Source organism: Triturus cristatus, chromosome 9 (genome assembly GCF_964204655.1).
Source record: "Triturus cristatus chromosome 9, aTriCri1.1, whole genome shotgun sequence".
In the NCBI taxonomy this organism is placed as follows: Eukaryota; Metazoa; Chordata; class Amphibia; order Caudata; family Salamandridae; genus Triturus; species Triturus cristatus.
In genome coordinates, this window is record NC_140592.1 from 919,955,612 (window position 1) to 920,087,476 (window position 131,865).

The window sequence follows — 131,865 nt, forward strand, 5'->3', positions numbered from 1 at the left end:
CTCCGCCCCGGCAGATGGCTAGTGTAGCCTTGGGGAAGGAGAGGGCAGTCCAAGGTGGATAGGGTCCCGCAGAGATGTCCCTTGTCTCATTAGGAGACTGTGAGCTGGTCCCCCAAACCCAGCTGCCTGATAACACTAAGAAATACAGGCAGTGGGTCACCATTAATGGGCGTAGGGTGGAAGCTCTCAGAGATACAGGAGCCAGTGTGACAGCTGTCAAGTGTCACCTGGTGTCTCAAGAGCAGGTTGTCCCAGGAGCATTCTATCCAGTTGTTGCCGCTGACAACACAGAGAGTCACTGCAAGGTGGCTCAGGTTCACTTTGAGTAGGGGGGTCTCTGGTACTCTTCAGGTAGCTGTGAGGCCTGCCATGCCTGTAGACTGTCTGTTAGGCAACGATTTGGAGAACTCACCTTGGGCTAAGGTGGAGCAGAGTGCTCACCTGGAGATGTTGGGTATGCCGGATTGGGTGTGTGACACCACACGGTCCATGGCAGCAAGTAGAGGTGCTCAAGAGGTCCTCGAGCCTGAGAGGGAGGCCCAGGGACCGGCTTTAGAGAGAAGAGGCAGTTGGTATTTGCTTGCCTAACCATTTCAGCCCGCCTCTGCTAGGATGTGTATCTGCTGTCTGGTTTCTGTGAGTGACAGGGCTGGGGAATTCCAGGAGACAGGCTGGGGCAGCCCGGTGGTGAATAGAGAGATTTACATCCAGATGGGTGGGAGGAGTACACCTGGACTCTGAATAGGGCTGTGCTCTGCCACCACAATGCTGGCTCCACCTCCTGTGGAGCGGCTGATGTCTCTGCCCTGCACCCTGAATAGAAAGTCAGAGTCATGTCAACAAAGTGCTCAGGAACTGGTTTGGACTGGGCAAAGGCCCCCCTACCCCAGAGGAACAAAGGATTTAGGGGTATAAGTATTGGGACCCTGCTCCCAAGAAATTAGATCCTGCTTGACAAGAAGAACCTCTGCCTGAGGAGAAGGAACTGGGAAAGCTGTAAGGAGGAGTACTGTCCCTGACCTGGGGGATTGGCCTGCAGTGGTTGCCTTGCTGCTGAAGGAGAGGAGAAAGACTACAAAGACTTTATTTCAACTTGTGCTTAAAAAGATCTCCAAGGGCCTGAGTAGAGCTGGCCTCCTGTTAAGAAGTCCCAGGAACAAAAGGACTTCACCCCCCAGCTTCCCCCTGAACTCTGCTGTGTGAGTTCTGCCCCTCCTAGAGTGCTGGAACCAGTTTTGGGACCTCTGGGAGCTGTGCCTGCTGTTGGGAAGCTGGCCAAGAAGAAAGAAATCAAAGATCTCCACTTTTTCACGCAAGAACATTTCCGTCGAAACCGCTCGATAGCGTGCAGAATTTTATCGCTGAGGACATCGTCGCAGAGCCTGCTGCCGCTGAGCCAGATCAGCGCTGGAAAAATCATTGCCCGCTCGTTAGCGGACCAAATTTGATCGCTACCAGCCAAGATCCACGCTTCGCCTGTTAGCGGGAAGAATTCTATCGCTGCGAACTTCGTCGCAGAGCCTGCCGCTGCTGTGTGGAATCGTTGCAGAACAAGCCAAAATCATCGCACTGCTCGTTAGCGTGAGTAATTTTATCACTGCGTAAATCATCGCAGACTCAACCAAGGTAACCGCTGGTGAAATTGTCGCCCCGCTCGTTAGCGGGCCGAATTTTGTCGCATTGTGCCTTAGCGAGTAAATTTCTACCGGATAAGCTACACCGTGATTTTCAACGCTGAAGTGCTGCTAGGAACTTTTTATCGCATCATAAGGTACTGTGGGTTAAAACGGACGCTAAGGTGAATGATTTTGTCGCTAACCTAAGAACTCTTTCTAAAATCATATTCTTGAACTGTGAATGTTTTTTTGTCGTTATTTAGTCTTGTGCTAAGCCTTTATATAAAAGATCACTATTTTTTATATAAATCTAGTGTGGTGTCCATTTGTGGTGTTGTCACTGGGTTACTGTATGTGGTCACAAATGCTTAACCTATAACGCTAAGCCGTGTCTGCTCGCGCCAAGCTACCTAGAGGGTGAGCAGGGGTTATTTTAGGAGTGTAACCCCTTACCCTGACTAGAGGATAGGGTCCCTGCTTGTCACAAGTACCTAGCTGTGCCAACCAGAGATTCACAATTCTAACATTTGTCATTTGCTTTCTCGCCCTAAGTGCACCAGGTATGGCCAGACGTGGGTCCTGGGCTCACTCTGCCACTCTAATCATGCTATCCTGGCTGAAGAGTGGTGAAGCCCCGAACCGATTCTAGGATGCTTGTTTGCGGTCCAGGGAAGACCTGACTTGGCAGTTTGGGCTGGAGTGTTCCCATGAGGCACAGGGTCAAGACTGATTTGCATATGGCCAGGTGTAAACTGGGTGGGCATGGTATGCAAAAGAATGATGGATTTAACCCAGATCTCTTGACTGGGGGTGAATGTTTTGATTTATTCTGCATTCCGTCCATCAATTGTGTCTTTTGCTTTTTCGCCCTATGTGTGTGAGGTATGTCCATACGTGGGTTCTGGGCTCACTGTGCCACTGGAATCAAGCTATCCTGGCTGAAGAGAAGCAAAACCCCGAAACCGGTCCTAAGTAGCTTGTTTCTGGTCCAGGGAGGACCAGGCTTGGCAGTTTGGGCTGAACTCCTCCAATGAAGCACAGGGTCAAAACTGATTTGCATATGGCCAGATCTAAACTGGAGGGGCATGGTGAGCAAAAGAATGACGGAGTTAACCCAGATTTCTTGACTGGGGGTGAATGTTTTGATTTGTTCTGCATTCTGTCCATCAATTGTGTGTCTTTTGCTGTCTCGCCCTATGTGCACCAGGTATGGCCAAACGTCGGTCCTGGGCTCACTGTGCCACTGAAGTCAAGCTATCCTGGCTGAAGAAGCATTAAACCCCAAACCGGTCCTAGGATGCTTGTTTCCGGTCCAGGGAGGACAAGGCTTGGCAGTTCGGGCTGGGCTGTTCTCATGAGGCACAGGGTCAAGGCTGATTTGTGTTTGGCTAGGTCTAAACTGGGTGGGCATGGTGAGCAAAAGAATGATGGATTTAACCCAGGTCTCTTGACTGGGGGTGAATGTTTTGATGTGTTCTGCATTCCGTCCATTAATTGTGTGTCTTTTGCTTTCTTGCACTAAGTGCCTCAGGTATGCCCAGACGTGGGTCCTGGGCTCACTGTGCCAGTGGAATCAAGCTATCCTGGCTGAAGAGAAGTGAAACCCCAAAACCGGTCCTAGGATGCTTGTTTCTGGTCCAGAGAGGACCTGGCTTGGCATTTTGGGCTGGACTGTTCCTATGAGGCATAGGGTCAAGACAGATTTACATATGGCCATATCTAAACAGGGGGGCATGGTGAGCATAAGAATGATGGATTTAACCCAGAACTCTTGACTTGGGTTGAGAGTTTTGATTTGTTCTACATTCCGTCCATCAATTGTTTGTCATTTGCTTTCTCGCCCTAAGTGCACCAGGTATGGCCAGACGTAGGTCCTGGGCTCACTGTGCCACTCTAATCATGCTATCCTGGCTGAAGAGGGGTGAAGCCCCGAACCGATCCTAGGATGCTTGTTTCCGGTCCAGGGAAGACAAGACTTGGCAGTTTGGGCTGGAGTGTTCCCATGAGGCACAGGGTCAAGACTGATTTGCATATGGCCAGGTGTAAACTGGGTGGGCATGGTGAGAAAAAGAATGATGGATTAAACCCAGATCTCTTGACTGGGGGTGAATGTTTTGATTTATTCTGCATTCCGTCCATCAATTGTGTTTTTGCTTTTTCGCCCTAAGTGTGTGAGGCATGTCCAGACGTGCGTTCTGGGCTCACTGTGCCACTGGAATCAAGCTATCCTGCATGAAGAGAAGCAAAACCCCAAAACCGGTCCTAAGCATCTTGTTTCCGGTCCAGGGAGGACCTGGCTTGGCAGTTTGGGCTGGACTCCTCCCATGAGGCACAGGGTCAAGACTGATTTGCATATGGCCAGGTCTAAACTGGAGGCGCATGGTGAGCAAAAGAATGATGGATTTAACCCAGATCTCTTGACTGGGGGTGAATTTTTTGATTTGTTCTTCATTCCGTCCATCAATTCTGTGTCTTTCGCTTTCTCGCCATAAGTGCACCAGGTATGCCCAGACGTGGGTCTTGGGCTCACTGTGCCACTGGAATCAAGCTATCCTGGCTGAAGAGGGGTGAAACCCTGAAACCGGTCCTAGGATGCTTGTTTCCGGTCCAGGGAGGACCTGGCTTGGCAATTCGAGCTGGACTGTTCCCATGAGGCACAGTGTCAAGACTGATTTGCATATGGACAGTAGGGGTGGGCGGAATTTGCGGAATTGCGTTACGCAAATCTCCGCGAAACGGTAAAAAATCTCCGCGAACACGCAGAAATTCCGCGAACACGCGGAATTGCTTGTTCGCGATGCTTTTTTCCTGTTCACAATTGCTGTTTGCGTGCTCGGGGAGAAATATCTCGCGAACACGCATTTTGAGAACGCGAACAAGCAAAAATTTCGCGAAATCGCGGAAAGCAGACTTTAGAGCAATTTCGCGTTCTCCGCGGAACGCGAAATTACGCAAATTACGCAAATTCCGGGAGCGGAACGGAATTTACCGCCCAGGCCTAATGGACAGGTCTAAACTGGGGGGCATGGTGAGCAAAAGAATGATGGATTTAAACCAGATCTCTTGACTGGGGGTGAATGATTTGATTTGTTCTGCATTCTGTCCATCAATTGTGTGTCTTTTGCTGTCTCGCCCTATGTGCGCCAGGTATGGCCAGATGTCGGTCCTGGGCTCACTGTGCCACTGAAATCAAGCTATCCTGGCTAAAGAAGCATTAAACCCCAAACTGGTCCTAGGATGCTTGTTTCCGGTCCAGGGAGGACAAGGCTTGGTAGTTTGGGCTGGACTGTTCCCATGAGGGACAGGGTGAAGGCTGATTTGCGTATGGCTAGGTCTAAACTGGGAGGGTATGGTGAGCAAAAGAATGATGGATTTAACCCAGATCTCTTGACTGTGGATGAATGTTTTGATTTGTTCTGCATTCCGTCCATCAATTGTATGTCTTTTGCTGTCTCGCCCTAAGTGCCCCAGGTATGCCCAGACGTTGGTCCTGGGCTCACTGTGCCTGTGGAATCAAGCTATCCTGGCTGAAGAGGAGTGAAATCCCAAAACCGGTCCTAGGCTGCTTGTTTCCGGTCCAGGGAGGACCTGGCTTGGCAGTTCGGGCTGGACTGTTCCCATGAGACACAGGACCAAGACTGATTTGTATATGGCCAGGTCTAAACTGGGGGGGCATGGTGAGCATACGGTTGATGGATTTAACCCAGATCTCTTGACTGGGGGTGAATGTCTTGATTTGTTCTGCATTAAGTCCATCAATTGTTTGTCATTTGCTTTCTCGCCCTAAGTGCACCAGGTATGGCCAGACGTGGGTCCAGGGCTCATTGTGCCACTCTAATCATGCTATCCTGGCTGAAGAGGGGTGAAACCCCGAACGATCCTAGGATGTTTGTTTCAGGTCGAGGGAGGACCTGGCTTGGCAGTTTGGGCTGGAGTGTTCCCATGAGGCACAGGGTCAAGACTCATTTGCATATGGCCAGCTGTAAACTGGGTGGGCATGGTGAGTAAAAGAATGATGGATTTAACCCAGATCTCTTGAGTGGGGGTGAATGATTTGATTTAGTCTACATTCCGTCCATCAATTGTGTCTTTTGCTTTTTGGGCCTAAGTGTGTAAGGTATGTCCAGACGTGGGTCCTAGGCTCACTGTGCCACTCTAATCATGCTATCCTGACTGAAGAGGGGTGAAACCCCGAATCCGGTCCTAGAATGCTTGTTTCCAGTCCAGGGAGGACCTGGCTTGGCAGTTCGGGCAGGATTGTTCCCATGAGGCAGAGTGTCAAGACTGATTTGCATATTTACATGTCTAAACTGGGGGGGCATGGCGAGGAAAAGAATGATGGATTTAACCCAGATCTATTGACTGGGGGTGAATGTTTTGATTTGTTCTGCATTCCTTTCATCAATTGTGTGTCTTTTGCTTTCTCGCCCTAAGTGCGCCAGGTATGCCCAGACGTGGGTCCCGGCCTCAATGTGTCACTGGAATCAAGCTATCCTGGCTGAAGAGGCGTGAAACCCCAAAACCGGTCCTAGGATGCTTGTTTCCAATCCAGGGAGGACCTGGCTTGGCAGTTTGGGCTTGACTGTTCCCATGAGGTACAGGGTCAAGACTGAAGTGGACATGGCGAGATCAAAACGGGGGGGCATGGTGAGCATAAGAATGATGGGTTCAACCCAGATCCCTTGACTGGGGGTGAGACTTTTGATTTGTTTTGCATTCCTTCCATCAATTGTGTGTCTTTTGCTTTCTCACCCTAAGTGCGCCAGGTATGCCCAGACGTGGGTCCTGAGCTCACTGTGCCACTGGAGTCAAGCTATGCTGGCTGAAGAGAGGTGAAACCCCGAAACTGGTCCTAGGCTGCTTGTTTCCGGTCCAGGGAGGACCTGGCTTAGCAGTTCAGGCTGGACTGTTCCCATGAGGCACAGGGTCAAGACTGATTTGCATATGGTCTGGTCTAAACTGGGGGGGCATGGTGAGCAAAAGAATGATGGATATAATCCATATCTCTTGACTGGGGGTGAATGTTTTGATTTGTTCTGCATTCCGTCCATCAATTGTGTGTCTTTTGCTGTCTCGCCCTAAGTGCGCCAGGTATGGCCAGACGTCGGTCCTGGGATCACTGTGCCTCTGGAATCAAGCTATCCTGGCTGAAGAAGCATGAAAACCCAAACCGGTCCAAGGATGCTTGTTTCCGGTCCAGGAAGGACAAGGCTTGGCAGTTGGGGCTGGACTGTTCCCATGAGGCATAGGGTTAAGATTAATTTGCATATGGCTAGGTCTAAAGTGGAGGGGCATGGTGAGCAAAATAATGATGTATTTAACCCAGATCTCTTGAGTGGGCGTGAATGTTCTGATTTGTGCTGCATTCTGTCCATCAATTGTGTGTCTTTTGCTTTTTCTCCCTAAGTGTGCCGGGTATGCCCAGAAGTGTGTCCTGGGCTCACTGTGCCACTGGAATCAAGCTTTCCTGGCTGAAGAGGGTTGAAACCGCAAAACCGTCTGAGGATGCTTGTTTCCGGTTCAGGGAGGACCTGGCTTGGCAGTTTGGGCTGGAGTGTTCCCATGAGGCACAGGGTCAAGACTGATTTGCATATGGCCAGGTCTAAACTGGGGGGCGTGGTGAGCAAAAGAATGATGGAGTTAACCCAGATCTCTTGACTGGGGGTGAATGTTTTGATTTATTCTGCATTCTGTCCATCAATTGTGTGTCTTTTGCTTTCTCACCCTAAGAGCGTGAGGTATGTCCAGGCATGTGTCCTGGGCTCACTGTGCCACTGGAATTAAGCTATCCTGGGTGAAGAGGGGTGAAGAGGGGTGAAACCCTGAAACCGGTCCTAGGATGCTTGTTTCCGGTCCAGGGAGGACCTGGCTTGGCAATTCGGGCTGGACTGTTCCCATGAGGTACAGTGTCAAGACTGCTTTGGATATGGACAGGTCTAAACTGGGTGGGCATGGTGAGCAAAAGAATGATGGATTTAACCCAGATCCGTTGACTGGGGGTGAATTTTTTGATTTGATCTGCATTCCGTCCATCAATTGTGTGTCTTTTGCTGTCAGAATATCATCTGGCAGAAATATTTTCTCCTAAACATAATCTACAAGGAATTTGTCTCTTTGAAGTTAGTAAAATATAATTTTGTAAACAAATCGATCTATCTATTGGGTAATCATTTGCTAAATGGATAGATCAATTGTATATGACTAAATGTTTTGGTGTTTTTAACTTGTCTCGTTTTTTAATTATTTTAATCAATCGATATACAATAATTTCACTATCATTTGTCTGTTGACATAATGCTTTTGCAATTAGAACTGGGTCAGAGTGATGGACGTTTGTTTGAGTGAAGAAGATCTGTCAGATTAGTAGGTCAAAGGACATTCTTCTGTTTTGATTGAACTCTAGTCCTTTGACATTAGAAGGTTCCTCTCGATTTGTTTACAAAATTATATATTTAACTACAAAGAGACAAATTCCTTGTAGATTATGTTTAGGAGAAAATATTTCTGTCAGATGATATTCTGACAGCAAAAGACACACAATTGATGGGCGGAATGCATATCAAATCAAAAAATTCACCCCCAGTCAAGGGATCTGGGTTAAATCCATCATTCTTTTGCTCTCCATGCCACCCCAGGTTAGATATGGCCATATGCAAATCAGTCTTGACCCTGTGCCTCATGGGAACAGTCCAGCCCGAACTGCCAAGCCAGGTCCTCCCTGGACAGGAAACAAACATCCTAGGACCGGTTTCGGGGTTTCACCCTCTTCACCCAGGATAGCTTGATTCCAGTGCCACATTGAGTCCAGGACCCACGTCTAGGCATACCTGGCGCACTTAGGGCGAGAAAGCAAAAGACACTCAATTGATGGACGGAATGCAGAACAAATCAAAACATTCACCCCCAGTCAAGAGATCTAGGTTGTGTGTTGGCATACTGGTGTTGCAATTAGAACTGGCTCAGAGATGATGGATATACTGTTTGAGTGTAGAAGATTTATCAGATTGGTAGGTCAAAGGACACACTGTTTTTTCTGTATTAATAATAGATAATCCAAACCCAAAGGGATGTCTTTTTGTAAACAAGGTTTAGGCCCCATTGTTTATCTGAGGATATATTTCTGTATAAGATATTCTGAAATGCACCGTCTAGTAGAACACTCCAAGACAAGGCTTGGCAGCTCACTGTAGCCTTTGAATGTGTTCTCATAGGCCAATTCGTACAGCACGTTCACCTATAAGGTGCGCAAATGTTTAATATTTTACTTGAGCTAGTGGCACAAGGTTCAATAGTAAGACTGATTTATATCACATTACCTATCCCACCTTAAAGGACTGCCCTATCACCAAATTTAAAGATGACCACTGGCCCAGACGTCATCTTTCTATATATTGAAAGGAACTACTGGTACAATATGTTTCAATGCACACAAAGGTTTGGTGTAAGTCGCCATCATGCCTGTCCACCAAACTTTTCAGAGATTTTTGATTATCAGAAACAACTCCCAAATCTAGAGTTTGTTTACAAAATCAAAATGAATGACCCTAATCCCTGGGAGCTTTCTCCACATTTGTGGGGGTAATTGTTATCCTATCCCTCACCACCATGTTTTTCCAGGTGGTGGCAGACAGAACAAAAAAACAGATATTACACCATCCCTCCTATATAGGGCTGGCGGTGTAATGTCATTCCTCCAATCTCCCCTGCTTCGTCAAATTTGGAAACTTTGCATCATTATGCACCATTTGTGGGAAACATTTACTGCTAAACACGCCATTCATGGTTAATATTTACAGTGACAGTACGTGAACAAAAGAACATGAGCTGCTGTTGTTCACGGTGCTTTGTTTAACTGCACCCATGCACCAAAAATTATACAGAGGACACATTTAGCTCTAAAATGCAGCACAAAATGACAGACTCACATTCCACATGATCACATGTAATTGTTTTGTTATTTTTGACACATTTTTACATAAACACGTAATAGCAAATTACACGAAATTCACACACTCCCAATAGTTTTTTGAGTTTTTTTATCGGATTCACAAACAGATTCACATTTCACGTGATCACATGTAACTTTGACAGATTTTTGCATAATTACGCAAAAGAAAATTATACGAAATTTACACACTCCTAGTAGACTTACGTTTTTTATCGGATTCACAAACAATCACAGGAGTATTAGCGAAAATCATACCTTTCCAGGAATAGTTTAGATTTACTAATCTACATTTTTCACTGTATGGAAGATGTCCTTAATTAAATTATGCATCATTATTCATTTCAATGCATATTTTCCCCCCTTGCAAAGAGCTTCCCTGTGGAGAAATACTTTCCCATCACCCCTAATATGGGCCGCCTTATGAATCATAGCAAAGTGGTATCCCAAGAGGAAATGTCGTCCCACCCAATTACGAGTCTGTGTTCACCTTTTCCAGTGGAAAGCAGGAGGAAAACGGGAAACCTCTATGAAATTAAATAAGATTGAACCCCATAAATTATATTCCTGCTTATTTTCATTGATTCTGGCCCTGAACACTTATAATGCCCAGTAATGTGGGTAAGATACATGCCAGATTTGATAACTCTGTCCCCAGTATGCGTCTCTCAAATCACTGGGCTTTCGTGGAATAAGGACCTGTATGTTTACTTAACTTTCCCATTTGGGAAAAGTATTTGCACCTTCTTTGCACAGGAGTAAATTCGAGTGGATCTAGCCCCTGGAAAACTATCTACAAAAAATGTGTGAACACTTACAAACCTACATGTGAGTGGATACTCACATTCTTCTTTAGGATGACATTTTTTTAATCCACCTGGACATCTTTCCAAACAGTGAATTTAGGATGGTTCTAATCCATCATATTTGAGCTTCTTTCAGCATCCAAGGTGGACTTTATGACAATACAATTAGACAAATCCTTATTCTGTGACTCAGGATGTGAAACCTAAGATAGGAAATTGCTTTTCTATGCACTCATATATTGCTCAGATTTACAAAGAAATGTGTCAGTAGAGTCTCTGTGGCATAGGCAAGTTAGCTAATAAAAAATAATAGAACATTATGCCAGGCAGTGACCTTGAAAAAATAAAGCAATGCACTCCCAAGCAGAATCAACTATGCACAAGTAAACCAGTAGATATTTAGGATTGGAAATGTAGAACAAAGATTGTTTGACCATTAAATAAAGAGGTGGTGAAAAACGTCTGTAAAAATTCTGTCTGGGGACATACTTACCTGATCAAAGTTCTGAAGTTGAGGTTTGCTGAAAGGTGACCTGGCATCAAGCTGAGAATTTCCACATGTGGAAGCAGAGAAACAGTCTGGTACAGATGAAGGGTTAGTGAGGTACATAGACAGAACAATGTGGGATACCAGGCAGGCGAACAGCAGGGCAGGCAGAAGGCAGAAAAAAGGGGAAACAGGCAGGAGACATATGAGATCAGGGGTAAAGCCCTTGCAAGGCCAGAGATAGGTCAGAGTCTGAAAGTAGAAAGATACAGAACTTCGAGAATCCCAAAAGGTGGCTAAACGAAGGAAGAGAAATGAGCACAGGAAATGTGATTAGCTGTGGTGGCGGAGGCAGATTGGAAACCAAGACAAGCCATGGACAAGACAGAATAGTGGATTTAGGGGCCAAATGGACATTCAAAAAGGAGGGGGACGGTGTACGGCAAGAGGAAAGAAAAAGTGTTTACAGGAGTGTACTTATGTGCTGAAGGGTCAATGAAAAGAACGGGACTTCAAGAGAACCCAACAAGACCCAAAACCCCAAGCAGTACAAACCTATCAATGTAGATTAAAATGCAATCAATAATTTTCAAATTGGTAATCGAAGAAATAATTTGTGAAGATGGACTTTAACAAATTGTGTCTTATGTTCTCTTCCATCATTTCATGGTGTGTTTGTGTTCACCTTTGCAAGACAACCTGGTGCGATCTTTTCCATTACCTGCATCTGTCTGCAACAGTAATCCTATGAATGGCATTGGGTCACTGTGTCAGAACAGGAGTTGGAATTGACACTAACTTGAGTTAAGCCGATGCCAACGTTGCTGGTACAAGTAGCTGAAAATCAACAATTTAGGTTGGGCAATTTTCCCAGTGACATAAAACACATAAACCTTTTTCTTAGGTGATGTTCCTCTTTCCTCCCTAAATATGGGTAGAATCAATCAGACATATTATGCACTTGAATGACACTGCATTTAATTTGAAATAGTTGATACACCGGTCATCCCAGTCAACCAATTCTAGAGATGTCTTGGTGTCATATTGTGATTTAATAGCACTGTGAAGAACTGTTTCAATAATTTATAGCATTTAATAATTTGTTGAAAAATATATCTGTCAACTCATGACAATTGAAAATGAGACCCACCTTAAAAACCTGCCCTCATTGAATTTTCGGCCAAATATACAATTATCTCTTAGTGTATAAAAAACACAATGGGGTGCATTCACTAATGTAATTTCACACGAGTAAACCTACAAATTTAAGATAACTCTTTTACTTTACTACTTTTGGTTATTCACCATTTCTGAGTGTAAAGTTACTCAAAGTTGTACATTTGTCTGCCCCCATCTCTTGAAACAGTGCTTGGAGTCACCGAAAATGTCCTATGCGACTGTAAGGTTACTACTAGTTGTAGATAACTTTATGCAAAGTGCGGGGAAATTTGGAAAAGTTAACTACAGTTTAATAAACTATTTAGAATATTTGTAGGTTGAATATGATTGTAAATTAATTGTATATGTATTTTAAATTTAGATTAATGTTTAAAAATGCTACCTCACTTTTAACTACTTTTTAGCCTAAAACATGTATTATTTTAAGGATAGTCAATTCAAATATTTTTTTTAAAGATTTATATAAAATAATTACACAAATCTAAAGTAAAATGTTTATACTGATTTATTAGGCCTTAAAAGTTACTAGAAGTTATGTCAAGAATGAATTGAAAATGAATTTAACATATTTTAGTTTAGAAAGTTACATTTAGTTTTAAATTGAAAAAGGTTACTAATATGTATATTATATATGATTATATTTTCAACTTTAAAATAAATGTGTATATAGATATATATATATATATATATATATATATATATATATATATATATATATGTGTGTGTAAAACCTAGATAAAATATATTACATTATCATACATAGGGCCCGATTCACAGAACAAACTTAAGACAAAATCCTAAACTTAGTACCATTTTGGTATTCACAGAATGCACTTACTACTTCTGGTATTCACAGAATTAACTTACTACTTTTGCGATTCACAGAATAAACTTACTACTTTTGCTATTCACAGAATGGATTTACGACTCCTAACTTTACGTCCGCACTCGGGCCGGAAATTCCGGCCCGGAGGCGGAGTTTCCGGCCCGGAGGCGGAGCTTCCGGCCCGGAGGCGGGGCTTGCAGGCCGGAGGCAAGTGAACATATGCAGAGCATTGTAGACAATAGTACTGAATAAAAAGCAAGAAAAAAATGAAAGTGTCCTTGGATAACGCAACTGGTGCTCATGTAAAGCGCTCTGATACCTGATGCCTTTGGGTCAGGTTGGCGCTATATAAAACTCTGGAAAAAAAAACGTTACCAGTTTTGGTGTGTATTACTAATCAAACTATAGTAATATGAAGGCTACCCAAATGGGGAGGGGGGTGCTACAAATGCTCTGTGCCTTTACTCGGCTATTTCACCATCGCTCCTACCCATCCCAAATTTGGGAGAGAAACCTGGTTGGACACTGAACATTTAAAACCTGTTGGTCTAAAACATCTGCAATTCAAGATTGGCATTAGCTGAGTTACACTTTAGGATAGTGGAGATAAGAACAGCAAGGACTGTGTGAGGCGTTTCATGAGGGATAGCAGGGAGTGTGTCAGTCCAGGGTAGGCAATCATCTATGACCTGGCAATCAGCCCTTCCCAGTCTCCAGACCCAGAGGATGAACCTAGAGGTAGCGAACATAATCTCATTTGTACTGCATCTTAAGAGCCTATAGCCCTCCCAGTAATGCATTGTACCCATGTTCTTGCACACTGGCTTAATCCACCTTCTACGTGGCTGGAAGTAGCCTGGGCAAAATAAAAGAAAGTGCTCTGTCAACTTGGGAATCATCGAGCAGAAGGCGAAATTATGGATTGACAGTGTACTTTTGTCCCATCTGCCTATCCTAATTTTAATGTATAGGCTTTTAGCTTGCGAGAGTCTGATCCTATCCAGGTATGGCTCAAACATAGGTGAGCATTTGAGTCAGATGAATTTTTCCGAAAGGCTCCCCCCTTTACATCATTCCAGAGGCTAACCAATGTTCTTTCTTTAAAAAGTTCCTTTATTTTGGTGACAGTGGTCTTGCTCAATTCAGTTGGGGTGTGCCGTATACCCTCCATTTTGATGGCTACACATAAATGCTTGATCTTCCTGAGCATGGAGTAGATACGTTTTTATTAATGAAAATTAATTCAGCTAATGTGACGGTATAGTATTCCAGATCTGCTGTAGGCCAAAGACATATCCAATATAGGAGGGGTTTCAGGGGAGCCGACAGATCCACCTTGATCATTGCCAGGGCAATGTGTAGGGGTAGCAAGGGAGTGTTTGACGGTAGGCCATGTTCTGAATGAATAAATCTATTTTCAGTTGCACCAAAGGGGTCAAATTGGCAAAACCCCAAAACTCTGCTCCGTATATAGCCCCCGCTACTGCAGTAGCCCTGTAGACTTCTGGGGCTGGGGTAATCGCACCACTGTGGATGACCACGTGTTTTTTTACCATGGAGATCCCCTTTGGTGTAGTATGGCCCTGCTTTTTTCTATGTGGGGGTCCATGACAAATTGTCAGCTAACATAATGCCCAAATAATCAAATTGGTTCACTTTTTCCAGTGGGATCCGTTCCACCTCCATCCTACCTCGGAACGAGAAATGAGGGTTCAGTGCCATAAATTTGGACTTGGAGGGAATAATCACTAGCTGCTGCATTGTGCAAAAGGAGAGAAAGTTGTCTGGAAGTGAATGGAGGCTCATTGGGGTTCTGGAAAGGAGCAACGTATCATCTGCAAACATCAGAATTGGAGTTATTTTGTTGGCAAATTTGGATGTGTCCTCCCTACAATCACTCAGCCATTGGACCACTACATTGATACACAGAATGAACAGTGTAGGAGCTAGGACTCATCCTTGCCTTACCCCATGGATTACCAGTATGTTTTTGGTGAGTTTGCCTCCCATGTTCCACTAACTTGTGCATATTTATCCTGGTTTAGGGGTCCTTAGAACTCACAGAAGATCTACAGGGATGCTGTTTTTCTCCAGGACCCTCTCCAGGGCTAGGGACCAGTTCGAAAGCGGCTGTTAGGTCCATAAAGGCCAGTTAGAGATGGTCCTTCTTCCAGACAAAGGTCAGGTCTCATCAACTACTCGCTCAGCTCGTTCTTTCTGTTTCAGTGCCTCTCTCCTTCTTCTGTGCTTTTCCATAGTTCTCAGTAGATTTATAACTACTCTACTATAAAACATCATGGCTCTGATTTCCTTAAACTGCTTCTGTCTCCTGGTTAAGGTGTGTCCATCTATGTTACATTCTTCCCTGTTCTTCTTATATAGAGTTTGTCCACTGGTATTCTTACTGAAAGCTTGAATTTTATTTTCATTATTTTGTAGTCTTTGGAAATATCCAAATATATTTTTAAGGAATTACTTTGTCCTCTTACAGTAGATCTTTTTTCTTTCATTTTTTTCTTCATTGTTCTCCTTTTGTGTCTCAGATCTACAAAGATACTCCAGTTGCCTATGTTGCTTTTTCTTCTGGGCTTTTGTAGGCATGCTGTCTATAGTAATGCAGATATTGTTCTGTAAAAAAAAAGTATATTTGAATTTTGTTCTAGACAATGCACCAACTACTTTACTACTTGCTTACACATAATACAAAAACTGTTTGTATGTTATGTTGCAGTTTTAAATCTTCAGATGAACCTAGCCACATAACTACAAGCATTCACCTTTTAATATTATAGCACCCTCTTCTGCAACACAGCTGCACCATATCTCAGTTATCACTTATGGATGGTAAAAGACCACTTTATTCCATTTGTAGTACATTTTATAATAAACATCAACCAAATTGTAAAAGTACATACAGTATCAATACTGTAAACCCGAAAACACACCATAAGAGCTATTTTAGTGACTAGTGTGTCAGTACTTTTCTGCTTAGAAGTGTCACATTTAAATTTTGAAAAACACTGCACATAAACATCTGCACATTCATCACAGCACACAGCGCTCTAATTCTTCTGAATACATGCAAACAGTGTGAGACAGGTTACATATATAATTCACCAAATGGTTCTAAAAGAGTACATTTTATACACTAAATGCCTTTTGTGAATATCAAAAGTTGAACATTACAACTTTCGGTATTCACAAAGAATATTTACGAGTAGTAAATGCCCTTTGTGAATACCGAAAGTCGTAAAGTTAGGCTTTCATCTCATTTTACCTTTGTGAATTTGGCTCGAATATATACATTTTTTATTTGTTCATTATTGTTCATTTAACTTCAGAACTCCCATGCCTCTACACTGTGCCAACGGCCTCGGTAATTCGGAACTGAAGGGGATGCAAAGATAGAATGTTCGTTCTAAGAGCTGTAATGTCATCAGCCGCATTTGACAAGGTCAGCTTTACTGCAGCATTCTCTGTCTAAAAATCTAATAATTCTCGGTTTTGCTGCTGTAAGACTATGGCAATATCCATAGTAGGAGACATAGTGCCCCGACTGAAACAGTTAAATTGGCATCACGACCTATCAATGGATGGATACTGAGCTGAGTTCCTGAGTCTAACTTTGGCCTTATCAAGGAATAGGCCCACCCTCCAATAACCACTTTGCTCTTAAAAATGACACAGAATGTGATAGAAGCATGGTATCTGCAGGAAGGAATCCCAGGTCAGGAGGAAAAAGCCGCAAGGCATAAAAAAGAGTCTGACAATTGAAGAGCAGCTACTGGAAAGAATGTCTCAATAAGAAGATCAACAAACTGCAACAGGAGATTTGGGCACTGAAACCATCAAGAGATAAGTGCACAACTGAATTGTGATGCAGACACCAATGGTCCTGAGTCTCTTTACACAATAAGGGCCTTATTCCACCACCGCTGTGGTCCACCCACAGTATTATGAGTGTGATGGGACCCCAGTGTTTGCCGGGGATCCAGGATCCCGCAGTGGTCGCACAGCAGAAGGGGGCAGCAATACACTGATGGTGCCTCTGCGGCACTGCAGAGCATATTACTAGTTGCTTGTTCACCGCCCCTTTCATGGCGACGAGCCCGCCCTAAAAAGGGTAATGGAGAGACAATGGCCCCCCTGGCGCTACTGGGCCTGGGGATGCAAGCGGGGGCACATGTTGTGCCCCACTGGAATTGCACCCCCGTTCCTGCATGGTGTGGCATGCATACCACACCGTGCAGGAACGTGCTGTAGGCACTTTCACAGCGGCGGTCTGCTGTGAAAGCTCTTCTATGAGCCTAACACAGCTGCCATGTGAGACAGCTGCAGCACTGCCTGCCTGACCTGTATTCAATGCTGTATCAAGTTGGCGGGTGCACCATAGCCTTGGCAGTCCTCCTGTGGACGGAGCATTGGCGGTGCCACAGAAGGACCACCAAAGTTATGTAAGGCCCTAAATAAACAGGAAACAGGGAGGGTTAAACAGGAAGTACTACTAGGTTGGATTATGAAAAAGAAACAATGGTGAATGGTTCCTGTCACCTTGGGTTAGTAAGAGACTTTAAGATAATATTGGTCATAATAGGATTCTTATAAATAGTAATCTTCTGGTCCTAACTCCTTTAATTCTCCTCAAATGTCCACATGCCTCTAATCCTTGAAGCACTGGTTTGGTAATTGCTTTGGCACGATGAGAATGTCTTTAGAAGCTAGTGAATGCTCCCATGCTGCACAGCAGATCAAGGTAACTGCCAGACCCCGGTCAGGGAGAGGCATCTGCCACCACCCCTTAACAGATTGGAGAGGTCTGCAGAGCCAGTGGGCATCTTCTTGAAGGTAAGAGCTTGGCACATTGAGAAAGCAAGATATGTTAAACCTGTGCTCACCCTTTGTGGAGCAGCTCCAAAGCCCCCCTTCATCCTATTCGCTAAAAGCATGACATGTGGCCACACAGACAATCGAGGTTTGGTGTCCCTGCCCAACAACAGCCCAACCACAAATTGGATATTAGAAGTGGGTGCAACTGGAAAAACCCTCAGCTGTGAATGTTCTAATATAAAAGTCATATAAACGCTATATATACTATGTTTAAATTGAGTAGTATGTTGCAGCAAGGGAATAAACAATGAAGTCCTCTTTCCAGATGGGGCTGTCACAAATGTTATTCACTATTTTGCTGCAGACCCGACCTTGTTCTAAATCAAAGTACTGAAAACTCTAAAACACATTTCTAGCTACACCTTGTAATCCTTAGTTAGAGCAAAGAATTTTGGAAAGTTTTTCCTCACTTTCAAGTCGTTTTACAAAATTATTTTTTCAATGTTGTCTTCCAATAAATATATACATGTACATTTCATCATTTCAAAAATGTATATTTCAGGAACTGGTTGTAAGGGATATAAACTGTCCCCAAATTTGATCATATTTATGCAGCAAATTCATTTTTTTGTTATATTTTCTTTCATTCACACTTGTATTTTTCATTTTAATAATTCACTTATTGAACTGAGAATAGTCTTTTGCTATCCAGTGTTCAGCAATGATAGCGCGTGCAATCATCATAGAAATAAAAAGCCATAGCCTCTGATTTTTCAATGTGATATAATAATTTCAAGAACATCCCAGTAGCATTTGCATTTAATCTGGAGCTATAGATAATCTAGGCACATTATTGATATAGGTTGATATTGAATTCCACAATTGTTGCAGATATTTGCAATGCAAAAACATGTGATTCCATGTACCAAATGCTCACACATCTAGGGCAATGATTCCAAATATTTGCATCTGTTTATGTAGGACTTTGTGAGTTGTGTAACGTCATCAAGTAAACCATTGATACTGGAAATATATCTTGCCCCTTGTCCAATACCTGCATATTTTGCTTTTGCTGAAAAAAAATTCTCTACAATGCTATGAGATTTGTCAATCTCTTTATTTAGTACACCGGGTAGCATTGTAATAATTTGTATATAGGAAAACCTAAACTACTGCCCCCGGGTTTCTAGTTTATTGGCTATTTGATCCTATTGAACTTGAGCCAAATTAAAATATTATTTGCCAGCTTTACCCATATCTTATTGAATCCAGGAATGTATTCCCTTTCACTAAATGGTTGCATATGTTTTCTAAAGGTGTTTTTGCATGTACATGAAGAATGTAGATATAACTGCATGTTGCACAGGGTCACACCCAAACCTTTTTTTCCTGAATTCAATTTTGTTGTTGCTCACTCCCTAACACATAGTAAAATTGCCTTACATCTGACTTGCATATTTAATTTACTTATAAGTCCCTAGTAAAGTGGTATACCATGTACCTAGGGCTGGAAAATGAAATGCTACTAGTGGGCCTGTGGCACTTATTGTGACAACACTTCAGTAGCCCCTTAAAAAAATGTTTCAGGTCTGCCATTGCAGCCTGCCAGCAGTTTTAAACTGCCAATTCCACTTGGCACTATAACCCCCTTACCAAGTACAAAACTCCCTTTTTATTACATATAAGTCACCCTTATGGTAGGCTTAAGACAGCCCATTGGTCTGGGTGCTTTGTAATTAAAAAGTCGGACATGTGCATTTAAAGGTTTACATGTCCTGCTAGTGAAAAACTCCCAAATATGTTTCTCACTGTGGGGAGACCTACCTCTCCCATATGATAACATAGGGTTACCTTTTTACATTTAATATGTGCTAACCTTTTATTGAGAGCCAAAAGGAAAGCCATGTTTGATATCTGAGGAAATGAATGGTACTCCTTAATGGTGAAGTCAGGTTTTAAGTCACAATTCTGAAAATGGCACTTTTAGAAAGTTGGCATTTTCTTCTCCTAACCATTTGTTGCCTGCAGCCTGTCCTTCGGTCACATGACTAGGTGTGAATGGCATTTAGCCTTTGTATATTCCCCCTAGGCAGCCACACAATAGAGGAATTAAGGATGCCTGGATGTTCCATCTCAGGTAGGATTAGGGGGGAGCTGGGCACAGCCCTAATTGTATATCAATAGGCTGAGTGATGCTGTCACACAACGAACTTCACCCTAGCCTTTTCAGCCTTTGGCAAGCTGTGAGCCAGGGTTTGGTGGACAGGATATTTCAGACACATCTGTGGGTGGACACCTCCAGAAGTTTCTCCCACTTAAAAATGGCACCAGGGTTTAAGGGGACCCTCAGAACCACTCACCAGTTCATTCCTGGTTCTGTAGAGGAACAACTGGAGGACTGTCTGCTGCTTTGGCCTGCTGTGTACTTTAGAGGGACATCTTTGATGCACCAATAAGCACTGCTCTGTTGCCGGAAGCCTGCTCTGAGTCGCAGAGATCTGCCCTACGACTTTCTCTTCTCCTGGAAAGCATAACTTTCAGAAGTGACTCCAAAGGCTAGTTGGCTGGCCTCCTGATCAGAGCTGCAGAGACAGAAATGTCTCCAATCCTTTTGGAACTCGCACCTGGGCCCTATCTGATCGAATCCTCTTTCTCCAAGCGGTGCGTCTCCAGTGCTGGTCTCTTGGAAGTGTTGCTATAGGGCCCAGATGGCCCAATTCGAAAACCTGGGACTTATACTATGGTTTTTGGCTGTTAAGTGCTCTGAGAACCGACAGGAGACGTCAACTACCTTCTTGTTGATCTCCCCAATGATAATTGCCACTCAGCCTGACTTCACATCAGCTCCCGCTATGTTTTACTCTGTAGCTCCTCGCAGAATTGGTATCTGGCCTCTTGGTGCCCTCGTTGGCTACAGCCTGGTAAGTGGAGACTGGGTCCAATCCACTTTTGTGTATCTGAACCATGCTACATCGCAGTTGGCCATAACTTTCAACTTAGCACCCGTCTCAAACAACTAGATGTCCGTGGCTGGCTCTTTGATCTTTTAGGCACTATTTTGTACTTTAAACTTTCAAAATTCATAACTCCAGTTCTACTGATAGGATTTTTGTTGTTTTGGTATCAAATTATGTATTCAAATGTATTCTATTTGTCAGTAGTGGCTCGTGGAGGGTGTGCCGCAGGGTGGGGGAGGGCAGGGTGGGGGTAGTAAACTCCGACTCACAGCCAACCGGAGTAATGTAAGTAAATAAATAAATAAAATGAATTTCATTGTGCGTGCTGAAACGCAAATGCCCTCTATGTTATACGAATTACCTCTATTTTAAGCCTAACTGCTTTTATGTGAAGCTACCAGAGGGTTCTGCAAAGGCTCATTTAGGGACTTTAGAGGGTCACACTAATTGGGGATTGTGGTTGTTGCTTGAGAAGAGTTCTCACCCTCCTCAAGAAGCAACCCATTTTCTCACACTACTTATCTGCATGTAGAGTGTTATCAAGCATTTCAATCAATCAATCAATCAAGCATTTGTATAGCGCGCTACTCACCCGGAAGGGTCTCAAGGCGCTGGGGTAGGGGGGTAGGTTACTGCACGAACAGCCAGGTCTTGAGTTGCTTCCTGAAGGAAAGATGGTCCTGGGTCAACCGAAGATGGATGGGGAGGGAGTTCCAAGTCTTGGCTGCCAGGTAGGAGAAGGATCTTCCTCCGGTGGTGGCTCTGCGGATGTGTGGTACGGCGGTGAGGGCGAGGCTGGTCGATCGTAGCTGGCGGGTGGGCGCGTAGAAGGTCAGGCGGTCGTTGAGGTACTTGGGGCCCAGGTCGTGGAGAGCCTTGTGTGCGTGGGTGAGGAGTCTGAACGTGATCCTCTTGCTGACGGGGAGCCAGTGCAGGTCTCTCAGGTGGCCGGAGATGTGGCTGTGCCGGGGGATGTCCAGGACGAGTCGTGCGGAGGCGTTCTGGATGCATTGGAGTATTTTCTGCAGTTTGGCTGTGGTTCCGGCGTAGAGGGTGTTCCCGTAGTCCAGTCGGCTGGTGACGAGTGCCTGGGTGACGGTCTTCCTGGTCTCGGTGGGGATCCAACGGAAGATCTTACGGAGCATACGCAGGGTGTTGAAGCACGATGAGGAGACGGCATTGACTTGTCTGGTCATCGAGAGTTGCGTGCGTGGTCCGTTGGCTTGGGAGTGGTGCCCAGGGCAGGGGGCCACCAAGAGTCGTCCCAGGCGGAGGGTGATGATCCCAGGATGAGGACTTCCGTTTTGTCTGATGTTTTCAATGTGCGGTATTGCACCGGTGTTGAACTAAGGGGTTCTTTTTATTTAAATATCAGATGTGTTGGTATTTTGTCACCTATGGTTGGGTTCAAAAAGATAGTTCTCATAATACCATTTTTCTAATAATTGCCAGATAATGGTTTCATCCATCCAGAAGTGCCAATCCACCTTAACCTTAGATCCATATGCAGGCTTAGCTTCTTAAAACTCATTGTTAATTGTTTTTGTTCTAAAAAAGAGCTAATTAAACTCTCTAATTTAGCGAGAAAAAATTATATAGAATAAAATGTCAATGTAGAGAAGAGAAACAAACATAGAGGTTCTATATTCATCTTTAACAGTGAGTCCTGTGAATTTAATTGGAAGAAGGTTCCATCTATCTAATAAATCTTCACATTTCTGTTAATAAAGGCATGTTGTTGAACTCATAAAGATCCTGATAAATTTCAGAAATCCATATAACAAAAAAAACTTTAGATCTTTATAACAAATACTTTGAAAGTGAATCAGTAGTACTTCCTGCTTATCTTAAAACAATAATACATCAGTTTTGTTTGCTTGTATTGTAGTGCCTATTTCTTCAGTAAATTCTACTATTATATTTAATATAAAAACTGCATGTTATGCTGTTGAGCTTGTACAATCAGCAGCATATCATCCGCATATAATTTAATTGTAGGTGCAGGATAGATTGACACTAAGTTAGATTCTTTTCTGAGGTCAATGGCCAATAGTTCAGTAAACATAGCAAAAAGAATTGGTGATATGGGACAACCCTGTTGTGTCGCATGAGTAAGAGTTATATATTTTACAAATGTATTCTTGACCATTAGACTGGCTGCAGAGTCTTTACATACTGAGATGGGAAATGCCTTCTTGTTAGCACTTTGGGCAAAAATGTGCATCTAAGAAGCTTGAAAGCTTTTTCTGCATTCTAATATGATAGCAGGAGGAATCTGCATCAATAACCTATATTCAATTGTATTTGTTATAAAATGAGTATTGATAAATACTTATCCATGGAAGGTAAAATCATTTTGATCCCTATGTGTTAGTATTGGGGCATGAGCTGTAACACACTAAGTTAAGACTTTAGTAAAAATCTCATATTAGCTATTAAATATTGTGATAGGTCAATAGGAATTGGGCTCTAGAGAGATGTTTCGCAAAGCATATCAGAATGCTCTTATGAATGAAGCGAATCTGGAATCATTCCATCTGCCAAAATATAATTAACCAGCTTGCCTAATGTTTTTTTGAGTTCCTTAACAAAGGTTTTATACATCTTTGTTGGGAAACCATCCTCGGCTGAAAATGTACTTGTCCGTATGCTGCTCACTGCTGTCTCCAATTTCTCCTGTGTGATTTGTGATAACATTTTGTGAATCTTCCTTGACAAGTACTAGAATACCTAATTTGTGTAAATATGGTCGATTATTTGCAGATTGGGTAATATTTAAAGACTGATATATATTTTTCAATGGACCATTACAAACAGGCATAGGTAATTGGATTATTATTGGTTCTTGTATTGATAAAATTGTATTTTGGTAAAAAAAAGAGTATTCTGCCTGCTAACTCTCCTTCTACATGTAGCTGCTAGCCCACTGTTTTAGACTTAGCTATCACTTTTTCTAATAAATAAACACATAACTCTCTTTTTGCCTCTTTCTATTGGAGAAATTGTGCTCAGTTCAGTCAGGTAAAGGCTAACTTTCTAAATGTTACTTTGGCCAGCGCTACTCCTCCGCGGCTCAGGCAACAAGCCGCTACACATCAAAGCACTCCAAGTTTTGCCTGCTGTAGAGGATGCACACAACAGGTAAGAGTTCGCCACATCAGCTGTATTGGCAGAGCAGTGAAGGACAGCAACACCATCAACACGATATCAAGTCCATTCCAACGCGTTTCGTACAATGACTTCCTCAGGGGCTCTGGACTGGGAGGTGGCAGCAGAGTGATATGGCGGCAACCTAGTTGTTCAAAAGAGACCCCGCCTCAGTGGGCGTGGCCACAACTGTGGCCTGCTGGTACTCGTGGTTCTGTCCGTTTTACTCAAGTGACTTTCCACTTTGCTCACATCCCTCTTTCAAAATTTTTCTCCAAGTGGATCGTGGCATTAGTGTAAACTGTCCAAGACCACTCGACATTGCTCCAAGAAGCCGCACCTGTCCCATATGCAATTCCGCCCCTTGACGGAATTCGTTGGTGCGCTAAACCAGAGCGAGCGCTACTCCTCCGTGGCTCAGGCAACAAGCCGCTACACATCAAAACACTCCAAGTTTTGCCTGCTGTAGAGGATGCACACAACAGGTAAGAGTTCGCCACATCAGCTTTATTGGCAGAGGAGTGAAGGACAGCAACACCATCCACACCATATCAAGTCCATTCCAACGCGTTTCGTACAATGACTTCCTCAGGGGCTCTGGACTGGGAGGTGGCAGCAGAGTGATATGGCGGCAACCAAATTGTTCAAAAGAAACCCCGCCTCAGTGGGCGTGGCCACAACTGTGGCCTGCTGGTACTCGTGGTTCTGTCATTTTTACTCAAGTGAGTTTCCCCGTTGCTCATATCCCTCTTTCGAATTTTTTCTCCAAGTCGATCGCGGCATTAGTGGAAACTGTCCAAGACCACTCCACATTGCTCCAAAAAGCGGCACCTGTCCCATATGCAATTCCGCCACTTGACGGAATCGCTGCTGTGCTGAACCAGCGCCAGCGCTACTCCTCCGTGGCTCAGGCAACAACCCACTACACATCAAAACACTCCAAGTTTTGCCTGCTGTAGAGGATGCACACAACAGGTAAGAGTTCGCCACATCAACTTTATTGGCAGAGCATCGAAGGACAGCAACACCATCCACACGATATCAAGTCCATTCCAGCATGTTTCGTACAATGACTTCCTCAGGGGCTCTGGACTGGGAGTTGGCAGCAGAGTGATATGGCGGCAACCTAATTGTTCAAAAGAGACCCCGCGTCAGTGGGCGTGGCCATAACAGTGGCCTGCTGGTACTCGTGGTTCTGTCCGTTTTACTCAAGTGATTTTCCCCCGTTGCTCACATCCCTCTTTCAAATTTTTCCTCGAAGGGATCGTGGCAGTAGTGTAATATATAGATATATAGATATATGGATACATATAGATATATAGTTAAACATATTAAATGTTAACTATTTTAACCAGTAAAATTAATATATTGTTAATTAAATATGTTTAAATAATATTTCAAGATATATAAACATATACTTATTTAAATACACACATATATGCATGTGTGTTTGTCTATGTATACATATATCACATAAAACTATAATTAAAAATATTCCTTTCCATTTATATTATGATTTTATATTTTTTTATTTACTAATTTAAAAAATTAATTTAATTATACATTAAAAGTAAACAATAGAGGTTGCGGGTTTGCGCGCAGTCAAGATGGCCGCTCTTTTGTGAAATCCTGCGTGCCCCAGTGAAGCCGTCTGGATTCCTGAGCTCGGAGTTCCTGCGAGCCGGCTCCTGCTCCGGATATCGGAGGCGGAATGTAGCGAGGATGCGGAGGAAGAGTGGCGGCGCTTTGGAGTGCCTTTATCACTACTTTTGGGCCGTACTTTTGTTCTCCTCAGACGCGACACTTAAAATGGCGGCTGTGCGAGGAACACAGATGCGTTATTGCCGACACTTCCCTGCTTTCTAAATACGGCAGTGAGGGTGGGCAAGGCATTTCGCCTGGTAATATATGGAACGCTGTTTTATCTGGACACGTCGCTTCGCACTGATATGGAATACATCTAACTGCAGGTATTCTCTTTGTTTGAACAATGGGTTTTGAATGAACAATGGATTAGGCTGATTTAACCCTTCACCGACTGATTGTGCAAAACGCTGCTTTCTCAGAGGAAATTTCCAAGTGACAACAGGTTGTGTTTATCTGCAACGGCTTTGCCTAACAACTTATGAACATTACATCTCTTTATATGGCATTTTTGTTGTTCCTTAACGCACATCGTATTCAGTGGGGAAGCGCCCTGAGTGAGCATTGTGACTGAATTGCTTTGAACACGCAAAACACCGCTTAGAGGAAGAGCTGTTAAAGTCCATTTGCGTGGTGTGTGCGCGACGTGGCGTGTCGGGATGGCCGCTTCGTGAGGAGCCCTGCTCGGTTGAGCCAGCTCGTCGCGAGAAATTTTGCTTCAGCGGTGTAAGGTTGGCAAAGCGGATGGATTCCGACGTTTTGACACAGTTACTCTGGTGCTGGTGATGTAAGTGTTTCCTTCATTCTACTTTTACTAATATCTCACTGTTTCCCTGAGGCACGTTTTAAGCGCTCCACACTTCAACGTTATCCATTCCTGTGCTGTGTGGGACTTTTTCTCTTTTGCGCCATACTTATTCTTATCATTGTTGCTTCACCATCATTGCTGTTCTGCTTGCTGCCTCTGCTTGCCATCTTCTGTCATCACTTACTACGACACCTTCAATATGGTTACAGCACATCCAACTAAATCTCATGCAGGCACCTCGGGAGGTCGTAAAGATTCTAATGCCTCTTCTGTCAAGCGGACCAAAAAATATCCACCCTCCCCCAAAAAATCCCCACTGCCTCTCACCCTCGAGGACATCATGGAGGAACTGCGTCTTATCCGTCACTTTATGACGGACACTGTTACTACACTTCAGAGGCTGGATGACAAATGGTCTAGTCTAGATACGAGACTTTCTGATGTAGAGCTGAAGATTAGTGATGCTCAAGTTGTGGTCGCCAGAGTTGATACACTCACTAAGGAAATCAGCCAGCTTAAAAGGGTTACGGAAGATTTAGAAAATCACAATAGGCGCAATAATCTTTGCATTTATGGTATTCCGAAAGATTCTGAAGGGTCGGATATGATTCATTTCTTGAAATCTCAAGTGCTTCCAATTGTTGGTCTTCCGAAATCCTCAGACTTCAACATACAACGTGCCCATCGTCTGGGGCCAAGAAATACATCTTCTACATCTAAACCTCGGGGAATCATTGCCTATTTCCTTCTATACTCAGGCCTCATGACAATTCTCCAAGCCGCTAAACAACGTAAGCAAATGTTTTGGTCTGGCCATAAAGTCGTTTTCACTCAGGATGTTTCCAAACCTACTGCTTCTCGTCGGAAGGCATTTTTGGACCTTCGCCCTACACTGAGATCCATGAACGCACGCAATGGTCTAATCCATCCCTGTTTTTTCAAAGTGACTTACAAAGACAGAATGTACAGTTTTGAAGACCCTGCAGACCTGAAGAAATTCATCCACACTCACAAAGGAGAACTCATGGAATTGAGCAAATCCTAACTGTTTTGTCATTGTCTGAGCATTATGTCCTGTTCTAAATCTATTTTAAAACGTATAGTTTTGTGCTTATTTCTCCGTTGTTCATTCCTTCTTTGTCTTGCAGGTCTTTCCCTTTTGGTGTTGTTGTCAAGGTCACCATTCATATCGCCCTGTTGTTTATAATGTGCGTTTCATCCTGCTGCTGTTTTCTTCTCCCTAGATGTCTGGTAAGTCCCTTCTTCTGTTCCATTTGGTTGACTTTCATTATGTATTTCACTCCACAATCTTTCTTCTTCTTTTTTATAGTAGCCTGCTCCTTGTAGCCGTCTCCTCCTAGTCCGGTTGTCTTGTTCTTCGTTGCTCCACTCCCAAATTAATGTTTTTTGTTCGGTTGTCCTTTGTGGCTAAAGCCCCTTGGCTTTTTGCCATCCTTCTTTTGCTACTTTCTGGGAGACTCTGTTTCCCCCATAGTTTTGTTTCTATTCTTTCCTCCTCCCTCTTCCTTTCCTTTCCTTTTTTCTACCTTTAGTCTTCCCTCCCTTTCCTTTTCATCAATGTTTTCTCTACTTTTTGGCAACATTTACAATATCTACTCTACCCCATATTTTCTTCTCTTCTATTGCTGCTTATGGTACTCCATTGTTTTCTTCCTCTATTCCTGTCACTATTTTTTTTGGTGGACACATGCTTTAGCTTTCTCGCATGCGGTTTTTCTTTGTCATTTATATCGATCCAATATTTCTTCTCCTTTTTTCTGTCTTTTTCCACTCTGTTTTAAATTCTCTACCTTCTTCTGCTTATACCTACTTTACTTCCAGGAATGAGCAGTCTCCGTGTTATCTCTTGGAATGTTAAAGGTATTCGAAATCCTGTTAAAAAACAGCGTGTTTTATCTCATTTAGCGAGGTTGAAATGTCATGTTGCATTGTTACAAGAAACTCATCTCAATTCACAAGATTTGTCTTCCATACGTAGGCAATGGGTTGGGGAGGCCTTTTGCTCTCCGCCAGTAAACAACAAAAATGGTGTAATTATTCTATTTCATAAATCGTTGTCTGTTCAGCTACAGAACAAGCTTCATGATAACTGCAGTAGATGGTTATTTTTAGAAGTTACCGTTAATAATACAAAACTTTCCTTTTGTAATGTTTATGGCCCTAATGGTGTAGATTTAACTTTGGAATGATTTTTCCATGCTTCTTTCTTCTCACGCGACTCATGATTTAGTTGTGGGTGGTGATTGTAATCAACTTATGGACCCCTTTCTAGATCGTAAATCGCTCACCAGATATGTACCTAATAAGACACAAAAGTCCTTCTTTAAGGCCATCTCTTCCAGAGGCCTTATAGATTCATGGAGACTTTCCCATCCTGACACTTTAGAATTTTACTTTTCTTCTCCAGTTCATGCATCACACTCCCGTATTGATTATATTTTTCTCACTCAACACGCCCTTCAATTTATGACTAATTCAGAAATTGGCTCTATTCTAATATCCGATCACGCCCCTGTTATAATTGACATGGACTTTCCCTCACCTACTCACTCCTCTAGGCGCTGGCGCTTTAACAACTCGCTACCCCTAGATTCACAGTTTATTGAACAATTTAAGCTCTTTGCAGTGGATTTTTTCACAAACAATCTTCATTCTACCTCTCAATTTCATTTTATTTGGGATGGTTTTAAGGCTACTGCCAGAGGATTTATTATTGACTTCGTATCCCGAAAAAGAGAAAAAAGCCTTATCAATGTCTGCTCAAATTCTTAAACAAATTAAAGACCTAGAGCATCTTTACTTCACCAAAAATTCCTCAGAAACACTTACGTCTCTCATTAAAGCTAAAATGCAATATAACAAACACTCATGGGACTCTGCATGTAATAACCTTCTTAATTTCCATGACAAAATGTATGGGTGTCGCAACAAAGCTGGCAAATCTCTCGCTAATTATCTAAAAATTTAAAAACAAAAATCCAAAATAATAACCATCATTGATTTACATGGGAATCATCAGTATACAGATGATAAAATCCTTGACTGTTTTGTCCAATATAACTCTTCACTTTATACTCCAGAATCCGTTCCTTCTCAAGATCAAATTGACTCTTTTTTTCAGTCTCTCCCGAGGCCCCCTGACATTTCCACTGATCTTTCCTCCCTCGATGTCCCTCTCTCAGAAAAGGAAATACTTAGTGCTATTACTCTTCTTCCCAAAGATAAATCACCTGGCCCAGATGGGTTTACGGTTCGTTTTTAATCTAACTTTAACGACATCCTATTGCCACATTTATTTTCTCTGTTTACCTATTTTCTTGCCCAAGGGGAATCCAAAGGCTCCAAAGGCTCCTTTACACAGGCAATGTTATGTCTGATCGCTAAAAAAAAAAAGATCCTTCCTTATTGTAAAAATTATCGACCTATTTCTTTAATTAATACTGACTGTAAAATGTATGCTAAAATTCTGGCCTCTCATATTAATAAAATCATTCCTAACCTTACTAACATTTATCAATCTGGGTTTGTTAAAGGTAGGTCCAGTACTGATAATTCGAGAACTTTCCTCAACATCATTCACCTTGCCTCAAAGATGGACTCCCCAGTCGCCGCTATTACACTGGACGCTGAGAAAGCATTCGATAGAGTTTGCTGGGATTTCATGTTTGGTGCTTTAAGGTGGCATGGCTTTAGCCCCACTATTATTCGATATATTCAATTATTATACTCTGCTCCCTCTACTTCTATCTGGGTTAATGGTTCTCAATCTCATTATTTCTCTCTGCAGAGAGGCACCAGACAGGGCTGTCCTCTCTCCCCTCTTCTCTTTATTCTTGCGTTAGAACCCTTTTTAGAAAAAATTCGACGTTCTCCTTCATACACTGGCTTCACATTTAAGAACATTGACATTAAGTTCATGGCTTATGCAGATGATATTTCACTTTATATTTCCAATCTGACCACCTCTTTACCTTTACTCTTTTCAATGTTGCATGAATACTCTCTGGTTTCTGGCTATAAACTTAATATAGATAAGTCTGAGGTTTTACCTCTTAACAAATGTTGCCTTCCTTACATGTTTCAGAACTCTGGCTTTGAATGGAATTCTGGTAATATTAAATGCCTTGGTATACTCTACGCTAACACTATTAGAGAAACCATCAAGCTTAACCAGAAAGATATTGTTAAAAAGCTCTCTTCCCTTATAGACAATTGGTCTCCCCATTTCTTATCCTGGTGGGGAAGGCTTGCCACTATCAAAATGATACTTCTTCCCATTGTAAATTTTTATCTCCCTATGCTTCCAATCCCCCTTCCACTCTATTTTTTCAAAACAATAAATCGTATCTTTACCTCATTCTTATGGAATAATCGCAAAGCTAGGAACTCCATTTCCTGTCTCCAACATCCAAAAGATTCAGGTGGTGTCAATTTTCCCAACCTCACTCGTTTTCATTCTGCCTTTACTTTGAAACAAATTTGGCCCTTTTTATCTGAATCATCCGACCCTACTCCCACAGCCTGGAGCTCCACAGAACTTGCGCAACTTTCACCTTTTTCCTTCAACACGGCTACTCGCTTATCTCAGCCTCGGCAGCGCTTTCTTACCCCTATCTTTAAGCATTCCAGAGCACTTGCTCTCTCTGTGTTTCGCTCCTCTCTTTCACAGTTAGAGTTTCTTTCCTCAACTCCAATTTGGAATCACAAATCAATAAAGATAAATAACCGAGCACTTTTTTCGAAGGAATGGATTGATAAAGGTATTATTACCTTTAATCATTTACTAGCTAATAACTCCTTACGAGACTACTCTGACATTCGGGCCTCCTTTCACCTCTCTAATACATACTCTTCTCAATATCCCTTGCTTAAAAACTCTTAACCTTCATTATCTCTCAAATCGCCTCTCTGCCCCCTACTGACACAACCCCTTCCTCACCGCTACCAGATTTTTCTATTCCTCTCAAGGCTGCGGCTATCTATAAATTACTTTCCTGCCCCTTTGCTGAAAGGACCAAATCCAAACTTGAACTCTCCTGGGAAAAGGATCTAGCTCAAGAGTTTCCCCTTCAGGTTTGGAATTCCCTATGGTCTAAGATACATACTGCTTCCCGCTCTGCTAGCACTATACAGACTTTGTACTATTTTTACAATAGACTTTTTTTTACCCCCGTCAGACTTGCATAATTTCAAATTGTCCGATTCCAAAAAATGTTGGTCTTGCTCTCATACCAATAGTGATTTTTTTCATATGTTTTTTCACTGCCCGTTAGTTAACTCTCTTTGGTCTCATATTTGCTTAAAATTAAATGAAACATTAGCTACTAACCACTCCTTTGAGATTGTCCACATCTTTCTGGGTGGTGCCTCACCTATATGGAACGGTCATTGTAATGAACGTAAATTTATAGATTTATATATAGCTATTTCTTTACAGATAATCACCACAAATTGGAAAGATACTTCAAAGATCTCACATAACGCCTGGTGGAACCTACTGTGTCATCATCATACGCTTGATCGTGGTTTTGCTACCACTGTACCTCTTTTGATCAAAAATGATTTGTTATGGTTGCCTTTAACCAATTTTCTTTCTCAAAATGCCCCTTGGTGATCTTGTTTTTGTACCCTTTTTTTACTTATAGTTGCTATTTAGTTTTTCTCATATAAATATCTTCTTGCTTATGTTATTTATAAGATATTTCACTCTGTATATTGAACTTTTTTCCCCCCCTTCCTTACCCCATTTTCCCTTGTTTTCCTTTTGCTCCCCTTGCATATCAAACACAGTACCTTTCCAAAAAAAAAAAAGCTTTTTCCCTTAGTATATTCCCCAGTTACGTTTGGCATTCCTTAAACCTTGTAAGAATTCAATTGTTTTCATTATTCATCTCATTGCCTAATGATCCTATTTTGTATTAATGTTTTACTTGGTTTATTATAATCAATAAAGCTTTCTAAACTGAAAAAGTAAACAATAGAAAAATATCTAAATATACAAAAAATCTTAATATAAAAAATATAACATTAAATACAAAAACACATGATAATATTATATATTTAAACAATTTTACCAAAACTATTACATTTTAGAAATGATAAATATACTATTCCCACTCCATTCGGTGTAACAGTAGGGAAAGCATTAGACTGTAGAGGGGTCAAATTTACTATTTTCACTCCATTCTGTGCAACACTAGGAAAAGTGTAGGACTGCGGAGGGTTAAAATTTATTATTCCAACTTCAATCTGTTTAAACAAAGGGGTAAATTTTACTATTCCTACTCCAGTCATTGCAACAGTAGGGAAAGTGTTGGACTGCATAGGGGTAATATTTACTATTCCCACTCCATTCTGTGGAGCAGCATGGAAAGTACTTAACTTCAAACACATACCACATTTTATTACATGTATTAATTTAACAAAAATGTAACTTTTAATATAAAAATCATATACAAATGTCGCGCAAAACAAAAAAGAAACATCCGAAGGCGCGAAAGGCACAAATGCCTCAGGCACCAATGGAAGGGGGTGGCAGAAGAAACGTTGGCAACAACGCTAGCCTCATTGGATACATTTATAATCAACATGACTGTCATTGATGTAAACCAGGCTGAAAAACAGTTGCTCGCCCTAGGTTTAAGTTATTGCCCAGAAAGCAATTTACATTTTTGTGAAACACGCATCGATGTTTTTAAATTCATTTGAAAGCTTAAGTTGACAAAATATTTCCCAATCAAAAAAACAAACAACATAATATAAAGAACCGCAATGTGATGTGCCTAACACTGGGCTAACAGCTGGTGATATTCCACTAATGAGAATCTTGCACACACACCGTGATGAGCCAAAAGATAACAATCCAGCAAGTAACAGCACTCAAAGCATAGCATACATGGAAGGAGTAAACATTTCTTCCCCAGGGTACAGCCCTTTTAAGGCTTCATCAACATTTGTGCCCCACCATGCCCTACGACTCGGTAAATATCTTTCATGATAGTGACAGGTGAACTGAAAAAACTCTACCGTAACTCCAAAAAGTACACTAAAACCCCCAACCATCAAACCACACAATATTTCCTGGTTATGGCAAAACTTAAAACAATTCCACGGTGGTCATTAACAAATCAGACAAAGGCGGAAATATTGTTTTGTGGGGGAAAGAGGAATACAAAGCAGAGGCATATTGGCACCTTAACAACCAGGAATGTTATAAAAAAATTAATGCCATGTAGGTTAAAAGGATCAGTAAAAACTATAAAGACAAACTTTCATCCTGGAAAAGGGAAGGCATGATATCAAAGGATGAATTACATTTTCTGAATAACGAGTTTCCTATCATGCCCATGATCTATTTCATCCCCAAAGTTCATAAAGGTGTCAGTCCTATACCGGGGAGACCTATTATCTCTGTAAAAAAAAGTATATTTGAGTGCAGTTCAAGATATGTCGATTATTATCTACAAGAACATGTACCCTATCTTCCAACATATATATATATATACGCGACACCAATGATTTTCTCTATAAATTGATCTCACAAACATGGAGCAATGATTATTTGTTTCTCACCTTAGACATTACTGCCCTGTACACCGGCATTAGGCAAGATGATGGTTCGAAAGCAGCAGATTTTTATTTTAAATAAAGACCCATTTCAATGTAAAGTCACAACATATTGCTACTTAAGATGACCAGATGGTGCCTATTTAATAATGTTTTTACATTTGTTGGTACTAATTTCCAACAAATGCAAGATGTGGCAATGGGGGCATGCTTCTCCCCAGCTACACCTGCCTCCATGTAGGCTGGTGGGAGGAGCATGTCCTACAGGTCGAACAAGCTGAGCTATTTGTAGATGACATCAATAACAACAATACGAATTTAAAGTTTACAACACACATCAACAAGGTTACAACACATTTTTGGGATATTATGGTATACATTAACCAGGGCAAAATTGAAACCTGCCTTTACTGGAAACCAACTGCAGGCAACACATTATTACACGCTACAAGTTTTCACCCACAACATACTATCACTAGTATACAGTATGATAAATTCCTACGAATACATAGGGCCTGTAGTTCGAGAGATGATTTGAAGTATTGTCAAATGGCAGCCAAACAAAGGTTCATTGAAAGAGGATATAATCCCAAGAAATGGGACATAGCGATTATAAAGGCTAATAGCAAAGACAGACAGTCATTGCTGAGTGGCAATAGCAGGTGACGTTTTATCTGGGAACACCTCATCTGAGAATTTTTCATCTAACATATTGTAAACAACTCAGTGTAGATTCATTCCTACCTATAGTAAGCAGAACAATGCAATTAAATCTATTATTAACACACAATGGCCTATTGTTCTCACAGACGTCACTCTCAAACAAATACTACCTGACAGACCAACATTGACCTTTCGTAATGCATATTCCCTGCACAATCACCTAGTCAAAACAAGTCTAGAAACTGATAACAAAATCAGCTGGTTATCACCAAAAAGAGGCTTCTATAAATGTAATTCATGCCGCGCTTGTAAATTCGGAATCAATACCATCACTTATACCACGGCCTTCTCCAAATCAAGCACCGAACTTAAAGACCACTATACCTGTAGATCCAAATATGCTGTGTTTGTATTGCAGTGCAAATGTGGGTTGCGCTATATAGGTTGCACAAAATTATAGGTGTATGTACGTATACTACAACATCTACGTGCCATAGTGAACTCTGACCCAGTCTACCCAGTGGCCCGAAACTTTAACTTTAAATTGGGACATGACAACAATCTCAATTGTCTTCAATATTTTGTCATCAACACTGTTCCAGTGAACAAAAGAGAGGGCAATCGGGAGAAAAAGTTAAGACAATTAGAATCAAGATACATTGTTGAACTCGATACTAAGTCCCCTCTGGGTCTCAACATAGGCAAAGATTTGCACAACTACCTATAGTATACTTCAGCTATGTACTACCCATGAGATGAGAGGTGCACCCACATACACATTCCAATAGTAGCTATTTCCTGATAATCAACACTATGCCCTTGCCTGCTACCAATGATTTTATAAACAAAGATGATGCTTTTTATTAGAAACACTTTATTGTAAGTGTAATTGTAAGTGCAACCATGCTAATGAGTTACAACATATCAATTATTTTATACAAATTTTATCTTCTTCTTCTTCTTCAAGAGCCACCAGTAGCACTTTTTATTAATCTTAGCACTTTAGGCAATAATAACATTTGCACTTTTTGCACCTACTTTGCATATCAGCACTGTACTTTGGAATAGTATATAATATAATCCAGTACAATACTTGAAGCCATTGAGGCTAATACAGAATGTGTATCAAGTATCAACTATGTTTACATTGCAGTATTTGCACTGATTATTTATTGACATATTGATTGACTATTTATTACAGGCAATGTGGTTGTTCTTCTTTTAAAATATCTATCATGGTTCTTTATAACTCATAAAATAATTGCTTTTACGATCATTTTAGCATATAAAATAATTGCATTTGTGCCTTTTACATTGCATATAAATATAATCGACTGCTATTTATTCATTATTATTTTATATGTTTACCAATGTGGCATACACAGATCTTATTGACTAAGTAATATTAGCAATGTTTTTTACTCATGTTAGAACAATTTACACACTGTAGAATCAACCACCTAGACCATAGTATGCCGTCTATTTCTATTGCGCTGCAGCCAAGGTGTCATGGGACTGATAGCTACCCAATAAATGTCATGTATCAGTGTAACGCGATCATGTGATCAAGGCCACAGTGTTGGCCGAAACGCGTCATGATGGACTTTGCACCTAACTGAAAATATGAAAACAAACCTTTACACTGGGCACAAGCTATCAAAGTTGTCCGTATCTCTGTGAGTGTGTGAATGCATGTTGAAGTGGTAATTGGATATATATATATTCACTGAAAAAACCATAGGTTTCACAAGTTATAGTTAGCTGGACATTTCACTCGTACAAAACCAATGAAATTTCCCCGTTATAGTTAGTTCAGCTAACTATAACTCGCACACCCGCAATCCACTGCTGATGACGTCCTGTATTACATCACTCATGACATGGTCAGTGACATCACTCATGACATCACTGATGACATCTCAAATGACATCACTGATGACATCATCCATTGAGTATGTGTTTCTGAACAATTTTAATATGTTTAATATATATAGGGAAATGCCTGTTGAAGAATAAGTGGGTGTACAAGTCTGTAAATGGATGATTTTCTGTGGTGCGTAACTGACTCTATAAGTGAGTCATTATATGTATCTTACTGCAGACTAGTGACTTAACTGTGTAAATGTCTGTATGTGTCTGTGTGTTGGTGTCTAAGTGGCTCCATGGTTTTGTGAATATCTATATGAGTGTTTATATGGGTTATTAATTGGTTGTCTGAGTATCTGTATGGGTGCCTGTGTGTTTGTGTGGGTAGGGTGTGTGTTACTCTGTGCATAGATGTGTGAGTGGGTGATTCTATGGGTGCATGGTTTTAAGAGTGCATCTGTGAGGGACTGTATGGTTGGATGAGTGTATGTATGGGTGTGTTAGGGATTGAATGTATATCTCAGTGGTACATGTGTGACTAACTACATATGTGAAAGGCAGTATATATGTGTGTAAGAGTATATAAGTGGGTATATATGAGAGTGTGTGATTGTGAGAGCGGCTGTATGGATGCGTGTGTGCTTGTATCAATGATTGTATAAGAGCGTAAGAATGTGGTACTATTTTTATGAGTAAGTGAACTTGAGTGTATTTAACTGTATAGGTGAGTAAATTGGACTGTGTTTAATTACTTGCACACTGACTAGGTGTGTCAGTACCTCAATTGATGTTTGGCGGTGTGTGAGTGTCTATATAGGTGTGTAAATGCATATGATAGTCTTGTATGGAGTGACTGTAAGTATGAGTGATTGTACAGGTGAAGGAGTGGAGTTGTATGTAGACCTAACAGTTAATAAGTGAGTATGTAGTTATTGGTATTGGAGTACGTATGGTTTTGAGAATGTAACTCTGAAATTTTCAGTTGGTTTTTGAAAGGTTATGTTAGGGTGAGAGAAGATGTGGTAATTTTTCACATGGATGACGTCATCAGTGATGTCATCAGTGCTTTCATTTGAGATGTCATCAGTGATGTCATGAGTGATGTCACTGACCATGTCATGAGTGATGTAATATGTGACATCATCAGCAGTGGATTGAGGGCGCGCGAGTTATAGTTAGCTGAACTAACTATAACGGGGGAATTTCAATGGTTTTGTACGAGTGAAATGTCCAGCTAACTATAACATGTGTGAAACCTATAGTTTTTTCAGTGAATTTGCAAGGTTTTTTAAATGCTAATTCCTAACTATAACGTGTGTGAAACCTATGGTTTTTTTCTGTGATTTTCAAAGGTTTTTTAAATGCTAATTTATGACTGTATTATTCTAATATTTATTTATCTTTTTAACAATATGCTACCTATGTATATAATTATAGATTTACTGTATCCTGCAATATGGAATGGCTCACCTTTTTTGAAAAATGTTTAGATATAGTTGAACAGCATAGTTAATATCTTCTAAAAACCTCTAAACATTGTTTTTTTATCTTTAAGGTTTTTGTTACCGTGCGCGCACCGTAAGCTTACGGTGCGCGCACGGTATGGTACAAGTACGGTGCGCGCACGTAGTTAGCATGCATACGTGATTTACGTGCGCATGCGTACTTCGTCTGCGATGCGTACGCGTGTGCTCCGAACGCGCATGCGCGTGTGCTCCGAATGCACATGCGCGCGTGCGACGTACGCGCGTTCTCTGTATGGCATGCGCGCATCTTACGTACGCGCATGCGTGCTTGTACCGTGCGCACCATAAGCTTACGGTGCGCGCACGGTAAGTCATGTGATCAAGAAACAACACTTTTCATTGGTTTAAAGTAGTTTCAGTTCCAGAAACTTCCAACACCACACCCATTCCCCTCATTATTACTTCTGATTCCCTGGGAGAAGGAGCTGAACTGTTTTTGTGATACAATGGCAGAGCAGGAGTCATCTTCTGGGAGTGAGCAGGAGAGCCTTGTGAGACAGAGACAGAGGAAACAGAAAGATTCTTTTGTCTGGCAATTTTTTACATTTCCCCCGGGGCAGAAGAAAGTGAATGCTCCCTTAGTCACCTGCACTCTTTGTAAACGTGTCTTATCTAGAGGAGATCCTAAGAAGAAGTACTCTTTTAGTATCTACACTATGATCAGGCACGTTAGGGATGTACATCCTGTGACTTATGCTCGAGCTACTAGAGAAAACCCTCCTGCAGCTCAGCCGAGCACATCCGCAGCAGCTCAGCCGAGTACATCATCGGCAGCTCAGCCGAGCACTTCCTCTGTGGTGGCAGCTTCACCTTCTTCTGCTCCTCTGGACATTCACCCTCTGTTTGAGAGGGTGCATATACGTTGCAATACGTGTTATGCTCTTCTTGCTTTTGGGGAGACCAGCATTCCCCCAATAGAGAACAAGATATGGCAGCACACGTGCGGCACCGTATAATTTTTGCCATTCTTTCCTTCCTCTGTCCCTCTATTGACACAACGGCTCTTTTTAGAGCCACCTAACATTTAAAAAATGTTTTTTTTACTCATTTTTTTTTTAATTCCCGCCGTGCTCGCACAGTGCACGCACCCCTTGTGTTTTTAATAAAATAAAATGTTTTTTTCACCCTTCATGGTCCTTCAGGGACCTCCTGTCAAAAGGTAGGGGGTCAGGAACTCTGTACCCTGCCCCCTTTTCACGTTCTCCACCTTTTTTCTTTTTTTTTATTTGCATATTTTAAACCCTTTCTAAATGAATTGTACCCCCAACATGACTTCTGCCTGCTAGCATAGCATTAGATCATGTAACAGTTGTGTGTGCAGAGACGTCAGAAGTTCAGCACATAATGTTTCTAATCCAAAGAGCAAGAGTAAATTTCGCAGATGAAGGGAACAGAGTCTTCCTCTTGATCTTTAGACACTGGATCGATACTTACTTATAGGTACCAAAAAAAACTCAATTAACCCAATGGCTCTTTTTAGAGCCAACCAACACCCAAACACTTAAACTTTTTTTTTAATTCTATTTTTTATACGATTTTTTTGTTGCATCACTATGCTTCCCCTGCGCAGGCCTACAAACTGCAGCCATGCGCCAGAGCAGGCTCCCTTGCACCATGGTACAAGGATGCCTGCGTGGTGGGGAGATTGTTCTTGTGCAGGAAGGGACACCTTCCTGCACAAAAACAATCACAAGAGGCTTTTTCCTCTTTCAATGCGTGCTGTAGAATGGAGGACGCACTAAAAGAGGAAAAAATGAGGAGAAATAAAAACATTTCTCCTCGTTGTGCCTTGCAACACCACCTCTAGGGTGGCTTAGCATTCACATGCATCTCCAGAGTTACGATTTCTTGTAAACCTGGAGATGTCCCTAGTTCTTTGCATGTTGCATGGGAACATCCAAAACAACACCCATGGAACGCCCCTTCAACACACAGTGCTGCGTGTGAAGTGGCTGTATTTACGAGGAGAGGAGAAGTCACGTAGGGTGGCTTTTCCTCTCCTTGTAAATATGAAGGAGCTCCCTGCGCCACCTGTACGTTATGAAAAGATACGTAGTGGTGGCACAGAGGCCTTGTTAATCTGCCCCAGAGATGTGATGGAAATTAAGGGTAAGACAGACAAAGGGAGAGAGACAGAATCAGACACAGAGAGCAAGGAACTGAGAAGGAGTAAGGCAGTTAGAATGACTGAGACACATGGAGACAGGGAGAGATACATGTTTGAAAAAGTAGTGATGGAGGCAGTAAACCTAGGGGAGTAGTAGAGAAGGAGTGAGGGAGTTACGAAACAGCAGTAAAGGAAGAAGACAGAGAGAAGGGGAATGAGAAAAGCAGAGTGAGGAGAAGTGGAAAAAAGGGAGCATGAAAGTGAAGGGGTGAGAAATACAGATATTTCAAACTTGCCTGACCAACAAAATAACTTAATTATAAATAAATGTTTTTTTTTTAATTGCTAGAAAAAAGGATTAATTTTCCTAAATTTTCTTTCTCGATCTGAAAAAAAAGAAAAAAAGTATTAATATTTAACAATACATTTTAGAATACAGTACATATATTTTCATATTTAACAAAGTCATTTTTTGCCCTTTCTTTGCTGTTTTCAGAATATATTGAATTTCACTGCAAATTGTGAAACCAATTGCATTCATCACTTAACAGCGGGCAAAAAAATTAACAATCTGAAAGATTGTTTGAAAAAAGCCCTGAATCTCTTCTCAGTAAAACATACCTTGATAGAAATGTAACATATATAATAAAAATATCTTCTAAGAACAATAACTATTTGCAATAAATAACGTCTGTAAATCTTGTTGCTTTAGCACATACACCAAAATAATTTCTGTCAAAGAAGTCCACAAGAGAAATTTTTACCTTTCCATGAGGCCAAATGGTAATTTTTAAATTCTTTTTGGGAGAAATAACCAATGGTAATCCAATAAAATCGAAATAATGGTTTGTTCAGATGCTGCAATTTGTATCTAAAATTTTGGTTTTAGAAAAAATAAGTAGGAATTAGGTAATTCTGCAGGCAAACGTTGCTTGAAAATCAATTGAGAATCATTACACAGTGTCCAGCCTTTTTCACATTTTGGATAAACGGTGTAATGACCAGAAGTTATAGAAGGTCCATCATGGACAATTATTGCAACTGCAACAAAAGATTTTCCAGATATTGATAATTGATGTCCTGTTAACTTCTTTATTAAAGTGTCCAATTTTGTACCATCAGCTCTACAACGTTGCATCATTAAAATTACATACTGTCCATATTTATTTAAAAATAACGTTGATAACATGTCTGATTTACATTGAGAAAAGAAAAGAAAGAAGAGAAAAAAAAACATGTCTGATTTACATTGAGAACATAACATGTTGTGATTGGCATCTTTAACTAATTTACTAAAAGTCACTGATTTACTCTCTGGTAATGTTAAATATATGAACCTTTCAGAATCAACATTAGAGCTGCATGTGTTCAAACAGTTTTCACAACTATGTTCCCATTTATAAGAGAGACCAAACATATTTTCTATTTCTACCCTTTCATCTTCCAGTACCATAAGCATATACATCAAGAATTCCTGTGCATCTTGCTGGACATTTTGAGTAAACTGTGTACATCCTGAACATACATCTAAAAGTTTTCTAACATCAGAAGCACTTTCTATTTTAGTTTTATCATTACTCAGCTTCTCAAAAGAAAACTCAGCAGAGAACAGAATCTTTTTTCATGATTTATTATTATCTGCTCTTGCAAACTTTCAAGATAAAATACAACATTCAGCACTACATTAGCGTAGCAGTTGACACCAGAGCTATTTTCAAAATGACAACCAACAACCTCTTCAACATTGTCCTTTTTCTTTTGCTTGGAATCATGTCACTCTCCTTTTGTTTTCTCTTCTGTACATCCTCATTACAGATATTCTCAATTCTCCTTTTCCGACAAACAAGACGTTTTTCAAACACAGGATACTGACCTAAATGAGGAGCATAGCTTCTTCTTAATCTATTATATTCCTTTACACAGTTTGCATCAGCACTAACTTTTGAATCATCAAAGTATATCATGAATAAACCAGATAATTTTTTCACGCGTGACAAAGCAACATATGCCATACCTTCTTTAAACACAGTAGATCCAATGTTTACAAAAGCACTATCTACAGTTAATCCTTGAGATTTGTGAATAGTTACAGCATATGCTAGAGAAAATGGAAACTGCTTCATACGTACAAATAAGTCTGTCACAAGCAAGAAACAAACCGAACAAGAACAAATGTCTTTAACCTCTTCAATCTGATCAAATTTTATTTTTAAAAATTCAATTCCAACTTTTTTCTGGTAATTAACAAAACCCACAACTTTACCCATAGCTCCATTCACTAAACCTTTTTCTACATCCAAATTACGTCTTAAAATTACTCGACAGTTCATACATACATAAAGATTCTTTTCTAAACCAGCTGTTTTCGAGATGTTTTTCTCTAGAGAATCCAATTTAGTTGTCAATTTGCTTGTCAATTTGCTTGTCAATATAATAGTTATTCCCTCATGTTGTATTTTATCCACAGCTTCCAGTTTGACAATCTCTTCATTTTCCAATTTCAAAAGTTCTTGATTGAATATAGTGCATTCATGTAGTGTTGGCATTAAGCAGATTACAGTATTTTTTCCAGCAATTTTCTTGTATATTTTCTCTGGAACTATTTGTTCTGTTGGGAACAAATTACATAGCAATCGACTCTGTAAAGCTTTTCTGCCATGTTCTGTTAGTAGTCCAATTCTGATATCTTTGAGAATACTTGCATAATCATCATCATTTGCCTGCCGCATATTGGTAATGAGTTCTTTATACTCAAAGTATGTCCAAATATTCACATTACCTATACTTCCTAATGACTTTTTCGTGTCTTCATGTGTAAGAGTTTGAAATACTGGTTGACCTTTAACTGCAGAAGATCCCCAAAAACTATAACATGTTTTCCTCCAAATAGCACGTCATAGTTTGTCTTTAGAATTTGCTGCATTCTTAAATGCACAAAGGCAAGCATTAAGTTTGATACCATGCCTACCTCATCAATGATGAGAACTTTCAATTTTTTCAATACTCTTGAAACTTCAAAACATGCTTCTCCTGTTAGCTTGTGGTGTTGCATTTTGTTCTCATGATCTACTGGTAACATTAGCAAACGATGGAGGGTAATTCCTTTTATGTTATATGCTGCTAACCCAGTTGGAGCAGTAACAACACTAGACAAAGTGGAATCTGTTTTTTTCTGTAGGTAGCTTCTAATTACTTTAATCAAGAAACGTTTTCCAGTTCCGGCTTGTCCACTCACATACATTCTGATTGGTTCAAAGGAGGTGCCTGAGCACTCTTTATTTTCTTGTAGTAATCCATGATCAATTTGTTTTGTGACTTCTTCATAAATTTGTTGTTGTTCATCATTCAGTTGTTGTTCCAAATTTGGTAAGTCTATTAAATCTTCCTGAGCTTGATTCATAGCTGTTTCCACTTCAGTCATGGCTATTGCAGCTTCATTTTCTACGACTGGTTGTCCTAGGGGATCTTGACTGAGCGTACCAGAACTTTGACTGTCTTGAGAACTGTCTCTAGCTACTTCAGCTGCAATTGTTGCTTCTTGTTCAATTTCTTCATTTAACATTTCTACATAAGTTGTGAAAGTACTGCATTCGATGGTATCTTTGCATGCATTAAAGGAATCTTCATAGCTTTGAAAATGTCTAAGTAATTCATCCTCTGAGCACCATGGTTTAAACAACTGTAAAAGTGCTAAGTGGTAAAATTCCTTCTTGTCAGTAGTGTCGCAACTCAGCTTTCTGTGATTAATCAAACTTCCTTTTGTTGGTTTTACCAAACATCCTTCCTCACCAATGACTTTATATTTTCCATTGTTGATGTCTTCTGTTGCATTCCGTTTATAAATGTAGTTCTGCAGCACTTCATAGAGACACATGTTCTCAAGATGATGACTTCTCTTTGGTAATATGTGTCCAACATGTTTGTTCTTAAAATGTCTGTACTTTCAGGTTCGAATTATTCTTCTGGATTTGGAGTACAGACTTGCAGATGATAACCTATCTGAGCATTCGTATGATCCAATTTCTCGATGCGATAACATCTTTAAACTGAAACTGTATAGCTTTTTACTGACAGTCTTCTCGTGAGAAATCTCTTCCCACATTTCTTTCAATTCCATTTTCTCAGATTTAGTGATGTAAGATGTGACATACCGAGCAACAGCAATAGAATTGTCAGCTACATACTGTATATCCATGTTAGCATTCCACATGGATAAAATGACTGGGTTGTAGTCATTTATATATTTTGACTCTTCTTTTCTTCTTAGGTTATAGGTATTCTTAGGCGATTTTCTTGTAATAGTATGTCGCACAGCTGACATAAAACTGTTTACTCTTCCTTTTGAAAGAACAGGTCGTGGAAATTCAAATCGACATTTTGTGTAGAATTTATCTTTACTCTTGTACTTTCTTCGACAGTATTTTCCACACCGATGACTTTGGAAACGTAAAACTTGCTCTTTTAAGTTTTTTTCTTCTGTGCTTTTAGGTATAGCACATGTTGCATATCCTTCAATGAAAGATAAAACTGCATCATCAGAATCTGTTCCAAATGTTGGAGCCTCCTTGATCCACAACAGCATATGAATATGAGGAGCAGCTCTTGCTTGGTACTCTTTTCTCCAAAAGAAATCCACAACTTCTCCAAGAGGTGGATTTTTTTTATTGCAGATGAAGGAACTCATAGCCTCAAATCTGTGATTGAAATAGCTGCAAACATTAACCAGATCCAATGAGCACAATTCTCCTGCTGTCTTGTATTGGATGTTTTCAATATTTGAATTTGCCTCTCGAAGAAAATCCAGTAAATCATCCCAAGCGTACTCTGCACAGCTTAGGGTAAGGAACCATGTAGGAGTTCCTAAATTCCGTAACATGCATTTCAATTCTCCATGGCGTCGGTACCAATATTCATTAGTCCCACGCTGACAAGCCATTAAATTAATTAATTGTGATTCCAAATGATCATCTCGCTGTTGCACTTTGTTCAGAAAATCCTTTGCAGACACATTATGTAGATGTACTCCAGTTTTCAAAATGTGATTTACTGCATAAGATAGTGCTGATAAGTCACTTTCAAATAAAAGCTGGAACAAATAAGGAATACTTTGACGAAATCTTGGATCTTCTGCATATAACCTTGTAGTCCGATACTCAGAAGCAGGAATCTGTACTGGACGTTCATCATATCGTCCACCTTTTCCTGTAGGAAACAGCTGGGGAAAACAACGAGCTTCCAAGCTCTCCTCCCATACTCTCACGGGAGTTCCTTTTGCTTTTTTCATCTGAAAGAGATCAATAGTGTTTCCCATAACTTCTTTAGAATGAAGAGGATGTATGCTGAAATGTTCATAAATTTCTTCTTCTTTTGACTTATCCACTTTTTCAATTTGCCCAGTTGGTATTCCTGAGTCTCCTAGTAAATCTTCTTCATCTTCTTCCATATAAATTGATTCATACCATTTATTATTTCTTTTCAAATATAAATTTGCTCTTTGTACTTTTCGTATATCCACCAGCTCCTGCCAAATGTTCTTGTTCTTTGTAGGTACACCATTAACCAGAATAACTAATGGTTCAGTTTCCAAACTATCTGCATCAATTGTTTCAATATTTTTTTCAAATCCAATGGCAAATAGACAGCTCTTCCTTTTAAACCTCTTTGTAAATCCGAAATAGGTAATTTGCCTGTTTTGGGCTCCATACGAACTATAGTCTGAAATGGATGGACACATTGAATGAGTATAGACTCATACGTATTTAAATCACTAAGTTCTGCAGGAATATCAACCAATTCTAAATTATTATGTACAGCTCTAGTTGGCATTTTATTTTCTTCTAACTTGTTATAACAGTATTTACAAATACGGTGATATTCACCCAAATCAAAACAATTTTCCACAAATAAATATGTAGCAAAATCCATCCACTTAGTATTATTTTCTTTTTTACTTTTTTTATAGAGATCAACATACCTTGTTTGATTTTTGTAATGGCTTCTCCGGCAACAAATACAAGTAATATTTGGTCTTTCATTAGAGATGATAGTAAATTTTGTCATTTGATCTTCAAATGTTTTACTAACAGTGAGTTCTACATTTTCTTCCACATTTTCTTCAATAACTGTGTCATTTCCTGCACTTTCTTGCTCTGGACCAAAGTAACAAAACTCAATATCCTCACAAACCTTCTTCACATCTGTTACAGATCCACGGAACAGAGCATTATTCAACTCATTTAACTTTAAAGCTGGACTTTTAGCAAAATACAATCTTCTCACAAACTTTCTCATTTTAGTATGATGAACTGCCAGCATCCTAAAATGGTGAAAAACACTTTCCTAGAAAGACAAGCCAGAGAATGTCCTTGCAAACCAGTATTCTCTCTCACTCTGCATGGATCTAGTCTTTGAAGCACCTTAATCTTCTGTTTAACACTTTTTTTTACTATATTCTCTTAGAAAGTCACGAAATGTATCAATAGATTCCTGTCGTACAGTACAAATACTACTACAATTCCAAGTGTACACTGGGGCTTTAGGACGTCTCCAATAACCTCATCTGCTAACACTTCTTCCTCATTTCTTGGAACCATTTTCTCCTTTTCCATTACACAACCATCCTTAACTTCATATGCTCGACCACTGGTGTCAACTGCATGCAGCAAACTATTACTTTGAAGATAACTCTCTTCATTAAAAAGTGGTTCAGTACTTGAACTATGCTTCCATTCTCCTAAGAACACTTTACAAAAGTTTTTTTTTTCACTTCTCTTTTTCTTTTGCTTTTTGACTTCATTACATTCACTAATTTATCTAATGTACGGACCCTGTTCAAAATTAAAATGAATAGTTTCCTTTTTAACTCCAAAGCCTTGGCAACAATTGTTTCAATATGTTTTTTTTTCTCATAAAATTTGGCTTTCTTCCTATATTTTTTCACATCCTTCAGCAAATTGAACATCACTCTTCTTTCAAACATTTTTCTACGAATGTTTTTAAAATCTATTTTTCTTTTTAACTCATTCTTTCTTACTTCTGTTTGTACATTAGCATTTAGTATATTCTGTTGATTGTCTGGTTGTTTTCTACTTGAAACACTATTTCCAGTGGATATATTTCTTACATTTTTTCTTTGCTTGAAGATATTTTTTTAAAAATCCTTAGTCTGCTTACCAGAAGGCTTTTTCTTTTTTCCAACATGAGGTTCTTCAACTATTTTTTTTTTGTCCAGTTGTCTTCAAATATAGATGTTGTTGCTGTTCTTTTCTCTTTCTTGATTTTATAGGCATCTTTAATTTATTTCAGTGTTGTTCAGCAATACCTGAAAGAAACTAAAAAAAATACCTTTATGTAATTTATATATATTACTATATTTTTTATGAGCTTTTCAAAACATATCACATGAGCTATCCCTTTCCTACGACTGCAAGTCTTACACAATAAAAGCGACACAAATTAAATCTCTGACAACAATTCCTGTATGCACACAGACTCATGGTGTGATTCTAGGCAAAAAACAATATTTGATTTGCAATTTCGAAACACATTTACTACTGTGGTTGAGCAAGTGATAATTACTGTAAGAGTCTGACACATTTTCATTGTAGTTTAGAGAAGCAGAAAAGAGCACTTGTCCTAACAGCTACTTGAGAGCATGAGCATGTGGAACCTGGATGAGTGATTACACTAGAGCAAAGGAAATGAGCCTTGGTGATGTTGAATGTGGTAGTGTAACACACTACTATCTGAAATACCACACAATGCTGAATACTTAGCATGGGAGTGCAGCAGAAGCTACTGCCTGTGTGCTAAGAGTGTGTTTCTGGAGACTGTGTATTGTCAGGTGTAAGGGAGATCTGCATGGACGCTTGCAGAACTGCATGAAGACTGCACAGATGTATGTAAGAGTACATGTGGGGTAAGGGTTAATTGCAGTTTTGAACATGTTGGATCTACCTCAGCCATGGCGGGTGTGGAAGGAAAATCTACCCTGTTGTTTTCAAATGTGTTAGCATTTGCCTCTCATTTGTGAGATAGTGATTTCTGCTGAATGCAAACCATCACAGTTAAAGAATACAAGCTGCCCCTTTCCTACGAATGCAAGTCTTACAGAACCAGACCAACACAAATTAAATCTCTGACAACAAATTCCTGTGTGCACACAGACTCATGGTGTGATTCTCGGCAGAAAACGATTTTTCATATGCAATTTCAAAGCACATTTACTGCTTTGGTTTTGCAAGTGATAATTACTATAAGAGCCTGACACATTTTCCTTATAGTTTAAAGAGGCAGAAAAGAGGACATGTCCTAACAGCTACTTGAGAGCATGAGCATGTGGAACCTGGGTGAGTGATTAGACTAGAGCAAAGGAAATGAGTCTTGGTGATGTTGAATGTGGCAGCGTAACACACTACTCTCTAAAATACCACACACTGCTGAATACTTAGCATGGGAGTGCAGCAGAAGCAACTGCCTGTGTGCTAAGAGTGTGTTTCTGGAGACTGTGTATTGTCAGGTGTAAGAGAGATCTGCATGGACGCTTGCAGAACTGCATGAAGACTGCACAGATGTATGTAAGAGTACATGTGGGGTAAGGGTAATTGCAGTTTTGAACATGTATGATCTACCTCACCCATGGCAGGTGTGGAAGGAAAATCTACCCTGTTGTTTTTAAATGTGTTACCATTTGCCTCTCATTTGTGAGATAGTGATTTCTGCTGAATGCAAACCATCACAGTTCAAGAAAACAAGCTGCCCCTTTCCTACGAATGCAAGTCTTGAAGAACCAGACCAACACGAATTAAATCTCTGACAACAAACTCCTGTGTGCACACAGACTCATGGTGTGATTCTAGGCAGAAAACGATTTTTCATTGGCAATTTCAAAGCACATTTACTGCAGTGGTTTTGCAAGTGATAATTACTGTAAGAGCCTGACACATTTTCCTTATAGTTTAGAGAGGCAGAAAAGAGCACATGTCCTAACAGCTACTTGAGAGCATGAGCATGTTGAACCTGGGTGAGTGATTAGTCTAGAGCAAAGGAAATGAGTCTTGGTGATGTTGAATGTGGTAGAGTAACACACTACTCTCTAAAATACCACACAGTGCTGAATACGTAGCATGGGAGTGCAGCAGAAGCTACTGCCTGTGTGCTAAGAGTGTGTTTCTTGAGACTGTGTATTGTCAGGTGTAAGGGAGATCTGCATGGACGCTTGCAGAACTGCATGAAGACTGCACAGATGTATGTAAGAGTACATGTGGGGTAAGGGTTAATTGCAGCTTTGAACATGTTGGATCTACCTCAGCCATGGCAGGTGTGGAAGAAAAATCTACCCTGTTGTTTTCAAATGTGTTAGCATTTGCCTCTCATTTGTGAGATAGTGATTTCTGCTGAATGCAAACCATCACAGTTAAAGAATACAAGCTGCCCCTTTCCTACGAATGCAAGTCTTACAGAACCAGACCAACACAAATTAAATCTCTGACAACAAATTCCTGTGTGCACACAGACTCATGGTGTGATTCTAGGCAGAAAACGATTTTTCATATGCAATTTCAAAGCACATTTACTGCTTTGGTTTTGCAAGTGATAATTACTGTAAGAGCCTGACACATTTTCCTTATAGTTTAAAGAGGCAGAAAAGAGGACATGTCCTAACAGCTACTTGAGAGCATGAGCATGTGGAACCTGGGTGAGTGATTAGACTAGAGCAAAGGAAATGAGTCTTGGTGATGTTGAATGTGGCAGCGTAACACACTACTCTCTAAAATACCACACACTGCTGAATACTTAGCATGGGAGTGCAGCAGAAGCAACTGCCTGTGTGCTAAGAGTGTGTTTCTGGAGACTGTGTATTGTCAGGTGTAAGAGAGATCTGCATGGACGCTTGCAGAACTGCATGAAGACTGCACAGATGTATGTAAGAGTACATGTGGGGTAAGGGTTAATTGCAGTTTTGAACATGTATGATCTACCTCACCCATGGCAGGTGTGGAAGGAAAATCTACCCTGTTGTTTTTAAATGTGTTACCATTTGCCTCTCATTTGTGAGATAGTGATTTCTGTTGAATGCAAACCATCACAGTTCAAGAAAACAAGCTGCCCCTTTCCTACGAATGCAAGTCTTACAGAACCAGACCAACACGAATTAAATCTCTGTCTACAAATTCCTGTGTGCACACAGACTCATGGTGTGATTCTAGGCAGAAAACGATTTTTCATTGGCAATTTCAAAGCACATTTACCGCTGTGGTTTTGCAAGTGATAATTACTGTAAGAGCCTGACACATTTTCCTTATAGTTTAAAGAGGCAGAAAAGAGCACATGTCCTAACAGCTACTTGAGAGCATGAGCATGTGGAACCTGGGTGAGTGATTAGACTAGAGCAAAGGAAATGAGTCTTGGTGATGTTGAATGTGGCAGCGTAACACACTACTCTCTGAAATACCACACTCTGCTGAATACTTAGCATGGGAGTGCAGCAGAAGCAACTGCTTGTGTGCTAACAGTGTGTTTCTGGAGACTGTGTATTGTCAGGTGTAAGAGAGATCTGCATGGATGCTTGCAGAACTGCATGAAGACTGCACAGATGTATGTAAGAGTACATGTGGGGTAAGGGTTAATTGCAGTTTTGAACATGTAGGATCTACCTCAGCCATGGCAGGTGTGGAAGGAAAATCTACCCTGTTGTTTTCAAATGTGTTACCATTTGCCTCTCATTTGTGAGATAGTGATTTCTGCTCAATGCAAACCATCACAGTTCAAGAAAACAAGCTGCCCCTTTCCTACAAATGCAATTCTTACAGAACCAGACCAACACAAATTAAATCTCTGTCTACAAATTCCTGGGTGCATACAGACTCATGGTGTGATTCTAGGCAGAAAATGATTTTTCATTAGCAATTTCAAAGCACATTTACTGCTGTGGTTCTGCAAGTGATAATTACTGTAAGAGTCTGACACATTTTCCTTATAGTTTAGAGAGGCAGAAAAGAGCACATGTCCTAACAGTTACTTGAGAGCATGAGCATGTGGAACCTGGGTGAGTGATTAGACTCGAGACAAGGAAATGAGTCTTGGTGATGTTGAATGTGGTAGCGTAACACACTACTCTCTAAAATACCACACAGTGCTGAATACTTAGCATGGGAGTGCAGCAGAAGCAACTGCCTGTGTGCTAAGAGCGTGCTTCTGGAGACTGTGTATTGTCAGGTGCAAGAGAGAACTGCATGGACGCTTGCAGAACTGCATGAAGACTGCACAGATGTATGTAAGAGTACATGTGGGGTAAGGGTTAATTGCAGTTTTGAACATGTTGGATCTACCTCAGCCATGGCAGGTGTGGAAGGAAAATCTACCCTGTTGTTTTCAAATGTGTTAGCATTTGCCTCTCATTTGTGAGATAGTGATTTCTGCTGAATGCAAACCATCACAGTTCAAGAATACAAGCTGCCCCTTTCCTACGAATGCAAGTCTTACAGAACAAGAGCAAAACGAATTAAATCTCTGACAACAAATTTCTCTGTGTACATAGACTCATGGTGTGATTCTAGGCAGAAAATGATTTTTCTTTGGTAATTTCCAAGCACATTTACTACTGTGGTTTTAGAAGTGATAATTACTGTAAGAGCCTGACACATTTTCCTTATAGTTTAGAGAGGCAGAAAACAGCTACTTGAGAGCATGAGCATGTGGAACCTGGGTGAGTGATTAGACTAGAGCAAAGGAAATGAGCCTTAGTGACATTAAATGTGTTAGCGTTACACACTGCTATCTGAAAATACCACACAGTGCAAACCATCACAGTTCAAGAAAACAAGCTGCCCCTTTCCTATGAATGTAAGTCTTACAGAACCAGACACCACAAATTAAAAATCTCTGACAACAAATTCCTGTGTGCACACAGACTCATGGTGTGATTCTAGGCAGAAATCAATATTCCTGGGTGATACCATTACACCTTTACTTATGGTGAAGACATACTCCATAATATCTGACAAGTTCAAGGCAGTTAAATATCTTCCAAAACATAAAATGTAAAACACTACTTTGAAACAAGAATCTCATTTCTATTTTTATATCATAATGCACCTCATACATCCCCTCTCAAATTCATAACTCACCTTTAAAAGTAGTTAGTTGAGGAAGAAATGTGGCACTCACACAGCAGATTATCAGAGTCAGAATCTCTGAACTGTACACCTCTCAGCAGAACCAGTAAATGGCAATGTTTCCCTCTCTTTTTTCACACATATACATGTCAACTTCAATTCACAGTGCTTCCCACATTTTTTCAAATGGAAACGCACATTTCTATTGGTTGCAAATTCCAACCCTTTCCAAATGATCCCTACCCCCCACATGACTTCTGCCTCCTACCATAGCAACAGGTCATGAAACACTGGTGTGAGCACAGAGGTCAGAAATTCAGCACACAATGTTTCTAATCCAAAGAGCAAGAGTGCTTGAATTTTCAAACCTAACAGCAAATCCAAAGTAATGTTCTGTGGGAACATATTTTTCTGAACCAATACAAAAACATGCTTTTAAAAATTTAAACATACAGCTTAGTTTTTAGTGTTGAATGGTCTGAAACAGCCAATGATTTCTTTTTATTTAAAAAAAGTATGTAAGCCTCCATTTTACAACTATCTTTTGTAATTCTGATTGGTGGTTTCATGTCAGTCAACGTTCGAATCAGTTGAAATCAAGGAAGTGTCGGCCACCATTTTGTGTGTTGTGTGTGTGACAGGGAAAAAGAAAGGTGGAGAACGTGAAAAGGGGGTAGGGTAGAGAGTTCCTGACCCCCTAGCCTTTATCAGGCGGTCTCTGAAGGACCCCGAAGGGTGAAAAAAACATTTTAGTTTTTTTTTCAAAAAATCGCGGGGTGCGCGCACCGTGCGCGCACCGTGCGCGCAAGGTGAAATACCTTTAAAAAATATATATATATATAAAAAATATAATAAAACATACATAACTTAGCATTTAAAAAACTGTACAAATTCACTTAAAAAACCATAGGTTTCACACATGTTATAGTTAGGAAGTAGCATTTAAAAAACCTTGCAAATTCACTTAAAAAATCATAGGTTTCACACATGCTATAATGAGCTGGACATTTCACTCGTAAAAAACCATTGAAATTCCCCCGTTATAGTTAGTTCAGATAACTATAACTCGCGCGACCGCCACTCTATCACAAGGATGATGTCATCAGTGATGTCATGAGTGATGCCACTGACCATGTCATGAGTGATGTAATATGTGATGTCATGAGCAGTGGATTGCGGGCGCGCGATTTATAGTTATCTGAACTAACTATAACGGGGGAATTTCAATGGTTTTTAACGAGTGAAATTTCCAGCTAACTATAACGTGTGAAACCTATGGTTTTTTAAGTGAATATATATATATATATATATATACACACACACATATACATATATGTGTGTGCGCGTGTGTGTATATATATATATATATATTTTTTTTTTCTTTTCTTTTGATAAAGGCCAGCAAGGCCGAAACACGTTTGTCTGCCGATGGGAGCCGAATAAAAGAATCTATTTTCTAAAAATCGCGAGTGTGCGCCACGCTTTGTTTAATTCTCAGTGGTTGGAGTAATATATATATATGTGTATATAATGATGTGTATATATATATATATATATATATATTATATATATATATATATAATATATACACATGTATATATATATACACATTTTATAAATGATTACACAATTTACATAATTATACATTTGTTTAGTAATTAATATGAAAAATGTGATTAATCGTTTATTTAATTAAATTACCACACTATACTCCCACATACTTAACAGCCCAAATTTAAAATATAATGAAAATAAAAAATCATAACACAATTAACATATTAAGTAATTGATAAAATAATTAATAATAAATGAATTGTTGCCTGCTAATTAATTATTACCTAAGTAAGTCCCACTCTATCCCCCTAAAAACACAACTCACAACTAATTATAGCATACAAATATATATAATAAATGATTTAATTAATTATAAATACTTTATATAATATATAATATATTTTAATTAAAATTAATAAGAACATATTTGCTTCACTAACTCCCCATCTTATACCCCTACAACTCCAATTACCCACACCTTAAATATAACTTAATAAATATATTAATTACACGATTTGAATAATTAATTATCAATTAACTAATTAATAAACAAATCATTAATTTGTAACTAATTATTTTATAATTAACTTCCCGCTATATACCCCTACAAACCCAACAACCTGCACCTAACATATAACTTACAAAATATTTCCATTATTATCAATTAAATATTTAACTTTTATTAAAAATGTATATTCATTAATTATATTTAATTAACTTCCCATTCTGTACCACTATACACCTCACAACACGCTACAACACTATAAATTACTATTAACAACTACACTAAAATGTTAACTAACTTAAAATACAAACTATATTTAAAAACATTAACAACTATATGATTGTAACCGATGGTAACAATATTCTTGAAAACGATATTACGTAACTTGAAAAATCGATATTTTTGTCATTGATATTCCTGCATCACAGTATTCCTGTGACACAATATGAACAACTCAATATTAGTGTCACTCGATATTTATGACTCATAATTAAAATGCCCCAACTATATAAAACTGAGGAAATGTAAACGACCTATGCCAAAATGCATTACCAACCAGTTCTGGTAATGATTCTGTCCTAATAAAGATTTATGAGGTCAAAACGCTGACATACTGCACACAACAGCTTTTATCTTCAAAATAGGGGCCAGATTTATCATTTTTTCACGCAACACCAAGCAGCAACACAACTTGCTGCACTGCGATGCAATGTGTTGCGCTGCGCTGTGTGAAAATGAGAGGGCAAGAATGTGCCATATTTACCGATATATGGAGTATTCCTGCTCTTTGTCTGCATTGGTGCACAATATGTTGCCTAGGGACAATGCAGGCACTATTGCACCACGATGCACGGGTGCCTGCTGCAGCACACATAAAGATATTTCCCCTCATTGCACCTCCATTTTACAAGTCTTTGTAAATCTGGGAATTTGCCAACATTCATAGGTGGAAGCGTGAGAACACCCATGCTCCACCCATAGAACTCCTTCCTTGGGCAGAGACACACAAGGTAGTGACTTGTACTGCATTGCGTTACTCCAAATTTACTAAGCAATGTAGGCCACTCGAGGTGGTATTGTGTTGCTTGGTAAATCAAATTTCAGTATTGCATTGCTCTTGCAATACCATGTGTGATGCAAGGGTCATGCAATACAATAAATCAGGCCCTAAGTGTATAAATAACATAACTGTATTGCAAATTCTCATTTCTAAAATATTTTGGGTGTTTTAAGCAGTTTGATAACTTGGGCCTCATTCATAAAGGAAAACTTACACTTTTGTGTACGTTTACTATTGTTTTCTAATACACACACTATGGTTTAACCCCTTCGCCGTGGCAGGAATTCCGCCGCGGCGCTGGGGGGGGGTTTGGGGGCAGCGCGGTGGCGCTGTGCTCGTGACGGAACCGCTCCATCATGAGCCACGGTTGAGCTGTGCTCATGACGGCGTGGTTCCGTCACGTCTTCGCCCACTGCGATAATCGCCCGCACAGGCGGGGAATTAGCGCCGCGTGGGCGGAGCGGCGGCCAACGGCCGCAGCATGACAGAACCACTCCGTCATGAGCACAGCGCAACCGTGGCTCATGATGGAGTGGTTCCGTCATGAGCAGGGAAGTGGTTAATGGTTGGATTCTGAATACAAAGACTATCTTTTTATGTGCATTGCTCGGATGTATGACGTTACAACGCACACTATTACAACGCATGCACTTACAACGCATTTTTTACAACGCATAATCCATTACAACGCATGACATTACAACGCATGACACTACAACGCATTTTAAAAAAATACCTTTACAACGCACTACCATTACAACGCATACTACCTTTACAACGCATACCATTACAACGCATAATATTAAATTACATTTAAGGTAAGTATTAGATAGTATAGGGGTAAAAATTACTATTCTAACTCCAGGGGGTGCAACAGTAGGGTAAGTGTTGGATAGTGTAGGGGTAAAAATTACTATTCTAACTCCAGGGGGTGCAACAGTAGGGTAAGTGTTGGATAGTGTAGGGGTAAAAATTACTATTCTAACTCCAGGGGGTGCAACAGTAGGGTAAGTGTTGGATAGTGTAGGGGTAAAAATTACTATTCTAACTCCAGGGGGTGCATCAGTAGGGAAAGTGTTGGATAGTATAGGGGTAAAAATTACTATTCTAACTCCAGGGGGTGCATCAGTAGGGTAAGTGTTGGATAGTATAGGGGTAAAAATTACTATTCTAACTCCAGGGGGTGCATCAGTAGGGAAAGTGTTGGATAGTATAGGGGTAAAAATTACTATTCTAACTCCAGGGGGTGCATCAGTAGGGTAAGTGTTGGATAGTATAGGGGTAAAAATTACTATTCTAACTCCAGGGGGTGCATCAGTAGGGTAAGTGTTGGATAGTATAGGGGTAAAAATTACTATTCTAACTCCAGGGGGTGCATCAGTAGGGTAAGTGTTGGATAGTATAGGGGTAAAAATTACTATTCTAACTCCAGGGGGTGCATCAGTAGGGTAAGTGTTGGATAGTATAGGGGTAAAAATTACTATTCTAACTCCAGGGGGTGCATCAGTAGGGTAAGTGTTGGATAGTATAGTGTAATATTATGCGTTGTAATGGTATGCGTTGTAATGGTAGTATGCGTTGTAATGGAATGCGTTGTAATGGTAGTTTTTAAAAATGCGTTGTAGTGTCATGCGTTGTAATATCATGCGTTGTAATGGATTATGCGTTGTAAAAAATGCGTTGTAATGGTAGTGCGTTGTAAAAGTTGCGTTGTAAAGGTTGTTCCCCGCATTGCTCGCTGCCCAGACTGCGGAATCTCCACAGTCATTACTATTATCTCATAGTTTTATGAATAGCAAAAAACATTAAATGTACACACCAGTATAAGTTTAACTTAGTGAATTAAGCCCCCAATGCTTGTTCTTTTACTACCTGTAAGTATCCGTGACCACTATGCAGTCAACACGTGCTGCATATTCCTAAAAATCATAAAATCATCCTCACTGTTCACTATCTTGTAACAATGTCGAAAAAAATTGCCTTCCTTTAATAAAAGGGACTGCTGTGTTACACACATAGGTCTAACTAAACATTTGCTCTATCGTTACTGCTGTAGTTGTAGAGTAATACAATTGATTCCAAGTTTCTTCTAAAATAACACCACTGTGAATTTAATATTTTTACACATCCTTGCTCTTTCAATTAGCCATACATCTATGCACTCTTTCTTCCATCAATGCACCCATTCTCCCTCTTTCATTCACGAAAATAATTCCTCATTTATCTATTCATCCAAATTTTAAAATATTTTACAGTTGATCCACTCAACCATACATATCCATCCAGCTACGCATTTGAACTCACCCAACCATCTGAGAAACTATTATTTGTACCTTCCATTAACCCATATCAAGATTTGCAGTCAGTGTGTATGCGGTGCTTGCCTCTTCATGGGAGCATAAGAATTCATTGTGTAGTGTCCTTCCCAGCCCGATAGCTTGCAAATGACCACAACACACACGAAGCTCTTCAGCGCACGTCTTTATTCTTCAGAGTGCAACCTTTCACTAACTGTACACATTGTGTTATGAACTTTATTAGCCAGACGCACCCAAACGATTACATTATTCTTCTACGGAGGACATCAGGGACTAGAAGGGTCCCACTATTCATATTTACAAGGCACTATATCCTCCCCTCTGTTAAAATAAAGTACAAATATTACACATATTCGTCATAGTTCCTCAATGAGTCATCGAGGTGCTTGAACCAGTCTTCCAGACCTAGTCGTGTGAGGTTGATGACGCGTAGGAGCAGGGTCAGCCTCAGGCCCTGTGGATGCAGAGGTAGGTGTAGGTGATGGGCTCTTTACACTTTCAGGTGGGCCAGTCTTACTTCTGACATCTGGAGCCATCAAACATTGAGGAAGGTGCTTGAAGTGCAACAAAACTCTTGTGATGGCCTTTCCAGGATGCTGAGCCCATGACCATGTGTCCTTTGCTCGTCACAACCTTCAGGGGTTCAGCATCAAATAGAGCACTAGACTTACATTTTTGTTTTTGCTTTAACAGGACCCAGCCTCCTTCCTTCAAAACCGTGTCCCTAGCACAGCAATGTTTATCAGCATAGGTCTTCATTCTGGAGTTGTGCAAAGAATCTGTTGTATGGATCTCGTTCACATCTGTTGACCTATGAATGGTCCATTGCAGCAATTTGGTTCCCATGGCTCTCCCAAACATCAAGGAGGCAGGGCTTTCACTAATAGTGGAATGGGGAGTTGATCTCTAGGTACGAAAGGCTGACCATAGGGCCGATTTGAGATCACTTCCTTTTAGCACAGCGTACTGAACTACTCTCTTTGGGGTTCCCATGAAGCGTTCAACAATGCCGATGTCCTGTGGCCAGAGAGGAGTACTTTTCTGATGTGGGAGAGGTGTGGTGCAGTGGCCAGGGCATCCAGACTCAACAAGCTCTCTTGGGGTCCCTCATGGACTAATTCAATCACTTGCCGCTGCAGGCTTTCTGGAATGACAATTCTAGAACATCGTAATATAATTCCTACTTGTGTGGCAGAGAGTTCCTCGTTCACATTTATTAACTTTTAGTATTCATCCGTAATTCACGCGTGTTTCTTCTTGGAGTGCTGGCCAATAATGTATTTGAGAACACAGATCTTGTTCTGTATTTGTAGCAGCAAGAAAATGATCTACTGAAAGAGCTGCAGGCAAGCCTGACTTGACTATGAAGCTAGCTTAGGCCTCAGCCTCCTTAGACGTTGTACTGTGACACTGTACTGGCATTAACAAGTAGTCGGCTGGATTTTTCTCTTTCCCTGGCCTATGCACAATAGTGTAATCATATTCTTTCAATTGCAACCCCCACCTCTCAATGCGAGGGGGCATCTTGGCTTTTGGATTCCCAAAAATGGTAAGTAAAGCTTGGTGATCAATGACAAGGGTGAAGTGTCTTCCGTATAGAAACATATGGAAGTGTTCACTAGCCACAGGTAGACTTTCTTTTCCAGGTTGGGAATAAGCACGTCCGGTCTGCGACAGACTCCGGCTCACATAACCCATGATGTGCCTTTTAGTGTTGTTGTGTCCACTGTGCTGGGCAAGGATCGCACCCAACCCCACTGGGCTGGCATCTACTACAATCTCAGTATGACGTTTTGGATCAAAATTTGCCATTTCAGTAGTGTTCTCAATTGCATGTTTGATTTTCCTAAAGCTTTAGCGTCACATTCAGGTGACCACTTGAACACAGCATTCTTTTTTGTCAAGTCTCTCGAAGGGGCACTGACTGTGACAAAATCATTAACATACTTGGAACATGACCTGGCAATGCCTAGGAAACATTCCACCATGGTCACATCTTACTGTGGTGTAGTGGACGATAAGGCTTGTACTTTAGCTGGATCTGGTTTCATCACATTTCCAGAGAAAATATGCCCAAAGAATTTGAGTTTAGTTTTGTGAAACTTACACTTTTCTGTGTTCAAAGTGAGACCAGCATCAGCCAGCAAGCAGCATTCTTGTGCAAGTGCTTTGTCAAGTTCTTTCATTGAGTGGCCCTAAAGTCCAGTATATCATCACTATAATTAAAAGCATGTGTGACAGGCTGTATCATACGGTGAATAGCATCCTGCAAAGGTTCTGCAGCTGACTACACCCCAAAACGTAGTCTTTTACATCTGAAAGAGCCAATATGGGTTGAAAAGGTGGTAGTCTACCTGCAATTTTCTTCTAGTTCAAGTTAATGATACCCCTTGTTCAGATTGAGATGATAAAATACTTTGGTGCCATTCAACTGTGTAATAATATCTGCAATGTGTGTACCAGGATGTTGTTCTCTCTCAATTGCCTTGTTAGCTTGATGCATGTCAACACAGATGCGAATGGCACCCACACTGTCCTTTTTGGGCATTACCACCATGGGTGAAACCCATGGTATAGGACCAGTAAAGCGTTCAATGATATCATGTTTTAAAACTGTTTTCAGTTCTTTCTTAAATGCAAAACGAACTATTGATGGACAGAATGCAGAACAATGTCATACATTCACCCCAGTACAGAGATCTGCGCCTAAATCCATGTTTTTTTGCTCACCATGCCATCCCAGTTTAGACCCAGCCACATGCAAATCAGTCTTGACCCTGTGCCCAATGGGAACAGTCCAGCCTGAACTGCCAGGCCAAGTCCTCCCTGGACTGGAAACAAGCATCCTAGGACCGATTACGGAGTTTCACCCCTCTTCAGCCAGGATAGCTTGATTCCAGTGACATGGAGAGCACGGGGCTCACGTCTGAGCATACCCATCCCACTCGGGGTGACAAATGCAAAAAGAACTATTGATGGACAGAATGCAGAACAATGTCATACATTCACCCCAGTACAGAAATCTGGGCCTAAATCCATCGTTCTTTTGCTCACCATGCCATTCCAGTTTGGACCCAGCCATATGCAAATCAGTCTTGACCCTGTGCCCAATGGGAATAGTCCAGCCCGAACAGCCAGGCCAAGTCCTCCCTGGACTGGAAACAAGCATCCTAGGACCGGTTTCGGAGTTTCACCCCTCTTCAGCCAGGATAGCTTGATTCCAGTGGCATGGAGAGCACGGGACTCAAGTCTGAGCATACCCGTCCCACTCGGGGTGACGAATGCAAAAAGAACTATTGATGGACAGAATGCAGAACAATGTCATACATTCACCCCAGTACAGAGATCTGCGCCTAAATCCATCTTTTTTTGCTCACCATGCCATTCCAGTTTAGACCCAGCCATATGCAAATCAGTCTTGACCCTGTGCCCAATGGGAACAGTCCAGCCTGAACTGCCAGGCCAAGTCCTCCCTGGACTGGAAACAAGCATCCTAGGACCGATTACGGAGTTTCACCCCTCTTCAGACAGGATAGCTTGATTCCAGTGACATGGAGAGCACGGGCTCACGTCTGAGCATACCCATCCCACTCGGGGGGACAAATGCAAAAAGAACTATTGATGGACAGAATGCAGAACAATGTCATACATTCACCCCAGTACAGAGATCTGCGCCTAAATCCATCTTTTTTTGCTCACTATGCCATTCCAGTTTAGACCCAGCCATATGCAAATCAGTCTTGACCCTGTGCCCAATGGGAACAGTCCAGCCTGAACTGCCAGGCCAAGTCCTCCCTGGACTGGAAACAAGCATCCTAGGACCGATTACGGAGTTTCACCTCTCTTCAGCCAGGATAGCTTGATTCCAGTGACATGGAGAGCACGGGGCTCACGTCTGAGCATACCCATCCCACTCGGGGTGACAAATGCAAAAAGAACTATTGATGGACAGAATGCAGAACAATGTCATACATTCACCCCAGTACAGAAATCTGGGCCTAAATCCATCGTTCTTTTGCTCACCATGCCATTCCAGTTTGGACCCAGCCATATGCAAATCAGTCTTGACCCTGTGCCCAATGGGAATAGTCCAGCCCGAACAGCCAGGCCAAGTCCTCCCTGGACTGGAAACAAGCATCCTAGGACCGGTTTCGGAGTTTCACCCCTCTTCAGCCAGGATAGCTTGATTCCAGTGGCATGGAGAGCACGGGACTCACGTCTGAGCATACCCGTCCCACTCGGGGTGACGAATGCAAAAAGAACTATTGATGGACAGAATGCAGAACAATGTCATACATTCACCCCAGTACAGAGATCTGCGCCTAAATCCATCTTTTTTTGCTCACCATGCCATTCCAGTTTAGACCCAGCCATATGCAAATCAGTCTTGACCCTGTGCCCAATGGGAACAGTCCAGCCTGAACTGCCAGGCCAAGTCCTCCCTGGACTGGAAACAAGCATCCTAGGACCGATTACGGAGTTTCACCCCTCTTCAGACAGGATAGCTTGATTCCAGTGACATGGAGAGCACGGGCTCACGTCTGAGCATACCCATCCCACTCGGGGGGACAAATGCAAAAAGAACTATTGATGGACAGAATGCAGAACAATGTCATACATTCACCCCAGTACAGAGATCTGGGCCTAAATCCATCTTTTTTTGCTCACCATGCCATTCCAGTTTAGACCCAGCCATATGCAAATCAGTCTTGACTCTGTGCCCAATGGGAACAGTCCAGCCTGAACTGCCAGGCCAAGTCCTCCCTGGACTGGAAACAAGCATCCTAGGACCGATTACGGAGTTTCACCCCTCTTCAGCCAGGATAGCTTGATTCCAGTGACATGGAGAGCACGGGGCTCACGTCTGAGCATACCCGTCCCACTCGGGGTGACAAATGCAAAAAGAACTATTGATGGACAGAATGCAGAACAATGTCATACATTCACCCCATTACAGAAATCTGGGCCTAAATCCATCGTTCTTTTGCTCACCATGCCATTCCAGTTTGGACCCAGCCATATGCAAATCAGTCTTGACCCTGTGCCCAATGGGAATAGTCCAGCCCGAACAGCCAGGCCAAGTCCTCCCTGGACTGGAAACAAGCATCCTAGGACCGGTTTCGGAGTTTCACCCCTCTTCAGCCAGGATAGCTTGATTCCAGTGGCATGGAGAGCACGGGACTCACGTCTGAGCATACCCGTCCCACTCGGGGTGACAAAAGCAAAAAGAACTATTGATTGACAGAATGCAGAACAATGTCATACATTCACCCCAGTACAGAGATCTGGGCCTAAATCCATTGTTTGTTTGCTCACCATGCCATTCCAGTTTGGACCCAGCCATATGCAAATCAGTCTTGACCCTTTGCCCAATGGGAACAGACCAGCCCGAACTGCCAGGCCAAGTCCTCCCTGGACTAGAAACAAGCATCCAAGGACCGGTTTCGGAGTTTCACCCCTCTTCAGCCAGGATAGCTTGATTCCAGTGGCATGGAGAGCACGGGACTCACGTCTGAGCATACCCGTCCCACTCGGGTGACAAATGCAAAAAGAACTATTGATGGACAGAATGCAGAACAATGTCATACATTCACCCCAGTACAGAGATCTGGGCCTAAATCCATCATTTTTTTGCTCACCATGCCATTCCAGTTTGGACCCAGCCATATGCAAATCAGTCTTGACCCTGTGCCCAATGGGAACAGTCCAGCCCGAACATCCAGGCCAAGTCCTCCCTGGACTGGAAACAAGCATCCTAGGACCGGTTTCGGAGTTTCACCCCTCTTCAGCCAGGATAGCTTGATTCCAGTGGCATGGAGAGCACGGGACTCACGTCTGAGCATACCCGTCCCACTCGGGGTGACGAATGCAAAAAGAACTATTGATGGACAGAATGCAGAACAATGTCATACATTCACCCCAGTACAGAGATCTGAGCCTAAATCCATCGTTTTTTTGCTCACCATGCCATTCCAGTTTACACCCAGCCATATGCAAATCAGTCTTGACCCTGTGCCCAATGGGAACAGTCCAGCCTGAACTGCCAGGCCAAGTCCTCCCTGGACTGGAAACAAGCATCCTAGGACCGATTTCGGAGTTTCACCCCTCTTCAGCCAGGATAGCTTGATTCCAGTGACATGGAGAGCATGGGGCTCACGTCTGAGCATACCCATCCCACTCGGGGTGACAAATGCAAAAAGAACTATTGATGGACAGAATGCAGAACAATGTCATACATTCACCCCAGTACAGAAATCTGGGCCTAAATCCATCGTTCTTTTGCTCACCATGCCATTCCAGTTTGGACCCAGCCATATGCAAATCAGTCTTGACCCTTTGCCCAATGGGAACAGACCAGCCCGAACTGCCAGGCCAAGTCCTCCCTGGACTGGAAACAAGCATCCAAGGACCGGTTTTGGAGTTTCACCCCTCTTCAGCCAGGATAGCTTGATTCCAGTGGCATGGAGAGCACGGGACTCACGTCTGAGCATACCCGTCCCACTCGGGTGACAAATGCAAAAAGAACTGTTGATGGACAGAATGCAGAACAATGTCATACATTCACCCCAGTACAGAGATCTGGGCCTAAATCCATCATTTTTTTGCTCACCATGCCATTCCAGTTTGGACCCAGCCATATGCAAATCAGTCTTGACCCTTTGCCCAATGGGAACAGACCAGCCCGAACTGCCAGGCCAAGTCCTCCCTGGACTGGAAACAAGCATCCAAGGACCGGTTTTGGAGTTTCACCCCTCTTCAGCCAGGATAGCTTGATTCCAGTGGCATGGAGAGCACGGGACTCACGTCTGAGCATACCCGTCCCACTCGGGTGACAAATGCAAAAAGAACTGTTGATGGACAGAATGCAGAACAATGTCATACATTCACCCCAGTACAGAGATCTGGGCCTAAATCCATCATTTTTTTGCTCACCATGCCATTCCAGTTTGGACCCAGCCATATGCAAATCAGTCTTGACCCTGTGCCCAGTGGGAACAGTCCAGCCCGAACATCCAGGCCAAGTCCTCCCTGGACTGGAAACAAGCATCCTAGGACCGGTTTCGGAGTTTCACCCCTCTTCAGCCAGGATAGCTTGATTCCAGTGGCATGGAGAGCACGGGACTCACGTCTGAGCATACCCGTCCCACTCGGGGTGACAAAATGCAAAAAGAACTATTGATGGACAGAATGCAGAACAATGTCATACATTCACCCCAGTATAGAGATCTGAGCCTAAATCCATCGTTTTTTTGCTCACCATGCCATTCCAGTTTGGACCCAGCCATATGCAAATTAGTCTTGACCCTTTGCCCAATGGGAACAGTCCAGCCGGAACTGCCAGGCCAAGTCCTCCTTGAACTGGAAACAAGCATCCTAGGACCGGTTTCGGAGTTTCACCCCTCTTCAGCCAGGATAGCTTGATTCCAGTGGCATGGAGAGCAGGGACTTACGTCTGAGCATACCCGTCCCACTCGGGGTGACAAATGCAAAAAGAACTATTGAGGGACAGAATGCAGAACAATGTCATACATTCACCCCAGTACAGAGATCTGGGCCTAAATCCATCGTTTTCTTGCTCACCATGCCATTCCAGTTTGGACCCAGCCATTTGCAAATCAGTCTTGACCCTGTGCCCAATGGGAACAGTCCAGCCCGAACTGCCAGGCCAAGTCCTCCCTGGACTGGAAACAAGCATCATAGGACCAGTTTCGGAGTTTCACTCCTCTTCAGCCAGGATAGCTTGATTCCAGTGGCATGGAGAGCACGGGACTCACGTCTGAGCATACCCGTCCCACTCGGGGTGACAAATGCAAAAAGAACTATTGATGGACAGAATGCAGGACAATGTCATACATTCACCCCAGTACAGAGATCTGAGCCTAAATCCATCGTTTTTTTGGTCACCATGCCATTCCAGTTTGGACCCAGCCATATGCAAATTAGTCTTGACCCTTTGCCCAATGGACACAGTTCAGCCCGAACTGCCAGGCCAAGTCCTCCTTGGACTGGAAACAAGCATCCTAGGACCGGTTTCGCAGTTTCACCCCTCTTCAGCCAGGATAGCTTGATTCCAGTGGCATGGAGAGCACGGGACTCACATCTGAGCATACCCGTCCCACTCGGTGTGACAAGTGCAAAAAGAACTATTGATGGACAGAATGCAGAACAATGTCATACATTCACCCCAGTACAGAGATCTGGGCCTAAATCCATAGTTTTTTTGCTCGCCATTCCAGTTTGGACGCGGCCATATGCAAATCAGTCTTGACTCTGTGCCCAATGGGAACAGTCCAGCCCAAATTGCCAGGCCACGACCTCCCTGGACTGGAAACAAGCATCCTAGGACCGATTTCGAAGTTTCACCCCTCTTCAGCCAGGATAGCTTGATTCCAGTGGCATGGAGAGCACGGACGTACGTCTGAGCATACCCGTCCCACTCGGGGTGACAAATGCAAAAAGAACTATTGAGGGACAGAATGCAGAACGATGTCATACATTCACCCCAGTACAGAGATCTGGGCCTAAATCCATCGTTTTCTTGCTCACCATGCCATTCTAGTTTGGACACAGCCATTTGCAAATCAGTCTTGACCCTGTGCCCAATGGGAACTGCCAGGCAAAGTCCTCCCTGGACTGGAAACAAGCATCATAGGACCAGTTTCGGAGTTTGCAAATGCAAAAAGAACTATTGATGGACAGAATGCAGAACAATGTCATACATTCACCCCAGTACATCATCCCCTTTGGTATCGCTTTGTTAGCCCTAAGTTGGCAGGGTATGCCCAGACGTGGGTCCCTTGCTCACTTTGCCACTGGATTCAAGATAGCCTGGCTTATATGAACCCGAAACCGGAGTGAGCTAAAGAATGATGATGGATTAAACCCAGATCAGTTGACTGGGTGTGAGTGTTTGATTTGCTCAAACGCTCCGTCCATCATCCCATTTGGTATCGCTTTGTTTGCCCCAAGTTGGCAGGGTATGCCCAGACGTGAGTCCCTTGCTCACTTTGCCACTGGATTCAAGATAGCCTGGCTGATGAGGGTTATGAACCCGAAACCGGTCCCAGGATGCTTGTTTCCGGTCCAGGGAAGACATGGCTTGGCAGTTCGGGCTGGACTGTTCCCATGAGGCACAGAGTCAGACTGATTTGCATATGACCATATCTGAACTGGGGTGGTGGAGTGAGCTAAAGAATGATGATGGATTAAACCCAGATCAGTTGACTGGGGATGAGTGTTTGATTTGCTCAAATGCTCCGTCCATCATCCCCTTTGGTATCGCTCCAGTTCTTTCTCAGCAGCTTCCTCAAATTAAAAGCAATTCAACTATGTCATTGAGCAACAGGGTGAATGTTCTCATTGATGTGAAATTGCACTTTCATGGTCTTAAACTTTCCTAATCCATGAAACAATGATGGGAACTGACTTACTATGTCTGCCTGTGCATTTCTGTAATAGTCTATGGAAATCCGACCCATGTCTGTAGCAGTTCTGAAACATGCACTTGTACCTTTAAGAACATGAATCGGTACTTGCACCTTAGTCTTCTTGTGTCACATGGCTGCTACAGATGATCCTTGACGTTGCAATGGCGTGGAGGCAGCCCACATGTATACCTTTGCTTTGAAGGGGACATGGCACAGGTGGCAGTTCATACTTCTCTGCCGGCATGATGTTTATCGATGCACCACTATCGATGAAAAAATATATGGAATAACCATTCACTTTTAATGTAATCTTGTGACACTCTTCAAAGGAAAGTGGTTGGATTATGTGGCGCTCTTTCTCAGACTTGTATTCTTCCCTACATGAGGCAAAACCCACTTGCTCACGTCGTTCATCAGTCGACACTATGATTGCACAACCATCTTCTTCACTGTCGCTCAACAATATGTTGAAGAACCTTCGGAAGACGGATTTGATGAAGATCAACTTTGTTTAGTTTCCATTTGTCCCAATTGGTATTGTGGACACAGCTAGAGGATTTCTGGAACTTTCTGGCATCCATTTTCTCTTCTCGACATGACACAGTCATTTTCTCTTTCATTTTGCAAACCGTTATAAACATGTTTTTCTTTCCTACAACTCATCATGTGAGAAATCCCGCTGTCAAGAGTAGAGCTTGCTCTGGCGCTGTCAGCTGCACGTTTGGACCGGCTCCATTCGTACCATCTCAAAGCCAAAACTGCATGCTGGCATCAGTGTCATAACGGCCGATGTGATGTTGTATTGCCTCTTTTTCCCCATTGGCGGTGAGTAACTGTTTTGTCTCCTGTACATGACTGTCACCACTCTCAACCTTCTTTATTGTACTTGGTTTTCACTGCCATTAGCATTTAATGCCACCTGGATGATTCTGATTTGGGTGCGCTTTTCTGCGCTGGACTTTCGCTGCCTTCTCTGCTTCTCTGTACCTGGCTGTTGCATCCTTTAATGCTATTGTACGGTATGTATGCTGGCTCTGTGCTATGTTGTGGAGCAGTACCTCTTCTTTTGGCCTTACCAGCAGGTTCTGGGCCAAACCGTGACTGAACTTTCTTTAGGGTCTTCCCCTTCTTTGAAAGCTCTGTTCTGGCTGACTCCACATGCTCCAATCCTCAACCGCTTCACTATTACTGAGGCATGCATGGCATACACAATTAGTTTGATGGACCCCAGCAGACTGTCAGGCCGAGCACTTTCGTCACTTTGGGTTGCAGAACCCCTAACTGGTCACCAGTCGTAGCGTCCTCCCCAGCCTGGTATCATGCAAATGACCACGCCACACAGGGAGCTTTGTTGTGCACATCTTTCTTCTTCAGAGTGCAACAGCTAATTAACTGTACATTTTGCATCATGAACTTGATTAACCGCACCCAGACACATCCGCTATACAGATTTACAAGACACTACAGATGGGTGTCCATATTCATGCTATCATGTGCCATTATGTGTGTTGTCTGTGTATGCCTTTGTGCTTCTCCCTGAGTATGTGCGATTTGTGTGTGTCCATGGATGCCTGTTTGTTCATGTGTGCCCGCTTGGCTATTTGTATGCTTGTTTGCTTTAGGCATGTCGCTGTGTGTTGCATGATGCGTGTTACTACATTGCAGTGCCTACATGTGGGTTTATAAGTGTGAATTTTGTATGTGTGTGTGGCTGTATTCTATCTGTCTCTGTTGTGTATGCACATTTCAAAAGGTAAACAACTTACATTTTGTTTACATGACTTTAAATAGGCCCTGCCCTCAATGTAAACATTTGAAATGGATATGTGCTTACTTCTGGCGTTTCTAAAATGGCTGCAGTTCAGGTAATTTAATGCTAAATGTAATTTTCTGTAGCAGCAGAGATTGCTTAACTTATCAAAACGTGGATGTCACTCACAATTCACCGAGAGCAGATCACTTACTTAACAGGAATGCATTTGTGCTAGTCACATATTTGAACTAAGAGGTCACCAGATTGGGGCTTGCAATCGCAAACAAAATAATGCGACATCAGCTCTCATGATTTCTTCATTATTTATTCTGTTATTTGAGTTTCTGAATGCTTAGCTGAATTTTAGCCATATATTGGCAGCAGTCTACTGTCACAACTGGATTATCGAGTATAAAAGGATAATTTTCTCTGCCTCTTGACTATCTTCACAAGAGGGCTTCTGAGGTAAGCTTTATTTTTATACGGGACCTATTAAACAGCTACATGCTCACACTTAGGGTACATCTTTGCCTAACTTTACATACTTATTTTAATGAAAATGTTCAGTAAACATCGTTCCAGCTCCATATAACAATATTGTGGTACAACACCCACATAGCTTTAAGAAGTATTGCAGAAAGGATGTGGAGAAAAGGAGAAGGAGAGGCACTAAATATGAAGATGGCCCAAAAAAGGGTAGGGTGGAATGCAGGAAGGATTTAACAGAATAGAGATGCTGTTCATTCAAAATGAACTTATGTATTTGACATACTTTCTCTTAAGAACTGCACCATCCAAAGTTATCTCAATGTACATTTCACATTATAGATAGATTAGGGAAAATGATTTTACAGTGTAGCACATTCTGCAAATTATGATGTGAGTATATAGTACGTGGTGTTGTATTGTGTTGTATTTTGTGCAGCCTTTATATTGCACTTTATACCTCTGAAGGAGCGCTTTTTTGGACTGCCTGGATCAAAAAGGTGTTGTTTGCAGATAAGATGGTAAAGGAGGTGTTTGTTGATGGAGGTGCCTGGGATTTGGAGATGTGAACAAAATATGGTGCAGCGGGATTGAAGCACATAGCCCCAGTTGCAGCCACGCTCAGGGAACATCCAGCGTTTTAACTCTCCCTGTAATTGAAGATGTTACTAAATTATCCTTATTTTGCTGCGGAGAGCCACATTTTGGTAATTATAACTTTGGAAGGAAGGATTGACCAGAGTGAGGGTAGAATAAGAGCACGATGATCCATGCACATGTGCTTTGCACATTGCTTTGGAATGCTCCCCAGCCAATGCAGAGAGGATAAGAAGGTATGTTGCAGCTGTGTCCTGGATTCACAGTAGTTTCAGATTCACATGGAGGGACGCTCTGGGGTAGGTATCATAAAGTGATCCTACACATTTGTGATGGGAATACAACAAAATATAAAAGTGGTTACGTTAGTGTAATTCTATGCTTTTTAAGATAAAGTTCTTCAAAATAGCGCTAACATATAATGGATCAAAACTGAGAGAAAGGAGGGAAAGACAGATAAATGGAGATAAAGCTGGGCAGAAAAAGAAATGACATGCCCACATTTTTACACCTGGCTTGACAGCGTTCTGTCCATACCTTTGTATGGATCAGAAAGCTGGTGGATGATAAAGAACAACATCACCAATCTGTCAGCCATCCACACCAGTAACCTGAGAAGGATCTTGCACATTTTCTGGTCCCAAACTATGTAACCAGGTGGAAGCAAGAGAGCAGGGACACCATCATTATGAGAAAAAGATGGAAATGAATAGGACACACCGTCATACAAAAACAAGACTCCATCAGCAGAACAGCTCTCTGCTGGCCCCCAGAAAGCCCCTAGAAGGCAGGCAGGCCAAAGAACACCTAGAAGCGAATTGTGGAAACAGAATTGAAGACCCTGAACCACAGCTGGGGCACCAGACAGAAACATGTCCAAGACAGGCAGAAATGGATGTCCTTTGTTGGTACCCTACATGTCAGTCGTCATCTCGGGCAGTATGTAAGTCATAACTCAAAGGGGAAATAGTTGCGCAATTAATTTTTTATGCTGAGATTGGGAATGTATTCATTTGTACACATTTATCAGTGGGGCAGGTTGGGGTCCACATTGAGATACTGCCTATGGAGAAATATGTCCTCAAACAAAGAATTCCAGTAATTGCGTCTCTCTGCTTCCAAGCTGTGCTGTCTGGAGCTCATTATTTTAGAGAAATCCCAAGTTTAATATGTGCATATTAAACAGTCACTTAAAAATAGTCACCCAGCTCTGCTTTGTGCTAGCGCACCTTTCCATGATGCAAAATGTTTGCATTGTGGTAAGTGTTGCGCTAAGGTATTGCTGTCCAAAAATGTCACAACAATAGATGTCCACAGGAGTAGCACAGTTAAATCTGTAACTGGATTGGGAATGTTCTCTTTGTCCTGGCTCGGAGTTCCCAATATTACAATGGGAATGCTTGAGTCTGCCACTTTTCATCCTACTACACTCATGAAATTCCTGGCTCCTGCGTTAAGAGCAAGATATTTGACCAAGTTCGTCAATTCTCTAAATAAAACTTGCGCCAACCAAGTTGGATGACAGCCTGGATGGGCAGATAGAGTTCCATCCCACTTATGGTCACACATTTCTTTTTAATCTCTGCTTTGTCCGTTCTCTTTTTCCTTTCCACTCAATTTTCTTTGTTCTTTTATTCCTCTCTTGTCACTTCCTGTCCCTTTAACCTCTTGTTTTAATCCTATTTTCACATCATTCACCCCTTTAATTACTTGTGTAATTTCTTCAGTCCCTGTTAGTCCATCTTCCTTTCTCCACTCCTTTATCCTCTCTTCCTACCACCACCGCCTCCTCGCCAGTTATTTACCTCCACTTGTTTCCTTTCTTTCATCTTTCCTTCCTACACTGTTTCCATTGTTTTTCCTCCTTCTTTCTATTTAACCCTTAGCCCTCCATTCTTCCTTCCTCCCTTCTTTCGGAACGTGTATTTCTTCATTTCTTCCTCCTTCCTTCCTCTTCTCTCCATATTTCCTTTTTTTCGTCTTCCCATTTCGCATTTCTCATTTTATTCATTATCATCACACTGGCGTACAAGTAGTCATAAGGAGTGTAGAATATTGCAATATCAAACGCCGGGAAATTTAGCTTTTTCTTAATTGACTATCTTGATGATGGTGGTGACTTGGCATCGTGATTTGAGTGAGAGGATAGGACCTTTCAAACTATTTTATTTTGCTTCACTTACATTATCTGATAAGTGCGTATGTCTGTCCAAATCTAAATGACTCTCATGTATCCATGCTCAGATATTGGTTTACCTTTCATCATGAGAATATGGCGTTTGTCAGGATATGCTTAGAGTGTGTTTTCACTTATATTACTATGCTCAAAATATTGGCTGGCAGAGGAGGTTTAGTTTGCTCAGACTGCCTTTTGCTTGTCTTGAGCAAAGGAAGCATGTTGCCCCTGAGGCACAGTACTCTCTAAAGGCTTCCAGTGTTCTTCTGCAGTTGAAAGGTCACTTCACGATCTTGTAAATAATGTGTGCTACAAGAATGCTGCTGTCAGAACACCATCTGACATAAATACTTTCCCCTAAACTTAATCTACAAGGAATTCGTCTCTTTGTAGCTAATAATAGATAATCCAAACCCAAAGGGATGTTATTTTTGCAAACGATGTTTGGGCCCCGTTGTTTATCTGAGGGGGTATTTCTGTATAAGATTTTCTGACATCCACCTTCTAGTAGGACACTCCAAGACAAGATCTGGCTGCTCCCTGTGGCATTTGAATGGGTTCTCATCAGCCCATTTGTACAGCGCGTTTGTCATAAGGTGCAGAAATGTTTAATATTTTACTTGAGCTAGTGGCGCAAGAATCAATACTGAGAGCCTGAATGATAGTTCATGGCCAGATTTATAGCCCAGCTTATCAGGACAGCGGAGAACATTACCAATCCCACCCTGATGAACTGCCCTACCACCAAATTTAGAGATCACCACTGGCCCAGATGTCATCTTTCTATGTATTGAAAGGAACTACTGGCACGGTGTCTTACAATTAACAAAAGGTTTGGTGTAAGTCGTCATCATTTTTAATGGCTGTCCATCAAACTTTTACAAAGTTTTTGTTTTTTTAGAAACAGCTCCCAAATCGAGTTTGTTTCAAATAACTAACACGAATGACCCTAGCCCCTGGGAGCTTTCTCCACATGTGTGGGGGTCATTTTTATCCTATTCCCCACCACCATGTTTTTCCTGGTGGTGGCAGACAGGAAAAATAAAGATATTATCCATCCTATATAAGGCTGGCGGTGTAATGTCATTCCTCCGTGTCGCCCCTACTTCGTCCAATTTGCAACTTTGCTTTATTATGCACTATTCGTGGACAACATTTACTGCTAAACATGCCATTCATAGTCACTATTTACAGTGACAGAACGTAAACAACAGAACATGAGCAGCTGTTGTCATGGTGCTTTGGTTAACTACATCCTTGCACCAAAAATTGACCCGAGGACACATTTAGCTCTAAAATACAGCACGAAATGACAGACTCTCATTCCACGGTAATACATGTAATATATTTGTAATTTTGACAAATGTTTACGTAATTATGCAATAGCAAATTACATGAAATTCACGCACTCCTGGTAGATTTATGATTTTTATCGGATTCACAAACAGATTCACATTTCACGTGATTAAATGTAATTCTGACAGGTTTTGCATAATGACGCAACACAATTACACGAAATGCACACACTCCTAGTAGATTTTTATCGGATTTACAAACAATCACAGGAGTATTATTGAAAATCATGCCTTTCCAGGAATAATTTAAATTGACTACTCTACCTTTTTCACTGGATGGAAGTTGTCCTTAACTAAATTATGCATAAGTATTCATTTCGACGCATATTCCCCCCCCTCCCACTTCCACCCCCGTGAAAAGAGCTTTCCTGTGGAGAAATATCTTCCCCATCACCCCTATTATGGGCCTTTTTACGAATCAGACAAAGTGGTACCTCCAGAAGAGATGTCGTCCCCCATTTTCGGGTGGTAAGCAGGGTGAAAAGATGAAACCTCTCTGGAATCAAATAGGATTGAACCCCATAAATTATATTCCTGATTGTTTTAATTGATTCTGGGCTGGAAAACTCATAACGGACGGTACTGTGTGAAAGATACAGGCCAGAATCGATAGCCCTGTCCCCAGTATACTCTCAAGTCACTGGACTTTCGTGGAATAAGGACCGGTATGGACTGTTTACTTAACTCTCCCAATTGGGAAAAACACTTACACCTGCTTTGCACAGAAGTAAATTCGAGTGGATATAACCCCTGGGAAACTATCTACAGAAAAACTGTGAGCACTTACAAACCTACAAGTGTGTGAATTTAGGATGGTTCTAATCTATCAAATTTGACTTTCTTTCAGCATCCAAGGTGGACTTTATGACAATAAAATTAGACAAATCCTTACTCTGTGACTCAGGATGTGAAACCCAATACTCATTTATTTCTCATATTTACAAAGAAATGTGTTAATAGAGTGTCTGTGGCTTAGGCAAGTTACTGTTTTTCTCCAGGACCTTTTAAAGTCCACAAGACCATTTAGGTGACAGGAAGAAGTTTATTTGTAAGCATGACAACCCGCGAGGTACCAAGGTCCTTCTCCCTCAGCAAATGCCTGCTCTCTGCCCCCTGGATTCCACACTCCAGAATCTAGTGGAGATAGCAACTGGACGCTGGGGTAACTAGGAGGCCACCGCCTAGATACATTGCTAAGATACAAAGATACAACACATCTTCCTTCCTAATAACAAAAGGAAAAACAATTGATAACAAAAACAAAAAAAACAATTCATGCATGTGATACAAAAGGCTGCTGGTGCACAAAGTCTAAGTGCAGATATAATCCTTCTACCAAACAGGTTTGGATCTGACACGCACCATTTTCTTGCATTCCAGCATATTCCTGCGAAGAAACGACGAAAGACTGCTCCTTCAACCATGCATCGCGCTCCAAATCATTGCATCTCGTCACACTCCTAACAATCCCCCTCTTTTTATCATCCAACCACGCATTGTTGCCCTTGGCCTTTGTAACTTGCTTGGGTTTCGACCATCTTGATAAACCTGTTCTCTGACTGCCACTAAGATGTGTCATTACCCAGTCACGAATTCTAAAACTGCGTGCACAGCTCTCGATTTGGTCATTATGTCTGCTCGTGTTTTTATCTTGATATCCTTGCACCCTGCACACTAGATTATCCCTATTCACTCTGGTGAAACTTGAATTGCACATCCAAGCCGGTGTCACCTTTGTACACGTGACACGGTCCTTAAAAAGACTACAAGGAGTTTCTTTAGTGGCCATATGGGGTGTGTATCGATAACTCCACAACATCTCCTTCACAGTGTTTTTATATTCCTCCCCACATGTATCGGCCAACTGTACACACTCCTTTAACACACAGTTGAATCTTTCCACAAGACTGCTTTCTCTGGGATTGTAAACTGCTGTGGTGAGATGTGTGACACCGGCTTTAACCAAGTATCTTTCAAACTCGCCGGCCACAAACTGTGGTCCAATATCCGTTAAGATCGAATCAGGATACCCCTCCCAGCAAAAACACGTCTTCACAAAAGTCAATCACATTGGAAGATTTGATCTCACAAATGCAACCTCAGGCCATTTGGTAAAATAATCCACCAGGACCATGGCATATTTGTTGTCAATGCCCCTAGCATTAAAGGGACCAAAAATATCGAGCTCAACTTTTTCCCAGGGTTTGCTTGGCTTCATGGTGGACGATATAGCTGTTTCTTGTGACTTGTGAGATTCATCAATGCATATGCCCGCTACACAATAATGCAGATCATCTTTCTATCTCCTTAACCATGCCAGGTCACCAAAAGTCTCACCTGGCTCTCTTCTTCAGGCCAGACATGCTGCTGTGTCCCTCATGCAACAACTACAGAAGTCTAGCATGTAACCCTGAAGGTACCACCAATTTGTCTCCCCTTCTAATGACACTGTCCACAATAGATAATTCTGACAACACCATCCTGTAGTCTGTGAGTTCCCTTTTTACCCATGCTTGTTGTCCTGTGTTGCTTGTCAAACTTGACACAATTTATTGCATCACATCATCCTCCGCTAAAGCACATTTCCAATCATCCTCGCTCACAGCCCCTTTACACGATTCCTCTACATTGTCCACAAGCGACTCCTCCTTATCATCGTGTACCACATTGATGCGGTAAGACCAAGTGAGATAGACAATCATCATTAATGTTTTTGTGCCCTGGTACATATTTCAGCTGAAAACCATACTCTTGCAAGTGGTATAACTATTTCTCAATCCTACGCATTGCTTTGCCTGCGCCTTTGGTGGTAAACATGTCAATAAGGGGTCTGCTTTCAGTTCTAAGTTTGAATGCCGTTCCCCAAAATGACTGATGGCCCACCAACAGGCTAGAGCTTTTTTCGATTACTGAATAAGTTGCCTCTGCACCCTTGAGGGTGCATGAGGCAAAGGCTACAATATGCTCAATGCCCTCTTTTTTCTACATGAGCACAGCACCTAAACCATATGCGCTGGCATCCACCACCCCTATAGATTCATCATGTGGATCGTATGGTTTGAGAATCACAGCCTTCACTATGTCTGCATTAATCCCCTCAAATGCACGTTGGAATTCATCTGGCCTTTCAAACGGTGTACCCTTTTTCATCAGAATTTTTAAATTGTACACCTTGTTCGCAAAATGCTGAACAAACTTTGAGTAATATTCAGCCAGCCCAAGGAAGGAATGTAACTGTTCCTTGTCAAATGGAGCAGGAGCTCTCTCAATTGCCTCCAGTACATTTTTCTTGGGCTTCACTCCATCCTTTGATAACGTGTGCCCTAGATAATCTATTTGCTTAACTTCAAACTTGCATTTTCTCAGCCAAACCGTCCTCTTGCAACCTCCTCGGGACCTCATTCAACACATTATCATGGTTGCTCAAATCATTGCCCTTTCATTTGCAATACCCCTCGGGATGCTACTAATGAGTCTTTGAAAAAACACAGAAGTGGATGCCAAACCAAATGGCATGCGTAGAAACTGAAACGCTCCTTCAGGTATTATAAAAGATGCCAAGTGTTTGGAATCGGGATGTAATTTCTGCAAGATCCACTGTGACTCCTTAGGATCCGGGCGATGCACAAAGGGGTTCACCTCCCGATGTCCCTAACTCTGAATAAAGCAACAGAGAGTATTAAGGCAATCAGGCGAGGGAAAGGAATTAGGGTAGGAACAGCGGGGAAGAGGAGACCTGTAACAAAAGAACACACGGTTAACACAAGGCCTACATACTTCTGCTACACTCATATGGTCTCACTACCCCTGTCAATTACCTGGGGAGCCGTTAGTCAATGATACGACATTCCCTTGTACCAACATAGAGATACATCTCTCCAGTAAGAATGCTGCATACCTACAACAAAAAAGCAAGATAAGTAAAATCACCATCATGCATGCGACCAGCCAAAACACGAACACCCTGCCTCATACATACCCATAATCATTCCTTTCATGCTCAAAAAATATATATGAAAGTAGAGAAGTCTACTGATGCATCCCCCATCAGTCTTTCAGTAGTCTCAAACTCAGAAGCATAATAAACAAAGTAATCCAAAGTAAGAGTCAGATATGCTGAAAGGTCACATGAACAACTATTCCTTAGGCGTGAGGAAGGCTTGGACAAAGCACAGCATAGAGTCTCAAAGCACAATCCAGAAGAGACAAAACCCAACAACCTTATTCCTGCAGAGGAGGTGAGCAAGGGAGGCCGGGCAGGACAGCGCTTACGTCAGCGCCCTCAAACTGCACTGAAAAGAACCAAAACGCCAGGAGCCACAAAGATGGCAGCGCTTACCTCAGCGCGTTGCCTAGATACGTGCTCCCAGTCACAGAAGCGCTTTCAATAGCGCTGTCACGGGAACGAGTTCAGGTTCCCTCAAACGGAATCCAGATGCCAGGGTTTCTGACAGCAGAGACGGCAGCGCTTACCACAGCGCGATGTCTCTAAACAGGTTTCCCACCGACACAGCGCTTACCTCAGCGCAGTCACTGGTTTTAGTCAGGCAGCGCGGCGGATGCCTCCTGAACCACCGGAGGCACTAGGTGACGACCCACCGCACAGGGATCAGGAAGCCGTGAATCCACACAGCTAGCAGAATGGCCAGAATTACGCACACTGACGTCTCGCGCTGCCGGGTGATAACAAGGAGGCCCCGCCCATCCAACGGCGGGGTGTCTGGGAGTTGTAGTCTTCCTCCCTACGCGTTGGTAGGCACCTAGGCTCAGCGCCTGACAATTTCACCTGGTGATATGCGTTGGAAAGATTGATAGGGGAAAAATACATGGCATTCTTTATACTAGCCACCATCTCACTGATACGTGGTAGGGGATGGCGATCAACCCAGATGTTATGTTTCAAGTCCATCAAGTCCACACACATGCACAACTTGCTGTTAGGTTTTCTGTGCTATGGGACTGAGCCATTCTGATTCCTCTATTTGTTCAATAACCTTGGCCTCACATAACCTGTCCAATTCTTCTTCAAGTTGTGTGCGTAGAACAAATGGTACATTTCTGACCTTATGGACAACACGAACACTCCCACCCTTTAATGCTATGCAGTGTTCAAACTTATTCAGACATCCCAGCTTGTCGCTAATGAACTCAGGATACTTCACATGCCAGATTGCTTTTGCAGTATCCTGGGTCAACCTGACTTGGGTAGGGTGATTGGGATCTAGAATTATTCCCAAATCCCTTTGTTCTCTCCAACCCAATAGAGCTCTGCCATGTTCCACCACATACACTTTCCCATGTGTGCGTCTGCCATTGTACAATAAATGACACATAAAGTACCCCAACAATGGCAATTTTGTGCCACAATACCCTTCAGGTTCAACATCAGGTGGGGACAACTCACACTTGCCTGTGGTTTCCCATGTTCTCTTGTCAATTATTGTGTAAGGAGAACATGAATTTGCCCATAATGATACATCAACTTTGTTCATTGACAGTGTACACTTGGGTGGTTGATATCCCTCTGATATTTCATTCACGTTATTGCCACAAATTACAAAAACCTCAATGTTGTTATCTTGTTCACCTTCTGAATGATCTTCATTTTCATACTCCCTTACAAAATTTACCTAACGTTTCCAAGCCTCATTACTACTCGACTTGCGCATTCTGGAAAATTGACTCCGTTTTTTGCATTTGAAACAAGTGACCTTAGTGGCAGGGCATCTTTTGGCTTCAGTAGTGTGTCTGAAACTTCCGCACCCGTAGCATATGCGTCTGTTTTTGTTTGTTTGTGCTTTTTCCATAAATGGTTTAACTCAATTAGGAGTCTTTACCTCATCTGCAAACTTTTAGACTTTGTGAACCTACATTGATTGGATCTGCTCTGTCTCGCCCTTGTTCACTGCTAAGCTCCTTAACATAACAAGAGGTGTTTTCTACCCTCCTTCCAATGTCAATAGTCTTTTGCAAGGACGGATCCTTCAATTCAAGCAATCTTTCCCGAATTTTAACATTGTTAGTCCGGTTGATGAACTGATCTCTAATTATCTCTTCATGCAAATCTCTAAATTTGCATGTGGCCGATAAGGTTCTTAAAACCGCTAGATACTGTTCTACACTTTCACCTATTAACTGTGCCCTTGAAAAAAAGCTGTGCCTCTCGACAACTATGCTAGTTTTGTTTACCATAATTGTCCTCAAACTCCCTTAAGATACAACAGGACCCTCCGCAGGCTGTCCCTAGGGACCAGATCGAAAGCAGCTCTTTAGTCCAACAAGACCAGTTAGAGATGGTCCTGCTTCAAGAAGATGTTTTTCCAGCACATCGTCGTGAAGCAAAAGACCCGGTCCACTGTACTAGCCCTGAGCCTGATTCCCACCTTGGTATCTGAGAGGGCGTGGTTGTCAGTAATCCATGAGTGGAGTCTTGACAGTACATGTCGGCAAAAGATCTTTTGACTATTGTCGATGAGGCTGATTAGCCCATTGCTAGAACCATGGTGATGCTGCACCACGATGGAGTATATCCTCCTCTCTCATAATGACATTACCCAGCATGTTTAAATACGGGACTCAGATTTCTGGTTGGGATAGGAACAAATCTCCTGGAATGCCATCAAGGCAGAGGGCTTTTTCCCTGCTCATCTAATGAAGGGAATGTGCTGTTTCGGCCATCTTGAATTTCACATGGGCGCTGGCATCTGCCTCATCATAGAGAAGAGTACTGGATACTGCAGAGCATTCACTAAAGGGCGAGTTGTCACTAGACAACTTGCCAGATAGAACCGAGAAGTGAGCAACCCGTTCATTTGGTTGGACCACTGACTCTAAGTGATTGTCGATGGTACTATTTCTGATAGCTACAAGTTTCCAAAATGCCTTTTAGTTTCCTTTGTCAAGGGATTCTGTGAGGTTGTCCCATTGGGCTATCTCCCAGCTACTCTTGCATTTACCAGGTGTTGCCTTGTATTGTCTCCTTGCCGTGACAATGTCCCTGCACTCAACAGCATCGAGTACAGCTGCCTTAGCGGCTCTGCACTTGCCCGAGAATCATTTTGTATGGCCTACAATGCTGGTTCTTCTTTTCCCCTCCCGCATGATGAAGGATTTCAGGTGGTCCTTGAAATCACAGTGAAGGCTAACAAAATCTATCAGCCCTATATCAACCTTTTCGCATTGGCCAAATATCTCCACAAATCGAAGGTAAACTTTGGATAGGGTTGTAGTGTTCCCTTCGATTGAGGTCCATTTGACGTTGCTTCTATTGCTAGATGTAACAATTGCGGGGGACAAGTCCTTAAGTGAACATTTATTTGAAAGTGGACTGGCTTGGAATTGGCCATATAGTGCATCATGATCGCTATCTATTCTGAATATAACCTCCATGTCAATCAAGTAGGGCCATAATCTGCTGTCTAAAAAAATGTTATCTATATGGCTTCTGCACAAACCTCTTTTGAAGGTCGAATGGCAGAAATCAGCTGGATTATTGCCATTCATTGGCCTTAACCTGTGTGTTATCATTAATTCTTTTCTGCAACCTTTCATTGTTTTTGATGTAAGGGCATGGTAACATTGGTTCCCACCCAAGGATCTTAAACTGCTCGAGCCATTGATGTGACTGCTGTCCCTATCTGGACTGCTGTATTGCAGTCCCCAGCAATTATCTTAGCCCAATCACCAGGCAATTGATCAAGCAAATTAAAAAGTTGGTCGACAGAGCCGTTGTGAATACTATTACCAGAAGATCCCTGCTGTCACATGGGATTCTTTTAATTTTCTTAAACAGCTACATCTCTTACCCATATGAATACCCCACCAAAAGCCCTGCCTCCTGCTGAGGGTGTAGAATTTACAGAGAAGGAGATGAACCCTGATCTAAATGGTTGTTCTATCACCCATGTCTCCTGAATTAGCACACTATGATGACAATCTATAATAGATCCCCATTCCGGGACATTTAGCTTTGTTCTCGGCCCACTATATTCCAGGAGAGTAGTTTTATGGTGTTAGCTGTCTCTGGGCCTCGCCCCATGGAATGGATATTAATAATGTTGCTCACTGTTGTTTCACCTGCAGGATTCCTAGAGCTAATCAAAGATGGTGATACCTTTTTCCCTTTGTCACAAAGAACACCCACAAGGGTCACTTCAGGTGGTGTGGGTTTTGGAGAAGTTTTGTGATATGTGGGTGTTGTGGAGCCCTTCTTTTGTATCTTACATAGTCATTATACTTGCAACAAGTATGCTAGAGATGCTGACTTGTGTGGACTGGTCTGTGAGTGCGACAGTGGTTGGGAAAAGTCACTGACACTGTTGTTTGGGGGAGATTGAGTTTCAGTCTAATTTGTGACCCTATGAATGATTTATACATATGCTCCAGAGCTATAGGCCCTTAGACAAGCTTATCATTTGCAAGGTGGAGCCCTATGTGATCGTACACATGATGTGTATCAGTGCATCTAAAGGTACTCAATATGTACTCTCTAATGATGGATCTACATCCTCATACATAAACCAGTAGATGGTTTTATTAATGATGGAAACCTGTGATTCCCTTGTGGCTGGTGCAAGTTAGGGGATGTTGACCATATATATATATATTATGGTGCCAGATGTGGGTCTCCAGTGCCCGGGGCATTGAATCTAAATTACCACTGGGGGTTCTATTGGAGGCAAGCACATATGGATTACTTGAACAAGCAGGCATTTCATGTTGTTGTTTGAAAGCTTGGCTTCTCCACCCCGGACCGGTGTTGGCAAAGAGTTGTTCTGTTGGATTGATGGTTGGTCCAAGCCCCTATCTATATAGTGCCTGGGCGGCAATTTTGTAGAAGGAGTTCCAGCCGTCCACTGACTATCTGGCACCCCCTGGTATAGTACTCCGACTGCTGAGGCCCAGGTTGAAGGGTGAAAGGTGTTTACTCTTCTTAGCTTGACAGGTGTTGTAAATCAAAGTCAGAACCAGGAGAGTGAGATTATAAATTTGATCATTTAGGGCTTTTGTAAAATTGCCAATTCAATCCTTTAGTGTCGGAACGTCCACTTTTAGTAAATTTAGATACAAGTTTATGTTTCCTTTATCGGGATCAGGTGAATAAGTGGAGAGAGCAAGGGGTTACATGAGTTTGGGTACAGAGTCTACAGGGTACCCCAAGGCCTCAAACCTTTTTGTGCATGCTATTTCTGCTATGATAACTGTAATGGACTTCGCCTTTACCCTTGGTTGTTCTGGTGGTTGATTTTGTGGACTGGGGGCTGGGTCTGCATCAGGCTGGACCTCAGCACAAGTGCGGTTGGGGGCTCAGGTAAAACCTGTCTAGTGAAAAAGGATTTAATATCACCCTGTCATTGTTCTCCCTGGTTGTCTTGGTTTTCTCAGATAAAAGAACCTCAACCTCTTCAGTTAGCACATTGATTTTGTCCATTGTGCAGTTTTCAGCTGAATGTCTGAGCAGCTTCTTAACTTTCCCTAAGTTTGTGACTTTATCATTGGCCTTACTTTTGCCCATGTTATCAGGCTGTAGTTGTTAGGGATTATTAGAAGACCTGTAAGGGCCTGATACTCCTTGAGGGATGTTAGAAAGGGGGATAAATGCCACAAAACAAAAGGGAACTAGCCCGCACCAACCACATAAGCTGCACTAGTTGCTAGGTTAAGCATGACAATATTATACACTTGGTTGCACCCTGATTATGTTATTCAACAGAAAAAGCCACATTAAAAGCGTTCAATATTATCATACAATTGTTCGTAGAGATGATCATAAGAGCTGAGCTTTGAATCCATCTCTTTTTGTCAATAAGCGGCCATTTGCTCAATTACTTGATCACACCTCAAAGGAGCAAGAGTCTGCATTAGATATTCAAGGCACCCATAAAGACCCACTGAGTCAAGCCATCATCAGGTCTAAACTCACGCAGTGGCCACTCTCAGGGAGTCCTGGACCCTGGTGCCAAATTGACATCCAAAGAACCAATAAGTCACAATAAGGAGACAGATGGAGTGTGCCTCTGGTTTCAATCCGGTCAGAGGCTTATCTTGATTTACAGCAGGGGGTGGTACATTCCCAATGAATGCCCCCAATCAACACAGAGGAGTTAACAAAACAGCAGAACCCGGTCAGTGCCATTTAAATCACACAGAAATGCCATCCAAATTTGCATATCCTGTCTGACCTCGCTGGTGTGTGGTGGTGCTATTCTTTTAAACCTGACTTTGCCTGTGCAATTGAACGTGAGACTGGGCAGGTCATGGGGATGATTTCTAGTGCAAAGTTAAGCTGTCCCACCATTTTTTTTAGCTGGTGTAAAGTGACCTTTTTCCTCAAGCACTCCTGTAATGCTAAAGTGAAGGCCACCACTTTCCCTTGTGGCAGTCGTGATACCCAGTTCTCCGAATCCAATTCTATGCCCAAAAACTCAATGTTTGTGGCTGGTGCTTCTGTCTTACCTGGTGCTAAGGGGACCCCGAATTAGCACATGAGTGCGCAAAAAGCTTTTAGAGCTCTGCCACACTCCTGGGAGCCTGGTGCACTCAAAAGAAGAAAATCGTCCAAGTAATGCAATACCCACCAATGCCCAGTCACCTGCCTGAAAACCCATTGAAGGAAAAAGCTGAATTTCTCAAAGTAGGAGCAAGAGATGGAGCACCCCATTGGCATGTACTTGTCCATGTAATAACTCCCTTGTAATTGAAAGGCTAACAAATGGAAATCCCGTGGGTGCACCGGCAGTAGGCGGAACGCTGATTTGATGTCAGACTTTGCTAGCAATGTGCCAGGTCCCAGCCCCTGCAGCATCTCTATCGCCTGATCCAAAGATGTGTTTTTCACGGTGCACAGGGCCCCATTGATAGCATCATTCAGTGGTTGGCCCCTGGATTAAACAGAACTCTCCCGGTTATTTTTTGGGTACAACCCCCAGCAGTGATCAAACAAAACCTTCCACCGTTCGAGTATTAAATGGGCCAGCTACCCTCCCTAACCGCAGCTCCTTCATGACTTTAGCTACTGCTACCGCCCTGTTGTACCTTACTGATTGCTGATTGCTGAAGTATGAGACCCATATGTGGCCAGGTTCAGGAATTCTAAAGTCATCCCATAAGCCTTCCAAAAGAATCTGTGCTGTGTTTGGGCAACTATATCTATTCAACCATGGTATCAATGCCGTTGTCCTTATCGGGAGTGAGCCTTGGTGAGGAATAAATCCTCAATCTTGCTTTTCACCTCCTTTTTCCCTTGATTTTTCAAATCATTTGGATTTAGGGTGTGAGGAGAGGCCACAGAAGCAATAGGCGTGCTTAAATCTGCATGAGCCCATGGTCCTGGTGCAGGTTTGCCTATTGAACTCCCAACATGCCCCCTTCTTCCTTCCCCCACCCGTGTTAGTCAGTGGGCCTGCTCGAAAGTACTGCCCTTGTGTATTCTTTTGACTTACAGTCTTCATGTGACGCAACCACATGATGACGTCAATCTGATCCCAGGTTCAGTTGCTTTTGCCCTCGTGAACTCCTTGTCATATTCTTTCCATCCCACTACCCTGTACTCATCATGGGCACAGGCGATCCTATCCTGATAGCACGCCATCTGTGCGCCTAAGCCAGGGAAACGCTTCACCATGATTGCATGATAATTGGAGAACCCTTTTATCCAATTTACCAGAGTTTCCTCAATCTTATTCTTTGCAGACCATTTACCCCAATCTCTGGGATGGGCCCACTCCCTAAGATTTCTTGCTTCTTCCTTCTCATCTTTATCAATTAATAAGGAAAACATATTCACATATTCCCCTTTCCAGATTTTTTCTTTTACTTCTTGTGAATTGTGTCTACCCAGACGGTCTCTGGAGGACAGTAACTCTCCCAAGCCTAAACTTTGTAACAATTGCGTCATACCTGCTGCCGTCGCGTCCTGGTTCCTTGCCATGTTCTCTCTCCTTTGTGGTACTCCATTTTTGTAGTTCAGGTCCACCCTTGTCTTTCACTGGACTGCTTTGCTCTGCACAGCGGGTTGCCACACTGCCCGTAGCTGCTGGACCTGCAGCTACTTTCTGTATCCCCAACTGCTTTGACCCTTCCACCTGTGCCACCATTTTCCTGGCTCTCTCTAAGGCTTCCCCCTCGTCTAATAGGGCCCCACTGCCCGCTGAAGGGGTCCATGTCCGCGCCTTAGCTAACAACAGAAGCACAGCTTCTAAACTGGTCACCAAGTCTGGGTGCCCAAGCCCAACACTTACTGGGGCCTCACAGGGGACCAAAACTGGCTGGCTGGGGACCCCTCCTGAACAGGGACCTCCCACAGGCACCCCTAAAACCAGTTAACTGGGGCCCCCGTACTTCTGGTGTACCCCCTGCTGGAGGTGCCCCATTCACCCCTTCAGATGGGGGTCCTCCCACCGGGGCCATAGGCCCTGCAACTCAATGTCTGGTGACCTCAGGGGCAAGGGCCCACCACACCCGCTTGGGTTTAGACTTTTTGGGTACCGGAGAAAAAGTAGCTCTGGGAGCTACCCCGCTCACCTAGGCCTTTCCCCTGCTCCATCCTGTCCCTCAATTTGGTTCCTCATGTCCGTTGATGACTGCCCCATATCCTCCATCATACACATCATCACCTCCATCCATTCCTCCATCCGTGAGCGTTTTTCACCCCTCTTAACTTTAGGCACCATGACCACTACAAGTTTACCGTACACTAAAAACAACGTCAATAAAATGACCCTGCACCTGTGTACCTCACCCCTCAAACTGACTAAACCCCAAAACCAACCGGATACAACTGTCCCTCGCAAAACAGCATATGTTTGCCTCTCAGGCCAGAATATTGCCCCTCACCTGCCAGCACTCACTAGACAAATGCTTTGGTGGCCCCTCAGCTGCTCCAAACCTCAGCAACAGTCAATTCAGTAAATAGTATAAGCAGCCGGAGCCACCACCGCATTATCACTCATGCGGGTTGGTGAGTTTGCACTTGAAACCGCGTGGCTCCTGGCTGCTGTGCCAATCAGAAGCAAAGTAAATAGTTGAATCCTTGTTTTTCTCACCGCATCCACAGACCTGCAGGAAAGATAAAACACAAAAATAGCAGAAGCAGCCGGAGCCACCACCGCAATACAATCATGCGGAGGGGGTGAGTATGCACTCGAACCCACATGGCTCCCGGCTGCTGTAATCCAATGAATCCCCAACAACGAACAGCTGATCCTCATTTCCTCTGGGACGAGGGGAAGCTGAATTCCCCAAATTATTTTTAAATTGAAAACTCCGTCGCATGGATGGAGTAGCTTGCAGGCAGGGGTGAGAAGTGGCGAGGAAAGAGACCGTCCAGCTGCTCCGTGGCCTCTTTTAAAGAGTCGCTCTCACGACCCGCTGCAGCCAGCAAGATCCAGCTTTTCCCCAACCCAGTGCCCCCAAAGCACTTGAAATGCTTCTGGGGCATTCCCCATGCCTAACAATCAGGGGCAAGGTAAGGGGCTGGTGCAGGCCACGTCACCCGTGCCTTCACCAGCCCCGCACGTCAATGGCGGTTGTCAGGGACTGGCACAACCACCATAGATGCAGAGTGCCCGAGTTCCCAGTTGGTGTCATTTTCATGTGCCTCTGGTTTAAATCTGGTCAGGGGCGTATCTTGATTTACAGCAGGGGATGGTCCACGCCCACTGAATGCCCCCAATCAACACCGGGGAGTTAACAAAACAGCTGTACCTGGTCAGATGTAGGAGAGACAAGCTGGCTTCACGGGGCAAATGTAGCCCTTGCCTCTAAGGCAAGAGGGGGGCCTAGCCCATCCTACTCTGGGCTCTGATGGGTGCTCACAGGCCTGCCCTTGGCCCGTGTTCCGCCCAGGTACAGCCCACGCGCGTCCCAGGCTGCGGGCTTGCAGAGTGCTTTCAGCACACGTTGGAGCAGGCCCCACCCACTCAGAAAGTGGCAGTGACAGAGAGTGCTGGCACAATGGAAGTTGGGAGATGAAGTCCATTGAATTCGCATGTGTCCAGAGGGCTCAGACACCCCAAGACTGCCTTGCCAAAAAGTATATTCACCTTTAAAAAGTTTTAATAGATTGATTTAAAAAATGTTTATGGGGTTGTACTTTAAGTATTTTAAGTCACTACCTCCATTATTTTCAAAGGGAGCATGTTGCACTACCTGTGAGTGGTCAGGTATAGTGCTGGATGTTCTCCAGCTCTAAGATGGAGTACATTTACAGCAATTTTAGGTCATTTTTAGCTGTAGTAACTATAGAGGTGCAGTTTGTGAATAGAAATCAGCTTACACGTTTGTGGGTGGATGCATGTTCCTCCCTAAACCCCCGCTTATCCTCCCTTAGCCCCTTCCTTAAGTAAGTGTTCCCAATTTTCCAACCCCTCCCCTTGTCCCTCCTACAACTAGTACCAAAATGTATACCTACATGTGCAGAGATCTACACAGTTGGCTTTGACATCTCCCACATAAGAGATAAAAGAGGCAGAGGTGTAGATCTCTGCATGTAAGTCAGTGAATAACATTTTGTAGTAAATTGGTGGAACTATTGTAGTACTACTAAACATACTACATAATGCAGTTTGTGATTAGGCCCCAATTGTATTTAAAGAAAGATTTGATGAATGGTAATGATTTCCTTAGTGACTTTAAACTTGTCATCCATTCACAAGGAACTCTAACTACTGATGATAGGAACAGTTGCTAAGCAAAACTTTCCTCATTGTTAACATGTTTTCAATACTGAAAAAGTATATTTATTATTTTACCTCTCCAACCTTCATTTGAGGAACAGATGAGTTATTCACCAAGTCAAATTCATTTTCTGGAGTGCCTTAGATCAGATTTGGATCAGGATTCATCAACTCACAGATCGTTTTGTGCGTAGGCCAACTCAGAAAATCTGAAGGTTGTCATTATGAAGCTGGGGAATTTAAATTATGCAAAATGTCCAATCCAAATATCCAAAAACAAGTCATTTTAAATGAACTGAATGTTATCAGTGTCTTAATGTGGTAAAAGCACTGTTCCTGGGGCCAGATGTAGCAAGGTGTTTTTGAGGTTGCAAATGAATTGAGTCGTTTGCAACTTCAGAAAGCTTATTTAAATGTGCAAAGGCAAAATGTGATTTGGTAACTTGTTACCGAATTGCAATTTACATCAGCGATTCACTATTTGGAAAGGATGTGTTTAGGGCATCCCTACCAAATACCAATTTCCAGTAGTATGTATTAATGTTTTCTGACCGAATTGTGGTAGTAATACAAGAATACTCTACCACCAATTGAAAAGCTGTGGTAACCCATTTGCAAATGGGAAAGGGCCCCTACAAGTGTAAACATAACAATGTGCTTGTTGTGGTACTCAAAATGTCTGCTGGCGATTGTGGGCAGGGGTCAGAAGTAAAAAAAACACTGACACTGAAACAAAGTAATGTCCCCCAGTTTAAAATACATTTATCAGTTTTGAGGGATAAAACCTCCTCAGCTCCTTGCAATAAATCATCTTCTTTCTATCTGTAGCAAGCAATGACATTTAAAGCGTATTATCTTTTATTTTTATCTTTTTGCAACCGTACTTCTGTTGTTGTTTATTCCATATTTGTTTTCACTGCAATTGTTTCGAATTGCCATAAAAAGCACTTTCCACTTAACCTTAAAAAAGTGTTGACATATATTGGGAAACAGTGGTATTTGTTACTAGATTCTTCTTTTAGTAATGACAAATAGTATACAGGCGAGTGAAAAATTAATATTGCTTTCTCGAATGCATCTATGAGATTATAGTTTTCAATCATTACATAATAAATGAAATATTTATGAAAAACTCTTATTAAGTATGTATCCATAATATTGATAAATATTATTATTTTACAGGTGTCTTCCATATAAACATGAGACCTTCCTTGTATCTCTGTGTGATAATCACCCTACTTATTGGTGGGATTCACTGTGATCATCACCAGGATCATGTTAGTGAAGCCAATCACACAACTGTGGACGCTCATGGGAAAGAACACCACCATGTGGAGCATCATAGCAATGGACACCATGGCCAAGAACATCATGATGAGAAGCATCATGAGAATAAACATCATGGAAAGGGGCATACTGATGGGGATCATCATGGGAAGAAAGTAAATGACCACAAGCACTCCGGAGAAAAACACCATGAGCAAGAGCAAAATGTAAACGCATGTCGAAAAATAACATCTGCCAACACAGGTTTTGCATTTAATTTCTATAAACACCTTACTTCCAATGGAAAATCTGGCAATGTGTTTGTGTCTCCGGTGAGCATCTCCACTGCTCTCAGCATGCTATCTCTTGGTGCCAGGTTTAAAACTCACAAGGAGATTATTGAAAGTATGGGGTTTAACCATAGTGAACTCTCAGAGCAGGATGTACATGCTGGCTTTCACAGCCTCATGCAGAATTTGAACAAGTCCAACAATGAGCTGCACCTGAGCACAGGCAATGCCCTCTTCATACAAGAGGGTCTACCAATACTGCCTCAGTTTTTACAAGATGTCAAAAGTCAATATAATTCAGAAGCCTTGTCTTCCAATTTCAAGAAGGGAGAAGAGGCAAAGAAGCAAATTAATGATTATGTTCTGGAGAAAACGCATGGGAAAATTGCTGAATTGCTTCCGAATATTGATGAAGGAACTGTTCTGGTTCTCGTCAATTATATTTTCTTTAAAGGTAAGATATTGTATTGCAGAAATTGTATATTTACATTGTAAGCTCTTATATATATATATATATATATATATATATATATATATATTCACTTAAAAAACCATAGGTTTCACACTTGTTATAGTTAGCTGGACATTTCACTCATAAAAAACCATTGAAATTCCCCCGTTATAGTTAGTTCAGATAACTATAACTCGCGCGCCCGCAATCCACTGCTCATGACGTCATATATTACATCACTCATGACATGGTCAGTGGCATCACTCATGACATCACTGATGACATCATCCTTGTGATAGAGTGGCGGTCGCGCGAGTTATAGTTATCTGAACTAACTATAACGGGGGAATTTCAATGGTTTTTTATGAGTGAAATGTCCAGCTAACTATAACATGTGTGAAACCTATGTTTTTTTAGTGAATTTGCAAGGTTTTTAAATGCTAATTCCTAACGATAACGTGTGTGAAACCCATGGTTTTTTAAGTGAATTTGTAAGGTTTTTTAAATGCTAAGTTATGTATGTATTATTATATTTTTTATATATTTATTTTACAATAAACTACCTATGTATATAGTTATAGATTGAGTGTATCCTGTAATATGGAATGGTTTGTTTAAAATGTTTTTTTTTTTAAAGTTTTTCACCGTGCGCGCACCCCGCGATTTAAAAAAAAAAAAAAAAATGTTTTTTTCACCCTTCGGGGTCCTTCAGGGACCCCCTGACAAAGGCTAGGGGGTCAGGAACTCTCTACCCTGCCCCCTTTTCACGTTCTCCACCTTTGTTTTTCACTGTCGCACTGTAAACACACAAAATGGCGGCCGACACTTCCTGATTTCGACCGATTCGAATGTTGACTGACATGGAACCACCAATCAGAATTACGCTCGCGAACGTTAAGGTGCGCGCACGGTGCGAGCACGGTGCGTGCTTATAGATATTTATGTACTTTTAACTGCAATTTCCTCAGGAACTACTGAACAGATTGACACCATATATGCAAAAGGCACATGCCTGACCTGAGGACTACCTCTTTGCCAAATTTCAAGTAATTCTGGTCAGCCGTTCGGGCTGTACCTTCGACTAAAGGTCCTATGGGAAAATGCATGGGGAAAACGCGTTTTGGGACCCCCCTTTTTTCTCAGCCCCCGGTTGACGAATCACCTCGAGACTTTCAGGGTAGGAGCTGAGCGGAGCGCTCCATTAGTTTAGAAAATTTCGCGAGGATTCGTCAACCGGCGCCAAAGTTACTCAAAATAGAATTTTCAGATTTCCTATGGAAACACGGTCCTAACTATAACTATCTACTGGCGACCGCCACTAGATAATATATATATATATATATCTCAATCAAGAAATTTGTATAGCGCGGAGGGTCTCAAGGTGCTGGGGGGGGGGGGGGGGGTCCGCTACTGCTTGAACAGCCAGGTCTTCAGTTGGTCTTGGGTGAGGCGGAGGTTGATGGGGAGGGAATTCCAGGTCTTGGCTGCCAGGTAGGAGAAGGATCTTCCTCCCATGGTGGTTCTTCGGATGCGTGGGACGGCGGCGAGGGCGTGGTTGGTCGATCGTAGTTGGCGGGTGGGAGTGTAGAAGGTCATGCGGTTGTTGAGGTACCTGGGGCCCAGGTCGTGGAGTGCTTTGTGTGCGTGGGTGAGGAGGCGGAACGTGATTCTTTTGCTGATGGGGAGCCAATGCAGGTCTCTCAGGTGTCTGTGGCGGGGGATGTCCAGGATGAGTCGTGCGGAGGCGTTCTGGATGCGTTGGAGTCTTTTCTGCAGTTTGGCTGTGGTTCTGGTGTAGAGGGTGTTTCCATAGTCTAGTCGGCTGGTGACAAGTGTCTGGGTGACCGTCTTCCTGGTTTCGGTGGGGATCCATCTGAAGATCTTTTGGAGCATGCGTAGGATGTTGAAGCATGAAGATGAGACGGCGTTGACTTGTCTGGTCATCAACAGGGAGGAGTCCAGGATGAAGTCCAAGTTGCGTGCGTGGTCCGTTGGTTTGGGTGCGCAGCCTAGGGCCGGGGGCCACCAGGAGTTGTCCCAGGCAGATGGTGTTGACCCAAGGATGAGGACTTCCATCTTGTTTTGTCTGAGTTCAGTTTCAGGCGACTGTTCTTCATCCACTCGGCTACTTCTTCCATCCCTTCATGTAGGTTAGTTCTGGCGGTGGCGGGGTCGTTGGTGAGGGAGAGGATCAGCTGGGTGTCGTTGGCGTAGGAGATGATGTTGAGGCTGTGTCGGCGTGCGATGGCTGCGAGGGGGCTCATCTACACGTTGAAGAGGGTGGGGCTGAGTGATGAACCTTGTGGTACGCCGCAGATGACTTCGGTGGCCTCAGATCTGAACGGGGGAGGCAGACTCTCTGGGTTCTTCCGGCGAGGAACGAGATGATCCACTCCAGAGCCTTCTCTTGGATTCCGACGTTGCTGAGGCGTTGAACTGGGGTGCGGTGGCAAACAGTATCGAACGCAGCGGAGAGGTCCAGGAGGATGAGGGCCGCTGTTTCCCCGTTGTTGAGCAGGGTTCGGATGTCGTCAGTGGCTGCGATGAGGGTGGTCTCGGTGCTGTGATTGGCTCGGAAGCCGGACTGTGAGTGGTCGAGGGATCCGTTCGTCTCGAGGAAGGCGGCCAGCTGTTTGTTGACGGTCTTCTCGATGACTTTGGTGGGAAACGGGAGCAGCGAGATGGGGCGGTAGTTCTTGAGGTCGGTGGGGTCTGCCGATGGTTTCTTTAGGAGGGCGCTGAGTTCGGCGTGCTTCCAGCTCTCCGGAAGGTGGCGGTGTTGAAGGAGCAGTTGATGATGTCCCGGAGTTGGGGTGCGATGACAGAGTCTGCCTTGTTGAAGACGTGGTGAGGGCATGGGTCGGTTGGTGATCCGGAGTGGATGGTGTTCATCGTCCGGATGGTGTCATCGGTGTTGACTGGGGTCCAGTCGCGGAGGGTGGTGGTGGGGAGCGCTGGTTCTATGGTAGGGTGCGTGGTCTGTTCGCCGAATCTGTTGTGTATGTCTGCGATCTTGTTGTGGAAGAACGTGGCAAGTGAGTCGCAGAGGTCTTGTGAGGGAGTGATGTCGTTGTTTCCGGCGCTGGGGTTGGAGAGCTCTTTGACGATGCTGAAGAGCTCCTTGCTGTTGTGTGGGTTGTTGTCTAAACGTTCCATGAATGCTGTCTTCTTGGTTGTGTGGATCAGCTGGTGGTGTTTGGGGATGGCGTGCTTGAGGGCGGTCATGTTGTCTGTGGTCGGGTTCTTTCGCCAGGTTTTCTCAAGGGTGCGGCAGTTCTTCTTGGAGTTCTTGAGGTCGTCGTTGAACCACGGGGCTTTCTTGCTTCCGGGCCTGCTGGGATGGGTTTTCAGGGTTGCAAGGTCGTCGGCGCAGTTGGTGATCCATTGTGCTAGGTTGTGGGCCGCTTGGTTGGGGTCCGATGATCCGGCGGGAGGGTTCTGGTTCAGTGATGCGGTGAGCTGGTCGGTGGTGATCTTGTTCCAGTTCCTGCGGGGAACCTGTTGCGAGAGGTGGTGAGTAGTGTTCTTTCTGAAGCTGAAGTGGACGCAGCTGTGGTCTGTCCAGTGAAGTCCGGTTGAGTGGCTGAAGGAGATGTGCTTGCTGGAAGTGAAGACTGTGTCAAGCGTGTGTCCGGCGTAGTGGGTGGGGGTGTTCACCAGTTGCTTGAGTCCGAGGTTAGCGAGGTTGTCCAGTAGGGTGGTGGTGTTGTTGTCGTTGTTGTTTTCCAGGTGGAAGTTGAGATCCCCAAGGAGGATGTAGTCGGCGGAGGGGAGGGCGTGTGGGCTGATGAAGTCTGCGATGTCTTCGCTGAATTGTGTGCGGGGTCCTGGGGGTCTGTAGATGAGGGTGCCTCTGAGTGTGGTCTTGGGGTCGGTGTGTATCTGGAAGTGGAGATGTTCGGCGGCTGTGAGGGTGTCTTCGGAGTTGGACGAGATGCGGATGGTGTTTTTGTGGACGATGGCGATGCCTCCTCCAGTCTGGTTGGCGCGGTCCATCCGGATGATCTTGTAGCCTTCCGGGATGGCAATGGCGATGTCGGGCGATGAGGAGGCATTCATCCAGGTCTCCGTGAGGAAGGCGACGTCCGGGGATGTGGTGTCGAGCAGGTTCCATAGTTCCGCGGCGTGTCTGTGGACGGAGCGGGTGTTGAGCAGGATGCACTTCAGGTCGTTGCTGTGGGTGCTAGGTTTGGCGGGTGCGGGTGGGTTGCGGGTCCGGATGCAGGTGAACTCGCAGGATTGGCAGGTGAAGGGTCCGTGGGTGCGTCCTGGGGTGGCTCGGTGGCATCCGGGGAGGCGTCCGGTGTTAAGTGCGCTGAGGGTGGCGGCGTCGTACGTCCGGTGGGTGGGATGGCATCTGCGGGGGCCAGGGGGTCTGGCGCTGGGCGTGGTCCAGGCACGGGCGGGCGCAGACGGGCTTACCTTCGGCGCACCATTGGCGCGCCCGCTGCGCGTGACCGCTGCGCGTACGCTTGGACTCCGCCATAAAAGGCGTAGTGGGGGGCGGAGCGAGGGAGGAGCAGCTGGGAGGCGGGAGCGGGGTGGCGATTGGGGGGGAGCATGCGAGGATGCTGGAGGGAGCGGGGGTGGGGCCGCGGGGGAGCAGCGGCAGGGAGCGGGGTGGGGCAGGGAACAACGAGGACAATGGGCACTTACAGGGCACACACGAGAAACTGCAGAAAAAGGACAACGAGGACAAGCAGGCACAGAGACAGTCAGGGACAACAAGCAGACACAGGGACAGTCAGGGACAGCTTACAACTTACAAGTATACGGGCAACACGAGAAAACCGAGGAAACGTGAAAACGGCAGCAGAAGTACAGCTAACAGCACAGGGACAGGCAAACCAAGACAGGGGCAGTCTTGACTCGGCTCAGCAGCGGCGGCGGCAGCGGGAGGAGAGCGGGCACACTCGGGGTGGCCACGCGGCAGGAGGAGCAACCGGACTGACCAGTATTACCTACTGGTGGTCGCCAGTAGGTAGTTATAGTTAGGACCTAGTTTCCATAGGAAAAGCGTTTGCAGCGTGGTGTAAAAAGGGGCGTGACCTCGGAACACCTCTCTGCAGCTCAGCTCTGTGGTGCTTAGCGGAGGTACCTCGTGGGCTACTTGGCCACCAGGGACCTTCAGGAATCAAGTGGACTTAATAGGGATGTTATAGTTAGAAATTAGCATTTATAAATCCTTAGATATTCCCTGAAAAAAACATAGGATTGGGGCACATTATAATTAGAAATTTCCATTTAAAATACCATTGAAATTCACTGAAAAAACCATAGGTTTCAGGGATGTTTTAGTTAGAAGTTAGCATTTAAAAAACCATTGAATTTCACTGGAAAAACCATAGGTTTCAGGCACCTTATAGTTAGGAATTAGCATTTAAAAGAACCTTAGAAATTCATTAAAAAAACCATAGGTTTCAAGAACGATATAGCTAGTTGGACACTTCACTTGTACAAAACCATAGAAATTCTGCTGTTATAGTTAGTTCAGCTAACTATAAGTCACGCCCCCGCAATGCCCTTTTGATGACGTCACATATTACATCATTCATGACATGGTCAGTGACATCACTGATGATATCTCAAATGACATCACTGATGACATCATCCAGTGACTGTGTTTTTCTTTAAAGTTTAAATATGTCAACTAAATTCAATTTGGCTTGTGCAACCCCTATAATACACAGTTTGATGAAAGGCATCCCATATATTAGTCACCCTTCTACAACATCTAATATGAATTATAGCTCTTTTTCTTATGTTCTTGTTAATGAATGTCTGAAGTGAATGAGGAAATGTATTGCCCTAGCTGTTTTAGAGTAACATAGGGCCTGATTCACAAAGGCAGATTTGACTAACATTGCTTTCACTGGTAATTTACCATACTTCAAGGGACAACACCTAATCCCAGGAAACTTCTCAGTGACCAGCTGACGATTCTGGCAACAGCAATTCTGAAAGCCACAGATAAACTGCTCTAAATTATTACAGTACTGATGGCAGTGCAATTTATTATAAATATGTCATAAAATTATGTATTCATTTAATAGACAATTTTATGGCTACGGCAGCTTCTGTGTATGATGTAGCTCTGCTATTGAATCCTAAATATCTCCTTGATCTTGCTTTCCTACTGCCGCTGACATTGAGACAAGGGACTAAAACTAAGGAGACAAGTTATTTATTTAGATGGCTGCAATAGGTGGTCGTCAGCAGGGCTCTAGAGGTTGCACTGCATAAAGTGAGCACTCTATGGACTAATTTAAGAAATGAGATCGGACCACAAAACCTTTTTGACTGGTACTATTTCATGTCCCTGGTAGTGAATCAAAACAATGCTTGCTGCAAATACTTTAACCATTGTATTATGAAAGCAGATCTCTGGAGGTGGTATTGGTTGTGTTGCATTTCATTATGTTGGTGATGTTTTCTAAGTTTGTTTTGGCAGCTGTGTTTTTGTGTTGTATTATTGCAATTTGATACTGTTGTGTTGTTGTCAAAACGTTTTGTGATTGAACAAATGAGGACTAAATGCACGTCATAATCCTGGTGGTGAAATTATACTGTGTTTGCACATCTTTACCTTATACCTTAATCTCTTCTCAGGATCATGGACACAACCATTTAATTCCAATTTTACAGCAGAAGAGGATTTTTTTGTGGATGAGAGCACCACTGTAAAAGTACCGATGATGCGCCGCTACAGCACTTTCAGCTCATATCAGGATGCAGATTTGGGCTGTAAAGTAGTGCAGCTCGACTACGCAGGAAATGCATCTGCAATGCTCATATTACCCAACAAAGGAAACATGAAGCAGGTTGAGGATGCATTGTCAGTTGCAACATTGGAGAAATGGAGGAAGTCTCTTTCACCACAGTAAGGCTTCAGCATTTTTAAATCATCCTAATAATTAATTAATTGGAACTCAGAAGAGTTGACACACAGGAACTGCACCCCCTATAGGTTTTGCAGTTTTTCGAAAGCTTACTTGCTGACAGCGGCGTAGCGTGGGTTGCCGTGGGTTGCCGTGGGTTTCTTGAAATCTTATGCCCCTAAGAATGCCCCTAAGAAATTTGTGACCGGGGCAACCACCCCTGTGGCTCCACCCACGTTACGCCACTGCTTGCTGATAATCATTATCAGACTCACTTGAATAGTGCAGCAGTGATGGAGCATATTAAACAGAAGGTTTGAGTAAATCATGTAGGAAGGAACGGTACCTTTTTGCATCAAAAATGAAGCTCCTTACAACATTTAGTAAATTTCACTATCTCCGTCTGATATTTGGGCAACATTAGGCTCCTTTTCTAACACAACCATTATGGAGTGTAGGGCAGGGTCACACATGTCCCGGGGAGTACAACACACTGGGGTTGTTTGGGGAGCAGAGAAGGAAGAAAATGCACTGGGGCTCACAAATACATCTGGTATGAAGTAATGAATTTGGACATGAGAAGGAACGACTGATGCCCAGGATGGCAGAAGGCAGCAAACCCCTGATGCTTGTAAGTCTAAGCCTGTTAGTGGGCCTTTGAATGTTGCCACCAATTCTACGAGGCCCCTAGAGATTGTCTGCTGATCAGAAACAAGTTGACTCATGACCTTCTGGAAATCAGCCACAGTGGTGTGCTGTGGAGATGGGGTTGGGGTTGGGTAAGACAAGAGAATTTATCAATGTCTGTGTCGAATCTCACCCTTACTCACTGATATTCCTGGCGGTCACTCTTAGGATGAGGAGGGCTCACAGGCAATGCAGCTACAGGCCCAAGCCCTGTGGGAGTCTCACGACTGGTGAAGAGATGGCTTCAGACTCTGATGAGCTTTAAACTCAGATGATGGGTTGGTATGTTAATTGGACACAACTGATGATTGCTGTTCCTGGGTAGGAGAATCCTCATCAACAGACTTTTCCTGTAATGGTGTGTCCAAATCTATAAATGTATCTGTTGTGTCTTCAACCACAACTTGGTGGTGTCACTCCTTGGGTAGGCACATTATCCCTATTAGTCTACTCTTGCTCCTATGCTCCTTCTTGGTGCCAAGCTGAGTGTCTGAGGCCTTTGTTTGTCTTAGTCCCTGGTCCTAATGTTTCCCACTTTCTTCTTGGCTGTCGATTAAAAAGAAAGGATGAGAGAACAGTATGAGTGCATATATTCACTATTTCATGTACATTATTACAAAGGGCACTGTTACAAAGATTCACATTGTCACATACTTAATTCCACTTTTACTAACAAGTTTGATATGACCGTGACAATTTTAATTGTATGTTTCGATCTGAAGAAAAATGCTGCAAACATTCTCACAGTACAAAGGCGCTTTGTGTGCTATAAAGTTAGCAATGCTTTGTTGTGAGTCTCAGACTATTGTATACTTCCAATGACAAAATAACACAAATTACCTGAAAATGCAAATGCCGTGTCTAGTCATGATGCAGCTGGCTTTGTCTTGGAGGAGTTGCACACTAGTCTGATGCGTTAGAGGGCTGCTTGGATATTGTTGTATTGGTGCTAAACATGTTTTGTGCACTGGTTGAGTTGTGTGTTGAGACTGCAGCACACCAGGCAGTTGCTTATTACTATAATTTGGAGACAGTGCTGCACGATGCATGGGTGTAATGTGATTTGCATTGAGAGTTACATGCACCATGCACTATATAATGAATATTTTGGATACTCTGAATTGTGTATCAACAATACCTCATGTGCTGTGGCTAAACATTCACAATGTCCTGTTCTATAGATTGAGCAAAGTGCATGTCCTATACTGACCAGTGCTGAATTCAAAGCTTAAAGTCAGCCTAAGCACATGTTTTAATATCAGCCCTACATTGCTCTGAGTATGAACCCCCCCCCCCCCCACCCCTTTCCAGGATTCCACCCATGGCACTGATGTACAATGACTTGGCCCCAGCAGTAGCAGTGCACAGCACTCCCTGAGAAAAGGTCCTGTGACTGGCACTTCATGATTTATATAAATTATTCACTGGCCAAAATACTCCAGTATGAAAAACATCTGTTCACTAAATCGTTTTGGTTTTTGTCCTTATTTATTATTTGTGCAGGCTAAAACATGGAGTAGCACTTTGAAACCATTTTTCTAATTGATTTTATGAAGGATATTGAGCTGCCATAAGCTCAATTTCATCCTTGTAGGACTTGGACGTAATTGAATGAGAGAGTGGATTGACTGGAAGGTTCTTCCCAGTCCCACAATGGATTTGTAGGTAGATTTTTAACTAACATTTTCTAAGTCCCAACCTTTAAGGGCTAGGCAGGAGAAGTCCACTCTCACACCAGCCAAGAGTTGCAGGTCCTCGGGGATAGTACTTGGGCATCAGGGTACACTCCACAGCAGCCACTAGCAGGGCCCTTCCAAGGTCCAGGTGAACCAGGTCAGCTGGGATTGTTTATGAAAATGTGCTTCTCACAGCTCTTTTCCCCTGTAGCTTAACTGGGGGTCAGCCAAAGGACCCTTGGAGTCCTCTTCTTAGTCCTGGGCAAAGGGGTGAGCAATTTCAGTCCTTAGAGTTTTTCTAACAGGTTACAACAGCGGGATTGGTCCTGCTGTCTTCCACAAGTCTAGTATTGCTCTGAAGAAGGTACCCAGGGGTGCCACAATTATGTCTTGCAGTAGCTTTTGGATGGGGATGGCTCCAGGCCTTTCCCTAAACAATAGGGGAAAAAGTTCCCAGGGTTAACCCTACTCACTCTCTCAGCAGTTTCAGTGTGCACTATTGCAAACATTCATAGAGTGTCCCTTTCTACCTATTCAAACCTTTCCTCACCTGTGCAGAGCTAGTGTACCCATGCTAGAGGTGCTGTTAGGAAAATGAGCAAACTCTTCCCTGCGGTCAGTCACAACCAGTTCTGGATTCTGAACTACATCGACCAGGTATCCTTTGAACATATGCACAACCCCTAGACATTCCTGCCAGGGAAAGGTCAACTTTTCCCCACACCCAAGGCCTTTGTCTCAGGTCTAGAAGACAATACACACCTAATCAAGGAACTATTCAGCTTCTGGTTGAAAGGGAAAAGCTCAGGCAACTGGGTTCCTCGAGGCTTTATGTAGGCTAAACTTTTTGTAAAATGTTTGCTACATATCTCATTTTACAGATGAAATGGAGTTGTAATAAATAGTTTAAAAAGTCCAATAATTAACTTTTTGTCTAGTTCCTAGATAATGATATCATTATTAACTTTAATAACTTTAATAAAGTATCCCAATGCTGTCCTACAGATTGCTAACCCTGCTGTAGCGAAAATAGCATTCATGACATTGTCACTGTAATGACATGTTTAACATTAAATGTTCACATGTCCTATTGTAAATATCAAACACCTCACCTTATGGGCATTTAAGGCCTACTTAAGGGTGACTTACTAGTATTTAAAAGTAAGATTTAGGACTGTCAAGAGGGGTTATTTTGACAGGTCTATTTTGCAGTTTAGACATGCATAGTCCAGCTACTGGTAGCAGGCCTGCGGTCATGTGCTGCAGCCTATTAGTGACATGTAACTTACAGTATATTTTGTGCCATATATTAAGGACTGATAGGTACGTTAAATATGCCAATTAAGAGTATAGCCAATGTCAACATGTTTTTAGCGGTCAGAGCACCTGCACTGGGGCCTGGCTAGCAGAGTTACAATGCACATGGACAAACCCAGCAGCATCAGCCCTAAAAATAGGGGTGATCATGCAAAAATAGGCATTTTCTTACAAAGACTATTCACAATTGCATTTTGTCATATATGTAGTAGGTTTACTATATTTCTACATACTACAGAAAGCTAGTCACTAACCTATGGGCAGAGAACTCTGCCTCGCCCATATTTTCTGTGCAGAGGTGTCCATCGCAGGGGCAGTGGTATGTGGTAGTAATAAATGTAGAAGGAACAGGAGAAAATGGCTGAAAATCAGAAATACTTACTACAAAATGGGTGTGATTTAGAGAAATGTAAGGTGGGGGCTTAGGGAGGGATAGGGTACTACAAACATACACCTACAAAAGCATGAGACCCTTACTATTCACAAACTTCACTATGTATAGATATATTAGTTGGTTTAACATATTTTTAACAAATGTTAAAAGAATTAAGAGGAATTTAAAAGAATTCAAAACATAACAATGAACATGTTACTGTGTGTTGGATACAATTAACATATTTTCATTATTGTTTATTTAATACACATTCCATTTAATGAGTTAATGTACTGTAAGAATGTATTCTGTTACTTTCAGGTCTCTGAGTATTTTAAATTAATTCACATTTATATAACATATTAAAACAGTTGTATTCATTTTGTTTCCTGACTATTAAACTTTAGTAACTTTCCCTTAAAATGATTTTCTGCTATCACCCTTCCTTGCCTGTCAGGAGCTGCTAGATTATGGTGAGGAGATATCAGGATGGTGGTGGTCACCAGTTTGGTGGTGTTTGTGCTGACGTGCTGATGTTCCTGTTTGCACCTGGTGGTATTACTGAGTTGCCTGCTGGGAATTCTGCATGCAAATCACTCTGAACCTGGGAAATATTCAGGAATTCTCTCACCAGAACCACACATTCTTTTGGTATTGACATGAGAATCCCCACAATTCTCCATTATCTGGGTGCCCCAAAAGCATTGGGATTTCCATTTGTTTAACAATGCATGAAGAGTTGACAACCACATATGCAGGATTCCTCTTTTTTATGAATTGCATGCACACCACTGTGAAAGCAATGTTTTGGGTTACATTTGTGCCTGGCTGCCGAGCCCAATAGGAGCCGTCCTCTCCCTGGAGACAAGGACATTTCTAGTTTGGGATTGAGGAAGCTTCAGGAGTTTTACTCAGCTGTGGAAAGGGGCAAATAGATCTGTGAGCTAGAAATGCCCCACATCCACCCTAGCATCATCTACCTACCCAGACAGGCCATCTTAGAACTAGTTGAAATAATCTGCCATAGATCCTGACATGGTGGGACTTTTGTGTGTCAATCATGTTGGAGAAAACAGGCACAGTGCTATCTCTTCAGTGGGATCCCTGTCTCCACCACTGCCTGGAAATTTGTAGCCAAGTAGCGGGTAGTGAACTTTAACAGAGGACTATATCATCTTCACTTACTAAAATTTAGATCAAGTGCAAAGTATCATTAAAATATCATTACATTTGCAGCATATTTGTGAGTGATAAAAAATATTTTCAGATTGCAGCCTGTCATGTTTTTTGGCTACTTTATAGTCTTGTCAAAGAAGAACGCTATGATAAGGATTATGTGAAACAAAAAAGACAGATGTGCCATGTGTTTGTTTTTCGTGCAGGGTTGTTAATTTGTATGTTCCAAAAATCTCAATCTCAGTGGCCACTGACCTGGTCGAGACGCTTAAGGAAATTGGAATCAAAGATGTTTTCATGGATAATGCTGATCTCTCTGGAATTACTGGAAGTCGTGGCCTTAAAGTATCACAAGTAAGATTATTAAGTAATGTTTAATTCACCATAGAGTTGAAAGAATCTCTGTTCTACCTTTCCATGATATAGCCTACAAGAGGATTTGCACCAAGCACAGAGGAAAAACCCTGTGGACTTTGCCAAATTCTGCTGGGCACATTTACTATAAACACGTATTGACAACAGTTTGACTTTTGCACTTTTTATGTAGACACACACACACTCACGCACACACACACACAAACACTATATTAATGAGTATCAATGACCCCAGGCAATATTCATTCTCAATGCCCCCTAACAGTTATCAGCCTCTATGGCCCATTAATAGTATAGAATATCAATTGAATCAAGCAATAATTGATATAAAAGTATTTGGAAGTAATGAGCATTAGTGGGTGAAGGCAGGAATGGTCATCAACAGCCCCAGTGAGTCATAGCACCAGGTGATAATGCACATCAATTGTCTTTGGCAGTGATAAACATTCAATTGCTTCAACAATGAACCTCAAAGACCCCTGCAGTAAGGAGCATCATTGGCTTACTAAAGCAATGATCGGCAATGGCCTCTTACAGTAATGAATATAAATGGTCCCTGGTATTTTTTGTTCCCCAAAAACTTCTCGTGTTGGCTATTTGTGCATCCTTTGTACCGGTTTTTCTGTGCCATTATTGCAGTTCCAGAATTTTGGCTGATATCTTAATTTTATTCTGTGTAGGTAGTATGGGGTCCAGAATGTCCTGTGTATTAACATGCATTTAGTCTATGCTAATGATGAAGTGATTTTAGTTTTAAACAGAGAGCTCCAGATTCTCATTAATTGCAGAAGCTCTGCAGCTCCCTGTTTAAAAATAAAATCACCCTATCATTGCAAGCAAGATTTATTCATAGTGCAGTAATCTTTCCATTCAAGCTGCCCTTAGTAGTAGTTTTAGGAGTTTTGTAGCTTTGTGACATAGGAAAGTGTATGTTTTGGAAATTGCATGCCGTCCTTTGTATAGATAGGTGGTAAATTTAACAATGGGTAGATCAGAGTATAAAGATGATAGCTTAGCAAAGGAGGCTGAATGGAGTTGTTTAGGGAGAATATTCTGGAGGTTTTCAAAAGTTAAAGGTTCTTTTGGAAAGCCAAGGTTTATAACCAAGAGAATGCTTTTTAACATCCATTTATCCCAATCAAGCCCTAAATTTAGATTGTTTTATTTCACCTAATTGGATCAAAGTTGATATTTCTTATTTTACATCTGGATATTTTTCTGTGATAGCTTGGATATTTTTGGAGCGAGCCAGAGTAATTTTATAGATCGTCATACGAGAATTAATTGAAGCTTTGTATGTTAGAATGTTCAGTTGTTCACAATGGCAGGTGATATGATTTAAATGAGGTAATACATCGTGTCCTCTGTTTAAACAGGAAGGCTGACTGATAGTCTTTAACATTTCTCAGGTTTATTCCTCCTTGTTTTTTGGGAAGTCTACGGGCCATATTAGCAAGGGCAGTATCGCCGCTTTAGCGGCACTTTTTGCCGATAAAGCGGTGATATTTTTATCGCCCTATTAGCAAGCTGTCGCTAACAACTGTTAGCAACAGCTTAGTGGCGATAGCGGGCGTTTTTTTACCGCTTTGTATGTCAGTGAATGTAGCGATAATGACATGCAAAGTGGGCGTTCCTCAATAAAAGTAATAGAAAGAAGACGCTAACACAACTTCTCCCTATTAGCAATGCCCACAAAGCGATAAAAAAACTTGCGCTAACCGTGATTATTGCTGGATTTTAACACCTGCTAAAATCCTGACTTAGTCATTGTTTTCTATGGGAGGTGGATTCTACGGCTGAATCCTCACCTGCCTATTAGCGACCTTTTACTTAGCGATGGGAATTCATCGCTGGTATTCCCGCTTTATTAATGGAGAATCACCGCTATCGCTGGTTTATTATCGCCTTGGAGATAAACGTTGATAATAACACGTTATCTCCGCGATCTAAACCAGCGATAGCCGGCGATAAAAGATACAGTGCTAAGCGCGCTTTGCGATGATTATCACAAGTCCTTGCTAATATGGCACTACATTTTTAAGGCAGTTTCATGGGCGTTTAATTTTCCAGATGAAAGAGATTTACTATTTTGGCCAATTTGAGGAACAATTAATTGAAAAGTAGAGAATGGATTGCGCTCATAAGATAATTTACCATAGGCGTTATCCTTATATTTGCGTAAAGTTATGAGTCAAAAACTCCTCCTTGATTTAGTTTGAAAAGAAGATAATCAGAGTAATTTAATAAGTACAAATTATTATTATATTTGTTCAGACATAGAGGTTCTGTTTCAAGTGATCCAAACATTCAAATTATATCCTGTATTATTTTGTAATTTCTTTCTTCACATTTCAAGCGAAGTGAACAGTCATATTTAGAGCAAAGTGAACAGCCGACACGTGTTTCACCCAATTAGTGGGAAGAACAGCGTTTGGGATTACCCCGGGACTACGATTCTCGTAAAAATATTTGATCTGTTGTATTGTGCAGCATTTCTGAAAAATGAAACGTGAAGCTAATATGCTGTGTCACATCCTTAAATAATAAGGCTTGAAAAAGCCCTGGCCCGATTTTGAGCCATTGGGTGAAACACGTGTCGGCTGTTCACTTCGCTCTAAATATGACTGTTCACTTTGCTTGAAATGTGAAGAAAGAAATAACAAAATAACAAAATAATACAGGATATAATTTGAATGTTTGGATCACTTGAAACAGAACCTCTGAACAAATAAAATAATAATTTGTACTTATTAAATTACTCTGATTATCTTCATTTCAAACTAAATCAAGGAGGAGGTTTTGTCTCATAACTTTACGCATGCACTTTTTCTGAGACCATAGAGGTCCAGTGTCTCGAGTCAATCTCCGTAAGAAATAAGCTACATATAAATTGGGCAATCTCCTCTGGAACTGGGATCCCTGGACATTGGCATCTCTGCATCGTTATCCTTATATTTATAGTATTCCCTCTTCCCCACCAGAAGAGATATTTGTGTAACCAACCTTCCCTCTAATCAGATATTTTGTTTAGTGTTTTCTTGTCATTGTGTTTAATGTATTCTTATATATTGTCATTGGAGTCAATGTCTAGATAGTATTCAAAGATCTCATCTCAGATGTATCCTTGTTTGAGGTGTAGCTAGACATGGTTGAGTAGGAGTCCTTTGTCTCTGTTAAGGTTTGTATGGATGTATCAGCGTTTTTACAACTATAAGGGCACTGTCAGCATATGCTGCTGCTTTGACTGTGAGGACTTTAAATTCCATATATAGCAGTAGCTTGATCAATAATAAAAACAAAGCAGAAAAACGGTAGCAGCCCTCTCTAGCTTCTTGTTTCAGAATAAGGTAGTCTGATATCACTCCCCTTGTTCTCCCTCTGTTATGGATAAGTGTAAAGACTCTACACCATTTTAATGAAGTTGTCTACTAATTTAATTTTGTGTTGAACCACCATTAGAAAATAGTATGGTGTCTAGCCCTAATGCCTCTGCTGGTGAGTTTTCCTGTTTTGCCTCTTAAATGAATTGACAGAAAAGTATTTTGTTATCACTGGAAAGGTGATTCTCCAGAAAGGCTACTTCTGTGGGTCCTATTAGCTTTGATAATATATTTTGTAGCCTATTTGCCAAGATCTTACCTTACATTTTGCAATCTATGTTTATTAGTGATATAAGCCTTTAATTTTTCGTATGCATTAAATTTTTACCTTCTGTGGGCAAGACCTCAATGAGAGGATGCCCATGATTTCTTCAATAATTGAAAAATGATGGAATAGATATATTAGTGACCTTTGCAAAACGGGCCAGGAAATTTTATAAAAGTGTAAGGTCACTGCATAAGGATAGGGAGCCTTCCCTCTTTTTACCTTCCCTTGGTTTCATTAGTGCACTAAGTAATTGTCCCTCAAGTTCTGGTTAAAGCTGAGGTTCAAATTGGATACATTTTGTTTTCAAACCTCTAGTTTTATTCCTTTGTTGTCTGACTAGAGTTTGGTACAGAATACTTTGAAGATCTAAGTTACTGTTTCCAATTTAGGGGCTCATTACGATGTTGGGTGGAAAGCCTCCGCCCTACAGTTGGAATCTTCATGACCGCCCTGGAGCCCTTCCGACCGACTCAGTCGGTTTACATCCAACCACCCAATTATGATGTATTTAAACCAGTCGATCATTCTGACTTGGTTCCGCTCAACTCGCGGAGTATTCCTGGCTCTCGGGAACTGCACTGTAACCTCCTATGGACAGCATTTACGCTGTCGGGATTACAATGTTGGTTTCTAACAGCCTTTGGAAAGTGACTTTGGGGTCCCTTGCCCCCATGGCCTATGGTTGGGGGCTGAGGGTGCCTAAGGTACCCCCCTGTGAAACCCTACACGTGTGGCAGGCACCAAGGGATGCCTGCTACAGGGTGCAGTGTTTTCCACACACACTCTATTTCCCCATAGGAGCTTGTGTTATGGCCGGTTCTCAAGCGTAACATGAGCTCCCATGGGAAACAATAGGAATCCAATAAACAGTGTTCGGTCACATCGTAATCCGGTGGTTGGAACCGTCGACCACAAGTCGGTCAGTCCCAAATCCAAGATGGCGTCGGCTGACATTGTAATGAGCCCCTTATTGTGGATTACACCGTTAGCATCTTTGATGGAGGGAATATTTAATATGTTGTGCTTAAAATTCAGATACAAAGCAGGTATCATCCCCACTCTTTATGCTTCAAAGAGTTTAGTACCCTGTTGTTTGCTGACCCAGATTCCTGCTCTAGTACTTAGGACCTGATGTAGAGTTTGGGGGACTAAGTAGTGTCTCTTGGGAAGGCAGAGTACATTACCTTGGCCACCCTGAGGTTACTTTGCCCTCCCACTTTAGGGATTACCTCTGGCCCTGTGGTCCTCTCTTTACATTAAAAGAAACCACCATCATGGAAGTTCCTTTCAATATACTAACAGTTTGGTGAACAGCCACCATTGGATTCGACCGAAAATTGGGAGTTTGTTTTGAAAACCAAAAAACTAACGACCCCCAAACCCATGGAGATTTCTTCCAAGATGTGGTGGCAACTATTGCTTTCTCCTGTGCCTCTTTGTCACAGGCAAAGAGGTGGTTCAGTTGCATGATATCAAAAAACAAATATTGTGATAGATAGATATGGTGTAAAAAATATCGATCACAAAAATATAGTTTTCCCATGCATATACTGGTAAGTACAATAATATTTTTTTTAAATATTGTTTTAGACTCCTACCGAAAACCTATTTACAAAAATATTGTTTCTAATATATATAGTTAATATAGTAAATATTAAATATTTTAACATGTAACATTAATATAATGTAAATTAAATATGTTCAAATATTATTTAAAAATATATATATAAATATATACTTATTTAGACAAACAAACACACATATATATGTATGTATGTATGTTTATATAAATCTCACAAGGAGGGACAGGGGCTTGGGAGGTCCAGCATGCAGGTCCCATGCAGTTATTGTGAAGCAAAAAGAGTATGCTGTTCCTATTTAGAAAGGGGGGAAAATGGGAGGGAAGAGAGAGGGAGATAAAGGCCTGGGTTGCAGGCAGGGAATTGTATGTTAGTTATGGACAGGTACTAGGTAAGAGGATGCTTGATTGCAAAGGGATAGCTCTAATAAGGATCAAGGGCCATGCTTCATCGTAGGGCAGCTCCTCGTTGGGCCGGCACTGCAATGCCCAATGGGCCCCGCACGGGGCTCTTTGCCGGAGGTCTTCTCGGTTTGCCATCGTGAAGTGAAAACATCATCTGGAAAGTCATGAACTGGAGAGGGAAAAATTATACCTGCTTCAGTTTTAAAGAATGTGTGAGTTGTGCAGGGGGTTGACATGTTTCATGCCCTATAAAGTCCGAACGGACCTAGGCATTTCTTCAGGACCTAAGTATACTCATCTACTCCTAGGGGACAGCATGTACTGTGTAATGAAAAAGGAAGTCACGTCCCCCAAAATCTGGACTCAACTGTAGTCCTATTAGGTCATGAAAACAAGAGGTGAATTTTGTATCTTCTGGAAAAAGTGCACCTAAATAGAGGGGTTGATCAGCCCCAACTGAGACATGCCGGGCTGCTCGCTGGTGTTGCGAGAGAGACCAAACTTAGTCAGAGTGTCTGCTAACACGGGACCTACCCATGTCTGTTATGTCCCGTTTCTTCCACCTCTCCCAAATAGGAACAGTGTACTCTATATGTTTATATACACATATATACTGTAAAACTATTACTAAAATATTCATTTTGATTTATATTATGATTTTTATTTTTTTTATTTACTAATTTAACAATTATATATATATATATATATATATATATATACACACACACACAGAAAATGAAAAAGGCAACAATTAAACTGGAAGAAATTAAAAACATTTCCCAATTTAATTATACATTAAAAAGTAAACAATATAAAAAATTAACTTTGCTAAAAATATCCTAAAAACTACAAATATATCTATATATAACAAATATCAAAATAAATACACAAACACATAATAATAATATATATTTAAATAATATTAACAAAACTATTAAACTCTAGGAATAATAAAAATACTATTCCCATTCTAGTCTGTGCAACAGTAGGGAAAGCGTTGGACTGAAGAGGGGTATAATGTACCTTCTTCACTCAAGAGTATGTGCAACAGTAGGGAAAGCGTTGTACTCTGGAGGATTACAATTTACTATTCCCACTCCAGTCAGTGCAACTTTAGGAAAAGCGTTGTACTTGGGAGGGGGAAAATGTACTATTCCCACTCCAGATGGTGCAACAGTAGGGAAGGTATTTCACTTCAAACACATACCACATTATTACAGTTATTATATATACAACCATTAATATAAAAATTATATATATATACTGTAATTATGGCTAATTTTGCACATGTGAGGAGTGGTATTGTTTACAAACTACATATTGCGGAATTTTGCACATGATGAAAGTATTAAGTATCATTGTTTCTGTATTTATACTGTAACTATTGCGAAATGTGCACATGTGAGGAGTGGTAATGTTTATAAACTACATATAGCGGAATTATGCAGATGATGAAAATGTTAAGTATCATTGTTATACTGATCCTAACAATACTGTATAGAAAACAAACGGACAGTCTGTTTTCTGTTCCTGTTAGCACTTGGCACTTTAAATTTCAGGGGAATTATGGGTATGTCATGTGATCAAGGCATCTAGGGGCTGAAACGCGTCATGGCGGCTGAGCACGTTTGGCAGGGGATCGTGAAAAAAATGTTTTATGGATATATATATATACATATATATATATTATATCATATATATATACATATATTCACATACATTTAAAAAACATTTAAACAATTTACATAATTATAGATTTTAATAATTAATATCAATTATAAAATGCTATTGATTGGTTTTTTAATTAAATGCACACATACCAAGCAGCCCACATTTAGAATATAATTTAAAAAAAATCATAACACAACATATTACATGTTAAATAATATAATTAATAAAAAATGAATAATTAATTAATTATGACTTAGATAACTCCTCGTCCGATTCTTCTAAAAACATAGCAAGACACATCTATTATATAACGTTAAAAAAATATGTATTAAACAGTTTGCATAATTATCAATAAATTACATATTTTGTTTAAAATTAATAATTTATAGATATCTAATATTTACTTAATTAACTTCCCACCCTATACCCCTACAAACCCAACAATCAGCACCTAAAATATAACTTAAAAAGAAAAAAGACAATTTGCATAATTAATTGTCAATTAGATAATTGATAATACATTAATTATTAATTAGTTATACTTAAGTAGCTTCCCACCATGCATGCCTGAAAACCTCACAACTACTATTAACAATTAAATTACAATTATAAATAACTTTAAATTACAAATTATGTTTAAAAACATTAACAACAATTATACAAACAATATATAACATATACAATTAAAATATTATTAAAAACACATACATCCAATAAAATTATTTTTTACAATTATAATAATTATAATATTGATAACGATAACGAGCCGGAGTCCTGCAGTCCGACCGAGCGAGTTAGATGCGGCCGTATGCTGCCAGACTCGGTTCGGTCGGACTCCCATAGAAGTCAATGGGAGCCGGTTGTACGATGCGTACATGGGCTCCCATTGACTGAATGGGTATGTCTCACGCAAGAGCGCCCCCTACAGTGGGTAAGCGTCGGTGCCATCTGCACCGTACATGCCTGTGTTGGGGGATCCTTGGGTCTCCCCCTGTGTCTGAGTCGTAGGGCTGCGGGTGACAGGGGCTCTGACGCGGACCCCCAAAGGCAACCACCCGGACGTTTTGCGAACCGGACACTCCGGCTCGTACAGGCTGTCCGATGCGTGCATCGTACTGGCTTGGTCGTTAATCGCATCCATTGCACGCCAGGGTTAGCTTCCGACCGAGACGTACGAAGCGATTCAAACCCGGAAACGACTTGGTCGGTGAATTTCACGTAGCTCGCATCCTACTTGCCCGCTCGTACAGCTATACGAATCGGGCGGAAAACACGCGTACGGCTTATAATTTTTCCGGCCGGATCGTGTTCGGTGCCCTTCCGACCCAGATCGGAATCGGCCCCTAAGTGTGTTATTTCATTTGATAGATTTTCCAGGGTACTGTTTGTGATTTTTTTCAAATTTGACCTTGTGTTCATTAAATTACCTCTTATTGGGGCCTGATGGCCCTCCTAAATAAGATTTGATGAAGTAGCATTGTTAGATTTATTTTTCAGAATGTTCTCTGAATTTTTAAGGATTTTTGCATTAGTCACCACATTTTATTTTCTGAACAGGAAAAGCTCCAGGTGATAGATAGGAATATACATGACTGATCTGAAGCTAATCCCGGTTCAGTTCTTGCATTGTCAATAGCATATAAGGGTCTAATTATGAGCCTGCCTGTCCACGGACTGTCAGATTCATGGGGGCGTGGCAGTGCACTATTAAACTTAGAGCAGTCATACCGTCATTGCCGCACCTCAGCCACCGGAGAACCACCATTCCCTGGCATTGTTGCCGTGGTCAGGCGGCTGAAATATGCTTGGTGGGACCGCCACGGTCCCTCCAAGCATATTAGAAGTTTCCTCTCCATCACGGTTTCATGGTGGTTTCTCCTCCATAAAAACCGCGGCAGAGAGGAAACAAAGGGACCCCACAGGGCCCCCTTGTGCCTCTGCACCATAGACTGCATGCAGGTGGGGCACAACATGTGCCACCATGTGTATGCACCCCAGTTCCTGCACGGCGTGGGCTTTACAATCCTTGCCGTGCAGGAACTCTTTTTGGGGTTCACATTGTGGTGCCCATTTGAGAACATCAAAAAAAGCCCGCCAGTCACAAGAAATACTAATAATCTGGCGAGTGGCCTGACCACGGGTTTGGCGGTGCGGCGGTGGGCAGACCCAGGGCTGCAGCGCCAAACTCATAATCAGGCCCTAAGTTGTTTCAATGCAATCAATTCTTGAGAAAGATTGGAGGGGGAGAGAAAAATCAGTGGTCTTTAGTGTGGGGATGCCATATCCTCCATTTTTCTTTTAAGTTATATTTTGTGCAAAGATTGTGTATGCTTTTAAATGCTTTAGGGAGTTGGTATTTTCAATTTGATGATCTGTCTAAAGTGTAATCCATTGGTAAACTGAAATAATTCTCCTTACAGTAGAAAGTATCTTCTGTAATCAAGCACATTTTATTACTTAGATTTGTCCAGAAATGAAAGTTATCTACATTTGAAGTCATGTATTAATTACTTAAGTTTTCAGCCATTTTGTTTAACTTGCAGACACTACATCTCCCTTCTTTATCATTTGCTTTCATGTAATTTCATGACATTTTGGCAAAATTATGCGAAAATACACTAAAGTACTCAAAATGTAAATCTGTCTCGTAGCACTTCTAGTGCAAATTGAGTCTTTGCGGCCAGTTGTGACAAGGGTTGCATTATATGCTAAAAAATATTGCAAAACAACAAAAACATCTGCCACTCATGTTCTGTTGTTCCCATGTTTGTGGTACATTTGTACACAAATGGCATGCTTGCAGTACATTTATGCTGTGAGTGAATGACATGTAATTACTTAAAGTGACGTAATGATATAATTTCAGCATTTCATCTAACAAGCATGCCATAAAATACACAAATTACACTAGTGTAACTCAAATTTCACCAGACCTTGTGCTCACATTGAACTTAGTGTTTTTAAAGTATCAATATGCAGGTGGACTGATGCATATGTGAGGTCAGGCGATGTACACATTCCAAAAGAATTAGAATAAATTGAAGAAATAGGAGAGGAAAGAAAATTAAAGATTACAAAATAAAATAAAGAACATTTTAATTTGAAAATTTAGATAACCATTGTAACTCAAGAACTCACCCCCCCCCCCCCCCCCCGCACCAACCTCCTCTCTTCTTAATTGATTTGATATGGATTTAAAGAGGAAACTGGGATATCACTCTATGGCTAATGGTCAAATGTGTCAAAAATGCACAGATTGTTATCATTAAGAAGATACACATTTGAATCAATATATAACATTCCATTAACCATTATTAACCATGTAATCAGCATTCTATTAGGCTGTTAATGCAGTAGAAAAGTGAGGATAATGTAATAGAAGAAAATCAGTGGTGTCTGGTGAGTAGAAATAGCGCTGCTTGGGTTCATAAGCACTTTTAGTTATTCCTAACCTTAAGTTTGTTATACCTCAACTTTCAAACATATTATCTTTATCCCTCCACACAAGGTATGGGAGAATATGTGCGGCAGAAGTGAAACAGTTAAGATGTTTTTTAATCCCTCTTAGTTTAATGATGAATGTAGAATTCAGGTTTGCACATGTGTGGTATTTATGGAATCATGTCTGAGGTCAGCAAAGTAGGGCAACTCTATTCTAGAGATGTGTCAATACCATGGATTCCGTAGTCGAGGTGTGGGTGTTTATTGTAAATTTGGTTGACTGAATGCACAGCTAAATATAAGTTTATGTACCTAAATCAAATCTACCTGTGCCTGTAAGCTGTGTGGCTCATGACCGCTTTGAAGAATATTATGAGTCCTTCAGTGTATAATATTAACAGTCGTAAGAACATATGCATTATATAAAATTGTTCTAAATCAACAATAGTAAAGCAGAATACACATTACTGAACCATTTTGTTCTTGCTTTTCAGTTCTGCTGAGCACATGTATTATTTAGAATGAATGTATCTGTCAGAATTATATTCAAGTCATTCGCTGGATATACATGTGCTGGTGGTTAGGTTTCAGTGGCAGAATTTTTCTGTGAAGTTATCGCCAATTTAAATTCTTCCAAGTCGTCCCAAAAGTCGTTCAGATCCTTATGGTCAAGGAAGGGGCGATTTCAGAGGAGTCCTGAGAGATACTTATTCTCAAACTTTCCTAGCTGAAATGATTGGTTCATTTCACGAAGACTCAAATTGTATCTGAATGTTCATATCTGTGAGACTCACAAATTATTGGTCTGGGATTTTTCATGAAATATACTTTTTATGAGAGAACACAAAGTGCACTTTTAGTTTCAAGCTCCCTTTTAAAGTCTATGCCTTTCATTTTGAGTAACTTGCTTTCTGGGAAGTTAATACATGAACTTGCAATGTCTTCTCCTCACTATGGATGCCAAAAAATCTTAGGTTCCATTTTCATTTATTTCCCCCAGTTCAGTGACCTAGTTTTGGATGGTGAGAATTTGTACCTTGATAGCTTCTAGCACTTTCTTCAATTTTTTCAGTGTTTTCCAAGTTAATGATTATGTGCCTCTGTTTGAGATGTGGTTCATGTCATTCTGTATAGCTGATATTTTTGTTTGCATAAAATCTCTTTTTTGGTTGACTTAGAAAGACTGTAAACTTCAGCAAGATTTTGAAATCTTACTTCCAGCATACTATTTAGCTCTGATTCGTTCTGGTTCAGTGAGTTTGGAGTTCGATTGCTCAGCTTCACTGCTTTTTAGGCTAGATGTCTACTCTTTGTCCGTCATTGTTCAAATACACCCATCACAAATTTTTGATTCAGGTAATTAGGTCACACTAAAGGATTGTCTAGCCTCTCTGACTCAATTACTTTGTCAGATAAGTTTGTTACAGATAGCTAGTTGATGATTTATGAGATTATTTACAGTGAGTGAGATTGCTCATTTTAAAGCCAGTTCACTGTATACATTTGCTTAAAGTGTCCATTTTTATGTTGTCAACTAGTATTTTTGCATTGTTCAGCTTTATATGATTGGTGTGGATTTTAGGCCTTCTTGTTTTTATACAATGTATGCTGCTTCAAATTGTCAGTGAAATATGCACAGTAAGGATGTGTCCTGCACGTGAAAGAAAGTGGCTGCTTAGCCTAGGAACTCTGACTTTGCATGAAGTATCCAAAGTTTGTTACAACATAGGTATTTATTTAATTACCAAAAACGCAGTAATATGTTACATTTATTTACTGACCAGTTATATATGCATATCATTGATTTCACTGAGTCTATCAGCATGCTTCTCATCGAAAAAGTGCAGGGAAAAAAATATATGTCAAGTGATTGCTCTCTATTTCTGATTAATCCAGTTCTTCCTCTGGCTCATGCAACAGTCTTTGGTGTTTAACTAGATGTGGGCAAAACAAGTGAGTTTTGAGATTTTTTTCTGAAATTAAACAGATCTGTCACAGTCTCAGATTTTTGGGGAGATAGTTTCACAATATGTGGCCATGCCTAAGAAAGTATTTTTCATGGCTAAACTTGTTTTGTATTTTTTGTCTCAAGTCCTTGCTCATTGAATCTCGTTTTCCTCTGGTAACCAATGAAGGAATATTAGTGCTCACAATTTCTCATTCATGATGCAAATCTAGCTGTCAGTTAAATAGTGTTGTTAGTGATAAAGTGGATGCCTGAGGTGCCCCTGAGAGCACAACTTTTTTCTGATTTTGTTAAGAAAAGTTGAGAGGGACAGGCTGTTGTCTAGAATTAATCCGAGAGATTACTTGAGGTGATAGGTTTGTGGAGAAATCATTAAAATTCAGTTCAGCCAGTAATGATGATTCATATTTGCTATGGTGCTTTGGTGGCACCGTAAGTAATCAGGGGCCTCATGTACAAAAGTTTTTAGCATTTACAAATTATCTAATTTAGTAAATGAAAGGACTTGTGAATGCTAAAGCCCTTTTTTAAATATACTAAACCCATTTAATGAATTTTAAAAGGATTTCTGAATCATTAAATGAGCTTAGGAATTGGTATTTTGAAGAAGTGTGCTGAGTGTGTCCCATTCAAACACTGATTCCTTATGGCATACATAATGTTCTGAGACCAAAATCTGTTTGCAAATCCTTTTGCCATCTACACTAGGTAAATTCAAACGGAAATACAAACTTGAATATAACAACAAGAAGATCAGCAATAACACTAATATGAATAGTAATAATAATAATAATAAAAATAATATTAAGCACAGTATAATAATACCAATACTACTCCTACTACTACTACTACTACTACTAATAATATTATGCAATAATAATAGTGGATTGCTTTAAATAGCTCTTCTTACCACAGTTTTGCTATTTATAAGCATTGTAAACTGCATTGCTATGTATTAACACACACACACTAATATTACTCAGTTAATTACCTTCAGAAGACTGAACGTTTTAATTTGCCATCTCAAATTAGTTATTTTGACCTGCAGGTCACATCAGATGTAGAAATCTTATTTTCACACCCCGCATCATTTCAATGCTTGATTATATGCAGATGTTATATGGCTTTCAATTTTGATTTCAGGGGACAAGCAGTTTCTCCCTGATTGTATTGTTTCAAGATGTAATTTCACAACATTTAGCACGTGTTTCAAGAAGGAATATTTAATACCCAGTTAAACTGTGAGATTAAACAAAGCCTGTGAAAACATAGTCTTTGTTAATGACTGTAATGTTTTTTCTCACTTTACTTCCAGGCTGTTCACAAGGCAGCTCTATCCATGGACGAAGAAGGCACAGAAGCAGCAGGGGCCACAGCCATTGGGATTATGCCCATATCATTTGTTTTTCCTACAAAATTCAACTACCCCTTTTTTGTACTGATTCGTCACCATGTAACTAATAGCATCCTTTTCCTCGGAAAAATTGTCAACCCTACTATTATGTGATGAACAATTAAACATGCATATTGCTGCGCATTCCAATTTTCTGAATAAAGTTGAAATACACAGAACGGTCTCTTTGCTTTCCTAAATAGGTGGAAATAATATGTAATTGTTACTTGTGAGAGACTGTTTACCACTCCCTCCATAGTCAGGTTGAATAATATATTCAAGGTAGAGATACATATATATGTATATGTCTATAAATGTATATACTTGCCTTTATGAGATTATGGTAGTCAATATCATGCACTTGAAACATAGGCTCGATGATATGGTCTCACTTAGGGGCTGATTTTAATGTCGGTCGGAGTCGCCTCCGACAAACAACATTTCTGTATGAGAACTGACAGACCATGGGTCAGCGGTTCCACACACCTCATTACGATGCAACTGCAGATGATGCTGTCGCAAACTCCCATTTCTCAATGGGAGATTCTGCGGCAGGCAGAACCCCCCCCCCCGCAGCACAAGCTCCCATTGAGAAATGGGAGTATGTGTGAATCCCTGCACCATAAGGTGCCTGCTACAGAATGCAGGGATTTTCAAGGGGAGCCATAGGTACATTTCAGGGCCACAACTGAAGCTTGCGGAGAGATGGGGGCCCTGCAAGGGGCCCATAAAGGCACTTTCCGACAGCAGTTCCATGAAAGGCCAACATGGAACTGCTGTCGGAAAGTGCCATCATAATCCCGATGTGAGAACCGCCGTCCATTAGGGATTATGAGGCCTTCTGACTGGCGGATAAGCTTCTTGAGCCCATCGTCTGACCAGCATCATCCTAATACGGTGGTCAAAATTCAAACCTACGATGTTGGTCGGAAAGCCTCCAGCCAGCGGTTGGAGGCTTCCGGACCAACATTGAAATCAGGCCCAAAATGTTGTGCAATAGAATAGGTATGTAAAAAGAGTGGCATGAAGTAAATGTTGCAAACTGATTGTCTTAACGTTTTTTCAAGGTATCACATGTTGGTATATTCTGCACATGCAACTATCTGCAAAAGCTGCAATGACAAATTCTTAAAATATGTATTGTTGTTCTACTTTATTTTGGTTCTTTAAACTATAAAAGCATGTTAGGTAAAAAAAATATACAAAACACAATCACTACTTTGTCAATTATGATATCAATTCAAAAGATTATTAATAAAAATACACAATTCAGTGATTACCAGATGTAAATCATTGAACATTATTTTAAAAAGTGCTCGCAAACACAGTCCGTCTCCAATTAAGGTGAATAATACAAGAGCCAGCATAAAATAATTTTTTCTAAAAAAAAAAATATAACAGCAGTCACAATTCCTGTTTAAAAGAGGTAAAATAAACTATGTTGCATATCTGTGAATTAGTGAAATACAGCAAAAGTGCGTATGCATTCAGAACAATGTTCCCACTTTTTTCCTATATATCCACACTATGTAAAGGTATTGGCTAATTCCAAATACATAAAATATGTAGTGATTTTGAGAGGAACTGCATCAAAGAACATCAATCTAAAGGAAAGCAGCCAAAGGTCTAAGAAATTAGAAGAGGGATATAAATTCAACATTCACAGATTACCACATCACACCTCCTCATTACTTTGGTCAGCCAATGCCTTGTTAGAATTAGTTGTTTTCAAGGTTCTTCGTCTTTCTCATTTCAAACACCTGTTTCCCTCCAATGTCTCGAATTTAGAGGTAGGCAAAAAGGTCGCTAGGTAGAAACAAGTCTTCTAACTATGTCAACAGACATTTCACTCACTTTGCTATATTTATACATTTTCAGTAATTAACAGGAGATGTAGCAGTAACACCATTACATCTCCCATTAATTAACAGAAATATTTCCATAGATGAAAATGTACTGGCATGACAATGCAAAAATGACCCTCGACGACAATGCTACCACTGTATGTTAACCCTCTGAATGTGTTCATAATGCTGAAAAAGCTGCAGTCACTAGCACCATATTTACTGTGAATTCACAATCAGAGCAAACAGTTACTATATATCATTTAGTTCATCAAATTTGTTCTGTAGATGGAAATACATTATGAATTTGCCTAGCAACTCTTAAACTGAGTTTGTTGTAGGAAAGATAATTATTGTGTATTATCTATCTCAGGTGCCATTTTTGGAACTGAATGTGCTAAGATTCTCTTCATTGAGTATGATGGATATGTCTTTGTGCAGTATTATGGTAATTTTTGGTGATCCTGAAAAATAAGTTCATTCCGCTGTTATCTAACTTCAAGAAAAGAATGGGAACAGAGTGACAGGAACTGGTCTAAAATCCAACTTTTTATTTCTGAAGTTCCTGAGCTACTGGTACTCAGGAACTTCAGATATGGAATGGGTATATGGAATCTAATGTAGGAAAGAACAGAAACAGGGGGACAACATGTTCATTTGTAATCTGAGGGTGTGGCTTTTGTACCTCGTTGGTGTAGTGAGATGAGCAAGTTCATGAATTGAAAAAGGATGGATTACAAAGTAGACTGCCAGTGCTGGGAACGAGAAGTGTGGAAGGAGAACAGTAAACATGGTGGAGAAGGAAATGAAGAAGATAAGGTGAAATGTCGATTTTTCTGTGAAGTTTTTAAGTAAAAAACTGCAACTCAATTAATCTTCTGGGAACTCTCTGCACAATAAATCCAATCTATAAAATGCATAAGTATATTTCATATGTTGCAGAATGTGTGTAATAATACCCCTCCAAAAGGTTACCCTTTTTTCTTTCACCCATATGTACGAGTACAGGTCTAAGGGCTAAAGGGCATTTTTGGTTGTAACAGGGTATCCTGCACATGCATGTTTGTAGTGTGGACTGGGGGAGGAGAGTCGAGCTCAGATACAATCCTGTTTGACCTGGAAAAGCTCAAAATTGGGGTCAGGAGAGGACAACACAGATCCTGATGCATGGCAGTGACACATCTCTCAAATGTTTAAGGTCCATGCACAAGTAGTTGGTTAGTTCAGGATGTTTCATTGCATTATGGGACTCGCAGTGTTGATTTTCAAATAGAATTACTTTGAAATGCAGAATGCAAAGAAAAAGCATGGTTTGCATGAGCTCCTCACATATGGAAATGAAAATGTAAGATTTTGCAGGCGTTGTGTGAAAGTCTTAAGAATTGTCCATGTAGTACTGACCCATGGTCTCTAAAAGCTCTAGCTGTGAGGGCCTCAAAAAGCATTGACAGATGAAAAGCCTAGCCAGATTTAGATCAGTCTCCCAAACTGCACACATCATGGATGTTCCAGGACAGACGTTGTGTGCAAGGGGAAACTGAGATAGACCTACATGCTGGGAGCTTCTGGCATAAGCTTTTGAGTAGCAAACACCAGAAGCAGGCCTCATTTGCAGGGACTACCACAGACATACAACGTTTCAGGTAGCACCAGGGACAGACCTCGTGCTGGAGGAAATTCTCCATGAGCAGCTGTGTGACATAAATGCATCTCAACCTTCACTGTGTAGGAAGTATGCCAGAGGACGTGACTTTGATATTACATATTAAATGACTCTGTGCACAATTCTGTTTGCTGTCTTACGTTTAAGACACTCAGTGATCAACAGCAGGCATGGATAGGATCTGAAAGCTGCCACGATCTAAATAAAAGGATGAACCATGTAATACTACTGGAGCAGCATAATGTTGGCTCCAGCTTTTCATGATTGGTTAGGCCACATATTTGTTTGCTTACGGCCTCATGTGCATTTACAGATTAACCTAATTTATATGTGTATATATTAATGATTTCCTTCCCATAACAGAAATTGCAGTTCTCATATATATTTACATGTGTGTGGTTTGAATAACACTGTTAACCCTTATGCATTCACGTACGTATTTAAATACTTTGCATCCCTTATATAACAGGAGATGTATCTATTATAATGACAATTTTCATTTATAATGTGACTGTCTATGTATCTGTAATCACACAGATACAACCTGTATTGAAGTGCTTAATATACTGAAATTGGTCAAAGGCCTTAAGCATTTGGATTTCACAATGTTTAACCTTTAATGTGAATGTGTTTCTTCTGGTGCAATGTTTTTGTTTCCTCTGCAGTTGCAGTGATATGACCTAATGCTTCGAGAAAGGCACACTTTATGAATGAGATAGAGATGCTTGAAGAGGGTCCTCTTGGTGAGGACGTTAAGAATAACGAGCAAAGGGAGGACTACTGTCTGTGCAGAATGGGTACATAGGTGGAATCCAAGGTCATTCTGAATATGTGGATCAAAGAAGAGAATTACGAGCATGGCTGCCAAAGAGTATTGTTTGAAGTTGGACAATAGTGAGACCTTTTGATATGAGATTCTAGAGTGCTCTTCATGTCAGTATAACTAAGCAACACTCTTTAGCTTTGTTCAGATTCCTTTCAGGCTAGGAGAGGTACAGATCACTATGTGCAACTGTTGCTGTGTAGCTTTCTCCTATGCAATATGCTTTCCTTGAAGAACGCCTACAGAAGTTCTACTACGCTTACTCTTTTCTACTTTATTGGATTAAAGTAGGGTTTCCACTAGCATTCATTAGTGTATGTTAGTTAAGGAGAATTAGAATCTCTCAGGCATTATAGGCAGGAGGGCCGAAGCGTTCAATCTAACTCAGAAACAGTGTTTCTTATACTTTGTTCTGCGGCCGCAGAATGCCTCATTTGTTTTCTGTGATCGAGGAGAACTTTTGTGAGCCAATTCATCTTTCCATTGGTTATCTTGTATTTCTCAACTATGTTTTTGAGACTGATCTATATTACTTTGGCTCTAAATCTGAAATAAATCCAATCTTAATCCCATTTATTCACTCTGAGCTTCACTGTGTGACCAAAAAAAGGTTGCACTGTAATTGTACATTGAAAGTGTTCCTAGCTCCTTTTGTTCATCAATCACCCAAGAAAGTTCCGTCTCAGGGGGTAAGATAGGAGTCCTAACTCTGATGCGTTATCACATGAAATGTAATCAAGAAACAACAACTGAGTAACTGAGAAAAACTTTCTACGCATGTACAACCCCATCTTACTATCAAAATGCTATTTATTTTTTAAGCTATTCAGTGACACTGAGTCTATATTATGTACCTTGTTGACCACACTGCTGGGTTCATTTTATGTGGACTATAATTTTTACATTTACCAATACTTTAACTCTAAAAGTGCAGGTGATGTCAAGTAGAAACTTTGAGTGTCATGTACTTAGAATGGGAAACATCCTTTACCCCGCATGCGTTCCTTCACAGTGCCATTACCCTGCAGTTGTTACACCGCAAAATCTTTTACAAGGCAGGGCTTTACACCACAAACTATTACAACTCATTCCGCATTAGAATAGTAAATTGCATTGTAATGGGTAATGTGTTGTAATAGTTTGTGGTGTAAAATCTACGGGGTAATGGCACGCGAAGTAAAAGTGCGCAGGGTAAAGTGTCCGATTCACTTAGAATTAATTTGGTTAAAGTTATTGTAATGTTTGCACCAACATGTACTGAATTCATTGATATTTTCTGAATGAACCTATACACTAACAGGTCGACTCCCAAAATATTGAATTGGAGTAGCAAACAGCACTGTGGTGGATGCGTTACTGGGTCAATAGCATGCAAAGAGTAGAGAGTGCAGTTTCAAAAAACGATGACAAAGAATGTAAGGGGACAAGCAATGTGACACGAGGAGTGACAGTGAACAAGGAGGTGGTAATGTGTAGGAGGACAGCAGCACAAAAGTACAACACAGGGCAGTTCAGTGTTGCAACAATGTCACAGGGGCATCATAGTTGTACTCACACGGCACAGCAATTCCAGCCTCTTTGGTATCTGGATTTCTAGTGGGATCTCAGGCAGCCAGAAACAAGTAGCCACAACTCCTTTCATCATTCTTGTGGTTCCTCTCAAGATGAGAGAGGGATAGGAGGCAGGTGGTCTTGCACTGGCCACACAGCCCACCGCCATATACTACTTCAGTTGTCATTGCTGTTGCTGCCCTTGATATCTGGCAACTCCAGCTAGATTCCACCTTTTGCCTTCAGTTTCTGTGGTGTCATCATGAATGACCATAACCCCTCCACTTTGTATGCCGCTGTACTTTGTACTCTGAGTGATTGGGTGGCATTTTACAGACAGTGCTACAGCAAATCTTGGAGGTGAGCAAGAGAAGGATAGCAGATATAGTTGCAGGTGTGGAGGGGGCTCTTCAGTTGGCATTAGGTGAGCTATGGCACACTAGGAACCATGGTGGAAAGTAGGGGGCTGGTAGCTCTAAGGCGGTTTAATGACTGATGCAGCTTGTGCAGCAGCTCTCCACGGCCAAGCGTGTTCTTCTTGCCCACCCTGCACTAAAGCAGATTCACACCTGCACTGATATAGCATCAATCTTATCTTCCGGGCAACCAGATTCACCTAAATCAATGAGGAAGTAGAAGTCAACGGTAGCTGTGAATCAGTTACCGTATACAGCTTCGCTTTTCTTCTGGCTGTGGCCTTCTCCACACTTTTCTACTTTGACTTCTGAAAAACTCTAAAACTACCCAAATAAAATTTTGGCCACAGTAGATGGGTCCCATTGCTGAATTATACTGACACGCTAAATTGTTGATCTGATGAGATCTCTGTTTCGGTACCATGGTGACTATCCTGACCATTATGTAGATAGGAGGAGACAGAGGAAAGGAGCGCACTGTGTATGTACCAGACCAACTTAACAGGACACCAGTGCTTTAGAGCACTTGTGCTGTGTTTGCCTCTGTAGTTAAAGACCTATGATCCCTAACAACTATGGCCTAAATTGAACTATTTGTTCCACTCCCAAACCCTTATTTGCAAGTCTGACCAGTTGAGCCTGCTTCCCCAGTCTGTCAGCCTAGTCTGCCCTGAAGTCTGGGGCACACTCCGGGTTATTTCATTGGAGCTCCCAAGGTGAGTCCACAGGATGAGAGTTCCAAGCAGGAAGCAGCCATGTGTGACAAAACTGTAGTAGGGTGAGGTTGTTGAGTAGGGGCTACTTAAGGAAGTGAATTGCTGGTGGTTATGTATTGCTCTTTTTGCCTTTGTTGCCCTCATCACCAAAATCTCAGTTCGGTGTGTGCTAAGGCTGATAACCACTTTTTTCAAAAAGTGTAATCCTACTTCAATATTCAATCCTACTTCAATCTCAGCTCTACTCGGCTCATCTATTTTGGCATTTAACAGAAAACATCAGCAGAACACCAATGGAAATATAACATTTGTTGAGTAACATCCGAGCAACATCGAAAAATTATGAAATGCAAACAATTATCAGCAGGAAAGATCTGCCCTAGTGTCAGGTTAGTTAATTTATCACAAAGTAACATCAGCAATTATGCTGAGGAAGAGAAGACACCAAAGAGCAAAAGTCCTCTAAAGATCCTTAAAACAAGGATAGTGAAAAAGAAGGATTTAGCAAAAAAGCAACATTGTTTTAATAACGAGCAGGCAGGGTTAACATAATGCCTATATTCATATGGACTTGGAAATGTCAGGTAATGTTATAGAGAAAACTAAGGGAAAAAAGTTGATGGAATGCATCCAGACAATAATAACAATCAATGAAATATGTGGTAATCAATCAATGAAGAGTATTCAAATTAGCCAAGATTCTTACTCAGATAATACTAAGCAGTAGCCTTTGGGGAATGGAATAAAGTATCAAATTTAGAATAACAAGCAGGTGGAACTGGATCCAGCAACAAAAAATCATATGAGCAGAAAATGCTCAATTAAATATTCTATGTGTCCTTAAATACGGTGTAAGAGGCCCGCTCAGAGAAACTGCCCAAATAAGGCTCAGGTGTCACTACCCCATTCAATTTGAAATGCAAGTAAAACATTTCTCTTACAAGTAATTTCTAAAAAACTCACTCAATGAATCATAGGAAAACTAACTTGCATAACCAAGAATAAAAAGAAATTAGATTGATGAAGGACTAAGATGTGATTGGAACGCCACAGGGGAATTCTTCCCCCTCTTCTTTCCCTAATTAACATGCAATCCAGGATAAGATCCATCTCCTAATGATTATTCATGGAGTTTTAGATCATACCACCAGTGTAAAATCTGTACTATCATCATTATCACCCAAATGTAAGCTGCTTTTAAGAAAGTTCAAGATCTAATAATACTAGGGTTAAATAAGGCATTCAGTCGCATGTTATTGAGCAGATAGCATTTATTAGGCAGGAGGGAGGTTCTGTAATCAGTAAGACTGAAACGAAGGAGGCCAGTGTACATGGAATACAACAGGTTCAATTGAATGTTAGGTGATAAATGTATCTTGGAGAGTATAGGAAAGGCTGATGACATAGCCTCAAAAACTTTAGAGCTTTAGAAGATACACCATTATGTTCCACGCTCTCGGAGAAGAAAAGGTTATAGGAAACTAACCAGAGTTGGACTCCCAAATGAGATATAAGCCACAATCAATTAGAGGGGGCATGCTCCTGTAGGAAACAGAGAAGAATATCCATCCCATATACAGAGGATCATTCACCACTGTGTGATATTAGTGATATTTTCTGTGCGCCCAGTATACCAGCACAACAAGGAGGCATGAACACTGAACACAGTAAGATGGGCTGTAAAGGGGAGATAGTACATATGGTTACTTGGTTAGCCCCATTAAAAAAAATGGAATCATTCACTGACTAAACTAGTAAATGACTCTGACCGCAATGTAGATGCAAATCTTCTTGTATCACAGCATCCTCTAGTGTCTTGAACCAGAGATAGGAGAATTGTACTGGAAACCCAAAACAATATAGTAGGTTGAGTTTACTCCAGTGAAAGACATGATAAACTGACTGAAATTATTTTGACTGATATTTATAGTCGCTCTCTAAAAGTGAGGAGTAAAATAAGAGAAAAAAAAGTTGATACCCCTAAAATAAGTGATGCACACAGTAAGGAAGTAGTATCCCTAGAATTTAGGAGAGGTGAAAGTCAGACATATCGTTCAACCCAAAAAATAGATTCTAAAGTAGTGAAGGAAGTCTTTTTCAAACACAAAAACAAAAGAGGCACTGCTTAGGACAAAATAAAAATACAAAAATCTCTAGGAAAGGCAGAAGACTTTTAAGGTTTCATTTGTCAACTTTAAATTATGATGAGTATCCACTCTAGACTAAGAGATTGCACCAGAGAATGTGGAAAACGGTCCAAAAAAACAGAAGAACTGGATCCAACTGTAACTGAATTCTTTCCTATACATTCTGGGGGAAAAGAGTTACTTGAACAAAGATCAGGGATAAAATCAGAAGCAGTTCATCCCCTAGAAGATTCTGTATCACAAACCCTAAAGCTAGAATTCACAACAGTAGAACACCTATCTATCTCAGCCATTTCAGAAAACATCAGTGAACAAATAGGGAAAATACAATCTCTAAATGTACCAACAGAACTAGCAGCCATTAAATTAAATCAGAAGTTGCCGATGGAGCCCACCCAGTAACTAGTATGCACCTGATTAGACAGCAAAATATCAAAGAGAGTTTAAGGGGAGTTCAAAGGTCAGTGGTAAGTGGAATGTGCATGAGAGGCAGAATGTGTGAATCATTTAGTAATTACTCAACAAAAGTTGTGTACTTGTAATAGTGGATACATTTGCAGATTAGGGGCACAGTACATACTTAAATAGATAAAAAATGCTGTCTATTTTTAAATCACTCCCAAAGCTTTCTAAAATATCTTCAAAAGACATAACATTGGGTCGCGAGAAAGTGAGCAATCAATGACCTGGCTACATGCTCTAGTCTGCTTTCACTCAAGATCTGTAGTTAATGAGGTATTAGCCTCATCTGAAGATTTGAGACATTCAGGTTATGATGCATACACAATGTTTAAATGAATGGGCATGACCTTCTTTCGGAGATGGATGTAAAATGGGGTAACTCCCAATGTTGGAGGCATACTATTGATCATAGATTAGGTATCAACATTTCAGCTATTAACAGTATGCCTTTGAGTGAGCAAATTATAGTTACAAAATCGGCATCTAGAAGATATATCTATACTAATATTAATGAAAGTTCTCCAATTAATCAAGAAAAAAACATTACTGTTGTGGAACTAACTCAATTATTCTTTAAAAGCCGTAAAATGAAAGTACAGTACACAATTCAGTGCTTTTAGCTGATGTCATCAAATCATTGGGAAGCATGAGAATAATACAAGAATTTCCTTCCCTCCTTATTCTAATAATATCAGGGACACAGATTTAACATGTAGTATGATATCCAGGAGAAAGGAGATAATATTTGTGCATGCATACTTTGCCCCCTAGAAAAGCCCAAGAGAAGTTATTTAGAGATCTAATACATTTAGTAGAGAAAATAGAGGTAAATTACCCAACAACCCCATATTACTGCTGAGGGATTTGAATGCGAAAGTACAGAGCAATCCAACTTTCAATGAACTCCTGTAAGGAAAAGAGAGGGGTCTACTGAGCTACTTCCAGGACAGATGTTAGTAGATTCACTGGGTGATCAAAGAGTGAACCGCAGAACCACCCTCCTCACTCAGTGTCTTGAAGACCTTACGCTGAGTACTCGCGTTTTATAATAAATGTGATTGATTGATTAATTGATTGAAGAGCGAAAAGATTTAATGCCATGGCTGATACCCTAAATCTTACAATAATGAATGGAAGGACAAAGAGTGCGCAACCTGGGAATCACACATTTGACAATGGTAGAAGTATGTCATTAATAGGTTATTCAGTAAAATCTTCTGAACATTTCCATTTGCTATACAATATGGAGATTTAAGACTTGTTAGCAAGTGATCATAAGTACTTGAGTCTAACTTTATTACATACCCTGGACATGCGGGAAAAATTGAGAAAAAGTGATCAAATACACTGCAAGAATAAGAGAAGGATTGTAGAGTCCTCAGCAGTGTAAGGGCAACATTGATAGGCCACCATCTAATCTCTCTCAGAGGGAAGAATGAAAAAACTCTCTTTGAGAAATACGAAAAGCTATTTTGTGCTATTAGACATATACCATCCTCATCAAATAAAGAAGAATATCGCTTAAAGGATCGAAATTGGTCTTTAAAAGAGAAAGCAAAATGCAAATGAATTAGGTTATTAGGAAGGCTTTTAAAAATGCAGTGAAAATGAGAGAGCTTCTTATTAGACAATTTAGAAAGGATTATAAGATCAAACTTTAAAAGATTTTCTAAGAAGAAAAAGAAAAAATATGGATAAAAGCGATAGCAGTTCTCAGACTTAGCAATCACAAATTGTTCTGGAAAATTATAAGTAAAATGATAGATGGATGGAAGGATATTGAAGCTGCTTCAGTTACGGAAGAGTAATGGTACAATTACATAACAGAGATCTATGGAGTAAAAAATAACAGCAATGATCACCCGAAACACACTGTTATTAACACAAAACTTAAGTTGCCTTATGTTTCAGCTGATTTGGAAAGTTCAATACCCTCCGTAAATGAAATTGAAACTAATCTTTAAAAGCGAGCGAAGTTCACCGGCCCAAGGTCCAGATGGGCTATGTCCAGATATATTACAGGCTGTACCCAGGGAATGGGCTGAAATGTTAACCCAGTCTTTGCTCCATAATTAAGGGTCACAATACCCCTCAGTATTGAAAGGGCAGTACATGTCTGCTAATATGTAAAAAGGTGCATTCTTTTCACCTAAAAACCATTGTATGATTGAATTATTGGATATTCCAAGTAAAGTAAGTGCTAAGCCTCTGTTACACTTACCAGAAGAATGGGTAGGAGAAGAATCAATCTTATCCAATGACCCAGCTGTGCTTTAGGAAAGGCTTCTCTATGGTGGATGGGTATTTTGTTCTAAAACAAATTGTGGAGGACTATACAGTCAAAAGGAGGGTGCCAATTTATGCCTCATATATTTATCTATCTAAGTTGTTCAATACAATAAATTGTGACCTCTTGTGGTTGAAAATGCTAAATCGAAATATCGAACAATTCCTATTGAAATTGGACACGAGTGGTAGTTGGAAATAATGGCTGACTGACTCAAAACTGTATAGGCCAAACAGGTTACGTCAAAGCTGTATGCTGGCACCTCTCCTCTTCTATATATAATGCAGAGGTAGCCAAAGTTTTAGATCAAACACGCTCTTTCCCCCAGAAATGGAGGTTGAATCTATATCATGAATTTCTTTATGCCAACGATGCAGTTTTATTGCATCTGAACCCAGCTGGCCTTTAACGGAAATTAAACACTTTTTCAAATTACTGTGAACAGGATGATTTATTTACTAACATTTCAAAAATAAAATAATGATTTTTTAAATCAAATTTATTTGTATTAAAAATGCGCTGGTGACTTAGGGGTGAACAATTGGAAACTTTTTCAGTACAGATATTATGGCATGTTTTTTTCAGCATAATCTAAATTTTATTTAACACAATGACCAGCAAGAACAGAGAGCGAAAGCAGTCACAGGAATATTAAAGAGGTTGGATTCTGCACTAGGTCATAGACCACTTAAAGTCCTCAGGGAATCCTACAATGCTAAAATACCAAGGGGCAGATTTATGTTGCACTTGCGCCACTTTTGCGCCGCCGTTGCGTCACTTTTGTGACGCAGCAGCGGCGCAAATCCTGCGCCATGGTGCGGGGTATTAACAACGTGACGCATCTGGGAGATGCGTCACGTTGTAAAGCCCTGCGCCACATGTACGCGTTCCAGGGCAGGTGGGGGCGGTCCGGCGCAGGAACGCCTCCTAAAAGTGGCTGAGTGAAATCTACAAGATTTCACTCAGTCACTTTTGAGCCCATGCTGCGTCAAAACCCTGCGCCTGCTTGAAGCAGGCGTAAGGATTGACGCAGCATTGTGCAGATAGGGCCCCCCAGAGCATTGCTGGAGCTGCGTCGCGCTTGCGACGCAACTCCAGCAATGCGCCACTTTTACGGCACAGATGCGTGACGCATCTGTGCCGTTTTTGCCCCATGGTGCGCCGCATTATAAATGCGGCGCATTCATGATGGCGGTGCTGGGGCGCAAAATAACTGGCGCATCCCTGCTGATATGCAGGGATGCGCCAGTTATTATAAATCTGCCCCCAAGTTTGCTGTGAGATTCTCCCTGAACAATGAATAAAACTAATTGAAAGAATGGAAACTAATATTTAGAAAAAAATATCTCGGTCAACCTAGAGGCTCTATGCATTGTTTCACAAGCTGGACCTAATGAATATTAGTTTCAGATACTGGCAGAGAGTACTTAATTACTGGTACAGTATTTTGAAAGCGCCAAATGGTTCCCTTAGACAACTGATAAAACAGTATCTACAATTAAATGATCAAATCCCATGGATGAAAAATCTAAAAAGGATGCTGGAAAACCTGGGTACTTACTGACACAAAAGCAGAGTTGGGCAAAGGATCCCCACAAAGGAGGACCAACTATAAAAAAATGGTGTAGATTAAAATCCAAAATAAAAGATTTAGAGGATTGTAGAGCCAGGCCTCAACTTTCTCACCTTATGGATTCAGATTACATGTTTGCTCTACAACCATATTTGAAATACAAAAAAAGATATTCAGTGATTAGATGGATGATGACACTGACTGGATCAAGTGCCGCTTTTATAGTATGGAAGCTGATGCCTGGAAATCTTGTAACTATAATTGGGAATACAAGTACATGTCCTTTACACCAATTGCACACCCTTTCAATTGTACACTTGATTTTATTTTGCAAAACGTTTGAACAAGTAAGGAAAAAAAAATGACTTACAAATTTCAGAGAACTAAGGATTTCTCTAGTGAAGGAACTGATGAGTTTAGTGCAGAGATGTCACAATTAAAGACTGTCACCGCCTGGGTAAATTTTTTGATACTATAAAGGACATACTGTATAATTTAAAATAGTATGTCACCATTTACGTATTAGTCAGCAATATGTTTGATTCAAGGAGTTTTCACTTGGCACTTTGTATTTTATTATACAGTTTTGCTAACAGATTCATTTTTATCTACTAAATTGAGCAATATGGAGGGCGATGCTTGTGTACAACTGTACATCAGGCATTTGCACTAGTCACTTTTATTCTTTCTTACACTTTTTAAGTTTTCAAATTTTAAAACTGAACTGCGTATCGTTGATACGTTTGATAAATGAGTAAACGAATTGCAAAGCTAAAGAACATAACGAGTTAGCATTTGACAATTTGCACATTTCTATAAAGATTTGTTTTCTGATGAAATATGTTTAATCTTTTAAAAAGGTAAATTACAGGTGCTGGATTTGATATGTGCCTGGATGATGAGCTGTCATAATATAATTATCAGTTACAATATAATTATGCTTTACAGAGACTATACGGTTTACATTATCTGAAATCTTCTCCATGTTCGCTGCTGAAAATAAATGTAATATGTACTCTGAATTACAAGTATATGTATTTGGCACTTTATTCAAAATTACTTTGGTATTGTTATGGATTTTTGGTGCTTCCATTTTTGTTTAACTCCTAAGATGGGCAGAAGGTAGATTGTAGAAGGAACTCTATTGAAATCAATTTGATATCTGGAACAAATTTTATTAAGAAGGCCTCTCTGTTCTAATGGACAGATAAATAGAGTGTAGTGAGTAGGCAGGCATCCGCAGTCATGTTATTCATGTGATCCAAAAGAATGAATTGGATTTGTTTTTTGTTTCATCCCTTGTATCGTGTAATTTAGGTAAACTTGAAATCCAATTAACTCATAATTTTATAATTTAAACATACCATTTTTTAGATGTATATATACTATAATTAATTACTTTTATATTTCTTGACATGTTTAAATTGTATGTGTTTGTTTTGCCAAGCTGGCAATATATCAAACAGATAGATTTAAACTGATTGACTGAAACGTATTAGAATGCAATTTGACCTTCCTCATGAATATTACCGTTTTTAAGTTAATTGTGACACATTATTGCTCACTGTCATCACAGAGATGGTTCCTACTTGGTCAGCAGACCACATTTTTAAATTGTATGTGTTTTCTTTGCCAAGTCGGCAATGTATCAAATAAATACATTTATGGTTCCTACCTGGTCAGCAGAACAACATGTCTGTGATCACTTCCAAATAAAGCAATCATTTTTTTAAATGCAGCATGTTCTCCTTACAGGAAAATGGAATGTGTTTTTTTA

General features: G+C 41.4%; 1 protein-coding gene across 1 annotated transcript; it reads left to right on the top strand.

The window, feature by feature from the left end:
- Nucleotides 1–69,073: 69,073 nt before the first annotated feature.
- LOC146799058 (alpha-1-antitrypsin-like protein CM55-ST) lies at nucleotides 69,074–116,785 on the top strand. Its single transcript, XM_085626464.1, has 5 exons — nucleotides 69,074–69,190; nucleotides 89,197–90,024; nucleotides 96,631–96,901; nucleotides 102,335–102,482; nucleotides 116,529–116,785. The coding sequence occupies exons 2-5, from the start codon at nucleotides 89,214–89,216 to the stop codon at nucleotides 116,718–116,720; spliced, it is 1,422 nt and encodes a 473-aa protein (XP_085482590.1). The 5' UTR covers nucleotides 69,074–69,190; nucleotides 89,197–89,213; the 3' UTR covers nucleotides 116,721–116,785.
- The last annotated feature ends 15,080 nt before the right edge of the window (nucleotides 116,786–131,865 follow it).

Coding starts and splice junctions, on each gene's coding strand:
- LOC146799058 (XM_085626464.1), top strand. CDS start 89,214: ATGAGACCTTCCTTGTATCTCTGTGTGATAATCACCCTACTTATTGGT. Junction 96,902..102,334: donor AGGAAGTCTCTTTCACCACA/GTAAGGCTTCAG, acceptor TTTTTCGTGCAG/GGTTGTTAATTTGTATGTTC. Junction 102,483..116,528: donor GTGGCCTTAAAGTATCACAA/GTAAGATTATTA, acceptor CTTTACTTCCAG/GCTGTTCACAAGGCAGCTCT.